Source organism: Quercus lobata, chromosome 3, assembly GCF_001633185.2.
Source record: "Quercus lobata isolate SW786 chromosome 3, ValleyOak3.0 Primary Assembly, whole genome shotgun sequence".
Lineage (NCBI taxonomy): Eukaryota > Viridiplantae > Streptophyta > Magnoliopsida > Fagales > Fagaceae > Quercus > Quercus lobata.
This window is the reverse complement of record NC_044906.1, coordinates 69,348,597-69,492,775: the sequence shown is the minus strand read 5'-3', so window position 1 is coordinate 69,492,775 and position 144,179 is coordinate 69,348,597. Positions and strand designations below refer to the sequence as shown.

At 35.9% G+C, this 144,179-nt stretch overlaps 4 protein-coding genes and 1 pseudogene across 9 annotated transcripts; all 5 read left to right on the top strand.

Annotated features, from left to right (window-relative positions):
• Nucleotides 1-6,549: 6,549 nt before the first annotated feature.
• On the top strand, nucleotides 6,550-13,922 carry LOC115978775 (phosphate transporter PHO1 homolog 3-like). The gene is made up of 13 exons (XM_031100639.1): nucleotides 6,550-7,254; nucleotides 7,836-8,177; nucleotides 8,275-8,323; nucleotides 10,639-10,710; nucleotides 10,865-10,994; nucleotides 11,098-11,218; nucleotides 11,468-11,726; nucleotides 11,820-11,924; nucleotides 12,029-12,073; nucleotides 12,335-12,484; nucleotides 12,789-13,067; nucleotides 13,298-13,434; nucleotides 13,521-13,922. The coding sequence occupies exons 1-13, from the start codon at nucleotides 6,623-6,625 to the stop codon at nucleotides 13,615-13,617; spliced, it is 2,418 nt and encodes an 805-aa protein (XP_030956499.1). The 5' UTR covers nucleotides 6,550-6,622; the 3' UTR covers nucleotides 13,618-13,922.
• Nucleotides 13,923-73,468: 59,546 nt separating this feature from the next.
• Nucleotides 73,469-78,315, top strand: LOC115978774 (phosphate transporter PHO1 homolog 3-like). Of its 6 annotated transcripts, none has more exons than XM_031100637.1 (13): nucleotides 73,469-73,965; nucleotides 74,601-74,912; nucleotides 75,006-75,054; nucleotides 75,307-75,378; nucleotides 75,527-75,656; nucleotides 75,761-75,881; nucleotides 76,095-76,353; nucleotides 76,437-76,541; nucleotides 76,642-76,686; nucleotides 76,999-77,148; nucleotides 77,442-77,720; nucleotides 77,989-78,125; nucleotides 78,211-78,315. In XM_031100637.1, exons 1-13 carry the CDS (start codon nucleotides 73,469-73,471, stop codon nucleotides 78,308-78,310), a joined length of 2,256 nt encoding a protein of 751 aa, XP_030956497.1. In that variant the 3' UTR covers nucleotides 78,311-78,315. The 6 variants fall into 6 exon arrangements, with proteins under 6 accessions (XP_030956497.1, XP_030956496.1, XP_030956495.1 ...); XM_031100636.1 differs by having other exon boundaries at nucleotides 73,469-73,982; nucleotides 74,555-74,912; XM_031100635.1 differs by having other exon boundaries at nucleotides 73,469-74,016; nucleotides 74,562-74,912.
• A 16,284-nt stretch (nucleotides 78,316-94,599) lies between these two features.
• LOC115979191 (phosphate transporter PHO1 homolog 3-like) lies at nucleotides 94,600-99,299 on the top strand. Its single transcript, XM_031101164.1, has 14 exons — nucleotides 94,600-95,226; nucleotides 95,363-95,369; nucleotides 95,557-95,898; nucleotides 95,996-96,044; nucleotides 96,290-96,361; nucleotides 96,516-96,645; nucleotides 96,748-96,868; nucleotides 97,118-97,376; nucleotides 97,470-97,574; nucleotides 97,669-97,713; nucleotides 97,979-98,128; nucleotides 98,427-98,705; nucleotides 98,936-99,072; nucleotides 99,159-99,299. Exons 1-14 carry the CDS (start codon nucleotides 94,641-94,643, stop codon nucleotides 99,256-99,258), a joined length of 2,382 nt encoding a protein of 793 aa, XP_030957024.1. The 5' UTR covers nucleotides 94,600-94,640; the 3' UTR covers nucleotides 99,259-99,299.
• A 9,858-nt stretch (nucleotides 99,300-109,157) lies between these two features.
• On the top strand, nucleotides 109,158-109,661 carry LOC115981352. Its single transcript, XM_031103500.1, has one exon. The coding sequence runs from the start codon at nucleotides 109,158-109,160 to the stop codon at nucleotides 109,659-109,661; it is 504 nt and encodes a 167-aa protein (XP_030959360.1).
• A 12,939-nt stretch (nucleotides 109,662-122,600) lies between these two features.
• On the top strand, nucleotides 122,601-130,013 carry LOC115978767 (annotated as a pseudogene).
• The last annotated feature ends 14,166 nt before the right edge of the window (nucleotides 130,014-144,179 follow it).

Genomic DNA, 144,179 nt, shown 5'->3' with positions numbered 1-144,179 from the left:
TGGACAAAAAAGTAATTTAAATTGTGGATTTAAATTATAATCAATAACAACTTATTAAAAAAAAAGCTTATTACCTATAATTTGTTGTGAAAATGTTGTAAACGTAACACCTATCTTTGTTTAATTATTAAAAAATAAAAATTAAAAAACTCTTTCTTTGTCTCTCATAAGGAGTGATCATTTCTTACCAAAGTAATTCTTTTAGTGCTATTTTTTATCATTTTATTGCTCATAAGATTATTCTTTTTGATGGAAATTACTTATATGATTTTGATTATTGTATATAATTTTTAGTTGTTTCTTTCTTTTTTTATTTTTCTGGAAAATTTTGATATTAAATAATAATAGTAATAAAAAAAAAAGTCTCTGCGCACAAAAAAATTACCTAATAATTCAAAGCGCGTGGGGGGTAATGTTAGTAATAAAAAAAACTCATCCAATCATAATCTAATACTCCATTTTAAAAGTGTGGTTTGGAGGGGTTCGTACCAGCAAGGGTCGACAAAAAAGGCATGAAGGCATTAAGAGATGGTACTAGTTTTGCTGTTGATGAAGGAATGAAGCTTCTTTTTGGAGTTGGAGTTTGACTGTTTTTTATTTTCATATTTATGAGAAGAAACTGCTGCTTTCTCCATTGTCAACTCAACCACCGACATCCCATTAATTTCAGCCACGAATATTTAATGTCTAAAACCTGGGGTCCGTGGCACACATAAACCTTTCATTTTAAAAAAAATTTATAAAAAATTAAAAAAATTATTAAAACAGTAAATTACTTATTTACTTTTCATAACAAATTTACTATTTAGTAACTTATGCCTAACAACACACGTTAATAAATTGTAATAAATAAAAATAAAGTACCAAACTTTATTTAATTTTTTTTAGCTAAAAACATGCTCATAACGGGTAATTGGGTAATTGTTAATAAAACATAGAAGAAAAATTTTAACATTATTTATATAGAAAATATAAAAAATTGTCAAAAAAAATTAATTATTTAATTATTTTCTCATAAAATGTTTTTTTTTATAAAAATAGTTGTGGGGATCGTTCGATTAATAGGCCCATAGGATTCAGAATGGGTTCAGGATTGTTGGGCCAGTGGCCCATCGGAGGCCATATACCCATCCGAGGACACCATAGTCCTCGGCAGAACGCGTCCGAGGACGATCGCGTCCGAGGACGATCAGGATGTGGTCTCGTTGCGATCAAATCTCAGAATTCAGTCATCTCAAAGGGTAGAGAAGCCGACTAAAGATGAAAGAGATAAGACAAACAAATATCTGAAGCTACAGCTACCTCCGCATTAATGACCTCTCAACCAACTCTCTGGCCGCATTAATGTGGAGGTGATACTTGAACAGTGGGGAAGCATCCTTACAGCTGCCCATAGGAAGTTCCAGGAAGTGCCAGAAGGGACCATCCTTCTAGGCATCGAAGCTGAATCTGTTCCCTCCTCTCAGGACGTGACCGACAAAAAAACCAAAAAGTAGAGGCCTTGGTTAGGCTTTTGTATTCGTTTCTATTTGAACGATCAACTTGTTTCTTTTCCTTTCACAAACTTCCTAATTTATTGATAGTTTACAAGCATTTGAACATGTATATATGAAATCTTGTTTTTTCCTTTTTCCTTCTGATTACATCGTTAACCGCCCTCGTTGATGCGCACTATTTGCTTATGAACTCTGCGCTGATTCATTTTAACATGTACAAATAGCTATGCATGCAATACATTTATCATCATGTTCCCCAAACCCTAATTTACTTGCACCCACAGAGGCCTTAGATTCATTTCTAACCTTCGTCTTACGAAGATATAAGTACCATTTTCGACGTCACGCATAATAGCTAAATCTCGCTTAGTGCCTGGTTTTCCTCATCCAGGTAGTTGGTTTCCCCATAGGCTTGAGTCCGAGGACTTTGCAATGCCCTGGTTCTGTCCGAAACTTAGTTTTCCTCATCCAGGTAGTTGGTTTCCCCATAGGCTTGAGTCCGAGGACTATGCAATGCCCTGGTTCTGTCCAAAACCTAGTTTTCCTCATCCAAGTAGTTGGTTTCCCCATAGGCTTGAGTCCGTGGACCATACAATACCCTGGTTCTGTCCAAAACCTAGTTTTCCTCATCCAGGTAGTTGGTTTCCCCATAGGCTTGAGTCCGTGGACCATACAATGCCCTGGTTCTGTCCAAAACCTAGTTTTCCTCATCCAAGTAGTTGGTTTCCCCATAGGCTTGAGTCCGTGGACCATACAATGCCCTGGTTCTGTCCAAAACCTAGTTTTCCTCATCCAGTAGTGGTTTCCCCAGTCCGTGGTGGACCATGCAATGCCCTTGGTTCTGTCCAAAACTTAGTTTTCCTCATCCAAGTAGTTGGTTTCCCATAGGCTTGAGTCCGTGGACCATACAATGCCTAGTTCTGTCCAAAACCTAGTTTTCCTCATCCAGGTAGTTGGTTTCCCCATAGGCTTGAGTCCGAGGACCATGCAATGCCCTGGTTCTGTCCAAAACTAGTTTTCCTCATCCAGGTAGTTGGTTTCCCCATAGGCTTGAGTCCGTGGACCATGCAATGCCCTGGTTCTGTCCAAAACCTAGTTTTCCTCATCCAGGTAGTTGGTTTCCCCATAGGCTTGAGTCCGTGGACCATGCAATGCCTTGGTTCTGTCCAAAACCTAGTTTTCCTCATCCAGGTAGTTGGTTTCCCATAGGCTTGAGTCCGTGGACCATGCAATGCCTTGGTTCTGTCCAAAACCTAGTTTTCTTTGGCACTGGAACTTGGTTTTACGGGAGTTAGCTCCTCGGCCAAGCCCCTAGAATTATTCGCGCGATTAACGCTGACAAACGTAGCCCCTAATCAAGAAGCATAGCCCCTAACGGAACTTTACGCTGAAACTCTATAACCAATTGTTAGGAATAAAAAAGGAACTATTTCGACCTACCGCCTATGCCAACACACAAGCCTTCCCACAGACGGCGCCAATTGTAAGGACACGATTCGTGGCGGACCGTAACAGTGTCGGGTTCGCACGTGAAAAGGCCCTAACAATATCATTTGTAGAGCGTGGGTTTGGAAGGCTAGGCCTTGATCGACAGGCGGTGGGTTTTTCGTGGTGTTCGTACAAGTTTAAGTTTTCCTTCACCCCTGGAGTCTTTCTCCTGGAGGTGGGCTGGGAGGCTCTGGTTTTTGGCCATTTTTCCCATCCATCTGTTGGTGCACCTTCCTTTTTATTATATAGTCCGTCTTGGTTGATCCTGACCCTCCACTTGTAGGTCAGGCAGGAGCTTATTTCTGTATCCATCCCATCAACCGTCCCGTCTAACTTTCTATTAGTTGCATGGATCGAAGTTTACACCGTCCAAACGTCTTTTCTCATTAATCAGCTCTGGGTATTGGCAGGTGCATTTACTGAAGAGGGGACGCATTTTCCTTGGTCCAATTTCACACCCTGCTTCCCTATGGGCCCCATTCCGTTCACATCCCCTTGGGGGGGGCTGTTTGGGGATTGCCTACACCATGGTGTTGGTCTTCCCATTGAAGCTCTGGAATGCCGAGGACAGGGTAAGTTCTCAGCCGTTCCCCTTGCTACCTCGGCCACTGATCATTCGTCTTCGGCAAGATACCTCCTCGGCACGGGCCCTGGGCCCAGATAGAGTTTGGACCGGATTGCAGACCTCTCGGACCCACAAACATCTATCCAGATTTATACCAAATGAGACCTATATAAGGTTTATAGACAATACAAATTGAAAGCAAATACACAATCACATTTGCATTTATTTCTACAAAAAAGTTGTCAACTTTTGCCATTTTCTAATTAATACAATTTATTTTACTGAAAATTGAAAACATTGACAAAATAATTTTTAAATATGTAAATAGTACTGTGAGACTTATTTTTAATAATTTTTTTCTAAATAAAATGGTTGTGGGTCCCATGAATAGTGCATAATGTCTCTTACACAGTGTAATCCAATTACATGAATAGTGCAGGTTACTAATCATAAGCCTAAATGCATTATTCATGGGACATGAACAGTGCAAGATGCGCTAAAAAAAAAAGAAGCAAAAATAATCATCTGTATCCAAACCACACTTAACATGCTTAGGTGAGTTTGGTTCAGCTTTTTGAAACTAGACTTTTTGAAAAAGTAGAGTTTTCAAAAAGTGCAGTATGAAACTGGGTTTTTTGAAAAAGCAGAGTGTTTTGTAAAAATTGTTAAAAAGTATTTTTTGAAAAAGTTGTGTGTTCGGCTAGTCCTTATAAAAGTAGAGAGCTATTTGAGTCGTAAATTACCAAAAATGACAATATATATATATATATATATATAGGAGAATTTTTTTGTTTTAATTATCTCTCTTAATGCAAGTTATGGACACAATGTTTTTACAAAAATTTCACAATAAGGTCTATATGACAAGTTGTAAATGGTAGATAAAAAAATAATAATGTCACTAGTATGTCCAAATGAGAACTAATAATAACTTACTATGTAAAATTTATTATGAAATTGTTATGAAAATATTGTGTCAATAATATTATTTTTTTTCTAAAGAAAATAGCACAAATTTAAAAATCTAAAAATATAATAAAATGTGACAATATTTTTACAATACTATTTATTTTTAGTTGTGTCAATCCTAACCTAATAAAAGATTTGATACAAAAACTTTTGTTATAATTTGTTGTGTTCTAACACTGTTGTAATTTTCATTTTGTAAATTTCCTTGCTTGGACACGTATCTCACTTTACCTTTTACTTTTACTTTTTTTTTTTTTTTCTCAACCACACGTTTCCTTTCACCCTTATCTTCTTCCACCTTTATATTCTCCCATCCTTATCTTCTTTCTCTGCATCTCAACTTCTTTCTGCTTCTCATTTTCTCTAATTTAATTAAAAATCAATTAAGGTGAGTTCTGTTGCAGAGCAGCAGCACGGAGAGGACCTTTGTGGTAGCATGGGGAGGCTTGTTCTGTAGCAGAGCAGCACGAAGAGGACGTTTGTAGCAGCACTGTGGACAATTTGGTAATTTAACACTGTCTCAAACGGTAAACGCGCATTAGTTTTTGCAAAAGCTCTGAAGAGCTGCCTACTGCCTACTACCAAAGTGTTCTTTCTTCACAATTTCAAAACGCAAGCTAAAACTGCTTTTAAAATCTAACCAAATGGTCATATTATTTTTTTTTTCTTTCAAAAAGCGCTTTTTACCTTTTAAAAATGCAAACAGACGGGCACTTAATTTTCTTTTTATAAAAAAATTAAATTGTTATAAGGACACATAATAAATATTTAATTATGAGTCGTTACGTAATATTTATTTTTTGAAAAATAGACTATATTTTTTAATACTTTATTAACATATACGCATAAGCTTTATATAATTGTGTTTATTTTTTTAGATATTTGTACAAAATTAGATTTTTTTTATTATAAAAGTATATAAAAATATTATTTTCATTAACAAAAGTTAAAAAAAAAAAAACTTATTTAAAAAACGAAAACTATCACACAAATAGAAACAGTCAAACGTACGAAGTTGTTTTAAAAGCACAGATCTCGATGAACAATAAATAACCAAATAAACAAGGACCCCACATCAAATCCCACGGAATAAATGCATATCGTATTTTATAATTATCAAATGTATATAAGAATTTTTTTTTTTTAAGTTAATAAAATTGAATTATTTATAGTTTTCACAAAGGATAGAACTTAAATATGGTTATGCAGATTTCCTTCTTAAAATTCAGTATGTAACACCTTAATTAAAAAATATATTTTTATCTTATATGTAAAAATTTACATGACAGAATTTTAAAAGAAAAATTTAAGTAACAGTATCTAAATACTGTACCTAAATCTTACCTTTCAACAAAGATACACATTTTGTCATTCCTAAGAACTTATGGGCCAGATTATTGATTATTTTAAATAATAATTTTCAATGTTTATATATTAAAAACTATAGGTCCAAAAAAATTTTAATCATGTGTTTTTTACAGTACCTTCTAAATTACAGTTTTCATATCACGATATTAGAAATTTCCAACAAAACAGATCTATATACGACTGCACATGATTGGCCTCATATATAGTTTTGTTATTGTTTATTGGGTTTGGGTAGAGGGAAGCGAAAGAACAAATTCAGACTAATAACTTATATCTTTTATAAGGTATATATTATTCATGCTCAATAGTACCACTAACCGGATTCAATTGCTGGAAAAAAAATGGGTAAATTATGGGTTTAGTTACTAAGGAGCACGCTATGACTCAATTTGGTTTATAACGTTTTAAATATGTCAATTTAGTCTATAATTTTTTGATATTGTATAAAAGTAGTTCTTATCATTAAGTGATTGATAAAAAATATTAACGTTGTTAGTATCAGTTAAAATAAAAAATTATTTTTATGTCACATAAAATGCTATATATACTCTCAAATAGCCTTAGAGCATCCACATCAGTAAATACATAATTTCTATCTATTTTACAAGAAAAAACATACTTTTTTTTTTTTATTTTATATATCTATTTTTACAAAACCTTCAAATTAGTTTATCTATTAAAAACATTTATTTAATAAAATATTCATTCTTTACTTAATACCCAGCCATTATCAACGATGATAGCAACTAGCTCACTATATATTTCTTCATTTTGTGCTGCAATAAAAGGCACAAAAACCATGAAATTTGGGAAGGAATTCACAGCACAAATGGTGCCAGAATGGCAAGAAGCATACATGGATTACAATCAACTTAAATCCCTTTTGAAAGAAATCCAACGCTTCAAGCAAAGAACCAAGCCACCAGCAACCCCAGCTGGCCTCAAACGAAAGCTCACACTTTATAGAGCTTTTAGTGGCTTAACACAAATATACAACCACCCCACAAGCCCATCATCAGCTTCTGATGACATTGAAAGCCAAGCCATTCTTGTCAATTCTGTGAACCATGGTGGCTCACAAAGTTATCAAACTACGTTTCGCATGTCCTCCGATGAAGGTGGCGAGTATGAATTGGTTTACTTTAGGAGACTTGACGATGAATTCAATAAAGTGAACAAGTTTTACAAGGCTAAAGTGGAGGAGGTGATGAAGGAAGCAGCTACGTTGAACAAACAAATGGATGCTATGATTGCTTTTAGGATCAAAGTGGAGAATCCTCAAGGGTGGTTTGATAGGTCTGTGGAGATGACTCGTCTTGCTTCTGATGTTGCTGCTTCTACACCAAAAGGAGCCAGAGCAAGCAGTAAGTTTTTGAAGCTTTTTATTTATTAATATTTTTTTGGAATCCTTTTCGTACGGTTGTTAACTGCTAGTGTTACACTAGTTGAAAAATACTAAAATTATTATTAATTTTAACGTAAAAAGCTTACAAATTAAATTAATAATAGAGTTCATTGGTGCCCATATCAATAACACAAAATAAATTTCTAAATTACTTTTATTTATTTATTTTGTATTAAAAAAATTATGTATCACTGTGAGCCTTGTAGCTTCTTGGCACTTTTCTTTAGGAGGAAAACGGGTTCGAATCTCCCTTTCTCATTATTATAATTATCGAATTGTAAAAAAAAGTATATTAGTAAATCAATTTTTACGGTTTATGTAATAATAGTTGTAGCAACTGTAATGTCACTTTGGGATAGTGTTTTTGGTTAGATATGCAAGGTGTTTGTAGTGTGAACTTATTTTACTAAAATAGTGGCTTGTTATGACCACGCTTCACTAGTTTCATATTCATAATAAGGCCAAGAATATCGAAGTGTTTGCAAAATGATATCAATTTGTAGAACTCTGCGATAACTAAATCTAATGCTCCATGATCGGGAAGAGTTCCCATGTCCATGGATGTGATTGAAGAGGGTTCGAGTAGCCATGGACCATCATCAGATGAATCAAGTGATGACAAAGATAATGAAATTGTCAATCAAATGGTTCAAGAACAGAGGCTAAAGAACGTGAAGGGAACTAGACCAGCTCCTCTTGAAATACTTAGTCATGTGAAAATGAACAACACTCTAGAGACTCCTTGTTCAACCATTAAGGGCTTCCTCAATTACCCTGTGCAGACTGAGCTGAATTTTACCAGGGAAAATTTGAGGAAAGTTGAAGATCAACTTAAGCGAGCTTTTGTTGAATTTTACCAGAAGCTTAGGCTTCTAAAGAACTACAGGTACTATATGGTAGTTTATTATTAAATTTGGTTGGATTGATTTGCTTGTCTTTCTTTCAAATGAATGCAGTAAATCATTTTGCTTTGAATGATACAGCTTCTTGAATATTCTGGCATTTTCAAAGATCATGAAGAAATATGATAAGGTATTTCCCCTCCCAAAAATAAATAAATAAATTTGTATATAGCATGCATTTGGATGAGACTGAGAACCTTTTTTTTTTTTTTTTGGATATGAAAACTGGAAATTTCATTAACTAACAACAGAAGACAGGTTGATTACATCTTGTGCACACATGTGCTCAATAAGGCTAGGAGTTTCCTCCAGCCAAGTCACAAAATCTTCAACATGTTCAGCATGCTAAGCAAGTACATGGGCAGGCATGTTGCCAAGCCTTTTGATATGAGAGAAGTCTGTTGATCTAAAGTTCTGAATCTGAAGGAGTATACCAGAGACTACATTCTCGATGGAAGCGGCAGCTACAGTGTTACCTTGAAGGGCATTGTATAGGAGAAGGGAATCAGTCTCAAAAGTAACTTCTCTGACCCCAATATCAATTGCAAATTGAATAACAGCTTCCATAGCTTTCGCTTCAGCTTCTAACGGGCCCAACGGGATAGAAATCTTCTTGCTTATGGCTGCAACAACCTGCCCCGCATCATCCCGAATGACCATACCCATACCTGTTGCTTTGAATTGGGAGAATACTGCACCATCAACGTTTAATTTGTATCGGCCTAAAGCTGGGGGGGACCACTTTATGTTATCTTTAGCAATGGGGAAGCAGACAGTTCATTTGCCACTTGAAATTCCTCAAGTAAGACCAGAGAGCTACGGGCAATATCACTACTTGAACGATGATGTCCTCCATGCCTCACCTCACACCTATTTTTCCAGATGCCCCAGCAAATTGCAGCAACCTTTTCCAGTAGACTGGGTGAGACTGAATCACATCTAACAATCTGCCAAACCACATCCACAAAACTCCATGTCTGGCCTATTTGGAAAGGGAAAACTAGTTTAGTGTTTGCCCAAACTTCCTTTGCTTTATCGCAAAACCAAAACAAGTGGCAGATGGATTCAAACTCCTTTCCACATTCTTCACATTTGTCATCTGTAGTGATGTGCCTCTTCATTAAGTTTTCTTTAGTGGCTAGTATATTATGGCAGGCTTTCCAAGTGACGTTTCGGATTTTATTTGGAGTCTCCAATCCCCAGACCCTTTTCCATACCTGTTTCATTGTTGAGCAATCTGAGCTATCTCCATTTCTTTCCTTCCAAACTTCCACCATTGCTAGTTTGTAGGCACTTCGAATAGAGAATCTTTCATTCCTGTTGGCAGCCCAAATAACCTTGTCTGGAGGGAGTCGGTTACTAAGCGGTATGCTTAGAATAGTCTCTGCATCATGGGCTAAGAAAGTCTGTTGCACCAAACCCACTTCCCATTCCCCCTTTTCAGCATTAATGAGCACACTCACCTTTGCATCACTTGGTAGGAAGTTCACTGGGGTGGATACTTTGTATGTTGTTGGAGAGGGTAGCCAATTGTCCTGCCATATATGAATTCTTTCCCCATTACCAACTCTCCACCTTAAGCCTTTCCTCACAATTCCTTGGGCCGCCAAAATGACCTGCCACACATAGGAAGGGCGGGACCCTGTGACAGCATCCACAAAATTACTATGAGGGAAGTATTTGGCCTTGAAGACTCGATAGAACAAAGAGTTGGAATGATTTTGCTATCTCCATCCTTGTTTTGCTAGGAGTGCTAGATTGAAAGTTTTTAGGTCCCTAAACCCCATGCTACCTTGCTCCTTCGGAAGGCACATCTTTTCCCAACTCAACCAAGACATTTTCCTCTCTTCTTTCTTTTGACCCCACCAAAATTGACTTACCATGCTAGTTAGTTCATCACATACGGCCTTGGGGAGCTTAAAGCAGCTCATTGTGTAGGTTGGCATAGCTTGGGCTACCGCTTTGATTAAGACTTCCTTCCCAGCTGTGGATATCAATTTCTCTTTCCAACCCGCCAATTTGCTTGCCACCCTTGCCTTGAGCTCAGCAAATGTATTCCTTTTAGATCTACCCACCAAGGATGGGAGGCCTAGGTAGGTTTCATGTTGTTTGATAACCTAGGCGCCAAATCTACATTTAATTGCTTCTTGAATTCTCCTATCTGTGTTGCGGTTGAAGAAAAGTGATGTTTTCTGTTTGTTGAGTTGTTGACCTGACGACTCTCCATAGACCTTTAGTGACCTTAGAATTTCCTCACTTTCTTTAATGGTTGCTTATTGTTGAAAAGTTGGTTCAAGTATAGTTGTATTTAGAAAAAATTGTACATAAACAAACATGTTTAGATACTAAAAAAAAAAAAAAAAACTACTAGCAAATAGACACTACTCTTATTCCCAGGGTTTGGACATTGATTTCGGTTCTTACGTTTTGGGCTTAACATTGCAGATCACTTTAAGGAATGCATCAAAATCTTACATGAAAATGGTGGATAACTCCTCCCTTGGCAGCTCTGATGAGGTAAAATTTCTCTATTCATTAGCAAAATGCAAGAAATAAAGGGGAGACCAGACCATTCATTATCAAAACTATTTGACCTTTAGGCTTTGCTTACAAAAGGGTTGCTAATGTCAATTAATTTCCTTCTAATCTGATATTCCATTTGCCATTTCAGATTACCAAACTTATGGAAAGGGTTGAAGCTACATTCATCAAACATTTCTCTAATTCTAATCGCACCAAAGGCATGAAAATCTTAAGACCCAAGGCAATGAGGGAAAGACATAGGACAACATTTACCACTGGTAAGATCTTTTATTAGGATGAATTAAACTTCTTAATAGTGAATTGGGACCAATTTTGATATCAATTTCTTTCCCTTGAATTTGGTCTTTGTAAAAACTTTAGGTTTTTTTGCTGGCTGCATAGTAGCTCTGATTTTAGCCCTTATTTTAATCATTCGCGCACGCAATATCACGGATAAGCCAGAAGCAACAAAGTACATGGAAAACATGTTTCCCCTTTACAGGTATATTTCTTCCTAAATTGAATTTCTAGGATTTTCTACTCTAATACCATGATAAAAGATCATTTGTCCAAAAGCTTAAACAAATAGAAAGTGATGAATTTAATCATTATTCTAACTTAACAAAACAAACAAGACATTCTAGTATTAAGTCGTTTTAACTGAATAAAAATAGATTCAAATGAACATGACTTCCATTTCCAACAATAGGGATCTATAACTCTTTTGTTTCACATGTTGAACTCCTTGCAGCTTGTTTGGCTTAATAGTTCTACACATGATTATGTATGCTACCAATATATTCTTCTGGAGGCGATACTGGGTCAATTATTCCTTCATATTTGGATTCAAGCAAGGAACTGAGTTGGGGTATCGAGAAATTGTCCTCCTCAGTTTTGGTCTTACAGTGTTAGCACTAGCCAGTGTGCTCTTAAACCTTGACATGAAGATGGATCCAAATACAAAAGATTATGGAACATTCACCGAACTTCTGCCTCTAAACTTGGTTTTTGTAAGAATTATCAAAATTAATTGGTGATTTCCTCATTTAACCTCTGAATATATAGGCAGAACCTAATCCTGTGATTCCTCTCTTTTTCTGCAGCTTGTACTCATCATATTATTTTGCCCATTTAATATCATGTATCGTTCAAGTCGTTTCTTCTTCCTTACATGTCTCTTTCACTGTATTCTTGCTCCTTTGTACAAGGTATATTAATATATGGGTCAAGAAAAAGTAATGCATAAGATTAGTAAGTTGAACTGGGGTGGTTTGTATGAAGTATGAACATTGTAAATTTCTTTCTACTGCAGGTGACACTCCCAGATTTCTTCTTGGCTGATCAGCTCACTAGCCAGGTTGGTAAATTGTTGCATGTTGTTTATCGATTACCTAAGAATAAAAAGAAAATAATAATCCTTATAAACTAATGTGTTAACTTTTGAAAAAAATAATAATAATAAAGAAATTGATATACAATGTTATTAATTTAGCACCTATCACATTCATTGTTCATCAGTTTGGAAACCATTTTTAGTAAAAAATTTAATAGCTTTACTCATCTCTTGTCTATCCAGAAGTCCATGATATTGATCATTTTATTCTTACTTCTGTTGCAGGTGCAAGCCTTGAGAAGTTTTGAGTTCTACATTTGCTATTATGGTTGGGGAGACTTCAAGCACAGACATCACACCTGCGGAAGAAGCGATGTATACAAAACTTTCTATTTCATTGTTGCTGTAATTCCATACTGGTCTCGACTCCTTCAGGTACGAACCTTAAAATTTTTTCTTCTTATAAGTTTAGGGACAAAAAAAATTCACAACTATAATGGTATCATATTGGAATTGGTGTATGTAAAAGTGGTTTCATTGGTGAAGTAATGTAAAAGTGCTGTAACACTAATTATAACTTAACATCTAAGAAAGTTGTGAAAATTTTTATTATGAAAGCTTTTTGTGGGAGTACTTAATTTCCTTTTGTTTTCCCACATGCTCTTCTTCATCTGCTAGCACAAATTGAATGATAATTGATTGATGGACATACTTAATTTTTTTTCATTTGTTTTTTCAGTGCCTCAGGCGCTTGTATGAAGAGAGAGATCCTATGCAAGGATATAATGGTATCAAATATTTTCTGACTATTGTGGCTGTTATCTTGAGGACTGCTTATAGTCTTAACAAGGGAATGGGTTGGAAAACATTAGCCTGGATTTTCTCAGCCATTGCAGCAATTGTTTCTACATACTGGGACCTTGTTATAGATTGGGGGCTTCTTCAACGTCGATCTAAGAACCGCTGGTTGAGAGACAAGCTATTAGTCCCTCACAAAAGTGTATATTTTGGAGCAATGGTAAGAGAAAAAATAACTGTAGCATCTACATGGCTTTTGATAGATGTTATTTGTTTTTAAAACTTAAAATAAACATAAAATGTGCTCAAAGATACATGTTAATCATTAACTATCTCAACCCCATCTGTCTCGTGTCTATGTCAGTGTCCATGATTCCATGTGCAGGCTTCTTAGCTTTTATCAACATCTAACACAGTAACACTACTAATTTTAACTTCATGACCATGCAGGCGTTGAATGCGTTGCTAAGGTTTGCATGGATGCAGACTGTGTTGGGTTTCCAAGTGTCTTTCTTACATAAAAATTCCTTAATAGCCATTGTAGCTAGCCTAGAGATCATTCGTCGTGGCATATGGAATTTCTTCAGGTAACAAAGATTTTAATAAGTCATTTTGGTAAAAAAACTTCTTTAATTTTTGTGATTAACCTAAATTTTTATGCATAATTGCTCAGATTGGAGAATGAACATTTGAACAACGTTGGCAAGTACCGAGCTTTCAAGTCTGTGCCACTACCCTTCAACTATGATGAAGAAGATAACGATGAATAGGCAGTTTCAACATTCTACCTAAGTAATTAATATATATATATATATATATATATATATATATATATAAGACTAAGGAAAATGAGGAAAGTTCAAATTATTCTAGAAACTACAGCGGATTTTTTTTCCATTTTTTCTTGGGAGATGCTGAGAATTGAGTGGAGGCGCATTAAGTTTTTTGTTAAGGCAGTCCATGACCATGACAATCTCACATGATGTATTTATGTTGATAAATTCAATTATTATGTTTTTTTCCTAAATAATAATAGATTTTAATCTTACATTACAAGAACCCATTATTCTTGGAATTTACCTGACCTCATAAAATAAATTGTAACAAAAATTTTGCTTTTTTTACTGAGGTTGTTATACACTATTATCAATGTATTCCTCCCTTCACATACAATGACACAAGCAGACAACACCGAACCTAGTCAAGTAAAAAGGCGAAACTATACCACGTGTAATCTTTAATGGGTTATAAGCAGGTTCGGTTATGCTGTGTCCTTATTTTTTTTTCACATGATATATATATATATATATATATATATTTATTTATTTATATTTATATAACATGTATTTGTTACTTAGTAAACAAATTATAATGCATGCACTTTTCTGTTAAAATTTATGAAATCTCATTTTTGAATTTTGTGTTGCTATTGAACTCTATGAGAGTTAAAACAATAGGCCAAAAAGTTGTTTATTTTTTGTTACAATTTTGTTGACATTGATTTATGGATATCCCTTATCTGGATGAGTATGAGCCTTGATGAAATATTAGTTTGATATTCGTTTCCAAAGTATTTCATCTTCATATCAATAGATACAAGCCTAGAAAAGTCACCTAATTTCAAGATATTAAATTAAGGCTACATTTGGTTCAACAGGAGAAAATATTTTTGAGAAAGAAAATATTTTCAACTGTTTGGTTGAGTTCTTGAAAATGGTTTGGAAAATATTTTCAAGTGTTTTTTTTTCTCATTCATGAAAATGCTATCGAAAATATATTTTCTATTACTTTCCCACGTTTTCTCATCTCCCAAGCATATATATAATTAATAAATAAATAAAATAATTTTAGATAAAAAAAAAAAAAAGAGATTGGCGACTGGTGGCAATGGTTGGCAATTGAGGACGTTAGCAGGGGGTGGTGGTTAGGTGGTTGACAGTGGGGGCAGGGGAAGGGTGGAGGTTCAGTTAATAAATTTTGGGTGGGGTAGAAAATGAAAGGACCGCAAATGAAAGTATAAAATATTTTTCCGCTAGAAGTGCTTTTATTTTACGAAAAATAATTTCCAATTGGCCAATAATTTCAGTTGCTCCAAATTAACACCCGTAAATGCAGTATTTTTCTTTAATTTTATTTATTTATTTATTTCCATAAATCCAATTCCATCGAAACAAACACAGTCTAAAACACATTTTAGTGAAAGAACATGTTAATTCCAAATCAAACTTTTATAGGTTACATCCCATAATATATTAACAATAACTCAAAAGGACATCACCAACAATAATAGTAGGCATCTTCTTTTTTATGCTCCCTTTTACATTGGAAGCAAGCTATTTATGAAATTATTTACCAAATTTTTTTTTTTAAATGTTCACTTTGTTCTTCATAAATAAAGTTAATGATATTTCAAGGCTGAATTTTATTATTTTAAAAAAAAACATACAATTTTAAAAAAATGTATCAAGTCATAGGTCAACTCGTTTTTACACTAATGGCCTATTTGGAAGTTTAGAGAGGGAGGAGAGTAGAGAGGAGTAGAAGGGAGGAGAGTAGTAGGGAGGAGAGTAGAGGGGAATGGTTCCCTTCCACCTTGTTTGGATGTTTTTAAAATTAGTAGGGGGGAAGGGAGTAATTAGCCCTTCCCCTTGTTTGGATGTTTTAAAAATTAAGATGGAGAGGAGAGGAAATGATTAAAATAGATAAATTTACCCTTATTTGAAAATGGACTTGCAACATTGGTTTATTATTAATTTAGAAATAGTAAATTAGGAAATTTATCTAGTCAATAATTTATCTATTCTACTCTCCCTCCAAATCTCTCCAATTTGAGGGAATTAAAAATGAGGGGTTAGAGGTGGTTGAAATCCCTCCAAACTCCTCCCCCTCATTCTTTAAAAAACTTCCAAACAAGGTAATTGAATTACTCTTCCTCCCTCTACTCTACTTCCCCTCATTTTTTAAACTTCCAAACGGGCCATAAAGGTTTGTTTGGATAACATTTATTACTGAAAACTGAAAATACTGTAGCAAAATAATTTTTAAATGTGTGAATAGTGCCGTAAGACCCAGTTTTAATAAAAATTTTGCTGAAAAAAGAGGTTTGTAGGTCTCGTGAACAATGCACGGGACCCACTGTGGAGGAGCAAACGCGTTGTTAAAAACGCTATCCAAACGTGCACTAAGTGTCTGTTTGGCTAGCTTATTTTTTGCCAACTTATTTTACTATTCAGCTTATTTTTGCTATTATTCATAGGTCCCATTACACTTTTTGGTATTATTCATGGGTCTCACTGCACTATTTCAACTAACATTTACCTTTATCTACAATACTTTTAGCAAAAAATTTTCAATTTCAGGAAAATAAACAGATTTTAAACAGACCCTAAATTTAAAATTTCGAATTCGTATTGGGTATTTTTCCTTCGGGTTTAGGATGAATTTTCAAATCAGGTCCAATTTTGTTAAGTCTTATTAATGATAGGAGGAATTTACTCAATTGGATTTGACTTGTATCCAATGACCAGTTCTATTGGGTATAATCTGAACCCAAATCCCTTAATTAAGCCCCCTAGCTACAAGAAAAAGTTGGTAGGTAACGAGGACCAGACTTGGACACCACTCACTAGTAGACATACTGTGGACATAGCCAAGTAAAAGTACATGAGGTAATTGACTAAAGAGAAATTAGAAAGTTAAAATTTTCTAGAAACTACGGTAGAATTTTTTTTTTCTTCATTTTCTTGGGAGATGCTAAGAATTGAGATGTAGACTATATTATGTAGTCACATTAATTTTTTGCAAAAAAAAAAAAAAAAAAATTACTACCAAAGAACCAAAAAAATCATTTGTTATTGGAGAAGTTAAAACTAAATGTTTTGCAACTACAGTAAACTGGTATAATACCAATTAACTGTAGTAAGTTGTTAAAAATAAAATAAAATATTTTATTAAGATTATCTTTTTTCCTTCAATTAAAAAACTCAAATTTTCTCTCTTTCTTTATTATTTTAATGAGTTGTTTATATTATTTTAAATGAAGTGGTAAAAAAATAGAACATTTGATGTTGATTGTATTGTAAAGTGAGGTGGTAAAATAGATAAAATAGCATTTTGAGGTGCACATCACTATTGTGAATGCTCTAATTTCAAAAGTAAAAATAAAAAATCCTAGCCAACCTAGTATTAAAAAAACATTATTTTATTTTTTATTTTTTATCTTTGTTGGTAGATGATTGCATCGCAATGTATTAAGAAATAAAGATTTTGTGTATTTATAATTTGTTAATACTATATGGATGTCTATTTAGAGTATTTTTTCTTATACTCTAGCCCCCTCTAACTTAAAATCCTAAGTCTGTCCCTGAACCTAGTCAAGTAAAAATGACGTAGCAAACGGGGCCAATCAGTTTCAGGTAAAAATGGATCATCTTAAATGAGTTATAAATGGGTTGGGTTAGGGCTAACCCTTATTTTTTTTACATGTTTTTTTAAAGAGAAAAACATGTATTTCTCACCTAGTATATCTTGTAGCAAATTACTTAGTGTAAAATGTATTAATTTAGATTCACCTATTTCATTGCCTCAAATCAACCAATCAACTTGTTCATTAAGAATAAAATAATACAAATTCTAGCATTGCTAACCAAAATTATACTTGTCCCAATTGATTTGAGTTAGAAAAAACTTGTTTGTATTTGGTTACAACTTATAATTATAATGTGTGCACTTTTGTTTGAATTTATAAAACCTCATTCTTGAATTTTGTGTTGCTATTGAATTCTATGAAAGTCAAAACAATGAGCCAAAAAGTTTTTTATTTCTCCCTACAATGTTGTTGACATTGATTCAAGGATATGATTCATGAATATCCCGTCTAGATGAGTATGAACTAGCCTTGATGAAATAGTATTAGTTTGATATTCCTTTCCAAGCATTTCATCATCATATCAGTGGATACAAGCCTGAAAAGTCATCAAATTTCAAGAGATTAAATTAAGGTTGTGTTTGGTTTTACGGAAAAAAAATTTCCAACCATAAAATATTTTCAAGTGACAATATTTTTTGAAAAAGAAAATATTTTAAAGTATTTGGTTGCGTTCTTGAAAATATTTTGTAAAATATTTTCAAGTATTTATTTGCATTCTTGAAAATGTTACGAAAAATATATTTTCTACTACTATTTCACATTTTCTCATCTTTCAAGCACATATATAATAAAAATGAGATTTTTAGATCAAAATAATTATGATCGGTGATCGGCGGCAATGGTAAGCCACTTGGGACATTAGTGGTGCCAGTGGATGATGGTTGGGTGACTAATAGTGGGGGTGGAGGTTTGGTTGATGAGTTTTGAGTAAGATGAAAAATGAAAGGACTGCAAATAAAAGTAATAAAAGTGTAAAACATTTTCCGCTAGAACTGCTTTTATTTTACGGTTAAAAAAAAAAAAAAAAGTTTCCGATTGACCAACAATTTCAGTCGTCCCAAATTAACATTTTCAAATGAGGAATTTTGTTTTTTGGAAATCAATTTCTGTCGAAATAAACACAACTTAAAACTCATTATTGTGAAAGAATATGCCAATTCTAAACCAAACATTTTTAAGTTACATCCCATGATACATTAACACTGACTCAAAAGGAAAGCATCAACTACAATAATAGGCATCTTCCTTTTGATGCACCCTTTTATATTGGAAGCAAGCTGTTTGTGAAATTATTTGCCAAAATTAAAAAAATGTTCAATTTCTTTTTTCGTAAACAACATTAATGATATTTGAAGGTCTGATTTTTTTTAAAAAGAATTTTGAAAATGTATCAGGTCACGAGTCAACCCAATATTAGATCATCCATTCACTTGGAAGACCTAATTTTCCTGTACCTATCACCAACAATTAAAACAAACCTAATCATTCTAAAAAAAAAAAAAAAAAACAAACAAACCTAATCTCTTTATGCATGACATTTATAAGAATTACCTCCCACCATGTGACAATTAAAAAGGATGGTCATGTTATTGTGAAAGTGGATAAACCTTTTAGGATCCATTCGTATTTTGACATATACAATATTTGCATCTCATCTGACATGGTGGGGTGGTAGAGATGGCAATATGACGAGGTGGGGTGGTAGGTGCACCATCCTGTATGTTAGTTTCATATTTTTATGTAATTGACATATCTTATGACAAAACACAATTTACTTGTTTATTATTTGTCATTGTTTTCCACATGGTGCGCATAACATGTTTGTTAAGTGCTTTCAAAAAAGACAGGTATGAAGCCAGTCAAAACAGTTAATCCTAGTTTGTGCTATATATGGTTCTTAAGATTGGTTGTTTTTAGATAGGCTAGTATATTTGAATATGGGTTCATTCATTTTATTTGGGTTATTATTGTATTGGGCTTAATTTCATACTTGAGGTTTTGTCATGGATTGACAAAGGGGGAGATTGTTAGGGTCATGTGTTTTGGTATTGTCAACCATGCCAAATTATGTGTTTATAATAAGACACTTATGCTTTCTTGCAAAATTTCACACACAACACGCATTCTTTTTGCTACTCTTGATACAATGTATAGGTACAATATGATTTGATAATTTAAAGTTACTCTTGTACTAGTGTGAGTATTTTAAAGAAAAAACAATTTTTTTTTTGTGTTTTTTCTTTAAAAAGTCTTTTAGAGATTTGAGTTTTGCATTTTTTTTTCTTTTGTGTCCATAGCATCTTGTTGTCATGTTCTTCTTGTAGGTCTATGGTTCCTTGTTATCCTTGTTCCCTCTATGTCAGTTTTCTATCTGTATCCGGTCAAGTTTTTTTTTTTTGGTTTTTTACGCCCTTTGACAATCGTGTCAAAAAGGGGGAGAAATTTGAGATTTGAATGTCCTTCCTCAGGAGGAGTAATAGATTTAAGGGAAGAACTTCATGTTAAAGGGAAGAAATTTTTTTGATGTAACTAACTTAGGGGGAGAGTTAGTTTAATACACTTTGATATTGAAATTTTTTGTGTTGTGCATCTTTTGGTTTTGTAGCCATTTACATACATCATGTGTTGTTTCTATATATGATGATGATGTATGTGTTTTACTCTTTATTTCACATGTGTTGTTTCTTTTCTCACTTTATACACATGTTTCTTGTTTATTTAACTTGTCATTATTTTCCACATCGTACCTTGATGCGTCTTGTTTAGTGCCTTTTAGGAAAGACAAATTAAACCTAAATCAAGATTCCAAGCCTTCTTCTTGCAGCAACTTCCAAGGTTCAGATCTTTTAGACTAGACTTATTTTGTAATCAATGTACTCTTGTGGTTTTGTTACAGATTGCCAAAGAAGGAGATTGTTAGTGATGACGTTGAAAATTGTCACCAATAGGTCACACCGTACTCGCGACTCAAAGCGAACCTGCACAACAAGAACGGTCGAAGAAAACCTTTAGAGAGCACCGGTGTGATGCCGGCCAAACGCTCTCCGAAGGTCAAGTCAGAATTCGTCTCTTAACTTTAGAGAGTTAGAGAGGGTCAATTAATTGTACCTTGATTTGCGAGAGTGTCAGTCCTTTTATAGTGGTGGAGAGGTGGCCTTTCTTCTCTATTTCCAAATCTTTCCAATGTGGGACTCTAATACAAATCCTCCAAAGCGTGGTGAGCAAGGATTTCCCTTTTTAGGGCTTTTCTAGGCGATAGGGATTTCGGATCATGGGCCCTCGCTACGTCTGTCAGCGATGGGCCTTCAGAACGCGTGGGACTATCTTTACACAGGCCCAACAGTTCCAATCCGTCAGGCCCATCAAGGTAGGCCCGTCAGGCTCTTATATTTTATCATCTTCAGTTGCCCCCTTCACCCCAATGATCCGTCCACTTTTAGTTCAGCGGATCAATGGGGTGACGATCCTATCGTAGGGGTATGACGGGTATTTTTATGACGGAATTACACCCGTGAGACAAAAAGAAGGTTTAAGCTGCTTGTCGGATTCATGCAAGATAGGTTGACGGTTCTAGATGAATCAACCCGTCAAAAAAAAGATTCATCAAGTTGACGGTTACATGAAGGGTACAATCCGTTGATGCTGACTGACAGGTTGTCAACATTTATTGAGCATGCCACGTGTCAATCTCTTATTGGCCGTTGTATAGGATCGAAGCGTCGCTTCGTCTTCCGTGCATCTCCTATATATATATAAGGCGCCTTACTCTCATTTTCACAATTTTCACCTAGAAAACGTTTGTCAGAGCGAAGCCGTCAACCTTGTCAGAGCACTCCGTCGAGGACGAGAATCTACCGATTATAACAACCGTCACCCATCCTCAGCTAAGTGTGGTAAGTATTTACTTTAATACCATATTCAAGTTACATTTCCGTCCATGCATTGTTGTTAGGATTACTATACCCGTCAATGCTTTCAAACCCGTCAGTCTTAGGTTTCATCGTCAATTGTAGGAAATGTCTAGTGCGTCAAGTAACCAGTCGGTGGTTCGTGACGGGGCGGAATACGAGAGCGTATACCCGTCCGGTCATAAGGACCAAGAGAGCCCCGGCGAAGATAGGAGTCCGTCTGCCTCCTCTTCATCCTCAACAGATGAGGATGTGGAGATAGTTGAAATAGAGGGTTCTGATGACGACGGGAATCAAGCACTGGAGTCCGTTGTAGGTGCTGATGGACTACGGCAGTTCATCATGTTGCCAGAGTGGACAGTGCATAGGTTCACATCCGTCATCAGGGAGAGACATTTCAGCACTCTTAGGACCAACTTCCAGATCCCGGACTACGTTTCCATCCGTCTACCCCATGTGTCGGAGAAGTGTTACTATGAAGGGGTAGAAGGTGTCGGAGTGTACGAGCAGGCGTTGAAGGCTGGACTTCAGTTCCCGCTCTCTACACTTCATAGGGAACTTTTGCACTATCTAGGGTTGTCCGTCACACAGATATGTCCTAATGCCTGGAGGGTCTTCATAGCTATGGAGATTCTTTATGGTGCAATGTCGAACGGAGAAAGGAGACTGACGGTTCGTGAATTTCTTCACTGTTACCGTCCAGACGAGATTTCTGGGTCAAGGGGGATGTATAGCTTTGCTAGTCGGAGCCCCATGTTGAAGGTGATCTTTGAGACCCCAGACTCAAATAGAGACTGGAAGAGTCGTTATTTCTTCCTGGAGGGTGACAGATGGATGAACCGTCCAGGGGAGATGGAGTACCTGCCCGTTGACACAACCTGGGCAGTAATAAATCAATCGTGTATGCACCCGTCTTAATTTTGCAATGTTTTTGATATCCGTCCATTTTTAAGTTCTTTTCATATCCGTCCATTTTTAAGTTCTTTTCATATCCGTCCATTTGTATGAGTATATCTTAATCGTCTCTCTGCAGGTAGACGGCGCCTGCAAGTTAGCCTCGAGGAATTTACATTCCTTGAGAAGGTTTGCAGAAAAACTAAGCCGGAGGAAAGGACCTGGGCTAAATTGGTGAATCTGAGGACCATTCATTGGTACTGTGGCGGTCTTGAGCCCACCCAAGAGGCTATTAGATACGACGAGCGAGTTCATAGACGTAAGCCCGTCGACTTTACTTAGCCACTCTTTCAACTTTTCTTAGTTTAATTTCATCCGTCATTATTTGCAGAGATGGAAGACGCAAAAAGAAGAGCTTTAATTAAATCTCAAGCCGTCAAGAAGAAGGAATCCGGCGAGGTGGTGCCTAAGGGTTCGGCTTCAGCCCCGAAGAGGAAACCGACAACAAAATCTGACCGTCCGTTTAAGCAACCCAAGATCTCTCTTGAACCCGTGGTTGGCTTGATGGATGAGGGCGCTAAGGCCGTCACCCCAGCCAAGCCTGGGACGGGAAAGGGTTTCATGACGGGACCAGACTCTAAACAAGAGAGACCTCCTCCCCTCCTCCGTGACGACTCCAAGTATGCGTTGGAGAAGCTGTCGTCTATTATCACGGCGGAAGACTATGAGGATCTGGGGAACCACTCGACGGAGGCTATGGGAGAAATGGGCCTTTTCGCCGTTGCTCAGGTAAGTTCTGCCCGTCGATTATGGTTTTTTTTTTTTTTTTTTTTTTAATTATTATTACGTGACGGATTCTTTTGTCGGTTTGCAGTCGATGGTCATGATGAAGGGATTGTTGGATCGATGCCTTAATCGTGAAAATGCTTTGGACCGAGTTCGTGCAAAGGCAGACCAGACGGAGGAAGAGCTTGGTCAGCTCCATAAATGGAAGTCCGCCATGGAGAAGAAGCTGGAGCTCTCTGAGCAAGCAAGAAAAGAGCTGGAGCAGAAGACGGACGAGGCGTCGACGGTCTTGCAAAAGAAGGAGAAGGAAATTAAAGCGTTGAAGGAGGAGATCCGTCTTGCTAAGGAAGTAGCCGTCCAGGAGTACAGAGACTCAGACTCCTTGCTGAGCGAGCTGGCGGACTCTTTTCTGCAAGGCTTTGATGATTCGCTCCGTCAGGTCAAGAAGATCTATCCTGAGCTGGATGTATCCATGATCAAAGTGGACGACCAAGGCCAGACCTCTGCAATACCCGTTGCTTCCGAAAATACGGAGGACCTCTTTGGAGAAGAAGCAGCTCAGGGTGACGGAGAGTCCGCTGTGCCGAAGGAGGTTCATGTTGCCGACCCCAAGAAAGCAGATTAATCTTTTGTAAATGTTGAGGAAGATCCGTCCTCCTTTTCACATGTTTTTGTTTTTATAGTACTTTGAAGACGATTTGTTTTAAGTTAGCTTTTCTACCGAACAATGTTTTTCTTTCACTATATATTTATGCATATTTTTGTTGCTGGTTAAGTATTTGTATCTGTTAAGGATTTTCTCTCCGTCTTCTTGTATGTTAAGTGGTAATCTGGACAAACTGGTCAGTTGATCCGTCCACTTTAAAAAGCTTATCTCACCTCTAATCGGACCCGTCTGTTATGGATTGGATACACTATCCGTCCACTTCGTGGGCATTGTTGAACCGTCCGTTTCGAGAGCATAATTATTTCAGCTGTTTTTACGGTCCGTCCACTTTGTGGGCCGCTTTTTATCGGATCGATGATCCGTTCACCTTGTGGCGATTATACCGTCCACCTTATGGACTTGTAAAATTATTCATCGCTATGGGCGGTCTGTCCACTTTGTGGCGGCTATACCGTCCACTTTATGGACTTGTAAAATTATTCACCGTTATGGGTGATCCGTCCACTTTGTGGCGGCTATACCGTCCACCTTATGGACTTGTGAAATTATTCACCGTTATGGGTGATCCGTCCACTTTGTGGCGGCTACACCGTCCACCTTATGGATTTGTAAAATTATTCGTCGTTATGGGAGATCCGTCCACTTTGTGGCGGCTATACCGTCCACCTTATGGACTTGTGAAATTATTCACCGTTATGGGTGATCCGTCCACTTTGTGGGCTTTATTTTGTGTCCGTCCATCTTGTGGACTTTAAGTTGTCATTCCCGTAGGGTGTTATCCCTGTGGGATGCTCCGTCCATCTTGTGGGCTATAAGACGTCATCCCCGTAGGATGTTATCATCCCTGTGGGATGCTCCGTCCATCTTGTGGACTTTATTTTGTGTCCGTCTCGTGGACTTTTAACTAGCATTCGTTAACTTTGTGGACAATCGTAATGACATCCAAGTAGAAGATCATAATTGTAGCTAATTATAGAGATGCGTAAAAGAAAAGTGCCTGCCCCCTTGGGCTTAAAAAAGGCACGATAAGATTGTAGCAAAAGAAAAACAGTTAAATGAAGAGTTTATAAAAAACTTAAAAAAAAGCCAAAAAGAAACATGGTTGCCGTTCGCCGTATTACTATCATTGGTAGTATTTTCTCAAATGCTCGGCATTCCATGGATGCGGTAGCTTCTCTCCATCTGTTGTCTCCAGGTGGTATGTTCCTTTCCTTTTCCATGCCGTGACTCTATAAGGTCCTTCCCAGTTGGGGCTGAGTTTTCCCTGTGCAGGGTCTCTAGTTGTACCTATGACCCTCCTGAGTACAAGGTCTCCTACTTGGAAGTTTCTGTGACGGACCCGGGAGTTGTAATGTCTGGCCATGCAATCCTGGTATCTAGCGATCCTTTGTTCCGCCGCCGATCTTACCTCATCTATCAGGTCCAGCTGTAGCCTCATAGACTCGTGGTTCCTGCTTTCGTCATGGTTGTGAACCCTGTAACTTGTGAGCCCAACTTCTGCTGGGATGACCGCCTCACTCCCATATGTCAGTCGGAATGGCGTCTCTCCCGTTGGAGTCCTCGCCGTTGTCCTGTATGCCCACAGTATGCTCGGCAATTCTTCGGGCCATATGCTCTTTGCCCCCTCGAGCCGAGTCTTGATAATCTTTAGCAGGGATCGGTTCGTGACTTCAACCTGGCCATTAGCCTGAGGATGGGCGGGTGATGAGTAGTGGTTTTTTATTCCTAACTGTGTGCAGAAATCCCGGAAGTGGCCGTTGTCGAACTGCCTCCCGTTATCTGAGACAAGGACTCTAGGAATGCCAAACCTGCATACGATGCACCGTCAGACAAAACTTCTAATGTTCTTTTCTGTAATGGTGGCCAAGGCTTCCGCTTCTACCCATTTTGTGAAGTAGTCAATACCCACTACCAAGAACTTTAGCTGCCTTACCGCCGTTGGGAAAGGTCCCATGATATCTAGTCCCCACTAAGCGAACGGCCATGGAGCCGTTATAGGGGTCAGCTCCTCAGCTGGCTGTCCGATAAAATTGCTGAACCTCTGGCATTTGTCGCAGCTTTTAACGTAAGACTCAGCATCCTTCTGCATGGTTGGCCAGTAATACCCAGCTCGTACCAGTTTGTGCACCAACGACCGCGATCCAGAATGGTTCCCGCATATCCCTTCGTGAACCTCCCTCATTACGTAGTCTGCCTCTTCAACCCCGAGGCATCTTAGATAAGGGCGGGAGAAGCCTCTCTTGTAAAGAATGTCTTTTATCAAGACGAACCTCGCCGCTTGGACTTTTAGCTTTCTCGCTGCCTCCTTCTCTTGTGGAAGTGACCCGTCCTTCAAGTATGAAGTTATCTGTGTAGTCCAGTTTATTTCGGAGCGTATCTCCTGCATGTTGTCGGGGTCTATTAGTGGAAAGAGTTGAACAAAGGAAAGTACATTACCCGGTGTCATCATATGTTCTGCTGAAGCGGCTTTGGCTAGCCGATCGGCGAGCTCATTTTCTCCCCTGGGGATTTGGACGACCGTCGCTTTTAGCCCGTTGACTCTCGCCCTTACTTGATCAAGATATCTCTTCAACCTTTCCCCCTTGCATTCATAGTCTCCGTTTACTTGATTGGTCACGACTTGAGAGTCGCAATAAACGACCACACTTTCCGCTCCGGCGGCTTTGGCTAGGTCGAGTCCTGCCACCACCGCTTCGTATTCTGCTTCATTGTTGGTAATGGGGAAGTCGAGACGGACCATACATTCGATCTTGTCTCCTTCAGGTGACAGCAATACTATGCCAGCTCCTCCAATTCGCCGATTGGATGATCCGTCGGTGTAGATGCTCCACTGGGGGGGTTCTTCTGCCCCCTTGTCCTCGTCACGCGTAAACTCTGCTATGAAGTCGGCTACAGCTTGTCCTTTAATGGCCACCCGTGGACGGTACTTGATATCAAACTCACTCAATTCTATTGCCCACAGCGTCAGTCGACCTGCGGCTTCAGGATTACTCAGTGCCCTTCGCAAGGGCTTGTCGGTCATCACGTTCACGGTGTGGGCTTGAAAGTAGGGTTTGAGCTTGCGAGCCGCCGTGACCAATGCAAAAGCGAGTTTTTCCATAGGTTGGTATCTTCCTTCGGCACCGCGGAGTGCCCGGCTGGCGTAGTATACAGGCTTCTGTGTATTATCCTCTTCTCTAATTAAGGCCGCGCTGACGGCGACAGAGGAGACAGCCAAGTAGAGGAAAAGTTCTTCACCAGGTTGCGAGGGACTCAATAGGGGTGGTGAAGATAGGTATGCCTTTAATTCCTCGAACGCTCGCTGACATTCGTCCGTCCACGCGAAGGATTTCTTTAATGTGCGGAAGAAGGGCAAGCACTTATCCGTGGCCCTCGACACGAATCTATTTAATGCCGCTATCTTGCCGTTAAGGCTCTATATCTCCTTCACATTTCGCGGGGGAGCCATCTCTACTATTGCTCGGATCTTGTCCGGGTTAGCCTCAATCCCCCTCTGGGATACCATGAACCCTAGGAATTTGCCTGCCGTTACGCCGAACGCGCACTTTCCCGGATTGAGTTTCATGTTGTAGGATCGAAGCGTACCGAATGTTTCCTTAAGATCTTCCAGGTGGTCTTCCTCCTTCCGGCTCTTCACCAGCATGTCGTCGACATAGACTTGGAAATTTCTCCCGATTTGCTGCGCGAACATCTTGTTCATTAGCCTTTGGTACGTTGAAAATTGTCACCAATAGGTCACACCGTACTCGCGACTCAAAGCGAACCTGCACAACAAGAACGGTCGAAGAAAACCTTTAGAGAGCACCGGTGTGATGCCGGCCAAACGCTCTCCGAAGGTCAAGTCAGAATTCGTCTCTTAACTTTAGAGAGTTAGAGAGGGTCAATTAATTGTACCTTGATTTGCGAGAGTGTCAGTCCTTTTATAGTGGTGGAGAGGTGGCCTTTCTTCTCGATTTCCAAATCTTTCCAATGTGGGACTCTAATACAAATCCTCCAAAGCGTGGTGAGCAAGGATTTCCCTTTTTAGGGCTTTTCTAGGCGATAGGGATTTCGGATCATGGGCCCTCGCTACGTCTGTCAGCGATGGGCCTTCAGAACGCGTGAGACTATCTTTACACAGGCCCAACAGTTCCAATCCGTTAGGCCCATCGAGGTAGGCCCGTCAGGCTCTTATATTTTATCATCTTCAGTTAGGTTCATATTTTTATGAAATTGGCATATCCTATGACAAAACGCAATTTACTTGTTTATTATTTGTCATTATTTTCCACATGGTGCGCATAGCATGTTTGTTAAGTGATTTCAGAAAAGATAGGTATGAAGCCAATCAAAATAGCCAATCCTAGTTCATGCTATGGTTTCTCAGGACTAGTTGTTTTTAGATAGGCTAGTGTATTTGAATATGGGATCATTCATTGTATTTGGGTTATTATTGTATTGGGCTTATAATTATTTTTGTACTTGAGGTTTTGTCATGGATTGACAAAGAGAGAGATTGTTAAGCTCATGTGTTTTGGTATTGATTAGTCTCATTCATCGAACAAAAAGTCCCATTTTCACACACATATAATAGTACATACTTTGGGATTATTCATTCAAATTTTAAAAGTTTAAACAAAATGGGTAATGCCAACGGACTTAGATTATTTTTTTTATACATTACAGGTAAAGAAAAGCTAGTTTCATAAATAAATAAATAAATATAGAAAACCAAAAATCACTAGAAAAAGGAGAAAAAAAAAAAAACTCACATTAGATTATCCGTCTATTTTCATATGGGTTTTACTAACGTGTAAAGGGTATATATTAGTAAATTATTTTTATGAAAAAAATGAAAATATAACTAATTTTTTGATAATTTTCTCAATTTCTCTTAAAAAATTTCATAAAATAGATGATTAATATATGTCCTAAAATATGGTTCAAAATGAAAATTTAATGTGGTAAAAAGGAAAAGAAAAAATAGAGAAAATAAAATCTTATTCTAAAATAGGAAAACAAATTTGGTAAATTGATATCAATGCTGCTAATTTTGCAACTCAAATCCTTTTTCTTTTAGATCTTCAAGCACTTTCTGTATAGCGAATATCGAAATGCTAATTAAGGGTACGTCTGGTACACTGAATGAGGATTACGACAGAAATTGTAATTTTTATTACTAGTAATAAAGTGTGTTGTAATGTAATAACTAAATATATTCATTTGTTTGGTTGTGAGTTATAATATTAGAATGAAACCTAACATTTATTTTAGAAAATATCTTACTCATACAATTATATTTCCTTAAAATTTGTTATTTTTAAATTTAAGAGAAATATGTGTTATTTTTTATGATTTTTTATTTTTATAATTGTTAGATGTATATGGAAAGTTTGTTTATTTGGAAATATATTAAGTTTTGAAATTATTGCACTTAGTAAGGAATAGCTAATACAATATTTTAAAGAGGAATAATTATTCCTCATTTTGAAGAATAACTATTCATAAAGAATGACTATTCCTTGTAATAAAAATATAACCAAACTAAAGAATAACTAAACCCTAGGAATAACTATTACATTACAACGTCTATTATAGTCTACCAAACATGCCTTAAGTTACAAAACTTTTAATATAAAATTTTAACTTATAACGTTCAAATTAGCTAACTGGAAATTTGAAATTCACAAATAAATAATAATTATAGTACACGATGTGTCTCGTATTGTAACATATAGCTTTTCAAATTCAAATAACAAAGGCAAATGAAATGGCGGAAAGGGTGCCTAACTATCTATCTATCTATCTTGATAAGAGCATCTCCAACAGTCAATGCATAGCCAAAATATAGAGAATATTTTACACTGTTCATGCTCTATATGCCCCTGTTCATGCTCCAACAACTTAGCTATATCCGGAAATTTTTTTTGCTAATGAATAGTAGCTCATCAGGTCTGATGAGCTACTGTATATTAGCAATTGAATTTCTTGCATTAAAATATTATACCAACTCCTTTTTATATTAATTCTTTCTCTCTCCTCCAGATTTCTTTTTCTCTTTCATTCTCTCCGTTGCTACTTTTTTTTTTCTCTCTCATTCTCTCATTCACTCTGTTGCCGTTGCTTCTTTTTTTCTCATAAACCAAATGAAATCAGAAAAAAAAAAAAGAAAAAGGAGAAAAGAGAGAGACCTGTTCATGAGCAAAAGAATTAATCCAAACACAAAACAAAATCCAATTCTTAAAATAAAGTTGAATTAGAACAAGCAAATATGAAAAAAGAAAAAGAAAAGAAAAGAAAAGAAAGAACAAGCCGATCTGACCCAGCGACGGTGGAGATGCAGAGCGGCGCTGGAGCGGCTGGAGGACGACAAGCTCTCTCTCTCTCTCTCTCTCTCATGTGAAGCAAAGAGATGCTGGAATGTTCTTGATGAGGTGAAAAAGAAAATAAAAAGAAGGGGGCTGGACACTTGTGTGGAGGAGAAAAACAAGAAAAAGAAAAAAGAAAAAAATGAAAGGAAACGTGAATGAAAATGAAATGGTTGGAAGAAAAATAATATAAAAATTAAAAAAAATCCTAATTGAAAAATATTATCATAATATTTTCACAATAAATTTTAAGTAACAAATTGTTATTAATTAATATTGGCAAGTAAAAAAATAATTTCAGTGGTGGGTTCAAATTATAACTAATAACAACTTTCCACATAAATTTTGTTGTGAAAGTATTACGTAAAATGTTGTGAACATAACACTTCTTATTGAAAAATATAGTTGTTAAAAAAAGAATAAATGATGATTAAAAAAAGAATAAACAATGAATGAAGAAATAATATTTAAATGAGATAGAGAATGGGATAGAGAATCTGTTGGAAGTGTATTTGAAAAAGTGGGTAGGTAAAATCTAAATGTCATTGTTCATTTTCCAAACAATACAAAAATTTGCTGAAGCATGATTTGTAAATCGAGATGTAGACATTTTTGTAGTGGATGGATGGTCCTGGACTTGGCAGTATAAGTTTCTATACAAATAATACTACAACAATACTCAATTGTTTCAATCTTTTGTCTTAGTCAATTTAAACGTAAAAAAAAGAAAAAAGAAAAAGAAAAAAGATTCTATCTGAAACCTTTTATATGGACCTTTTTATTATTATCCGGATAATCATATCACATATGGACCATTATTTTTAAAGGAGATAATAACATCTAGCAACTTTCTAGTTTTAACTTACAGACTTTTTATTTATATAAATAATAATTTATACTACTAAATACTAATATATTTAGATTTCATTATTTAGGATACTAAAATACTCTCAAATTCAAATGTTTAGAAAGTTTAAATAATAAGGTTAAATATCTAAAATTATTAATTTAAATACTCCTAAATTTTAAATAAATTAAAGTAGTTTTTTCACTCTATCTCCCTTATATAAGTTTTTTTTAGCTAACTTATTTTAATTCAATCATAACCCCTTATCCACATCCCTTAAAATTAGCCACTTTCATCTTTCTTTATTCACTCTTTGAACTGTAAGCAAGTTATTAAAATCAAACCTAAATAGATATATATATCTTCTTTTGTTTAATGAGAGATGTTATGTTTACAACATTTTTATAACAAATCATAAATGGTACTAGTAGGCTGTTATTGATCGTTATGGGTGGACAAAAATGTAATTTAAGTTGTGGATTCAAAGTATTACCAATAACAACTTATAAAATAAAAAAAACAACTTATCATCTATAATTTGTTGTGAAAATATTGTGGACGTAGCACCTCTCTTTGTTTAATCATTAAAAAATAAAAATAAAAAACTATTTCTTTGTCTCTCATAAGGAGTGATCATTTCTTACCAAAGTAATTCTTTTAGTGCTATTTTTTATCATTTCATTGCTCATAAGATTATTCTTTTTGATAGAAATTACTCATATGATTTTGATTATTGTATATAATTTTTAGTTGTTTCTTTCTTTTTTATTTTTCTGGAAAATTTTGATATTAAATAATAAAAAAAAGTCTCTTCGCACAAAATAATTACCTAATAATTCAAAGCGCGTGGTGGGTAATGTCAGTAATTTAAAAAAAACTCATCCAATCATAATCTAATACTCCATTTATAAAGTGTGGTGTGGAGGGGTTCGTACCAGCAAGGGTGGACAAAAAAGGCAGGAAGGCATTAAGAGATGGTACTAGTTTTTCTGTTGATGAAGGATTGAAGCTTCTTTTTGGAGTTGGAGTTTGACTGGTTTTTATTTTCATATTTATGAGAAGAAACTGCTGCTTTCTTCATTGTCAACTCAACCTCCGACACCCCCCCATTAATTTCAGCCACGAATATTAATGTCTAAAATAAATAAAAGTAAAGCACCAAACTTTATTCAATTTTTTTTTAAGTTAAAAACATGCTCATAATATTAATTACAGAACAATACTCTATTAAAAAGTTGTTAAAAAAATTAATTAATTTTTTATTTTTTTATAAACTGTTTTTATAAAAATAGTTCTTAAACAAATGCTCTTAGGGATTTGTTAACATTTTTCTAAAAAAAAAAAAAAAGTAAGGACTAACTATAAATTAAATTGCAGCAACTTTTGTAAAAATATACAAGGTTGAATTTTTTACCAAATGGGACCTATTTAAGATATTAATATGTGTGCATTTTGCAAGAGTTACATAATATGTTAAAAGAGGTTTTACTGTTTCAATATAAGGTTTATAGACAACATAATTGACAACAAATACACAATCACATCTGCGTCTATTTCTACAAAAATGTTGTCAACTTTTGACATTTTCTAATTAACACACTTAGTTTTCTTTTTATCAAAAAAATTAGGTTGTTCTAAGGGCACATAATAAATGTAGGGATTAAGGCCCAAAATAGTATATTGGGCCTTGGACCTTATCTGAAGACATTGATAAGTCTGAGAAGGAGTAAGTAGCTGTTCAAACATTCCCAATTAAAGTCTCAAAGATGGAGAACAAGTGAGAGGTTATTCGAGGAGTAAATCCTTCTCGGATATGATAAATATTGTTCACGACATGTACTCCATCTGTTAGCCTAATCTCCCAGAAAGCTCCAATAAAAGAGACATACTTCATGAACATACGAGAAGGAAGGAAACCTAAAAATATCTAAGGGAAAGTTGCCACCACCGCATTAAATGCACTGCAGCTACTTTTTTGGCCGCATTTATGTAGAGAAGACATCTGAATAGTACTACCTTGGCTACTACAACTCACAGAAAACCAGAGAGGGTGTCTGATGGGACGGGTACTCAAGTAAGAGTTCGGATGATCAACAGGTGGAGGGTGAAGATGATCCAAAGGAGGATATATAAGGTGAAAGACTTTTCATGGAATATGGATCGTGAAAAAAGAGAAAGAGAACAGTGTAATAATCCAAATTGTTTCTATATTCAACTGTGATCATTATATATAATTACGGTCTCCTCGGACTGAAAGCCTACTAATATCAATACATCTTGTTTGTGCCTGATTATCATTTAAACTCTATATTAGCTGTTGTTCAAATCATTAGGACCTAGTTCTTTAACTTACTTTCTATAAATTTATTGTATTGGGCTCATTGGGCTGAGATTCCATATACCTTGGATTTGGGCCACAAATCGGGGCCCTACAATAAATATTTAATCAGAAGTCGTAATATGTATTTTTTGAAAAATTGATTATATTTTTTAATACTTTATTGACATATAGACATAAATTTGATATAATTGTGTTTATTTTTTTAGATATTTGTACAAAATTATATATATATATATATTTTTATAAAAGTATATAAAAATATTATTTTCATTAACAAATGTAAAAAAAAATAATAATAATAATATGATCTATATATATATATAAAACCGAAACCTCTGCTGGCACCACAATTTTCCACGTCAGCACAATATTTAAAAAATAAAAAATAAAAATAAAAACATTATAACACCTCAAAACCCTAGCAACGTTACCCTCAAAACCCTAGCAACCTTACCCCTCTCTCAAGTTAAGAAATATAAAGTCACAATTTCTGCAAACTCTCTCTCTCCAAACGTAAATATCAAATTCAACCCCTTTAATTTCTCTTTATATTTTTGAGGCTTCTATAGAGTTATAGTGAGTTATGCTGATTTTGTTTTTTTTGTGTGTGTGTATAGATGGTCATAATACTCTGGTATTCTAAGAAAAGTTTGTGTTTTCGTTAATTGAAGGCCTTAGAGAGATAAGTGTTGCAATTTGGAATAGCAATACAAAAGACGATTTCATTAGCAGCGGAAAGTAATTACTTTGTCTCATATTTTTGTTTTTTGAATTGATTTTGTGTGCTTTTTAGACCATTTTGGATCAATTTTGTTAATTGTTGTAATTTTTATTTTCTTTTCATGTTTTGAATTTCCATGTTTTTATTGTTGATGAGAAATTAAGGTTCAGTTGCACAATATGTGTAAATTCTTCAGAAGGCTACTTTAAATAGTAAGTCAATGTGTCTCTTACATTTGGGTATTAGTTAGAATTATTTTCAAATGATTGTACCAATAAAAGTGAATGTGTATAAATTTTGTTAAACTATCCCGTGCATCGCACGGGTTAGCGACTAGTAATTTTAAAAACGAAAACTATACGCAGACGAAGATTTTTTAAACCGCAGATCTCGATGAACAACAAATAACCAAATAAACAAGGACCCCACATCAAATCCCACGGAATAAATGCATATCATATGTTATAATTATCAAATGTATATAATAAGTAATTTTTTTTAGATAATAAAATTGAATTATCTCTAGTTTTCACAAAAGACAAAATTTAGGTAAGTACTTTAGGTACTGTTTCTTAAAATTAAGTCACGTGATTACTTAACTAAAAAATATACTTTCATCACATGTGTAAAAATTTACACGGTTAAATCTTAAAATAAGAATCTAAGAAACAATACCTAAATACTGTACTTGCCAATGGGAGCTTGGCTCAGCTGGGTATGGTTCGTTCGCTCTGCCTAACATGCTCAGGTTTGATTCCCGCTACCAGCAGGAGTCCGTTGGTGGGCATCACATCTCTAAATGTGTGTGCTCTGCCCGGGGGTTTAAGTCTTGCCATTCAACAAAGATACACATTTTGTCATTCCTAAGAACTTATGGGCCTGTTTGTTGGTTATTCCAAATGACAGTTTTCAGAGTTTGAATACTGAAAACTGTAGGTCCAAATTTTTTTTTTTTTTTTTGCATTATAATAAATATTTTAAACACGTGTTTTGACGGTACTTTCTAAATTTTAGTTTTTATATCACAATATTAGAAATCTCCGACCAAACAGATCTATATGACTGCGCATGATTGGCCTCATATATAATTTTGTTATTGTTTATTGGGTTTGCGCAGAGGGAAGCGAAAGAACAGATTCAGACTAATAACTTATATCTTTTATAAGGTATATATTATTCATGCTCAATAGTACCACTAACCCTTGGGGATTCAATTGCTGGAAAAAAAATGGGTAAATTATGGGTTTAGTTCCTAAGGTGTACACTATATATGTATCAATTTGGTTTATAACGCTTTAAATGTGTCAATTTAGTTTCTAAATTTTCGATACTGTATAAAAGTAGTCCTTACCATTAAGTGATGGATGAAAAATACTAATGTGGCTAATAACGGTTCAAATAAAAAAATTATTTTTATGTCACATAGAATGCCATATACACTACCAAGTGGTCTAAACTTGCCAAGTCAATTAAAAGTTTAGCTGAGCTCCACCTCACCTAAATGCAAATGGAACCCAAAATTTTTTGTTAGGGACTAAACTTGTAATTTACCCAAAAAAAATTAATATTTATAAAAAGTCTAGCATGTGTAAACAATTTTTAAACTATTCCTGATATGCTTTCAACACATTCATTAAATAACCGTAAGGTTTGTGGTGAGCGGTTCATCTCATACATTTTCGATATGATTTCAGGATTGTTTCTTTGTTAGCTTTGCTCTTGGTTGGCTTAGCACAATGGTGCTAGCCTTGCCTCCCCAATTGATACACTCTAAAGAAGAATGATGATGATCTAGTGAAGTTGTCTCGTTTAAGAGCTCCACTAATGGCTTAATGCATTCTCTCAAATCCTTAACAATGAGTGTCCCAAATCTCTCTTCGAGAGAGTTGGTGCACCGTGCAAATATCCTCTATGGAGCCATTCTTTACTCACTTGAATAACTGACTTTTGCTCCTAAAAATTGTTGCCTTCTCGAAATTGGTTGCCTATGGTTTGGTTGTTGTATTTAACCATTAAAACAAATATCTGACTTACTCCTCACAATTTATATACTCATTTTTATTAAAGAATAGAAGTTATAGGCTTTTACAGCAACATCCTTTGTCCTGGAATAGGGATAACAATTAAACCATTACGTGATGGGTTAATGTTGGGTGCACCTGAGGTTGACTTCCAACAGCTAGTGCACAGTAGAATTTGTTTGTCCCTTCTTACAGAAGGTGGTAAGAGTGTTTTCCTTGGGGTAACAAGATTACTCCTAGGCTAGTGGGGGTTTTTTTTCAGGGGGTAAGGGACACAGGAAGGAGAGTTGAAAGGTTTTTTTCTTGGTAGGAGACATGGATGATATCACACAGAGTTGGAGTCGCCTCTCACTGTCTGAGAGGGAGGGACCCGGTTGCAATCTTACTAACGAGGATCAAAACTCGGACTACGCCATCATAGCAAAGTTTCTTACTAAAAGAGCGCTCAATATGGAGGTAATAGCGAGAACTTTTAACCCTTTGTGGAGGGCGCGCAATGGTTTCAAGATTCAAAATCTTGGTAACCATATCCTTCTTTTTACTTTTGATAATCAGAGAGAGGTTGACAGAATCCTCTCAAGTGAACCTTGGAGCTTTGATAAGCATCTGGTGGTGATGCAGCAATATGACAAAGAAACACCGGTCAGTGAAGTGAAGTTTGATAGGGCTAGTTTTTGGGTCCAACTCCATGGAATTCCACCACGATACATGACGGTGGAAGCAGCTCTGAAAATATCTAATGTGGTTGGAGAAGTAGAACGTCCCAAGGATTTTAATGAAATTGATGGAGGAAGTTTTTTGCGACTTAAGGTGAAGCTGGATTTATCTCTCCCATTGTGTCGTGGGAGGTTAATTTCATTAGAAAGTGGAAAGCAAGTTTGGATAGGCTTCAAGTATGAAAGACTACTGAATATATGTTATTGGTGTGGGCGTCTCACTCATGATGATAAGGATTGTGATTTGTGGATTGAGAGTGAGGGAACTCTGAAGAGTAAGGACAGGCAATTCGGATCGGGATTGCGAGCTCCAGCCTTTGTTATGACACGGAAGCAGGGGTTGACAGTACCGAGCTATTATGAGGCTAGGAAAAAATCAGTGTCAAGCAGCTCTCAGGTGGCCATGGAAACAGAGACGGCTACCCAAACGACGGTGAACCTCCGGGATACGGCAGAACAGGGCGGTCTGATGAGGAAGCAGGTAACCGTTGATGAAACAGGGGACAATAATGATAAGGGGTGTAACGGAAATCCTGGAATCAATGAAATTAAGGTGGTGCAATCAGACTTAATGAAGGACAGCCCCAATGAGAAGATTACGGTTTCCAAATCCCAAACGGTCAATGACGCAAATCATGGAGCCTCAATTACAGCTGATTCCCATAACGGTATGAGGAATATAATGCACCAGAACGTTAGCATGCATTTAAACCGAGTAAAAGATGATGAAGCAAATCGGGTAAGCCTTGAAGAGTCTAGCGCACGTGCCTCACTAAGTCCCACAAACAATGACCAAGTTAATGATCCACGTGACCTCCAAAACACCCCTAGGGTTCCCACTCCAACAACTCTTCGTCGTGTGCTATCAACTTGGACCAGGAAAGTTAGAGCGGCAACTCCCAGTACAGTAGCACAATACGAACAGTTTGTAGGGAAGAAAAGAGGAGCTGAGGCAGAGGGCAGTCAGTCACATTTACCTTCCAAATGCCAACAAGTTTTCCATGGCGTCGATGATGATTTTCTTGAATTGGTGGAGGCTGTGGAGCAGCCCCACCAGCCGCAATGAATTGCATAAGTTGGAACTGCTGTGGTTTGGGGCAACCACGTGCAGTTTTAGAACTCACCGAGTTGGTGAAAAACAAATCGCCCTCAATCCTCTTCCTCATGGAGACAAGATCAAAGGAGCAGTTTTTGAAGAAACTTTGTTCAAAGCTTAAGTTTGAAAATGTACACATTGAGCCTCGGATGAACACAGGTGGTGGATTAGCACTCTATTGGAAGAACGGGATTGATCTCAAAGTACTAGATTCTTCACCAACATTTATCGACGCAGTAGTTAACCCTGGAATGGATGACGCCTGGCGGTTAACGGGTTTCTATGGAAACCCAATAACAGCCAACCGGGAACATTCTTGGGCGCTACTAAAACACCTTTGCCTGAAAATGGATATACCTTGGTTATGCATGGGGGATTTCAACGAAATAATCAAAGCGGAAGAGAAGAAGGGTGGTGCAAACAGAAGGGAGAGACAGATGAGGGAATTTAGAGAAGCCTTGGATTTTTGTGGTTTCCGAGATTTGGGATTTGTGGGTAACCCTTTCACATGGTGTAATAACCAATTTGATGGAGAGGTGACTTGGATTCGTTTAGACCGAGGGGTGGCAACACCGTCTTGGATACAAATGTTTCCCACTGTGCGAGTGCACCATGTGCAAGGTACGCTATCAGACCATTGTCCATTATGGGTTTGTTCAGATGATGAAAATATTAGATTCTACAATAAATCCAGACCATTCCGCTTTGAGGCTGTATGGTTGAGAGATGAAAGGTGTGAGGGCATCATTAGAAGTGCATGGCAAGGGGAAAATTCAGATGACTCAGTGGGCAAATTAATGGGGAAGGTGGAGGCTTGCAGATTAAGCTTAAAGTCATGGAGTAGGTTATCTTTTGGTAATATACGCCGAATGTTGATGAAAAAAAAGAAGGAGTTAGCAGCAGCCGAACAACTATCCATGGCAGGGGTTAGTCATGACCAAGTGCGGATCCTAAGGGGTGAGGTGTATGAACTCTTGGTGAAGGAGGAGTGCTTGTGGCAGCAAAGGTCACGGGTGGAATGGTTGAAGGGAGGGGATTTGAACACAAGCTATTTCCATGGCCGAGCAACCCAACGGAACAAGAGGAATTATATATCTAAGCTACTTTTGGATGATGGGTCGGTGGTGGAAGAACCAAAACTTATCGGTGAGACTTTTGTGGACTACTTCAAAAATATTTTCACTTCATCCAATCCTTCAAATTTTGATCAGATCCTCCAAGGTATTGATTCAAAAATTACCCCCTCTATGAATGATGATTTAATCCATGATTTTACTGCACATGAAGTAGAACAAGCCTTGAATCAAATGAAACCACTAACGGCTCCAGGACCCGATGGACTACCCCCTATCTTTTTCAAATCTTGTTGGGATATTGTTGGACAAGATGTCATTGCTGCCTCTTTAACTATTCTCAATTCAGGTGTAATGCCAGAAAACCTAAACCACACCTTCATATCACTCATACCAAAATCGAAAAACCCTGAAAAACCCACAGATTTTCGCCCCATAAGCTTGTGTAATGTCCTATACAAAATTGTGTCTAAAACCATAGCCAATAGACTCAAAATTTTTTTGCCCAAATTGGTGTCGGAGTCACAAAGTGCTTTCATGTCAGATAGACTAATTACAGATAATATTCTTATAGCCTTTGAAACACTACACCATTTAAAAAACAAGAGAAAAGGAAAAGAAGGGCTCATGGCTTTAAAGCTTGATATGAGCAAAGCCTATGATAGAGTGGAGTGGGTTTTCCTCGAAAAATTAATGGAAAAGTTGGGGTTTGCAACTAGATGGATATCCCTTATCAGTTCTTGCATCCGCTCAGTCTCTTTTTCTGTCTTGGTGAATGGTGAACCACATGGTCACTTCACACCAAACCGAGGCCTCCGCCAAGGGGACCCCCTTTCACCTTATTTGTTCCTTTTATGTGCTGAAGGATTACACTCACTTATTAAACAAGCTGAACTTGCAGGCACTATCAAAGGAGTCTCTCTTTGTAATGCAGGTCCTAAGGTCTCCCATTTGTTCTTTGCAGACGATAGTGTGCTATTTTGCCGGGCAACTACACAAGAATGCAGCACCATACTTGATATTTTGAATAAATATGAAGTATCTTCGGGGCAGAAAATTAACCAAGGAAAATCTCAATTATTTTTCAGCCCAAACACCAATCCACATGTGCAGCAAGAAATCAAAAATCTACTTGGAGTTGGAGCCGCCACAAATTATGAAAAATACCTTGGATTACCATCCTTGGTGGGTAGAGCAAAGAAACAAAGTTTTAGTTACATCCGCGAACGGATTTGGCACAAAATGCAAGGTTGGAAAGAACGCCTCTTATCACAAGGGGGAAGGGAAGTCCTTATTAAAGCAGTGCTCCAAGCGATGCCCACTTACACCATGGCATGTTTCAAACTCCCAAAGAGTTTATGTAAAGATATTGAGTCCCTAATTCGTAAGTTTTGGTGGGGATATAAAGGGGAGGTGTGGAAAATACATTGGGTGGCTTGGAAAAATTTGTGTAAACCGAAGTGCCAAGGGGGCTTAGGTTTTAAGGATATTGAAAATTTCAATCTAGCAATGTTGGGGAAACAAGTATGGCGATTGCTTCATAATAAAGACTCTCTCTTCCATAAGGTCTTTAAATCAAAGTACTTCCCTAATTGCTCTATCCTAGATGAGGGAGTGAAGGTGAAGGGGTCCTATGCTTGGCAAAGCATTCTTAAAGCTTGTAGGGTTGTGAGGATGGGGGCGAGATGGAGAATAGGGGATGGGAGGTCAGTCTTGATTCGTGGAGATAAGTGGCTGCCGGATGAGTACTCAAGCAGGGTGGTATCTCCACAAAAAAATCTGCCTAACAATGCACGGGTGTGTGCCCTCATTGATGAAGAAAATGGGAGATGGATTGAAGATAGAATTCAGAATGAATTTGTGCCCCATGAAGCAGCTGCAATTCTCGGCCTACCACTGAGTTCCACGCACGCGGAAGACAGACTCATCTGGACAGCAACAAGCAAGGGAGTCTACTCTACCAAGACAGCATACCAGCTCCTTCAAAAAGAAGCAGAAGTGAAAGCACCAGGTCCCTCAAATGCAACGGAAAATAAGCAGTTTTGGTTAGATATCTGGGCCCTCAATCTGCCAAATAAATTAAAACATTTCCTCTGGCGTGCAGTGAATGATTCTCTTCCAACTAAGATGAATTTAATGAAGCGCAACATCACAGCAAACTCTATGTGTGACCGCTGTGGCTGTGAAACAGAGGATACAATCCATGCCCTTTGGGACTGCATTGAGGTGAAGAGCACATGGTGGGAGCTGGTGGAGTGTAGACTTTTTTTGGGTGAAAAACTGGCAAGCTTCCGTGACTTATTTCAAGGCATACTTGCTCGGAAATCATCACATTTGGCAGAGACGTTTGTTTACATTGCTTGGGGTATTTGGCATAATAGGAATTCCAAGCGAATGGGAGAGGTCACGTTACCCTTGGAGAGGTTATATGCGGATGCGGTGGATCGTCTACAAGAATACCATGCTGCCCAAGACTCCTCAGTGCAGCACAGATTGGTGGACACCCCAGTGCGTTGGTTACCCCCCCCACCACCTCATTTCAAAGCCAACAGCGATGGTGCGATTTTCCAGGACACGGGAACAGCAGGCATTGGAGTGGTGATAAGAGACTCTGAAGGAATGGTGATTGCTGCGCTGTCGGAGCGCATTTCGCTTCCATCCACAGTCGAAGTTGTGGAAGCTCTAGCGTGCAGGAAAGCTGTATCCTTCGCCACTGAGATTGGCCTACAAGACGTAATTTTTGAGGTCGACTCCGAGATCATTTACAGCCACCTTGTTTCGGATTCAATCTGCATGACAGCTTTTGGCCACATCATTGAGGATACTCGTAGGCTAATCACAAGTTTGAGGAACGTGTCTTTCTCTCATGTTCGGCGGAATGGAAACAGAGTAGCTGACAAGCTTGCCAAGTTAGCAAAATACTTGTATGAACCACAAGTTTGGATAGAAGACATCCATAGGGATGTAACAGATTATGTAACTCTTGACAGAAGTTTTCTCCTTTCGTAATAAAATGCTCCTTGAATGGATTCTCAAAAAAAAAAAAAAAAAAACCTAGTAGTAAAACTTTTTTTTGTTAAGTATTTTAGCACTAGCATCTGGGATGCATACCAGTCTCTATTTTATACCCTCGAAACTTACTTTATTTATTTTACCATCTCATTTTACAACTCATTCAACATCCCAGTTTCTATTTTTATTTACAACTCACTAAAATAATAGAAACTATACAATTAAATAATATAAAAAATTATGTTTCTCTCTCTTCTCTTCCATCTCTCTTTCCTTTTCTTCCTCTCTCTCTCTCTCTAGTAAACCCACACAACCACCTTTCACCTAAACTTAGCCACAAACCCCAATTTGTCACCACCAAATTAAATAACCCAAAAAAAAAAAAAATTTGTCACCACCAACCACCACCACTGTAAATTCAAACCACAATAATTAAAACCAAGTAACCACCCATCCCAATAGCCAAAAAAAAAAAAAAAAAACCTAAATCCAAACCCAAACCCAAACCCAAACCCAAACCCAAATTGGAACCGCTACCTACCCACCACCACCACCATTGTAACTCACAACCACAAAAAAACAGACTCACCATCGCCATCCACCACCAACATCAACAACCACCAAAATCACATATCCATACCCATAAACCAAAAATAATCAAAAACAAATCAGAACTGCTACCCATAAAATTCTCTTAAAAATTTTATATATTCTCTTAAAAATATAAAATGATTTTAAAGTCTGACATAATAATTCCTTTAAATATTAGTAATAATTATGGTTGTAGTATAATTTTTTTTTTTTAGAAGAGTTGTAGTTTAATAATAGTACCAAGTACATGTGCTTACTAAATGCAGTAATGAAAAAACAAAAGAAATAAAAATCAATGTGCAAAAGTTAAAGCTAAGCACGTGGGTGGTTAGAGATAAGTTTGAAAATTTTGAAAACTTTTGACTCATTTAATGACTTCAGTATTCACGTGGGGAGTGGGACTCTAGTGTACAAAACAAGATATGGCAATTGGCGTTCAAAACTAGAAATACCAAAGAATAGAGAAGCTGAAAAGTCGAAGAAAAACAGAGAACGGAGAAGAAAAGGCGAGGAAGAAGAAGCTGAAGCAGGTGGGGAGACTGCGATTGACCAATTGGAAGTGGCCGGAGACATGGAAGTGACCGGAAATGTGGTGGTAAGTGGTTGTGACGATAAAAACTGATGATTTTGGCCTTTTTTTTTTTCTTTCTTCAGATTCTCTGTTACAATTTTTTTTTTAAATTTTTTTAATTTTATAGATTTTAGTTCAAAATTTGTTTGGCGTAAAAATTTTGAGGGTGTTCCTGATATTGCTTGAGGGTGTTCCTATTTTTTTTTAAGGGTAAACAAATAAAAAAAATTTAAATTATTATATATAATTTTTTTTTTCAAGTTAGAGTGTTTTTGGGAACACCCTGGACTCTGAGTGGCGTCGCCACTGTCAACAACCACCAAAATGCACATTTTGCCACTGATCAAAACCCACCCCACCACTGTGTGGTTTGTGGAAGATCAAGAATTGTTTGAGACAAAAAGGTGAGTGTGAGTTTGAAAAGTTTATTGGAAAGGAAATCTGTTGTGCCACGGAGAGAAAATCCAAATTAGAGCCCTTGGGGAGATAGGTGGACATGGCTCCGACACTCCTTAGGAGCACCCACCTCTCCTCTGGTCATCCAAATTGGATGGAGAACACGAGACTGATAGAGAGAGCTAGAGAGGGGGGATGAGGTAGTGAGAGGAGAGAAGAGGAGAGATAGGGAGTTTGTGTGTGAGAGAAGAGGAGAGAGAGTGTCTAAGAGTGAGAGAGATTAAAGTAGGAGAGAGACAATGAAATATTTATATTTATGTTTACAACCATGAACAATAAGAGCACTAGCATTGGGGGTGTAAAAACCCTTTAGTTGCTATTTTACAACCTAGATCCTTAAAAATATGCTACATCCGGGTATGGTTTTCTAAAAAAATTTAGCAACTGTGAACAATATATACTTACATATGAAGATTTTCTTAATGGATTGTAAAGCACAATCTCAGTGTTAGAGAGTAATCTTGACTAAGATTAATATCTGTTTGTGTGAAGAGAAAATATTCAGAGAAAGATGTAACAGAAAAGAGAGAAGAAAAGAGAGAGAGAGAGAGAGAGAGAGAGAGAAGAGAATGAGAAAAATAGATTTTCTTCCTTAATTCATAATCTGAGAGTACAATCATATATATACTGTAATCTGCCTAAGGTATAGAGTAACAGAATTGATCCTGATCATACGGATCAGCTCCGTGAATTTAGGAAAGCTAACTAACTTCAAACCGACACAGGTTTCGCGCCATTATATTTGAAGGGCTGGTTCATTCTTTTAAACGACACCGTTCTAGCTCCTGAAGCTTAAATAACAAACACATACAAAACGGTGCGTCGCTTCTTATATTACATAAGTGAAACGGTGCGTTGCATCTGGATTTAAAACCAATGGTCATCCCCAAATTCAATCGTCTTCAACCTTGCGCCTATTGATGCAATCAATCCAGAACTGAATACACATCAGCCATTTGTAATTTCCTTTAGCTTCTCTGAAGTGGAATTACCACGATCACTAACATCCCCCCTCAAACTTTTGGGGGAGGTGTCCAACAGAAGTTTGCGCCGTTGAAGAAGAAAAGATGGAGACGGCAATGGTTTGGTAAAAATGTCAGCAAGGTTGTCCTTGCCTGAGACAAAACGCACACACAAGTCACGACGCAACACCTTCTCACGAACATAGTGGTAGTCCACTTCGATGTGTTTTGTGCGTGAGTGAAACACAGGGTTTGCAGAGAGAGCAATGGCGGAAGCATTATCACACCAAAGGACAGGAACATGAGAGAGAAAAATTCTCAATTCTCTGAAGAGAATACGTAGCCAAGACATGTCTGCAGCAGTAGTAGCCAAGGCACGATACTCTGCCTCCGTGGAAGAACGAGCAACAGTAGTCTGTTTCTTGGATGACCAAGAAATGGGAGAAGAACCAAGAAACACTAGGAGGCCTGTGGTAGAACGACGATCATAAGGATCGCCAGCCCAGTCTGCATCTGAGAAGGCTGTGAGAGTTAAAGGACTAGGGGAGAAGGAGATGCCATGATAAAGCGTGCCATGAAGGTATCTGAGAACCCTCTTAGCAGCTTCAAGATGAATAGTTGTAGGATTGCACATGAACTGGCATAGTTGATGCACACTAAAAGCAAGGTCTGGGCGTGTGAAAGTCAGATACTGGAGTGCTCCAACTAGGCTTCTATACTCAGTGGGATCAGAAAGGGCAACACCATCATGAGGAAGTAATCGTGTAGAAGGACAGCAAGGGGTCTTTGTGGGTTTGGAATTTTCCATGTGAAAACGATGGAGTATCTCAGAAGCATACTTAGTCTGTGTAAGATGAAGACCAGCTGGAGTTCTAGAAATCTGGACACCTAAAAAATAGTTTAAATCCCCAAGATCCTTAAGCTCAAAGACAGTACTGAGAGCAGCAACAAGAGAAGCAACATGTTTGGAATTGTTCCCTGTGAGAATTATATCATCTACGTAAAGAAGGAGGTAGATGATAGAACTCTTGGATTGAAAGATGAACAAGGAACTGTCAGCAAAGGAAGCTTGAAATCCCAGATGAATCAAGTGAAAAGTGAATCTCTCAAACCAAGCCCTTGGTGCTTGTTTGAGACCATAAAGGGATTTGTGTAACTTGCAGACATGTGTAGGATGAGCTGCATCAATGTATCCTGGAGGTTTCTGCATGTAGACATCTTCCTTGAGATGGCCATGGAGGAAAGCATTTGAGACATCCAGCTGTTTTAATGGCCAATTACAACTGACAGCAATGGCAAGAACAAGTCTCACAGTAGCAGGTTTGACCACTGGACTGAATGTTTCTGAGAAATCAATACCAGCTTGTTGATGAAAGCCTTTTGCAACTAGTCTTGCTTTATAGCGAGCAATAGTACCATCACTATGAAGTTTGATCTTAAACACCCACTTACAACCCACTAGATTAGCATGTGGGGGAGCAGGGACCAAGGACCAGGTCTGTTGCCTCTGTAAGGCTTGAAATTCTGCATCCATAGCTTCACACCAAACTGGATGCTTGGAGGCAATTCTGTAAGAGGGTGGCTCAGTATGTGTGTAATCCAGCACAGCCTTATAACAAAGCTTAGGATTAGGCTTAACAATACCACTTTTGGACCTTGTCTGCATTGGATGTGGGACAGGAACAGTGGGAGCAGTGGATACAGATGGGATAGAAGATGTAACAGGTGAAGGGACAGGTATAGACACATCTGTATCAGTGGAGGAAGGAGTGGAGGTGAAGGTATCAGGTAGAATAGAGGCAGAATTTGGGTTGACTATAGGAGCAGAGGATTGGGAAAGAAGAATTTCAGCTGCATTAGGACTAAGGGAAGCTTGTGGTGGGGGAGTGGTAAGGGGATTATATGGACCTAATAGGGAAGGTTGATTAGAGGCATGGAGATAGAGAAGATTGGATAACCAGAGAGAATTGGAAATAGTAGAAACTGGGGAATCAGATTGACAAATGGGAGGTGTAGGTTTAGAGGAAGGAAACTTGGCTTCATTAAATAAAACATGCCTAGAGGTATATATGTGATGAGAGGAAGGATCAAGACACAAGTATCCTTTAGAACTGGTGGAGTAACCAAGGAAAATACACTCCTTGGTTCTGTGATCAAGCTTATGACTAGAATAAGGTCTAAGATGAGGGTAACAAGCACAACCAAATACCTTGAGTTGTGATAGGTTTGGGGAAGTAGCATACAACTTAGACCAGGGAGATACAAAATTTAGAACAGAAGTGGGAAGCAAGTTTATCAAGAAAGTGGCAGTAAGAAGAGCATAGGACCAAAAGGAAGTGGACATAGAAGCTTGAGATAGAAGAGTGATTGTGGTTTCAATTAGGTGCCTATGTTTCCTTTCAACAAGGCCATTCTGTTGAGGTGTGTATGGACAAGAGAGCTGGTGGATGATGCCATGTTGGGACAGAAAAGACTTAAACTCAGTAGAAGTATATTCTCCACCTCCATCAGACTTGAGGGTTCTTATTTTGGTAGAGAATTGAGTTTCAACAAAGGCCTTGAATAGCATAAACTTGGAAAACACTTCAGATTTGTATTTAAGAGGATATAACCAGGTGAATCTTGTAAAATGATCAACAAAAATCACATAATATCGAAAACCATTGACAGATGTGACAGGGGCAGGACCCCATACATCAGAATGCACAAGTTCAAAAGGAGATAAGGCAACAAAATGAGACTTAGGAAAAGGTAAATTGTGCATTTTGCCATACAAACAATGAGTACAAGTTTGAACCAGATTTGTACATTTATTTATGACAGATCTATCATTAGGAAACACATATTTGAGAACTTGATCATGTGGATGACCAAGTCTCATGTGCCACAGTGACTTATTGAAAGCAACAGACTTAGACACATTGTTACAAACTTTGGAACCTTGATTACAGAGAGTAGAAGACAAATGAAGTTGTGAAGCTCTATGAGGATAGATGGGGTAAACTCCATCTTCACTCTTGCCTTGGTATAGGACCTTCCCCGTGGCCAAAGCCTGAATGGACAGAATGTTTTTATCAAAATAACACCAGCAATTGTTATCTTGACAGATTTTATGGACAGAAGCAAGATTTGAGGAAATAGAAGGGACTCTAAGGACATTATGTAGGTGAAGATTGGAGTAAGATGAAGGAATTAGAGAATTACCTATGTGAGTAATTGGTAGGTTCTGCCCATTTCCCACTGTGAGATGATCCTGACCTCCATATGGCTGAGGAAAACTGAGCTAGTTAAGATTAGCAGTCACATGATCAGTTGCAGCACTGTCTGCAAACCATGGCTGCTCTTGTGCAAGGTAAGCATTGGATGCTGTAGCCATAGCAGCAAGTTTGGTTGGGGGATGCTTGCCTTGATAGGCATAGTCCATCCTGTGGTAACAGTCTAGAGCTGTATGACCAAGCTTGTGACAGATTTGGCACATAGGCCTGTCTGATCTTGGAGTAGAAGAGCTTGACTGATGAGATTGGAAAGGAGTGAATTGATTATAATGAGGTGAGTGATTACCTGCATTTCTTCCTCCTCTTCCACCTCTATTGTTATAACTTCCTCTGCCTCTCCCTCTATTATTTTGATTGAAATTACCACCTGAATGATTGAAATTACCACCTGACTGATTGAAGTTACCACCAGGCCTTGGAGTAGCAGTAGCAGCTAGTGCAAACATTGAATCTTTAGTATCTAACCCTTCATTTAGTGATTCTTCCTCTCCATTGAGCATAGTTGACAATTCATCAAAGCTTAATGGTGTGCTCCTGGTCCTTATTGCTGACCTGAAAGCATTGTATTCCTTTGGTAAACCCTTGAGTGTTATATGAAGTAACTCCTCATCATCCAAAATAACTCCAACTGCCAGTAGCTTATCCCTCACAACTTTGATTTTCCTCAGAAAGGCATCCACAGAATCAGCACCTTTCTTGAGGTTATGAAGCTCTCCCTTTAGGTTCATCACATGAGACCTAGAGATTGAAGAGAACCTATTTTCCAAAACCTTCCAAACTTCCAATGCAGAAGTACATCCAACAGTGAGAGACAAAATTGAAGGTGAGAGAGTGGAGCTGATGAAAGTTAGTAGGGCCTTCTCTTTAGACCTCTAGATTGTAAATTCTGGATTCACAACTGCAGTGTAAGCTCCATTAAGATCCTTAAGAAACTTCTCTGGAGCCAATTGTGGCTCTTCAAGCACTTCATACAGAGAATAAGTTTCTAGAATCATTGTAATTTGATGTTTCCACACGATATAGTTGGTATTATCCAACTTGACTGTCATCATATTTGACATATTCGAGAGAAGGAGAAGTGGTTGATTCATCACATTTACTGAAGGACCAGCAAATGTTGATGAGTTTGCACTTGTGGAATAAGACGATGCAGCTGTTGAATTTGTGGCTGCCATTGTTGAGTTCTGTACAGGAATCTCAAGCTCTGATACCATGAAGATTTTCTTAATGGATTGTAAAGCACAATCTCAGTGTTAGAGAGTAATCTTGACTAAGATTAATATCTGCTTGTGTGAAGAGAAAATATTCAGAGAAAGATGTAACAGAAAAGAGAGAAGAAAAGAGAGAGAGAGAAGAGAATGAGAAAAATAGATTTTCTTCCTTAATTCATAATCTAAGAGTACAATCATATATATACTGTAATCTGCCTAAGGTATAGAGTAACAGAATTGATCCTGATCATATGGATCAGCTCCGTGAATTTAGGAAAGCTAACTAACTTCAAACCGACACAGGTTTCGCGCCATTATATTTGAAGGGCTGGTTCATTCTTTTAAACGACACCGTTCTAGCTCCTGAAGCTTAAATAACAAACACATACAAAACGGTGCGTCGCTTCTTATATTACATAAGTGAAACGGTGCGTTGCATCTGGATTTAAAACCAACGGTCATCCCCAAATTCAATCGTCTTCAACCTTGCGCCTATTGATGCAATCAATCTAGAACTGAAAACACATCAGCCATTTGTAATTTCCTTTAGCTTCTCTGAAGTGGAATTACCGCGATCACTAACAACATATGCAACTTATTGTAGCAGATGGGTAAACCTAAAATATGATATTTTATTTTCTCTCTCCTTATTTATCACTATTTCATTCTCTCTTCTCTCTCATTCTCTATTCCCCTTACCATCTAATACTCCCTGCTCTCTTAGTTCTCTCTCTCTTTCTCTCTCACACAGACCTAGCTTGCATGGAGATCGGAGTGCGGTGGTGGAGGATGGAGCCGGTGGTGTAGATAGGGCTGCCATGGTGGATATTGACGCAATGCAGTGGTGTCAAAGAATTAAAAAAAAAAAAAATGATAGCTAATTTTTGAAAAATAGAAAAAAAGTGAAAGTTAGGAAAACTTGAGGTCCAAATAAAAAATAGAAACAGCATATAAGTACCAAATAAGTGTTTTGCCTTGATTAAAATTATACACTCATATATTTATTATTTATAAGATGATATAGTTTTCTTACAGCCACAATTATACAGAGCAACAAAAGATGAGAAATATTATGAAGATACGATGGTCCTATAAAATTAAAAAGGTAAAGAGATATGATGGTTGATCTTTAAATAACAGAAAATATCAGAACTATATGTAAACTAGCAAAGTAGAAGAGCATGAAATTTTGAATGTATTGCGTACAAACAAGAAATGAAGAGAACAAGCATACAAAGGATATAGGTAGAGAAAGTTCTCATGATTTAGGTCTATTGATGAATCTTGCCAATGAAAGAGAAGTGAGACAAGGTGCGATTGGGTAGTGAATGACTGCTCTTAAATATATGGAGACATTACATGAACATATGGCAAGAATAAATTTTGTTTGATCATTTTTTCAACTAGTGAAATATGCCACAAAGTATTGTAAGATTTGATTCTCTCGTTTACATTTTGTCCAAATATAAAATTTAATAATTATGGCAATTATTAATATAATAACATTTATTATTGTTGTGTTTGTATATAAAGTTATCACATATATCTTTTAAAGAAAATATAATATGAAAATATTTTAACAGGGGTTAAATATAGAATAAAATTTAAATATGCACTTAATTATATAGTTTATGTTAGAATAATAATGTGCAAAATTGAAAGGCATGAAAAGTTTTTGTTGTACCATATTATGCAATCAAGTAAAATTAAAAAAAATAATTATCTAACTTTTTTTTTTTTCCTAACTATGAAATTAGATTATTATAATAATTTTTAATTGGCATTTTTTATGATTTTATTTGTATCATTATATATTTTACATTTTTGTCAAAGAATTTTTTTTTTTTTTTTTAAATGTGAGATAGAATTCTACTTTAGTATAATTTAAGTATATGTATACGAAGTTCCCTTTAGGAGACTTTAACCCTAGTCTTTACCTCCCACACCCAATGAAAATTATACTTGTGAAGTGATCATCGTGCCTAGGGTGTGCAGTAGTGTCAAAGAATTGAATTTAACAAAATATTAACATAGTTATTAATATAATAAAAGGTATTTCATATAATTGTATTTTTTTTACACAACACTATCTATTCCACCATTTAAAAAAAAAAAAAAAAGATGTGACAAGATTTTAAGAGGGGATTTGAATATAAAATAAATTTTAAGTGAATTAGAATGATATGTAAAATGTGCATAAAAGTTTTTTGTGGGAAAATATTATGACATCAATCAAAAATCAAATATCTTTGGTATTATATAATATATACACAACTCGAATGAATCTTTTGATTAAATATTACTAAAATTTGATAGCCATTGGTTTTTAGTTGTTGTTGTTTGTTTTTTCCTTTTTCTTTTTGGGACGGTTTCCTTTATAAAAAGAAAAAGGCAACTTCTAAGGCCTTAACCTTCTTAAAAAAAACGGTTTTAGTTTAAGAAACAATCCCCTAAAGGCTCTAGAATTTGATAATTATATTGGAAGCTAAATTATTTTTTCCTAAAATGAATAGACATTTCAACAAATAAGTTGTGTATATATGTGTGTTTGTATTTATTTATTTATCAAAAAAAATCTGAAGCTATAACATTAGAGGATGATGGATTCAACCTTGAATATATCCATTGAAAATATCAAGAAGTGTCAATTATATATCAATAATATAAATATTATGTTTTGATTTAATTTGTATTATAATTAACATATATATAGTTTTTCATTGTATGATTTTATTGTAATTTATAAGTCTTTGCTTAAAATAAAATATTTAGTTTTCTAGAAATTATGACATTCTTTGTTTCTTTATGCAATTATACCTAGTAGTTGAAGGATTAACTATATTATCTCAAGGGAAAGTTTATATCTCAAGAAATATACATTATGGATTCCTCTTTGAGAATATGTGTTCCCTCATCACTACTTGTGATTTCCAAAATACTGTTATTTTGACAATTAATCAGATCTTATGCCTGATATGTCAAAGAAAATAACATATCTTGATCATAAATATGATCCTCTCAGGATTGAGATTCTATGAAAATAAAAGTCGTGAGTTTTATTATTCAGATGAAAATTCTTAATATAATAAATAGTGATCAAGTCCTATGTGTCTTATATGCTGAACATACACCAGCACATGATCAAGATTAAAAATTTTAGTAGATATGTTATAGTGTTTATAGGAGAATAGCCCAAATTCATCACTAACTATGAATTAAGGTTTTTTAGTTGAGAAAGAATTTGTGATTTTGATCTTTGACACGCACATCGTATCATTGTTCCTAATTCAAATACTATGCATCTCATGTACTATAAGATAATATCCAAATATTCATGTTACAGTAATCTCAAATATTAAAAAAAAAAAATTCTAATAGATAATGTCGAACAATAGGATTTTTTGGCACAAATCCAAATTATTAGGATTTGAGTTTGTAGTGTTGCCAAACCATGAAAAAAATTAAGTCTTATTGAGTTAAAATGATGTACTTTCAAGTCCAATATAAAATAACTCAAGTTCAAGATGGAAAAAGTGAGATACAATCTGGCTTTCTCGATTGTTGCTCGATTGCTCTCGATTATTGTTCGATTCCTTTTAATCGAACAAAAGTCGCTTGTCAGCAAAAAATCAGCAAATGTAAGAAGCCCATAACTTGTCCATTTGAAACTCAAATCGTGATCTGTTTTCTCCAGAATTTAAAGGAGAGAAGAGTGCATCTTGTGCCTCTAATTGTAAATCTAGCATTTTTGTAACCAAAGCTCTCTCAAGTCTTCTACTAGCAATATTCTTTGAAGAAACTCAAGATCCGGTGTTGTAAAAGTTGCTACTACAAGATCAACTACTGATGGTGATCTATAACCTTTGAGTGAGATCTCAAAGTCACAAACATGAGTATTTGTGTGTTGCAGATTCAAGATAGAAGAGTCCATGGATTCGAAGTTGCATGTAGTCGTGTGAGTAAGTTCTACAAGACGTAGCTTTAGATTTTAGGGAGAAAATCTATTGAAAACTTCTATTCTATAGTGAATTTTTTTGCCTTAAGGATAGATTAGGTTAAATCTTCCCCAGTTTTTTACCTTGAAATTGTTGGTTTCATTGGTTTTCTTAGATAATCATATCATTGTCTCTTTTAATTTTCCGCATTGCATGATATGATCTATTATTGTTTGTTGAGGTTCAAAATGCTACAAGTATCAAGATTCAAAGCAAATGGACCCTCAAAAAATAAGGAAGGCCTAATCCGTGAGCCAAGGTCCATTTATAATGGGCAAAAGAAAGCCCAAGCCCATGAATGGGTAAGCCCTGGGCCTTAGAGAAGAAAGAAAAAAAGGCAAAGGAAGTTTGGCCCAACCCTCTTAAAAAGGGGCTCTTAAGGAGCCTTGGGAGAAGAAAGGGACTGGATCAAGATACCTTGGAACTGTCAGAGCTAAGGAGGGGGTTCTCGGGAAGTGCAAGAAAGAATTACTGGGATTTGGACAACTCTAGGAGGCATGCCCATGGGCACAAGGAACGAAGAAAGTCATGTCCCATCAGCTGCCCACAACTCAAAATTTTTTTTTTTCCGGAAACAGATGGTGACTTAGGAATCAGCACCTGATGAAGGGAGCCTAGTACCTCGGGAAAAGCAGGGAGGTGAACCATGAAGGAAGGTGGCTAGAGATCTTTCAACATGACAGGGAGGAATCTACCTATTTGAAGGAAAAAGACAAAGGGTGAGGCAACTAAAAAGGGGCTCTGAAAAGTCTCTTTAGAAGCTTTGGAAAAAGGAATAGAAATCAGCCCTATCAAGACCCCCCAAAAGAGGAAGGTCAACTAGGAACTTTATGGAGGGAAACCTCAAAAGAAGAATGCAATGAGAAAATAAGGAAAGAACCAACCATCAATGTTGCTAACACAATATTGATTCTGGTACCTAGGGAAGCCAAAGAAGGGAATCAATGGCATACCAAAAACCTTAGGAAGGCACTATAGAAGGAGGATTAAGTCATCAGCAAAAGGTATTCAACAACTATTAATCAAAACAAAAAAGAGCATTAAAGAGACTTATTAAGCTTCAGAAAAATAGATAGAAGAGAAAGGCATTGCAAAGGATCCTGTAATAAGTGCTTGAGAATACATTCGAATTCAAGTGATTTAAACTTCACAAGTTTTCAAAGCCTACAAAGAGCTATCCAAATCTGTGACTTTTGAACTTATTTGAATCTCATGGCATATCCTAGTGAGAAATAGGGTCCAATGTACCAAAAACTTAATATAATGACACATCACTCTATTTTCTAAGGATCGTTGATGCTCTTACTTGCATTTTCTTAATAATTCTTTTACTTTTCCTTAGACACTTATTTTACAATATGTATATGTTTGCATGTATGAATGTATAGGTGTTGTATGGCCCATGTTTTGTGCACAAATTGGTTCGTAATCAGCCCAACATAACTACGGTGAACCAAGCTCGGTCTATCAACCAATAAGTAAAATTTCTTTGGAGGCCCAGGATCCTCGTTACCATTTGGGCTTGGGTATTATCCAAAACAGGAACCCATATTTAAAGGCGACTCCATTGGGGACTAGGCAAAGGAAAGGGAAGAAGCAATCCTTTCGCAAAGTATGACTCCAAGGCTAAGGAACAGTAAGGGTACCAACTTGTCACCTGCGACATTAGAGCCCGTGGGAGAGAATGCGGTGGCCTTTAGGCAAAGGAATGAGGTACGCTTGACAGAACATGAAGTTGCCTCAGGGCCAAGGTGCGAGACGCGAGAACCAGATTCCATGATCCGAATGGTAGAAATGATGAAGGATCTCCAGTAGGTGATCTATCTTCTTAAGGAAGGAAGAATCCAAGAGATTAGAGATAATGCCCCTCTATTGGTCAACCAGGAGAGGGTCCAACCAGAGGGAGGGTCAGCAATGGGAGGGGGAGCTAATCCCCAATATCTCACCCTAACAGATGTAAATGCCCTTCTTAAACAAGAAAGGGAGAAACTTTCAGGGATCTCCAAGCAATTCTCTCTGGATTCCCCTTTTCTAATAGAGCTCCTCAGCAAGCCCTATCCCAAAGGGTATGAACCCTCAAAATTTCACCCGTTTGATGGGAGGAATGGGAGTGCTGTGGAACATGTGAGCAGAGTCATTCACACTATGGGTCCCTACGCTGAGGTCAAGGAATAATGTCTAAGAGAGTTTGCTAAGTCCCTAGTAGACAGAACATATATGTGGTATACCACATTGAGGCCCCGGTTGATCAAGACTTGGGATGAGATGATGAAGAGTTTATGTGCAAAGTACTACCCAGGTGAAGATAAAGTCACATTTTCAAGTCTTTAGTTGGTAAAGCAAAGGCTTGGAAAGGATTTTGTTCAATTTATCAATAGATTCGAGGATGTCTCCCTAGATTGTTACGGAGATCATAAAGAAAAAGGAGCTCATGGAGACCTGCATATCTAAGATGCTCTTTGATTACAGACTTAATTTGGAGAACTTACGTATAACTTAGTTCGCTGATTTGCTGCAAAGAATCAAGAGGACAACATTTACTATGAAAATGAAGAGGGTACTAGCCTCCCTAGCCATAACAGCCTCAGTAGAGGAAAAAAGGAAAAAGCCTGAAGGAAAGATGACCGAGGAACCCCTTGTGATCCCATGTACTGCAAAGGAGCTGAACCATGTCCTAGACAAGTGAATTGGAGATGGAGTTGTCAGACCATTCACTGTGTCAAGGCCACCGACTGAAGAGGAGAGAAAGAATCATTTATTTTGCAGGATCCACAACTATGTCAAGCATTCTACCAAGGATTGTTGGACCCTCTAGAGGCTTTTTCACAAGAAGCCGAGGGAGGGGACTCTAGAGCTTACCTAGTAAGAACTTGAAGTACAAAGGAACCCTTTGCCCAATCACAAAGGAAAAGGAATAGTGGTAATGGTAATTCACTAGAACTTGGTTGATGTAGAAGTAGAGGAGTAGAGGAGTCAAAGAGATTCTTTCATCCAAACACAGTTAGGACCCTCTAGAAGAACCCTAAGTTCAGGTCATTGTTTAACCAGCTAGGATTTGGACCAGAAGCAAGATGGATCACAACAGAATCCCTTATGAGCATAGCAGTAGACTCAGGGGTAAAGTGTTTCACAACAGAATCTCATGCAAGTAGAGCTTTCTTGGAGAAAACTAATGTAATAACCTTCACAAATGAAGATATGGGGGTTGACTACCCAAACCATCGAAGGCCCCTCTATTTGACGGCCACCATAAATGGTGTTCAGATCAGGAGAGCATTGATAGATACAGGAGCTTCACTCAACTTCATTGCCCTGAGTACCTTGGAGGTTGTTGGCATGGTTGGCAAAAGGATCCTAGGAGCTCTTATAGAGATAATAGGATTTGGAGGAGCCACAAAATCTATTGAAGGGTATGTGCAGTTAGGCCTGTTCAAGCATCGCCCGCCGTCGATGGAACCGCCCTTTGCTGCACCGAGTCGACCACCATAGTGCTCCACCGCAGGTGTCCGACGTAGTGGTCGGTAGCTTTTTTCGAATACCAACCTAGTAGGTGTGGCTAGCGGTGGTGGGTTTTGCCCACCGATGAAAACCGCACCGAATCGCCTATATATATGTATATGTGTTTATATGTTTTAGTGGGAAAGATAACTCAAAGAAGGAAAGGAGACTAAGAAAGGCGACTGACTTTTTTTCTTTTGTTGAGAAAGAGGCGACTAGATTTGAAGGATGAAGAAGAAAGTGATACGATAGGGACATAGGGTTAAGTTAAAATTATGAAACGACTTTTTGTTTTTTAGGCAAAAATGCACTTTTGGTCCCTACATTTTGGGCCTATTCTCAATTTGGTCCCTAAATTGATTTAGCTCCTAGGTTTATCCCTGATTTTTAAAAATTGTTTTTAAAATAGTCCCTACCGTTAACCCAGTGACAGAAAATGTTGAGGTGGCAAACGAAGGTCCTAGCTATCAAACCCATTTATTAAAATAATAATTAAAAAGCCAGCGTGTCCCACTTACACCCACGTGACCCCTCACGTGACACTGCCACCTCATCTCCTGCGGACTTAGCCCTCACATGACCCTCACTTGTTCCTGCCATGTCATTTTCCCGCCCACTTAGCCCACACGTGACCCTCTCGTGACTGAGCTCATAAACAACCTTCAATCTTCAGTCTCCACTCCTTCATCGAAAATCCCCAAATTTCACCTTCATCTGGAAACAAAACCCTAACAATCCCAAATCGTGTTCTTCCCTAACAGCCCGTGTCGTCTTCATCCTCGTGTTCTTTCCCAAAATCCAACTTGAAAACCATAAGAAAACCATTCCCTTGAAACTTGAAAACCCATTCCCCTAAAACTTGAAAACCCATAATTTGAGAAATCATAGTGAGTTAGAACGACAGAGACTTTTACCACAGCTGATAAGCTGCGAGGTGCAAAGCTATTTCTTTCTATGTGTTTCTATTTATGTGTGTATTTTACTCTCTTCGAAAAGGTGTGAATGTGTGTACATCTATCTCTGTCTCTCTCTCTTACTTTTAACGTTTTCTGAATGTGTGTATATCTATCTCTGTCTCTCTCTCTTACTTTTAACGTTTTCTGTCTCTCTCATCGATTATGGACCACAGTTTAAGTGCTTTATTATGCTTTTATTTGTATAATGTTGTCTAATTGGTGTATTTTTCTGTTTGGCCTTTGAGGATCATGGTGAACCATGTGTGTTCCCTGTTATCAGTAAATGATATATGTTTTGGCATTGTTTTATGTTTAGAATATATAGAGTCAATGCATGTTTGATTGTTTGATTTAGTTTTGTCTTTATTGAAATAAAATATTCTGTAAATAATTTTTCATGCATGCAGGATGGACGAGTCTTTTACTCTGTATGTGCATCATGGTGGACATTTTAGTGAAAATTATTAGGAGTATGCGGGGGGTGATGTGGGGATAGTAGATGATTATGATCCTGATAAGTGGTCTAAGGTGGAAATTGAGTCCATTTGTAAAGTGTTTGGGTACACATGTGTGAGTAGGTTGTAGTACACAATACCTGGGGAGGATGATTATGAGGGTAGGATGTTCCACTTGATCAAGGATGACAATGATGCAATATTCATGACTAGTTTGGTGGGGGGTCATGGACATATTCATGTATATGTCCAGCATCCAGTACATGACCCTATACAGGTTAATAATGGTAATGGTGTGACATTGGACCTTGTTGTAGAGCCTGAGCCTGAGTGGTATAGTTCTAGTGATGGGGAACCTGCTTATGAGGATGGAGATGACTTCTATCATGGTGATGATGATTTTGATGGTCATCAATACTTCTATGGGGGTGATGAGGATGATAGGCATGATAGGGGTAGGGATGATTTTGATTCTGATGTTGAAATACTTGGATGTAGGAGACTTGATAAGGAATTAGTTATTGAGGAACCACAAGGGGATAGGGCTGTCACCACTGATAGTAATAAGAGTTCTAGTGATGCTGAAATGGAAGGGATTAGAGAAATGAACCCCAACCAACGGTATGTGGGTGAAGATAGCAGTGATAGCTAGGACAATGATGTTGATGCAACATTGCCAGATCAGATGGGGGCTGGTGTAGTGAACTTAGATTACACCAGTGAGGAATTGTTAAGTCTGACTGAGTCATCATCTAGTGATGATGAAAGGGTTGGTGACAGTGACAGTGAGGGTGATGGTGATGCTACTAATGGACATGTGGATAATGTCACTAGGATGAAGAAGTTTCTAGTGTTTAAATCAGTTTCTAATCCTGAACACATGAGGTTTGAGAAGAATATGTTGTTTTTTTCCCCTAAACAGTTCAAGGATGCTATCACTGAGTATGCAGTGAATGGTGGATGAGGGGTGAAATTTGTGAAGAATGATAAATTAAGGGTTAGAGCTAAGTGTCAACCTACTTGCAAGTTTACAGCTTACCTAGCAAAGCTGCCAAGGGAGATGAGTTACCAACTTAAGACCTTGAACTTGGAGCACACATGTACCAGGAGCTACAAAAATCCAAGGTGCACTACCGAGTTCCTTGCAAGGAAGTTGATGAAAAAGGTAATGAGACAACCTAATATAAAACTAAAGGATATTCAAGAAGCAGTGCATAAGAAGTATGTGGTGAATATCAGTGCTGAGAAGGCCAGTAGGGCTAGGGAAAAGGCTCAAGAGTTTGTTGATGGGTCTTACATAGAGCAGTACAATTAGCTCTGGGATTATTGTGCAGAATTAAGGAGATCTAGTCTTGGTAGTATAGTTCTGATGAAGACTCATACTTATAATGAGGGAGACTTGGCAGCTGAAATGGATTTACAAATAGGAGTACCATACTTTGAGAGATTGTACATTTGCTGGGTTGGGTGTAAGAAGAGATTCTTGGCAGGCTGTAGGCCAATAATTGGATTGGATGCTTGTCATCTTAAAACCAAGGTGGGGGGGAGGGGGTAGCTGATTGTTGCAATTGCAAGGGACCCCAATGAAGAATATTTCCTTTTAGCTGTGGCAGTAGTGGAAGTTGAAACCAAGGACTCATGGACTTAGTTTATAAACTTATTGCTAGTTGACATTGGTGATAGCAAGAGGTGGACATTCATATCAAACCAACAGAAGGTATTTCCATATTTTATGTTTGTTTATAACATGAGAAATATGAACAACAATTGTATGTGATATATATATACTTATTTCTTGTTGTTTGCATTTGGCAGGGATTAGTGTAGTCATTTGCAGATAACTGGCCTCTTTATGAACATTGATGTTGTTGTAGACATTTGTACAAAAATTTGAGGAAGCAACATCCTGGTCTCCTAATTAGAGAATTGTTTTGGAGAGCAGCAAAAGCAACTCATGCACAGGAATTTGAGAGGGCAATGAATGAGATGAAAGATATTGATGGGGGTGCATACTTTTGGCTGAAAGGACACACCACAACAATATGGGCTAGACACGTGTTCAGGGGTGATGGGCTAAGTGCTACTGTCCTTAACAATATGTGTGAAAACTTCAACAGTAGGATTATAAAATTCAGAGGGAAGCCCATTATTAGCATGGTATGCAAATTTCCTATACTTTATGTATGTTGGTCTGAGTTATATATTTTTTAGTATGTACTAATACGTGGGTTATTTATGTATGCAGCTTGAAGACATTAGGTTGTATTTGATGAATATGTCCCAACAAAATAGATTGAGTATTTTGAAGGTAGGGTTTAAGTTGTGCCCTAAAATTTGTAAAAGATTGCATAGGGAGAAGATAAGTAGTAGTAAATGGTTGGCTTGTTGGTCTTCTGACACAATTTGAGGTTAAGAATGGGCTATAAAGTTTCATTGTGGACATGGATAAGAGGACATGTACTTGTAGGAAATGGGACATCATTGGTATTCCATGTTGTCATGCAATTTCATGCATATTCTTCAATAGGGAGGCAGCTGAGAAATACACCAATGATTGCTACAAAGTCAGCACATACAAGGCATGCTATGAGCCCATCATTGATCCCATTAATGGTCAGAATATGTGGACCCCAACTGGACTCCCACCTGTGCAGCCTTCAATAAAGAGAAGGCCACCTAGCAAGCCGAAGAAGAAGAGAGCAAGGGAACCCAATGAACCAAGAAGGGGTCATAGCAAATGATTGGGTATTGCCAAGAGGTGCAAGTCATGTGGGAAGATAGGTCACAATAAAAGAAGTAGCAAATGTGAGGTTGAAGGGAATTCTTCACTGCCTACAGCTGGTGGTGGTGGTCTAAACAGCAGGATTTCTAGGCAAAAATAGGTATAATAATTGTTTGTGCATTAATTTTTTTTGTTTGCATTGGTTTCAATTTTTTAATGTTCACTTGAGTGTATGTGTTGTTTGTAAACAACTAATGAGCCAAGTGGAGGAGTGGCCATCAATAAGCCAAATCCACCAAGGGCATCACCTACCACACAAGCTGGAAGCAGTGCAGTAACTACTAGACAAGCTACAAGCAGTGCACCCCCCAATAGTACAATATCCAATCCAAGCAGGAATACACATAGAAGTCCAAAGAAGAGAAAGAAGGGGGGTGTCACAAGTGAGACTTTGAATGCATCAAGAAATGCATCTAGGTACAGAGAAGCATTGAGGTTTGCTGAGAGCCAGTCATCTGTGCATGGGCCAATGGGATAAGTTGGTGGAGACTGAGCAATATCCATTTCTTTGTTTTTTGTATCTTTGAACTTTTTTTGGCAGTCATTGTGAAAAGTTGTAATTATGGCTGAATTATGTACATTTTGGTAGTGTTGAATTATGGCAACTAAGTATTGCACAATGGCCTTGTGAAAGTTTGTTAGTGGCAGCAAAAGTTCTTTTTGTTGGTTGAAATTATGGCTAAATTATGTACATTTTGGTAGTGTTGAACTATGGCAGCTAAGTACTGCACAATGACCTTTTTGTTTTTGTTGCCTGAACAATGGCTAAATTATGAAAAAGAAGTTTTTGTGTGTTGTGATTTGTGTATGGCAGCTAAGGTTTTTGTGTATTGTGATTTGTGTATGGCAGCTTGGGTTTTGTCAATGAATTGTGTATTGTGATCCGTGTATTATGGCAGGGGATTGCCTATATGGTTTGTGTATTGTGATTTGTGTAATATGGCAGGGAATTGTCTATATGGTTTTGTGTATTATGATTTGTGTATTTTGGATAGATTCATGTCTGTCATGTATATAGTGCAGTCTGGTTTGTGTATTGTGTTTGCACACAATGGTGCAATTGCAGCTCATTATTTTCCAGATAATAATGTGTATTGTGTTTGCACACACATAATGTGTATTGTGTATTGTGAAACTAGTAATATCATGGTTGCAGGTGCAGCTCATTATTTTCCAGATAACAACAGATAAGTGCAGTCATGCCAGTTCATTATTTCCCTGTGTATGTGAAACTAGTAACATCATTTAAGTATTTTCCAGATAAGTGTCAAGTATTTTCCAGATAAGTTCAGTTCAAAGGTGCAGCTCATGCCAGATTAGTGCTGTTATTTTCTAGTAGGCAGTTTGCACACAATGACTAAATTGGTAACTTCAGTTTAGTAAGTTACACACAGTGACCATTAAGTTCATTTATTCATTACAAAATAAGATAACATTGAACAAAATTACATTTCATTGAACCAGATAACATTGAACAAAACCATGATAATTTCATATCATTCAATCAGAAATTACAAAGGTAATTGGGATATAGTTTTCCACAAAATTCTTCACAAAATGCTCCATAAAATGCTTCATCAGCAACTGCACAATTAGCACAACTAAAATCACAATCTAACCCGCCCATCTAAACCACCAAAACTAACCAAAACTAAAATTACACAAAGTCAAATCCCACACATCAGCAATGCCACAATCAGCACAACTAAAATCACCATTTAACCCACCCATCTAAACCACCAAAACTAAAATTACACAAAGGCAGATCCCACACATTAGCAATGCCAAAATCAGAGACACTGCCAAACACTTCTCTCTTTTTTTTGCAAGTTGAAACTTCAGCCTGGAGTCTAAGAATGGTCTGCCTCTGTTTTGGGATAAGGTCCTTACCATGTGGACAAATCTCATCATCAACCCATTGAAAATATTTGCATTTCCGTCCAACTTGAAATTCAAACCAAATCAATCAACCCATTAAAAAAACAAACTAAAGAAAAAAAAATTGAAATAACTCAGACCTTACCTAGTAATTAGGACACCTATAGAACCTCTTCCTAGATTGGTCTCCGTCCAGGAAACCACTAGAACTGGTTTACCAGGGCTGGGGAAATAACACGTGCGTGATGCTCTCCTCTTTAGGCTTGTTGAGGATGATGAGCTTGATTCCATCTCTTTAATGTGGTTTTGATGAGTGGGTGAGGCAGAGTTTTTGTCTGTGAGTGATTTAAGGTTCTTTGTGTGTGTCTGTGAGTGATTTTCTCAGGGAATGTTACGGTTTTAGTCTGTGAGTGATTTACCCAGTGTTTGTCTGTGAGTGATTTAGAGTTTTTCTCAGGGGAATATTACGGTTTCAAGGAAATGGCTGAAGAACACGAGGATGAAATGTTATGGTTTCAAGTTTCAGGGGAATGGGTTTTCAAGTTTCAGGTTCAGGGGAATAGGTTTTCTTACGGTTTTCAAGTTGGATGTTGGGGAAGAACACGAGAATGAAGAAGACACGGGCTGTTAAGGAAGAATACGATTTGGGATTGTTATGGTTTCGTTTCCAGGTGAAGGTGAAATTTGGGGATTTTCGGTAAAGGAGTGAAGAGTGAAGACTAAAGGTAGTTATGAGTTCAGTCATGAGAGGGTCACGTGTGGGCTAAGTGGGCGGGAAAATGACTTGGCAGGAACATGTGAGGGTCATGTGAGGGCTAAGTCCACGGGAGATGAGGTGGCAGTGTCACGTGAGGGGTCACGTGGGTGTAAGTGGAACACGCTGACTTTTTAATTGTTATTTTAATAAATGGGTTTGACAGTTAGGACCTCCGTTTGCCACCTCAGCATTTTCTGTCACTGGGTTAACGGTAGGGACTATTTTAAAAACGATTTTTAAAAATTAGGGACTGGCCTAGGAGCTAAATCAATTAAGGGGCCAAATTGAGAATATGCCCAAAATGTAGGGACCAAAAGTGCATTTTCACCTTTTTTTTAAAAAAGCAGATACTTAAACGACGTCGTTTTGGACTTAACATTAAATTTAATATCAAGTTTAAGATGATGTTGTTTTATCCTAGGTTAAAGTTTTTGCTTTCTCATTTATATCAAACACAACCTCTCATTCTCTCTTGTCACACGCTCTCTCACTCTCTCACTCCTCGTCCTCTGCCACTTGCTGCTGCTCTTTACCGCCATTCACCAAGTTTCCTACTCTCCTCTCTCCATTTTGTCACAACAATTCTCTTCAAATTTTCTAAAGATGGTTTTGAATCTCAATACCAATGGGCTAGGGCTATAGGTTACTATACTTCTCCAATTCTCCTTGCTACCAAGTATGTGAATTTATCTGATGCTTAATCAAATCATTATGTTTTTCAGTTTTTCCTTTCTATGCTTTCTAGAAAGATTGTAAATTTTGGTTTAAAATATTTTTTGTGGGTACTAGAGAAATATTATGAATATGTTTGTTTCTTTGTTTTTTTGAATGAATATTTGGGTTGTTGGATAATTCCATGTGGGTTGTTTCATGTGATTTTGGGTTTAATTTTTTGAATATTTGGACTGCTTTTTTTAACCGAACTAACTACACTGAACCAAACATGTATGAACCCCCCTCCCCCCAAAAAAAAACTAGCTGCACCACACCATGTACAGCCCTATGTGCAGTTGGCCCTAAGGGTAGGCCCCATAGTAACTTTGACTCGGTTACATGTGATCAACTCAAAGGTTTCTTATCACACCCTATTAGGGTGACCTTTGCTCTATAAGCACTGCTTAATTCCATCAATGTACCACTAATGCGTGAAAGGAAGGCTGAATGAGAGGCCCATAAGGATCCCTGCCAACCTAAACCCATTCAAGCAAGAGAATTGAATTTTGTGGAAACTATGTTTTATGATGAGTTAGCACCAGATAACGAATGTCCTACTCTAGGGACCTTTGGGGTAGCTGTCTTAGAAGAAGAAGAAGGGAGTGGCACTCGCGATCTGAGGGATTTCCTGAATAGGAAAAGACAGAAGAAGGTGGTCAGTTCTTTAGGATCCCAAGATTGTGTAGTAGTCTGGCAACCCAAGAGTAGGTTGATATATTGCTTATGAAGGTATGCGGGACTTGAGTGCACTTTGTAGGAGGGTCCTGGACCACCAGACTGCATGATGGCTCAAGAGGAGATCCTAGAGGATGTGGAGAAAGGAAGCACATATTCAACCTAAAGAAGAGTTGGAAGAAGTAAACTTAAGGGCTGATCTAGGAATCTTAAGACTTGTTTTTATTAGCAGTCAGTTATCAGCAAAGGAAAATGAGCAGTTAGTGGAATTACTGAATAGATATGTGGACATGTTTGCATGGACATATAATGAGATGCTTGGCCTGGATCCCGGGCTAGTGGTCCATTCTCTCAATGTAGATCTAGGAACTAAGTTAGTAATCCAATTGGCTAGGGTTTTCCATATTGAGGTAGATGCTCAAATCACTCAAGAAGTCAAAAAGTTGTTGGCAGCAAGATTCATCAAGCCTATCCAACACCCTAAATGGCTTTCCAATATAGTTTCTATGAAGAAAAAGAGTGGCCAAATCCAGTGTTGCATGGATTTTCACAACCTAAACAAAGTATGTCCCATGGATGAATTCTCTTTACCCAACATCAATCTCCTTGTAGACTCACCTGCAGGAAGTTTCATGTTCTCCTTCTTGGATGGGTATAATGGGTACAATCAAATTCGGATGGCTACCAAGGACGCTAAGAAAACAGCATTCAGGACCCCAATCGGGAACTTCTATTATACTGTGATGCCTTTTGGCCATAAAAATGGAGGAGCCACGTACTATCGTACCATGATTGCTATCTTCCATGATATGATGCATTAAGAAATGAAGGATTATGTTGATGATATTGTGGTAAAATCAAAGACTAGGGCAAGACACTTCCAAGTCCTTGAACGAGTCTTTGAAAGATGCAGGATGTACAAGCTGTGCATGAACCCCTGAAGTGTGCCTTTGGGGTATCCGTTGAAAAGTTTCATGGGTTCTATACATCACAAGGTTGTCAGGATTTCATCTTTCCCTTTGTCTCTTCATGAGATTGAGGTGTACACATTAAGTTCATTTCATGGAGAAGGGTTGGAAACTCGTCGAAAGACAAATTTGTATTCTGCAATAAGAATCTTCTTATGCCAGCCCCATTGGTTAATGGAGCTTTGCATTGGATGGCGTTTGTGGTAGAAGGACAAGCGATTGGTCTGAGAAGGTCTATTATGTCATTTGATGTCAATACTGAGACATTCAGAAAGCTAGCACTGCCCAATTATACTGGCAGTTCCTACTATATTGCATTATTCAAGGGGAAACAAGTGAAGAAGTGCTGGATTTTAAAACTCGAGCTATCGAGCTAGTTGTCAAGTTTTGAAATCCAGCACTTCTTCACTTGTTTTTTGGACAAATTTGCATGGCTTTAATACTTGATCTTGAAACCTTGTTCCTTAAAGCATTAAACACATCCTAGATCTACCTAATTACAAGTAAAGTGCGTTTTGTCAAAGGATTAGCCAATTACATAAAATATTGACATATGTTCCTAAGATCAAATCACATATGTCCTAACATCGTAGCATAGTCAAGTAGATCCAGATCCAAACTTTGTTCTGCACTCAGCGTTGCAGTCTCTCGGAAAGCAATCGAAGAACACAAATTGGCCCCCTTGGCATTGTTTTGCATCCACCACCATGGGCTTGCTGCCTATAATCAGGATTGAATAGAATTTAATTAGAATATAATTCTTATAATCAAACAATCTTGAAATGGTTGGTTTGTTATCAAAAATATATCATAACAAAAAGCAAATTTTTGTTTTTCCGTTTAAGTATTTTATCAACTCCTAATAATGCTTTGGGGAGTTTTATTTTTGTGGTTTCACATTTTAATAGACTGTATCTATAGTTCTATAAAAGCTGCATATCCATAAATTGGAAATTAGGTCTCCTATTGAGTACAAAGTAATAAGGAACAAAATGAAAGTTATGAAAACTTGAGGACCAAATAAAAAATATAGACAATATATAAGTACTAAATAGGTATTTTGCCTTGAATAAAATGATAGTCTCAAATATTTATAAGATGATATGGTTTACTTATAGCCACAATTATAAAGAGGAACAAAAGATGAAAAATTGTAAGGAGATACGATGGTCCTATAAAATAAAAAACATAAAGAGATATGATGGTCAATGTTTAAGTAAAAGAAAATACTGAACTATATGTAAACTAGCAAAGCCGAAGAGCATGAAGATTTGAATGTAGTGCATACCAACAAAAATGAAGAGAGCAAGCAAACAAAGGATATAGGTAGAGAGAGTTCTCATGATTTAGGTCTCTTGATGAATCTTGCAAATGAAAGAGAAGTGAGACAAGGTGCAATTGGGTAGTGAATGACTATACTTAAATATATTGGTAATTATTTAGTATTCCCAGAGTAACATAAATGCGTATTCCCTCCTCTTACATAACTGTGGGTCCCAATAATTAAATTTATGATGAGACCTACAATTTATGTAAGAGAGAGTAGTACGCATTTATAGAACTCCCGGAGTATTCAATAATTTTCCTAAATATATGGAGATATTACATGAATATATGGCAAGAATAAATTTTGTTTGATCATTTTTTCAACTAGTGAAATTTGCCATAAATGAGCCGTTGGAATTTGCCATAAAACCCCATTAAGTATTGTAAGATCAGATTCTCTCATTTATGTTTTTTCCAAATATAAAAATTTATGACAATTTTAAATATAATAACATTTATTATTGTTGTGTTTGTATATAAAATTATCACATATATCTTTTAAAGAAAATGTAATATGAAAATATTTTAATGGGGTTTTAAATATATAATAAATTTTAAGCATGCACTTAATTATATAGTTTACATTAGAATAATAATGTGCAAAATTGAAAGGCAAGAAAAGTTTTTGTCGTACAATATTATGAGATCAAGTAAAATTCAAAAAAATATTAGCTCTCTTTTATTTTATTATTTTTTTTATAACTATGAAATTATTATAGTAGTTTTTAATTAGCATTTATTATGATTATATTTGTATCATTATATATTTTATATTATTGTCGAAGAATTTTTTTTTAATGTGAGATAGAATTTTATTTTAACATAATCTAAGTATATGTGTGTGAAGCTCCTTCCGGGAGACTTGAACCTCAGCCTTTATCTCCCACATCCAACTGACAGTTATACTTGTGAAGTGACCATCGCGCCTAGAGTGTGTAGTGGTGTCAAAGAATTAAATTTAACAATATATTAATATAGTTATTAATATAATAAAATGTATTTCATATAATTATTTTTTTTATACAACACTATCTATTCCACCATTTTAAAAAGAAATGTGACAAGATTTTAAGAGGAGATTTGAATATAAAATAAATTTTAAGTGAATTAGAATATATATATATATATATATTAGAATAATGATATGTAAAATGTGCAAAAAAGTTTTTTGTGGGAAAATATTATGACATCAATAAAAATCAAATATCTTTGGTATTATATACACAACTTGAATGAATCTTTTGATTAAAAATATTACTAAAATTTGATAACTATTGGTTTTTTTGTTGTTGTTGTTGTTGTTTATTTTTTCTTTTTTGGGATGGTTTCCTTTATAAAAGGAAAAAGGAAACTTCTAAGGCCTTAACCTTCCTTTTTAAAATGAAAAGTTTTAGTTTAAGAAAAAACCTCCCAAAAGCTCTAGAATTTAATAATTACAGTGGAAGCTAAATTTTTTTTTTTTTTCCCGAAATGAATAGATATTTCAACAAATAAGTTATGTATATATATGTGTGTGTGTGCGCGTGTGCGTGTGCGTGTGTGTATTTATTTATTTATTTATAAAAATAAAAATCGGTAGCTATAACATTAGAGGATGGTGGATTCAACTTTGAATATATCTATTGAAAATATTAAGAAATGTCAATTATATATCAATAATATAAAAGTTATGTATCAATTTGGTTTCTAACATTTCAAATGTGTCAACTTAATCTCTAACATTTTATTACTGTATCAAAATAGTCCTTACTGTTTTACTGTTAAGTGATTGATGAAAAATATTGATGTGACTAATAACGGTTAAAATAAAAAAAATTATTTTTATGTCACATAGAATGCAACATAGACTACCATGTGGCTTAAACTTGCCAAGTCAATTAAAATTTTAGCTGAGCTCCATGCAATGGAACCCAAAAATTTGTGTAACTCTGCGTTAGCCGTTTCTCTTCTCCATTAATTGTCTGATTTCTCCTTTAATCTTCTGGTAAATCTTTTGGTTGATGTTTGGGTCGGTCACGAAAACGTAACCCAAAAAAAATTTTGGTTCGTCATTTGACAATAGAGACTATTTTGACACACTAACGAAATGTTACGGATTAAGTTGACACATTTGAAACATTAGAGACTAAAATAAAAGATAGTGTAAATGTTAGGGACTAAACTTGTAGTTTACCTGCAAAAAATTAACATTTATAAAAATTCTTGCATGTGTAAACAATTTCTAAACAATTCCTAATATGCTTTCAACTCAAATTCATTAAATTGCTGTAAGGTTTGTGGTGAGTGGTTCATCTCATATATTTTCGATATGATTTCAGGATAGTTTCTTTAATTTGTTGGCTTTGCTCTTGGTTGGCTTATCACAAATGGTGCTAGCCTTTCCTTCCCAATTGATACTCTCTAAAGAAGAATGATAATGATTTAGTGAAGTTGTCTAGTTTAAGAGCTCCATTGATGCATTCTCTCAAATCCTTAAAAAATTGAGTGTCCCAAATCTCTCTTCGTGAGAGTTGGTGCAAATATCCTCTATGGGGCTTAATCACTTGAATAACTTACTTTTACTCCTAAAAAATTGTTGCCTTCTTGAAATTGGTTACTTGCCTATAGTTTGGTTATGGTACTTAACCGGTGAAACAAATCTCAGACCCTACACCTCACAATTTATATACTCATTTTTATTAAAGAATTGAAGTTATAGGCTTACAGCAACATCCTTTGTTGGAATAGAAGTATCTGTAAAATCTGGAGTATGGATAACAATTAAACCATTATATTATGATGGGTTTGTAGGGAATTTAACCAAAATCCCAACCTGTGAGAAACAAAACAAATAGAGAAAAGCACACGCCAAAGAAAACAATCACACGCACAAGACAATATTTATGTGGTTCGGCAATTTGCTTACATCCACGGAGTTGCAGGGATTTCACTATTATCAGGGAAAATACAATAGTGCTCAAGAACACTCTCAAGAAACCCAATTCCCAATTACACCCTAGCACTCTCTCACAGAAAAAATAAGAATAAAAACTGGCTGCCTCTCTTTTCTATATTTTCTCTCATGCGGCTGCTCACTAGGTTAATTGGAATTATCTCTGATGGCTGCAATAGATCTCAAACCTAATATATATATGTCAAAGTCGGCTCCTGGGATTCCTAATACAACTTGCATTAGGTCAATTTCTATGACCGGATTGGGCTTGGTTGGGCCTTATGGGCTTGTGGCAAAATTCAAGCCATACTAACAGGGTTAATGTTGGGTGTGTACACAATTGAATATTCAAAACTTAGAAGTAGAACTTGACACTAGTGTAATAGTCTCTTTCATGCATGCACAGTAAAGCAATAGTTAATGGTGATTTTGTTGTCCTTAATGATGATTTCAGGATGTTGATGGGCCAAATATTCCTCAAATCAGGGTAAAGAAGCCAATTGCTAGTAGGTGAGCTTTGATTTTGAAACTTTTGATCATCCTCCATCTTTTGTACTCTGTGCTATGACTGCACATGTTTAATATTGATACTTTTATTTGTTAACATTTGAATGAATTTCAGTTTACTAAAAATAAAATAAATTAAACCATTAGTTAGAACAGCTAAAATCATATGTCTGGAAGAGTATTTTATATATTTTTAATTATTTTGAAAAGAAGAAGAAGAAGAAGCTATTTTTGGATTTTTATTGTATTAGTTAATTATTATCAAACCGGCCCATTCAAGTTTTTATATTCTACTCCTGTGGGCTTCTATGGACATCTAAAAGCTGATGGCCTTTTGGGCTATTTTGCCTATACCATCTTACCAGGGTCTCCTCTCTAGGCTTGCTGCCTTATGTTCGCCAAATTTCTAGGTGGATTAATTTTGGTTCAAAAGCCCAATTTGCTATGCACAATATTTACGTCTTGTCTGGCACTGTTGTGAGTGCAAGAGTGAGGGTTGAATCACAATCTTTGAGAAAAAGTAAAGAAATTGAGTAGTTGATATTGGATTCAGCTTCTGTTCAATGGCCAGTGCCATTGGACGCATTGGATACGCGACACGTGTTCACTGGACAGAAACCAGACCCGTTGATATTTCAAAGTCTATCAATCTAATTCACAATAGAAATTAGCATTTGAACTTTTTGAAAGAAGAAATAAAGTACAAGAGAATTGAAGAACAATTATTAAGTAAAATAAATCCTCAACAAGAAGTATTATATATTAATGTATGGGTAGTGTTAATTGGCAACGTTAAGAAATTACTTTATGTCAAATCTGCTAACATTTCCTTATATTAAAATTGTTTCAATTTTTGTCGAGGAGTTTTACTTAATAATTGTTCTTCAATTCTCTTGTACTTTATTTCTTCTTTCAAAAAGCTCGAATGTTGACTTTTATTGTGATTTAGATTTATGGACTTTGAAAAATTCTTTTAAGAGTTCGGACACTTATTTCTCTAAGTTTTGGGTTTTTTAGAAACTTAAATTTTACCTGTTAGAGTGGTGATCAAGACGTAAAGACTTTCTCTATATATCAATGGATATCCCCTCATCCTCTAGTACTTCTCCTTCCTAAGTTTTTATAAATTGGCATTAAAGTCAATTTGTTCAACATGTGTTCCTTTTTTTGACGTGTTCAACTTCAACATGTATTCCTAGATAACATGTAGGACATTTCATTTCTACCTTTGGTTTCTATTTTTGTCCATTCCTGTACAATTGCAAAAACTAGAAGCTCTTTATGTCTTGATCACTACTCTAAAAAGAAAGACTTATGTTGATTTCAAAATTAATGGACTCCAACCTTTATTATATATTTGTTTAACCCATGCATCAAATCAACACCAAGGGCGGAGCCAGGATATTTTGCTTGGGGAGCCGAATTATATATTCCTATGTTAAATTTATAAATATATGGTATACGAAATGATCAAATTTAAAATATAATAATATAATTTCCAAACTCAAATCATTGCATCTAAAACTAAAATTAAAAGATAAAATTAACCAGGAAAACTATGAGATGATGACGAAAGGATCAAATTTGCGAAGAAAAGAACTCATAGGTTTGTGTTGCCAATGCACAAAATATATAAAAGGAACACAGTGCACTTTTTTTTTTTGGTAACAATACAGTGCACTTTTGGATGCAAGGAACACAATGCACCGCACTTTTGTATGTTTATAAAAAAGAAATGACACATGGCGTCTAGGCATTTGTTAGGCTTTGGTAAAAGTTTATGCTTTAATTGGGTGAGGTCTACTTGATAAACTAAAAATTGGGCAAACTAACTAAAGAGGCCATCGTTTGATTTTAGAGGAAAGAATCGACAACTCACATAGATTGGGATCTATGAAATTTTTATGGGGGCAATCATTACAATTTTAAGAATCCAATCTACATAGATTGGGATCTATGAAATTTTTACGGGGGCCAATCATTACAATTTTAAGAATCCAACTTATTTTAATATATTATTATAAAGAGATTTTAAAGTGGCCCCGAGGGGTGGGGGGACACCCCAACGTTATATGTGCCTCTACACCTGATCAAGACAAACTATTTATATGGTGTTAGTTTCACACATTATCATTTATTGTTCAATGATCGTAATCACTACTGGTCTAATGATAGCTAGGAATTTGTTCTTAAAAACTTGAGCTCTAACTTAAAAAATTTAAGTTGGGTTGAATAAAGACATGCCACATTTAGTTTATAACTTCTAATAACTTCTAAAACCTCTTAGTCATACTTGTTTGTTTTTTTGTTTTTTTTAACTATATATATTATAAAGGAACTACTTGTGGACCTAGGGGGTCCATGGCCAACCCTAGTCCACAAGTAGCTCCGCCCCTTGATAGGTGGGCTCTGGAGCTAAACAGAAAACTTGCTAGAAATGGAAAAATATCTCTGTCAATCATTTTCGTTTTCTCGAAAAGTATACATTTTCAACGGTGACTGTTATTTCTATTTTTACCAAATTTGCTAGAAAAACGGATAGGTGGGCTCTGCAACTAAAATTTGCTAGAAATGAAAACATATCTCTGCCAATCATTCTTCATTTTCTCCAAATGTATATAGTTTAAATTTTCTTTTCTGGTTCTTGAATCACTTTATATTCTACAAATAAAAACTTGTCATATGTAAACTTATTGTATTAAATTTTAAAATTTTGCAATTTTTTGATTCAGTTACTGAAAATAAATATTAAAAAAAGAAAGAAAAAAAAGCACAACACATTCTTTCACCACCACCAATCCTTGCCGGTGACACTAGTAAGAGATCTCTGGCGTCATTCTCTGCCAGCTGGTCCACACTACCGCCTTCTTCCTTGTCTTCTTCAAATCCCATGCAAGGTTTAGCAAGTCAAAAGACCAAAATGTTTATGTAAGATCTCCACCAGAAAAATGACCGAACCAACATTATAGCCCATTCAACCAACCATAAAGAGCCAGAGTTCCAATTTGAAACAAAGCAAAGCAAAGCATGCATAGGCCAGAGAGACCCATTTCACCTTGTGGCTTGAATTTGCAGACCCAGATCAGAAAATAGGAGCTGAGAGCTTAAGAGGCTTGGAGATCAGACAAGAGAATAGGAATCCAAACGAAGGTTGCTGGTGGTGGCGGATTTGGAGTAAAGCAACTAGCAAAACTAGCAACTAGCTCACTCTATATTGCTTCATTTTGTGCTGTAATAAAAGGCTAAAAGAAACCATGAAATTTGGGAAGGAATTCACAGCACAAATGGTGCCTGAATGGCAAGAAGCATACATGGATTACATTCAACTTAAATCCCTTTTGAAAGAAATCCAACGCTTCAAGCAAATAAGCAAGCCACCAACAACCCCAGATGGCCTTAAACGAAAGCTCACACTTTATAGAGCTTTTAGTGGCTTAACACAAAGAAACAACCACCCCACTGGCCCATCATCAGTTTCTAATGACATTGAAAGCCACGCCATTTTTGTAAATTCTGTGAACAATGGTGGCTCACAAAGTTATCAAACTACATTTCTCATGTCCTCTGATGAAGGTGGTGAATATGAGTTTGTTTACTTTAGGAGGCTTGATGATGAACTAAATAAAGTGAACAAGTTTTACAAGGCTAAAGTGGATGAGGTGATGAAGGAAGCAGCTATGCTGAACAAGCAAATGGATGCTTTGATTGCTTTTAGGATCAAAGTGGAGAAACCTGAAGGAGGTTTTGATAGGTCTGGGGAGATGACTCGTCTTGCTTCTGATGTTGCTGCTTCAACAGCTGCGTTGGCTGCTTCTACACCAAAAAGGGCCCGATCAAGCATTAGTAAGTGTTTGAAGCTTTTTCATATGGTTGTGTGCTTGGGAAAAAGTAATTGGCTTCTTGTTTTTGTTTTTATTTATTTATTTAAATTTTTTTTTGTCTCTGGCTTAATTTAAAAAACCATAATTGTTTTTTTGAAAATAAACTAACTTTTATCTTTGTTATCTCATATTTAATAAATAAGTTATTGAAAATTATGGCATACTAAATACTGTTGCTAATATTACACAGGTTGAAAAATTGCTAAAATTATTATCAATTTTGCTATAAAAAAATGTAAAAATTAAACTGACAATGAACTTAATTGATGTCCATATGGTAATAAATAAAATTTTGAATTATTACTTTTAAAATTTGATGCATTACTAAAATAGTGGCAAGTAAGGACTATGCTTCACAAGTTTGATATTCATAACGAGGCTAAGTATATCAAAGTTTTTGTAAAAACTGATATCAATTACTAGAACTTTGCAATATAACTAAACTAAATTTTCCATGAGCAGGAAGAGTACCCATGCCCATGGATGTGATTGAAGAGGGTCCGAGCAGCCATGGACCATCATCAGATGAGTCAAGTGATGATAAAGATGACAAAGAGAATGAAATTGTCAACCCAAAGGTTCGAGAACAGAAGCCAAAGAACCTGAAGGCCAATAGACCAGCTCCTCTTGAAATACTTAGTCATGTGAAAATGAACAACACTCTAGAGACTCCTCGTTCAACCATTAAGGGCTTACTCAAGCACCCTATGCATACAGAGCTGAATTACACTAGGGAAAATTTGAGGAAAGTTGAAGATCAACTTAAGCCAGCTTTTGTTGAATTTTACCAGAAGCTTAGGCTCCTAAAGAACTACAGGTACTAGATGGAAGTTTATTATTAAATTAGGTTGGGTTTGCTTGTCTTTCTTTCAAATGAATGCAGTTAATCATATTGCTTTGGATGATACAGCTTCTTGAATACATTGGCATTTTCAAAGATCATGAAGAAATATGATAAGGTATTTCCCCTCTCAAAAAAATGTATGTAGTGTGCATTTGAATGAAAATGAGAACTTTGCTGATTTGCTTATTTGTTGAAAGTTGGTGTAAGTATAGTCATACTTAAAAAATAATGAGATTTTAAAAAACTGTATAATGATATTTACAAGTAAAACTAAAAGAAAATAAATTTGCTAGCAAACAGACACTGCTCTTATTCCTAGGGTTTGAACATTGATTTTGGTTCTTACATTTTGAGTTTAACATTTCAGATCACTTCAAGGAAAGCATCAAAATCTTACATGAAAATGGTGGATAACTCCTACTTTGGCAGCTCTGATGAGGTAAAATTTCTCTATTCATTTGCAAATTACAATAAAGGGGAAACAAATTATTCATTCTTAAAACCACTCAAACTTTAGGTTTTGCTTATAGAAGGGTTGCTATGTCAAGTGCTTTCCTTCTAATCTGATATGCCATTTGCCATTACAGATTACCAAACTTATGGAAAGGGCCGAAGCTACATTCATCAAACATTTCTCCAATTCGAACCGCACTGATGGCATGAAAATCTTAAGACCCCAGGCAATAAGAGAAAGACATAGGATAACATTTTCCACTGGTAAGGAATTTTTTTTAGTATGAATCAAACTTCATAACAGTGATTTGGGACCAATTTTGATATCAATTTCTTTCCCTTGAATTTGGTCTTTGTAAAAACTTCAGGTTTTTTGGCTGGCTGCTCTGTAGCTCTAATATTAGCCCTTATTTTAATTGTCCGTGCGCGCAAACTCATGGCTAAGAAAGAGGCAATACAGTACATGGACAACGTGTTTCCCCTTTATAGGTATATTTCTTCTTAAACTAAATTTGTAGAACTATCTGCTATTTATGATACCATAATAAAATGTCGTGTTTTCTAAAATCTTAAAATAATAAACTAATAGAAAACGATGAATCTAATCATTATTTTAACATAACAGAGCAATACATTCTAGTATTAAGTCGTTTTAGCTGATCAATACATAACTCTTTTGATCACATGTTGAACTCTCTGCAGCTTGTTTGGCTTTATAGTTTTGCACATGTTTACGTTTGCTGCCAATATATACTTCTGGAGGCGATATCGGGTCAATTATTCCTTCATATTTGGATTCAAGCAAGGATCCGAGTTGGGGTATCTAGAAGTTCTCCTCCTCAGTTTTGGTCTTGCAGTGCTAGCATTAACCTGTGTGCTCTTAAACCTTGATATGGAGGTAGATTCAACAACAAAAGATTATGGAACATACACCGAACTTCTGCCTCTGATCTTGGTTTTAGTAAGCTTATTAAACTTAATTAATGATTTCTACATTTAACTTCTGAATATATACTCAGAACCTAATCCTGTCTTTCTGTGTAGCTTGTACTCTTCATATTATTCTGTCCATTTAACATCATGTATCGCACAAGTCGTTTCTTCTTCCTTACATGTGTCTTTCACTGTATTTGTGCTCCTTTGTACAAGGTAAATATTGGTCAAGAACTCATAATGCATAAGATTAGTAAGTTGAACCGGGGTGGTTGAGCATGAAGTCTGAACGTTTGAGAATTTCTTTCTACTGCAGGTGACACTCCTAGATTTCTTCTTGGCAGATCAATTCACTAGCCAGGTTGGTAAATTGGTGCATGTTGTTTATCAATTATTACCCAAGAATAGCACTACAACTACCACGCATTTTACTATATAATCCTTATAAATTGATTGTCAACTTTTAAAATACAAAAAAAAAAATAGAATAATAAAATTATAATGATAATAATAATACCTAAGAAATCAATTTACAATGTTATTAACATAGCACCAATCCCATTCATTATTAGTAAGTTGTAAACTGTTTGTAGTAAAATTGTTAGTAGCTTTACTAATCTCATCTATCAAGAAGTTGATGATATTGATCATTTTATTCCTACTTTTGTTGCAGGTGCAAGCCTTGAGAAGTTTGGAGTTCTACATTTGCTACTTTGGTTGGGGAGACTTCAAGCAGAGACTTCACAACTGTGAAGCAAGCAATGTATACAATACTTTCCTTTTCATTGTTGCTCTAATTCCATACTGGTCTCGACTCCTTCAGGTACCTAGACATTTCTTCCGGTACAATAATTTTAGGGATTAAAAAAAAAAAAAAAATCAAAACCATTATGGTATCAATAATTTGTAACTGACGCATGTTAAAAGTGGTGTCAGTGGTAAAGTAATGTAAAACAGTAAAAGTAACATTGCACCAATTATAATTTGAAATTTAAGAGAGTAGTGAAAAGTTTTATGAAAGCCTTTTGTGACGTCTCTAATATTGCTCTTCTTCTACGGCTACAAATTGAATGATAATTGCTTGATGGACATACTTAATTCCCTTTTCTTTTTCAGTGCCTCAGGCGCCTGTTTGAAGAGAAAGATCCTATGCAAGGATATAATGGCATTAAATATTTTCTGACTATAGTGGCTGTTAGTTTGAGGACTGCTTATAGTCTTGACAAGGGAATGCATTGGAAAAGTTTAGCTTGGATTTCCTCAGTCATTGCAGCAATGGTTTCTACATATTGGGACCTAGTTATAGATTGGGGGCTTCTTCAACGTCGATCTAAGAACCGCTGGTTGAGAGACAAGCTCCTAATCCATAACAAAAGTGTATATTTTGGAGCCATGGTGAGTGACAAAATAACTTTTAACATCTAAATAGCTTTTGATTGATGTTATTTTTTTTAAAAACTTAAAATAAACATAAAATATGCATAAAGATATACATTAATTATTAACTATCTCATTCCCTTTGTCTAATGTCCTAAGTTTTCAAAAATTATTGTGTTGCATTATCCTGTGTCAGTGTCCATGTCTATGTACGTGTGCATGATTCTTAGCTTTTATCAACGTCTAACACAGTCACACTACTAATTTTAACTTCATGACCATGCAGGTGTTGAATGTGTTGCTGAGATTTGCATGGATGCAGACTGTATTGGGTTTAAAAGTGTCTTTCTTACATACAAAGTCCTTAGTAGCCATTGTAGCTAGCCTAGAGATCATTCGTCGTGGCATGTGGAATTTCTTCAGGTAATAATAATTTTAATTAGTCATTTTGTACAAAAACTTCTTTATTTTTTGTGATAAACCTAAATTTCTACACATAAATGATCAGATTGGAGAATGAACATTTGAACAATGTTGGCAAGTACCGAGCTTTCAAGTCTGTGCCACTACCCTTCAACTATGATGAAGATGAAGATAAAGATGAATAGACTGTTTCAACTTTCTACATTTTTTTGAGAGAAGGAAAGAGAAGAGAAATAAGAAAGTTCAAATTTTCTAGAAACTATAACAGAATTTATTTATTATTACTTTTTTTTTTCATTTTTTTGGGGGATACTGAGAATTAAGATGTAGACTACATTATGTAGTCGCAATAATTTTTTTTTGTGATGGCAATCTATGATCTTGACAATCTCACACAATGTATTTATGTTGATAAATTCAATTTTTATGTTTTTTTTTTCTTGAATAATAGTAAATTTTAATCTTTTATTACAAGAACCATAATTATTGGAATTTACCTGCTGACCTCAAAAAACAAGTTGTAACAAAAATGTTGCTTTTGTTAATTAAAGGTTGTAGTACACTACTATCAATGCATGCCTCCCTCGACATGGAATGACATTAGCATACTTCTTGTTCTATTTTTTCTTTAAACCTTTTAACCTTTTTTGTTGAAGAATTTTACTCATTAATTGTTGTTGAGTTCTCTTTTATTTTATTTCTTCTTTCAAAAAGTTCAAATGCTAACTTTTATATATTGTGAATTAGATTGATGGATTCTAGAAATCACGAACATTTCATTTGGAGTGTTGTACCTGTACCTATATTAATCAGTATCGTATTCATATTATATCGGTGTTGTATTTGTTGTGTCGTGTTATAATTTTTTTAAATTGCTTATATTGCTGCATCATGCCTGTACACATAACATTGTTTGTGCTTCCTAGATGGACTTTGAAATGGAAATTTCTTTTAAGACACTTATTTTTCTATGTTCTGGGTTTCTTAGAAACGTAAATTTTACCTCTTAGAGTTGTGATCAAGATGTAAAAGACTTTCTCTATATATAAATGGACTCTTGATGGATCCCCTATTACTTCTTCTTCCTAAGTCCTAATAAATTGGTATTAAAGCCGTAGAAGATCCCCCGGTGCTTAATACAAACCACAAATTTATGCAACCAGTGTTCCAATTCAATTTGTTCAACATGTGTAATGTGTTCCTAGACAACATATATTGGACATTCATTACCTTGGTTTTTATTTTTGTTCATTCTTGTAGAATTGCCATGCTACAACTAGGAAGTCTCTTTACCACTCCTAAAAGAACAAACTTACGTCCATTCTCCAATCGTTATTCTGCATTTATTCAACCCATGCTCCAAAGCAACTTACACAGACCATTCATACGGTGTCAGTTTCAATCATTGTCATTTCTTATACAATGAAAATGATAGTGAAACTTTTTGAACTTTTATATTTGTCATGGGGCACTATAAGGCCTTTGTCCATCTTAATTAATGGATTGAGAGTCAAATCCTTATTCTGTATATATTTTAGTTAGGATTTTGTTTTTGGGGAAGGTTGAATAAAAAATTTGATGACTAAGTTTTCTGTTTTTATTTTATTTTTCCCTTTTTGGTATATATTATGCATAGTAGTATATGTATATATAAAGCAGTATTGTAAATACAAAATAAGTACTTTATAACTCACAATAATGTGTACTACAAATTACAAAGTACTATATAATTATTAAATTTCAACAAACTTGAGAAAAGAATAACAAAAAGACGTAAAGTAACTTGCACTTATCTTTCTTTTTTAATTTTTTTTTATAATGAACTTATCTTTAATCAATAAACATTTTTTGAGGAGGGAGTTAAAAAAAAGTCTTTTCTGTTATCTTTAATTTTTGAGATAATGTTAGAACGACAATGTCTACGTGTTCATAATAATCTTATGAATGTTCAATTTTTTTTTTTAAAGAATTATAAATGTCCAATTGATTTAAGTATTTAGTACATGCAAGTTACAACTGATCTCATCTTTAATGGAATTGTAACTCTTAAATATAATTTTTTTTAAAAGATATTTAGAAAAAAAGTATACATTTAAAATATAATTATATAATAAATTTAATTGGGATAAGGTTATATATATATATATATACAAGCCTCTGAGCAGGCGCATGAGAGGTTCTTTTATTTTTTTGGGTAAATGTTAATTATTTGCATTTATTATAATTTAGAAATATATTTTTTAATTTTTCAAACAAATGAAAAAGATAAACTTTAGAGATAAAATGATTTATTTTTGGGATAATTACACTTTACCCACCTGTGGTTTTCCTCTAATTTGACTTGCCTACCGTGGTTTCAATTTTAACATTTTACCCACCCGAGGTTCAATCCGTTACTGCTCTGTAACCCACCTCTCTATCTGCCATTACTCTAACACGTTTTCTTTCAAAATCAAAACACAAAACAGATCAAAAAGTTAGGGTTTTTGATTGCTTAAGAACATTTTTATGTGGTTTTGGTTGTCGATTCATCTGATTTCCTTCGTTCTCGCATCCGTCTCGGTCTCAGCCTCCGTCTCGGCGGTTTGGAGTAATGGAGGTATCTCATCAGCGTCTACTGGAGGTTTATTCCCTAATCGCATGACCCATATCTTTCTATATACCTGATGAACCTAACAAGAATCATGGGAATAGTAAGAAGCGAAAGCCAATTGCGCTTCAAAGATGTGTTAAAGATGTAGAATGTCACACATGATTGAACAACTAGTGCAAGAAAGTGCCTTAACCACAATTGATTGTCTTGTATCGCGAAAGCTGTGATTGTGTCCTGGCTGCCAAGGTGTAACAGCATAAATGGTGCCCAGAATGCCGTGAGCTCATTATGTACTTTAGGATTATTATTGCCAAAATTATGGTTTTTACTAGAAATGACACCTAGTGCAATTGTTACCACTGAATCAGCCATGAGGTAGCAAAACCACATAAAGATATGGATCCTTATTTTAACATTATATCTTCTTTGTCTGCCAAAGTGAAAGAGAGATAGTTGCAAGGTGAGACTGAGAAGGACCAGCAGTCGTAGCTCCCAATTATTCCATACTTTCTGCAGTAACTCTGGAACCACTTGAAAATGCTTTCCTGTTTTCGGGAAAATCCAACTATTCAAAACTTCACCAAGATTTAAACCAAAAGATAATATTAATGCAAACGTGTTTGATCTGTTTTGTGTTTTGATTTTGAAAGAAAATGTGTTAAAGTAACGGTAGACAAGGAGGTGGGTTACGGAGTAGTAACGGATTGAACCTTGGGTGGGTAAAGTGTCAAAATTGAAACTATGGGTAGGCAAGTCAAATTAGAGGCAAACCACAAGTGGATAAAGTGTAATTATCCCTTTATTTTTTGAACGTGAAGGGAAAAAAATTTTAAATTTAAAGAATTCTTTTTTTGAATTCAAAATGAAATTTGTGTGAGCACGTGCTCAGAGGCTCTTCAATTTTTTTGGGTAAAGATTAATAATTTGCATCTATTATAATTTAGAAATATATATTTTTATTTTTCAAACAAATAAAAATAATAAATTTTAGAGATAAATAGTAACTATAATTTCTTTTTTGGGCGTGAACGGAAAAAATCCTAAATTTTAGGAATTCTCTTTTTGAATTCAAAATGAAATTTATTATTTGACATTTGTGACCCTATTTCTAAATGAAGGTACTCTCATTAATGAGGATTTTTTTGAATCACATAAAAGTTCAGTTGAAAGTGGAGAATCCTCTTATATATAAAGGTTTGACTTACCTCTTGTATTTTTTTAACTGCATATGTCATTTTGTTTTAAATATACAATGACAAGTGGTAATGGATTTTAATCTTTATATTTTATTTATTTAGTGAGTGATGTAACAGTCTCTTATTAAAGCAAAAAGAAATTCATTTTAAAAAATGAATTGAAAGTAAGCCAAACTCTATATTTAATATAGATATAATTGTTAGTATTTAGTAATAATTTTTTAAAATTTTGGAGGACATCCCTATGTCCCAAACGTGGGTGAAATTCCCACTGATCATACATACAATCCTTATCCAAGACAATACAAATTCATATAGCAGTAACACTTATTCTTTTTTTTTCTCTTTTTTTGAGTGTAACCCTTATCCAAGACAATACAAAGTATATTCATATAGTACTTGTGCTCAAGATATTATAGTAAAATATATGAACAATATTGATATATGGTCTCACGTGTAACAAATTGGAGTGTTCTGCATTGTGATCTGTGAGTGAGTCAGAATAAGCTATCCTGGACATGGTGAGGTCACTTGTCCTTTCCGAAAATCCATAGCCCATCATACCTAGGGAGCAACAAACAATAATTCAATTCAACGAGAGTGAAAGGAGGAGAAAAGAAAGTCTGAACAACAACACAGGAAATGGAGGCTACGCTAAGACCCAGAAAAGTGCAAGCCGCCAATGGAGGCTGCGCCTTTCGAGTTTTGTCGCTTGGAGCTGGAGGAAATGTAGCCACCCATGGGTTTATGACCAGCCAACCTCGCAGCTTCCTTCTATGATAAGAACACTTGTTATCTTATATAAAATAAATGAAAACCACTTGTTATAATGAAAGATATATATATATATATATATATATATATATACACACACACCTGAGCCACCCTCTTATTCTATTTTTTTTAAAAAAACACTTGTTATACTGAAATATATTTGAGCCACCCTAAAAAAAAGCTATAAAAAAAAAAAAAAAACTATAAAAAAAAAAAAAAAAAACAGTAAAGCCAGATTAATTTTTTCTTAACAGATGCACCAATGCATCCAATACCGAAAGTATAAATTTTATAATATAGAAATTAATGTACCAATGAATGTAAATTAATTGATGGACATGTTAGGTTCTAAAGACTTAGGTTTTTATGTATTTAGAACTCTAAGGTGTATTGTTGGCAAACCATTATCAAAACAATATGTTTAGTAGTGTTTAGTCTTGCTCAAAGTTGTATTTTTTATGTAAAGTTAGAATCGAGCTAATGCAGAAGTTACTGTGCATTTTGGCCTGACTCGATCGATCGAATCTCGGGCAGAATGTGTTTTTTTGCAGATTTCCAACTCAGCCCTAGTTGTTTAAAACGTTTAGGGTTTTCTAATTTGTCCTTAGTATAAAAGACAAACTCTAACCACGTTTTAGTGTTGCTCATATTGTTGTTTGTATAAATCTCTTGTGAGATCTAGAGGAGCTTTTCTTTACACAAACTTAGGGTTTTCAAGGAGGAGATATTATCTACATCTTGATGATCAACTCAGTTGCTGCCATTGAAGCTTAAAGAAACACAAGTAGGTGTGCTTGTATCTGGTGGCGAATCCAAGAAAGAAGGAGTCCGTGGATTCGGAGCTTGCACGTGGTCGTGTCAGTAAGTTTTACTGTTGGGTAGCAATAAGAAGTCGAGCGTGGAGGCTTGTAAGTCTTATTGTATGAATTTCGATTCTTTCAAGATAGTGGATTCAGATTTACCTTGAGGATAGTTAGGTTAAATCCTCCCCAAGTTTTTACCGATTTTGGTTTCCTGGGTGATCATATCTTTGTGTTCTTTATTTTCCGCTGCTTTGCATGATATGATTGTTTTGATTGTGATAACCTAGTTTTGTTAAATTGGACTAAGTAATAACTTGGCTAATTACCTAGGTTAATCCAATTGTGTTTTAAGGGGTCTAAAAACTATCAAGTGGTATCAGAGTAGGTTGCTCTCTTGTTGTTGATCTTTTGATCACTGAGCTGATCCTTGACCCCTATTGTTATGGATTCTTGGAAAATCTTTTTGCTTGTTTATCAGCTTGCTTACTTTGTGTATGTGTCACTTGTTGTTTTTGTTAAATCTTTCCTTGGATGTCTTGGTCTTATCATATGTGATAATAATTATTTGTGTTATACTGCCTTAACTGCCTTAAAGGCACGAGATTCTTGTCTTTGGTATTTGGATAATGGTTGTTCCAGGCATATGATAGGAAACAAAGGATTATTTAAGACCCTCTTTGAAGGAAAGATTGGGACAGTCACTTTTGGAGATGGAAGTAAATCTATGATCAGAGGCATTGGAACTGTGGACATTCTAGGATTACCAGTCTTTGAAGATGTTTGGTATGTTGATGGACTGAAGGCAAATTTACTCAGCATCAGTCAGATTTGCGACAATGGACTGAATGTTCTTTTCACTAAGTATGAATGTGAGATACTTGATGGAGGAGGTGACTGTATGTGTGTTGGTGTAAGGACAACAGACAATTGTTATGGATTGACACCAAACATAAGTAACAAGTGCTTTATTGCAAAGATTGATCAAGTTGATTTGTGGCATCAATGGTTGGGGCATGCAAGTGATAAGCAGTTAGAAAAGATTTCCAAATGTGATGCAGTTTTTGGTTTACCTAAGTTTGAGAAAATTGATAAGTGCATATGTGGACCATGTCAGATAGGTAAACAGATAAAATCTAAACATCCGTCTGTAGCTAGTGTTCAAACTTCAAGACCTTTGGAGTTACTGCACATTGATTTTATGGGTCCTACTCGAGTTCAGAGTTTAGGAGGAAAGAAATATATTCTAGTAGTTGTGGATGACTTTACCAGATATACTTGGGTTGTGCTTTTGAAAGATAAAACTGAGGCTCCCGAGAAGATGATACATTTATGTAAGAAATTGCAGGTTGAAAAAGATACTGTGATAGCCAGGCTGGCTATCTTCTGCAATGATCAAGACACACATCAAGAGTTCTCTTCACCCAAAACATCACAACAAAATGGAATAGTTGAACAGAAAAATAGGGTTGTTCAGGAGATGGCACGTGTGATGCTACACAATAAAAAGTTGCCCAAATCCTTCTGGGGAGAAGCAGTTAACACTGCTTGTCATACACTCAACCGGGTGTATTTCAGATCTGATTCCAAGAAGACTCCTTATGAACTCTGGAGAGGAAAGAAGCCAATTGTTAAGTATTTCAGGATATTTGGTAGTGATTGTTACATTTTATGTGATAGAGAGAATTTAGAAAAATTTGATGCAAAGAGTGACAAGGGATATTTTTTAGGGTACTTCTCTACTAGTAGAGCATATAAAGTGTATAATCTGAGAACCAAAACAGTCATGGAATAGTCAAATGTTGTGATCAATGATGAAGTATGTCCAGAAGCACATTCAGAAAGTACTGCTCCAGTTCAAGATAAGCCTATGGAGGCTAATAACTCACTTCCTGTTGATTATGTTGGGAAACATAGTGTGAAGAGTTAATGGCGTTGAATGATGCAATTTCTGTGCCATCAAGTCCGGAACCATCCACTCCGGTTCATGAGACTCAACAGGCTCAACATGAGTTTAGTCCTTCATCAGAACAGAAAGGTACATCCACATCTCTAGTTAAAGGTCCTTCTTCTAGAGTAAGGCTTAATCATCCCTCCTCAACCATATTGGGAAGTCTGAATGATAGCATGAGATTAAGGTCAAAAGCTTTAAGTGTAATTACACACTCATGCTATTTGTCCCAATTTGAACCGAAAAAGGTAGATGAGGCACTTCAAGATGCTGATTGGGTAAACTCTATGCATGAAAAACTTCATCAATTTGTTCGGAATGATGTGTGGGAATTAGTTCCTAGACCAAATGGTGTAAATGTAATTGGAACTAAATGGATCTTTAAGAACAAGTCAGATGAACATGGCACTGTTATCAGAAATAAATCAAGACTTGTTGCTCAAGGTTACACACAAGTGGAAGTGATTGACTTCGATGAGACCTTTGTACCGGTAGCAAGATTGGAATCCATTAGGATACTGTTGGCTATAGCAAGTCATCTGAACTTCAAGCTATATCAAATGGATGTCAAAAGTGCTTTCTTGAATGGAATGTTGCAAGAAGAAGTATATGTTGAACAACCGAAAGGTTTTGTTGACCCTCACAAATCGGATGATGTGTATAAATTGAAGAGAGCTCTGTATGGTTTGAAACAAGCTCCATGGGCTTGGTATGATAGATTGACTGCATATCTCACTGAGCATGGCTTCAAAAGGGGATCTGCAGACACTACTCTCTTCATAAGAAAGGGTAAGAACAGTTTTGTTGTAACTCAAATTTATGTTGATGATATTGTTTTTGGTGCTACTAATGACTCTCTTGCTTATTCTTTTGTAGATGAAATGAAGGCTATGTTTGAAATGAGTATGGTTGGTGAACTAACTTATTTCTTGGGATTACAGGTGAAGTAAACGGACTCAGGGATCTACATCAACCAAGCAAAATATGCAAGGAATCTAGTCAAGAGATTTGGACTGGACAATGCTGCACATGCCAGAACAGCAATGGCCACCAATGCAAAATTAACAAATGATCCGTCAGGTGAGTCTGTTGATGTTACATTATACAGAAGTATGATTGGATGCCTTTTATATTTGACTGCTAGTCGGCTTGATATTGCCTTTAGTGTTGGTGTTTGTTCTAGATTTCAATTTAATCCTAAAGTTTTACACTTAAATGCTGTCAAAAGAATCATTAAATATGTTGGTTGAACTAGTGATTATGGATTATTTTATAGTAAAGAGTCTAATCTGTCTCTTACTGGTTTTTCTGATTCTGATTGGGCTGATAATGCTGATGATAGAAAAAGCACCACTGGTGGGTGTTTTTATGTTGGAGCCAATCTCGTTACTTGGATGAGTAAAAAGCAAAATTCTGTGTCCTTGTCTACTGCCGAGGCAGAATATATTGTTGCTGGAAGTTGTTGCTCACAACTTCTTTGGATAAAAAAGGTTTTAACTGATTATGGGATATCCCAAGATACCATGGTTGTTTACTGTGATAACTTTAGTGCTATTGACATATCTAAGAACTCTGTTCAACATTCTAAGACTAAGCACATAGAGATTAGATATCACTTCATTAGGGATCTTGTTGAAAGAAAGATTGTGTGTCTTGAGTATATTCCTACTGAACGTCAGAATGCTGACATCTTCACCAAACCTCTTAATAGAAGTAGGTTTGAGATACTTCGTCAAGTAATTAGTGTGATTCTATGTCCCTGATCTGTCTTGGCCTTCATGGTCCTTGTGCTTCATTACTCTACCCTTTGTGACCATTATTCTTTGGTTTTGTGTTTCTTTTGTTTCTAGGATTTGCATTACATAATATTCATGCATTTCATTCTAGGTGTTTAAAAAAAAAAAAAAAAAAGGAAAAGGGAAGAAAAAGGAAGCAAATTGTGTTTTGCACTAGTTTCTTGGTTTTTGAGAACAAGATTGGTCAATTTATTTTCATATAACATGTCTTTTGTACCTTGTTTAGCCTTGATGAGCTTACTTATTGCACTTTACTAGTTGAAACTTTGTAGTGCATGTTGTGTGGGAAAGATGTTTATGGTTTTGATCACTTTGTCTTGATCTTGAAGTCACATGTTTTTTGACTGTCGGACTTGAACTTTTAGAGAAAGACATAAATAACCATCTCACCACTATTCACTACCCAATCATGAACACCTTAGTGCATATCATAAGATTTTATATTCGAGAAAATGTAGCACATGCACAAAAAGAACATAAGGTGTAGCCTCGGTTTAATTGCTTAATGCTTAAAATTGGTGTGTACTATTAGGCTTGATACCAAATCACATAATTAAAATTGGTGTGTACATTATCCTGACTTTTTAATAAGTTTCTGAATAAATTAAAATTGGTATGTATATTATGAGGCAAAATTCAAGAAACTTACATGATTGCAAGCTTATGATCTAGGAGATGTGAGAGTTATATGATGTAACTCTTTAGGTGATAGTCTCTTTTAAATTCTATGTAATGAATTTTGTAGACTTTGTGATTGATTGTTATTTACATATCACCTCACATGCATCTTAAATTTTTGCTAGTTGCACACACTACACGAGTTATTCTTTGCTAAACATTGTACATGTTATTGTGTGTGTTTATGGTCTGACTAACCAAGTTTGCAATTACTTTGAATTCTGTGCAAAATTGATTTGATGCTTGAAAATTTATGGAGAATGCAAGAAATTTTAAATTTGGGAAATTTGGGCTTCAATTCTTGTTTTTGAAAATCATATCATCACATACTCATGCATTGTGATTCCTATAATTCTTTTCTTTGAGTTGTTTCTAAAACTTTTTCAAAAACTGTGTTTTTCTCAAAAATTTTGTGAGTCTCTGTCTGTTTCGATTGATCGAGTCTATTTTTCGATCGATCAAAATTGTTTTTAAAAATTTCTATAAGCCTCTGTGTGTTTCGATCGATCGAAACTGTTTTTCGATCAATCGAAAATCATATGGGATGTTTTTTTAAAACTGAGTTTTAGATCAGACAAACACTTTTTCAAAAAGTTCTTTGCTTTTTCTCTCTCCATACAACTCGGTCAAGGCTCACTCACAAATTTTTGTCGTTTTCGCCCATTTTTTTTGCAATGTTTTCCTCTCCCAAGGCTGGTAAGACCTTTATACCCTTCCTTTTGCATTTATTTTCATGTTTTCATGCATAAACTCATGCATTTTTGTGAGATTTTCGGAACTTTTCAAAATTGGGATTTTTGTTGAATCAATCCTCTTTTTCTGAAATTGATCATTGGGTTTTGTTCCTGTATTGTTATATTCATGATATATGTTGGTTAATTTGATCAATTTGGGGCTTTGTGAAAAATTGAAAATTCTAGGGTTTGTTTTGAATCCGAATTGGGGCTTTTTATTCAAATTGGTTCAATTGATGAAATTGGCTTGTTGAATTGATGTAATTGGTCATTATTTTCTGAAATCTATCTTGTATGATGATCAATTCGTCAATTTCTTACAAATTGATCAAGTGGTTTTTCAAAATTTTGGGGTTTTTGTTAGAAACTCTATGCTCAAGCCAAATTTGTGAACTTGAACTAATTTTGAACTTAATTACACTGCATTAGGTCATGCATCACTACATTTAATTTGTTCATGCATCATATAGATTTTGTTCTATAGTATTTTTGTTCTAACTTGCAGTCTGCCCTCGGTTTTTTGTTTTGTTTTTTTTGCTTTGTGTCTTGGTCCTTATCCTAGCACTATGCCTAGGAAAACTAGAGCCCATAGGACCCCCTCCACTTCCTTTGAGTCTCCCTTTAGGAGTGAGGTGTTTAGGAATGACAAAAGCAGAGAGGCCTTTGAGAATCTGAACAGTAAGCGTAAGATTTGGGCTGAGTGTGCTGTGATTTTAGATGAGATTGATCCGACCATTAGAGCTAACTTTGAGTCTAGAGGTTGGTTGTCCCTCTTAGAGATAGATCATCCACCCCCGATTGTCCTGATTAGAGAGTTCTTCTCGAATCTCTCTTGCCACGTCTATGATTCCAACACCCTTGTTAGGAGTTGGATATGAGGTGTTAAGTTCACCATTATCCCTCGGGTAGTGGTTGATGCTCTTGGGGTTCCGGTTGTTCGGGAGCCTGACTATCCTTATGATGAGTCTCCATCCTTAGATGTTGTCATGTCATACATCACTGGGTCTTCTATCTAGTGGGATTCTGATCCTCGGATCACATCTGTTGATCTTATCGAGACTGCCTATCTTTTCTTTAGGATAGCGTGTCATTCTTTGTGGTCTATTTCTCATCTCCACACCATCCCTCTAGAGCGATGTGTGTTTTTGTATGCTTTTGTTTCTGGTGCGTCTATCAGTTTCCTTCATCTGTTCCTTCGTTCTTTGAACGAGGTTCATAGAAGTTCTGCCCGTAGGGCATGTGCTTATCCATCCTATTTTCATTCATAGGATTTTGTTGTTTCTAGGTCTAGATGGTTTTCCTTTCGGTGAGCCTGTTCATGTTGTTGCTCCCATAGGTGCCACATTTCTTAGGCAGAGGGCTGCTCACTTAAGAGTTGCTTATTCGCGTCCTAGAGGTGCGTCATCTGGTGTTGTTCTCCCTCCTCCTTTTTCTACAGGTGCTGATGCTGCTGAGACTGATGTTCCTCCATAAACTACTTTGGATGATTCGGACATTCGATGTACTTTGGATCATGTCTTGACCGTTCAGGCGGCTCATGGACAGATTTTGGTGGACGTGCTCGATGAGATCCGTGCTTTACACGCAGAGTTGGCACAGTTTAGACAATCTTCACTGCCACCTCCCTTTTGATGATGGATTCTGATTGCCCTTTGGCATTCTGTCACAAAAAGGGGGAGTACATATTTGAGAGCTCTTGTAGAGTTGTGTCTTCAGGGGGAGAGTATTTTTGTTGGTTGGAGTTTGTGGAGTTTAGATTGTATCTAGGTGCTTCACATTGTATTTTATCTTTTTAGCTCTTGCCATATTTTGTCGGGATATTCATGTTAGGGGGAGTTACTTTTATTGCTTTATATGTTTCTTGTTTTCAACTGTTTATTGATTTATATTTATGAGTTTTTCATTGATATATGTCTTTATTGTGTGTTGTTTGAAATCAAGAATTTATTTTGTTTACTTGTATTTTTCCACACATGCGGTTATGCATTTTGTTTAGTATTTTAGGAAATATACAGGTTGATTCAATTGAGCTGTTGTCTACACTTACAACTGATAGATAGTAGTTAGGATTGAGTTTTTTTTATGAGTATTTGCTTTGTAAAGGGCTTTTCTTTGTAAACTTTGAACTTCTAGTTGTGTTTTGTCACGGATTGCCAAAGGGGGAGTTTGTTAGATTCTAAAGATTTAGGTTTTTATGTATTTAGAACTCTAAGGTGTATTGTTGGCAAATCATGATCAAAACAATATGTTTAGTAGTGTTTAGTCTTGCTCAAAGTTGTATCTTTTATATAAAGTTGGAATCGAGCTAATGCAGAAGTTACTGTGCATTTCGGCCTGGCTCGATCGATCAAATCTTAGGCTCGATCGATCGAATCTCGGGCAGAATGTGTTTTTTCTGCAGATTTCCAACTCAGCCCTAGTTGTTTAAAACGTTTAGGGTTTTCTAATTTGTCTTTAATATAAAAAGCAAACCCTAGCCACGCTTTAGTATTGCTCATATTGCTGTTTGTGTAAATCTCTTGTGAGATCTAGAGGAGCTTTCCTTTATACAAACTTATGGTTTTCAAGGAGGAGATATTGTCTACACCTTGATGATCAACTCAGTTGTTGCCATTGAAGTTTAAAGAAACATAAGCAGGTGTGCTTGTATCTGGTGGTGAATCCAAGAAAGAAGGAGTCCGTAGATTCGGAGCTTGCACGTGGTCGTGTCAGTAAGTTCTACTGGTGGGTAGCAATAAGAAGTCGAGCGTGGGAGCTTGTAAGTCTTATTGTATGAACTTCGATTCTTTCAAGATAGTGGATTCAGGTTTACCTTGAGGATAGCTGGGTTAAATCCTCCCCTAGTTTTTACCGGTTTTGGTTTCCTGGGTAATCATATCTTTGTGTTATTTATTTTCTGCTGCTTTGCATGATATGATTGTTTTGATTGTTAAATTGGACTAAGTAATAACTTGGCTAATTACCTAGGTTAATCCAATTGTGTTTTAAGGGGTCTAAAAATTATCAGGATAAATAATATTGAATTGTTAATTTATTTGTGATTTGTGACATATTAATTTGTAAATTATAATATATAATAAAATTTATAGTATATCTAAACCTACTCTTTTATAAAAGTAGACAATTTATCATGTGTAAATATCATTAATAAAAAATATATATAGAATTGTTGAAAGCCTTTTAATTTTTAATTTTTTTTTTGAAAGAAAGCCTTTTAATTTATTGTAACATTACTTGATTTCTCTCTAAAGAGAGGAATAATTCAAATCTCCTTGTAAAAAGAAAAAAAAAAAAAGTACCGCATTCAGTACATTGTAAGAGCATCGCCATTGTATTTTACATTATGCTGTAGCAAACAAAACGCTAAAATCACACTCCATTGGCTCACTGTAGAAAATAATTCACGCTGCATTGTAACATCTAAAAATATAAAGTTACTGTAGCGCTATGTATATCATTTTATTGTTTTTTTTTTTAATCTCACGCATTCTCTCTCTCTATGTGGCAGACCCATGTTATTGTAGCAACATGTGGGTAGAAAATAAGTTGATGGGAATGCCAGGTGATAGTTAAATAATTTAATTTAGTACGACAACCTTTTTTGGTGGGCGTTGATAGATTTTGAACGTTGAGCCTATCTACCTTTGAATGAATCTGGAAGAAGCATGCGTCTATGAAAGACAGTCTCGAAGTTTGAGCTTTGACCTATTTGCATTTTCCTTAATCAAAAAGAGCCCAACAAGAAAGTACAATAGGGATAAGGTCTATTAAAGACTCCTAGGCAGCTTGGATGGGAAAGCAAGACCTCTACCATCTCAAAATTATTTTTTCTTTTCTACCAAGGACATTTCAAAACTCTAAATTTTCTGTAACGCAAAAAGGAAGCAAGAGAATCAAACTTGTCAAAGATATGACCCTTTCTACCAATCTTAAGTTGATTTAAAAATGGAGCATTATATTACGAGGGAAACAAAAGTTCAACTCTATGATTATTTGAGAGTTTTGCATAAAGGTTATTTACGAAGATTATTAGATTATTATACTTTTTGGATTTTTTTTTTTTGTCTATATAATCTCTTCCCTCTAATTTTCTATTATTATTAAAAATCAGCTCTAAGAAACTAAAATTTTATTAAAATAGAAATCAATCCGTACTCCTGGTTTACTATAATAAATGGAAAAAAATAATTAAAAAATTCAGTGCATTAGTTACACTAAATAATTTCACATGTCCAAAAATCTTTTTTCCCCTTTAGATAATTACATTCTTCTTCCTCTTTGTCAGGCCAAGAGAGAGAGAGAAAAAAGAAAAAAAAATACAAGCATTGGGTATTGAGGTAATGAGGTCTTTAGATCCAAGTATGACGGTAGGTACATACGAATTTGCTTGATTTACTACTTTTTTTTTTTTTTATTTCATAATTGCCTTATTTACTCCTTTCTAGGGCATTGTTTGCAAAATTGAACTTTATGAGCATTAAAATTTTGAAAATATTCATCTGTCTAAAGTGATTATTGGTTTGTTTAGGATTTGTTTATTTTATTGAAACTAAAAATTTTTTGCTAAAAATACTGTATAAAAATTAGCTGAAATGGTATAACGAGATTCTTAAATAGTACTAAAAAGTACAATAAAACATATGAATAATTACAAAAATAAATTAAATAGTAAAATAAATTAATAAAATTAATCATACAAACAGATACCGTAAAAATTTCTAAGCTAATAATAATTAGTTTGAGAATTCAGTGGACAATGGGGTAAATTTATTGTTTGAAAGTCCAAAATGATGTAAAAGACAAAAATAAATTAATATTTCTTGGACGTTGGAAACTTTGCAAAGAATGGTCAAAGAACATGCCTGGCAACTCTGACAGGAGATAAAAACAAGTGAAAAAGTTGGGTGGCTGTGAAAATGAACAGAAAATTTACTAGCAATGGAAAAATGTCCCTGTCAAGTGTCAACATTAATCATTCTTCATTTTCTCCGATGTTCACATTTTCAATAGTGACCGCTATCCTATTTTTTTCTATAGTTAGGAAATGACATTTTTACCTAAAAAAACCTTTTATACGGCAAACAAATTTATAATTTCTTTTTCCAACTTTTTCATGTGATTAATTGAGCGGTAAAAAAAAAAAAAAAAGTAATTAATTTATGTAAAAATGACAAATAATTAATTATAATATGTGTTATATATAAAAATTGTAGTAAAAGTTGTAAACAATTTATGTTGTATGTCAGACCGTGTGCCTTACTGATCCATCCAACGATCAATTGATGAAGAATAAGGGAGCACAAATCTTTTATAGCATTCGATAGCAAACTAAGTCCATTGGTATTGGAGCGAATTATGAAATCCCTCACAATCCCTCCCTCACAATGCGGCTTCAACAACTCGAACCTATGATCGGGGTCTGATACCACTTGTCGGATCGTGTGCCTTATCGATTCATCCAAAGACCAATTGGTCAAGAATGAGGGACACAAATCTTTTATAGCATTCAATCGCAGACCAAACCTCTTGGTATTAGAGCGAATTGTGAAATCCCTCACATTGTATAAAAAATTATGGTAAAAGTTATGTTATATATAAAAATTGTAGTAAAAGTTGTGAACAATTTACGTTATATATAAAAATTGTGGCAAAAGTTGTGAATTTGTACAAGTTAATAGAGTTTACTTTTTTTTATTTATTTAAATTTTACGTTAAAGCCCACATATACATGTACGGATGTACCTCTCTCCTACATGAAGAAATAGACCAAGCCAACACGTGTGAGCAACCTGTTCATTTGAATTTTCCTTATGAATCTTCCACGAACAGAACATGAGCTAATACTATGGTCCTCAACATGTATATATATAGGGAGAGAGTTGCATCAGAAGAAGCACTTAATATATCTCATCAAGGTGTTACATTACACTCATTTACTATAGCAACCACTATATATTTCTTCATTTTGTGCTGCAATAAAAGGCACAAAAACCATGAAATTTGGGAAGGAATTCACAGCACAAATGGTGCCAGAATGGCAAGAAGCATACATGGATTACAATCAACTTAAATCCCTTTTGAAAGAAATCCAACGCTTCAAGCAAAGAACCAAGCCACCAGCAACCCCAGCTGGCCTCAAACGAAAGCTCACACTTTATAGAGCTTTTAGTGGCTTAACACAAAGATACAACCACCCCACAAGCCCATCATCAGCTTCTGATGACATTGAAAGCCAAGCCATTCTTGTCAATTCTGTGAACCATGGTGGCTCACAAAGTTATCAAACTACGTTTCTCATGTCCTCCGATGAAGGTGGCGAGTATGAATTGGTTTACTTTAGGAGACTTGACGATGAATTCAATAAAGTGAACAAGTTTTACAAGGCTAAAGTGGAGGAGGTGATGAAGGAAGCAGCTATGTTGAACAAACAAATGGATGCTTTGATTGCTTTTAGGATCAAAGTGGAGAATCCTCAAGGGTGGTTTGATAGGTCTGTGGAGATGACTCGTCTTGCTTCTGATGTTGCTGCTTCGGCAGCTGCATTGGCTGCTTCTACACCCAAAGGAGCCAGAGCAAGTAGTAAGTTTTTGAAGCTTTTTATTTATTAATTTATTTTTGGAAGCCTTTTCGTACTGTTGTTAACTGCTAGTGTTACACTCGTTAAAAAATACTACAATTATTATCAATTTTACTGTTGGCGAATGTCGAGTGTGAGATCGACGGTGGAACCAGCGGCTCCCCAAGTGATGTCGCTGGTATGAACTTAGTTTACTAAAATAGTGGCTTGTTATGACCATGCTTCACTAGTTTCATATTCATAACAAGGCCAAGAATATCAAAGTGTTTGCAAAATGATATCAATTAGTAGAACTCTGCAATAACTAAATCTAATGCACCATGATCAGGAAGAGTTCCCATGTCCATGGATATGATTGAAGAGGGTCCGATCAGCCGTGGACCATCATCAGATGAATCAAGTGATGACAAAGAGAATGAAATTGTCAACCAAATGGTTCAAGAACAGAGGCTAAAGAACATGAAGGGAACTAGACCAGCTCCTCTTGAAATACTTAGTCATGTGAAAATGAACAACACTCTAGAGACTCCTCGTTCAACCATTAAGGGCTTCCTCAATTACCCTGTGCAGACAGAGCTGAATTTTACCAGGGAAAATTTGAGGAAAGTTGAAGATCAACTTAAGCGAGCTTTTGTTGAATTTTACCAGAAGCTTAGGCTTCTAAAGAACTACAGGTACTATATGGTAGTTTATTATTAAATTTGGTTGGATTGATTTGCTTGTCTTTCTTTCAAATGAATGCAGTAAATCATTTTTCTTTGAATGATACAGCTTCTTGAATATTCTGGCATTTTCAAAGATCATGAAGAAATATGATAAGGTATTTCCCCTCCCCCCCAAAAAAAAAAAAAAATTGTATATAGCTTGCATTTGGATGAGAATGAGAAGTTTATTGATTTGCTTATTGTTGAAAAGTTGGTTCAAGTATAGCTGTATTTAGAAAAAACTGTACATAAAAAAATATGTTTAGATACTAAAAAAAAACTGCTAGCAAATAGACAATGCTCTTATTCCCAAGGTTTGGACATTGATTTTGGTTCTTACGTTTTGAGCTTAACATTGCAGATCACTTCAAGGAATGCATCAAAATCTTACATGAAAATGGTGGATAACTCCTCCCTTGGCAACTCTGATGAGGTAAAATTTCTCAATTCGTTAGCAAAATGCAAGAAAGAAAGGGGAGATTAGATCATTCATTATCAAAACTACTTAACCTTTAGGCTTTGCTTACAAAAGGGTTGCTAATGTCAATTACTTTTCTTCTAATCTGATATTCCATTTGCCATTTCAGATTACCAAACTTATGGAAAGGGTTGAAGCTACATTCATCAAACATTTCTCTAATTCTAATCGCACCAAAGGCATGAAAATCTTAAGACCCAAGGCAATGAGGGAAAGACATAGGACAACATTTACCACTGGTAAGATCTTTTATTAGGATGAATTAAACTTCTTAATAGTGAATTGGGACCAATTCTGATATCATTTCTTTCCCTTGAATTTGGTCTTTGTAAAAACTTTAGGTTTTTTTGCTGGCTGCACAATAGCTCTGATTTTAGCCCTTATTTTAATCATTCGCGCACGCAATATCATGGATAAGCAAGAGACAACAAAGTACATGGAAAACATGTTTCCCCTTTACAGGTATATTTCTTCCTAAATTGAATTTCTAGGATTTTCTACTTTAGTACCATGAAAAAAGATCATTTGTCCAAAAGCTTAAACAAATAGAAAGTGATGAATTTAATCATTATTTTAACTTAACAAAACAAACAAGAAATTCTAGTATTAAGTCGTTTTAGCTGAATAAAAATAGATTCAAATGAACATGACTTCCATTTCCAACAATAGGGATCTATAACTCTTTTATTTCACATGTTGAACTCCTTGCAGCTTGTTTGGCTTTATAGTTCTGCACATGATTATGTATGCTGCCAATATATTCTTCTGGAGGCGATACCGAGTCAATTATTCCTTCATATTTGGATTCAAGCAAGGAACCGAGTTGGGGTATCGAGAAATTCTCCTCCTCAGTTTTGGTCTTGCAGTGTTAGCTCTAGCCAGTGTGCTCTTAAACCTTGACATGGAGATGGATCCAAATACAAAAGATTATGGAACATACACCGAACTTCTGCCTCTAAACTTGGTTTTTGTAAGAATTATCAAACTTAATTGATGATTTCCTCATTTAACCTTTGAATATATAGGCAGAAGCTAATCTTGTGATTCTTCTCTTTTTCTGCAGCTTGTACTCATCATATTATTTTGCCCATTTAACATCATGTATCGTTCAAGTCGTTTCTTCTTCCTTACATGTCTCTTTCACTGTATTCTTGCTCCTTTGTACAAGGTATATATTGGTCAAGAAAAAGTAATGCTTAATGTAAGTTGAACTGGGGTGGTTTGTATGAAGTATGAACATTGTGAATTTCTTTCTACTGCAGGTGACGCTCCCAGATTTCTTCTTGGCTGATCAGCTTACTAGCCAGGTTGGTAAATTGTTGCATGTTGTTTATCAATTACCTGAGAATAAAAAGAAAATAATAATCATTATAAACTGATGTGTTAACTTTTGAAAAATAATAATAATAATAATAAAGAAATTGATATACAATGTTATTAATTTAGCACCAATCATATTCATTGTTCATCAATTTGGAAACCATTTTTAGTAAAAAATTTAACAGCTTTACTCATCTCTTGTCTATCCAGAAGTCCATGATATTGATCATTTTATTCTTACTTTTGTTGCAGGTGCAAGCCTTGAGAAGTTTTGAGTTCTACATTTGCTACTATGGTTGGGGAGACTTCAAGCACAGACATCACACCTGCGGAAGAAGCGATGTATACAAAACTTTCTATTTCATTGTTGCTGTAATTCCATACTTGTCTCGACTCCTTCAGGTATGAACCTTAAAATTTCTTCTTCTTATAAGTTTAGGGACAAAAAAAATTCACAACTATAATGGTATCATATTGGAATTGGTTTATGTAAAAGTGGTTTCATTGGTGAAGTAATGTAAAAGTGATGAAACACTAATTATAACTTAACATCCAAGAAAGTTGTGAAAAATTTTATGAAAGCTTTTTGTGTGCGTACTTAATTGCCTTTTGTTTTCCAACATGCTTTTCTTCATCTGTTGGCACAAATTGAATGATAATTGCTTGATGGATATAATCTTTTTTTCATTTGTTTTTTCAGTGCCTCAGGCGCCTGTATGAAGAGAGAGATCCTATGCAAGGATATAATGGAATTAAATATTTTCTGACTATTGTGGCTGTTATCTTGAGGACTGCTTATAGTCTTAACAAGGGAATGGGTTGGAAAACATTAGCCTGGATTATCTCAGCCATTGCAGCAATTGTTTCTACATACTGGGACCTTGTTATAGATTGGGGGCTTCTTCAACGTCGATCTAAGAACCGCTGGTTGAGAGACAAGCTATTAGTCCCTCACAAAAGTGTATATTTTGGAGCAATGGTAAGAGAAAAAATTACTGGAGCATCTACATGGCTTTTGATAGATGTTATTTGTTTTAAAAACTTAAAATAAACATAAAATATGCTCAAAGATATATGTTAATCATTAACTATCTCAACCCCATCTGTCTCGTGTCTGTGTCAGTGTCCATGACTCCATGTGCAGGGTTCTTAGCTTTTATCAACATCTAACACAGTAACACTACTAATTTTAACTTCATGACCATGTAGGTGTTGAATGTGTTGCTAAGGTTTGCATGGATGCAGACTGTGTTGGGTTTCCAAGTGTCTTTCTTACATAAAAATTCCTTAATAGCCATTGTAGCTAGCCTAGAGATCATTCGTCGTGGCATGTGGAATTTCTTTAGGTAACAATAATTTTAATAAGTCATTTTGGTACAAAAACTTCTTTATTTTTTGTGATAAACTTAAATTTCTATGCATCATTGATCAGATTGGAGAATGAACATTTGAACAATGTTGGCAAGTACCGAGCTTTCAAGTCTGTGCCATTACCCTTCAACTATGATGAAGATGAAGATAAAGATGAATAAGATGTTTCAACTTTCTACCTTTTTTTAAGAGGAGAGAAGAGAAGAGAAATATATATATTAGATTGAAGAGAAATAAGAAAGTTCAATTTTTTGTAAAAACTATAGTAGTTTTTTTCTTCTTTAAATTTTATTTTCTTGGGAGATGCTGAGAATTGAGATGTAGACTACATTATGTAGTCACAATAATTTTTATTTTGTGAAGGCAGTCCATGATCGTGACAGTCTCACACAATGTATTTATGTTGATAAATCCAATTTTTATGTTTTTTTTTTTTTTTTTCCTGAAAAATAGTAGATTTTAATCTTATTTTAATTTTTATTACAAGAACCTTAATTATTGGAATTTACCTGCTGACCTCATAAAACAAGCTGTAACAAATTAAAATTTTGCTTTTGTTAATTAAAGGTTGTTCTACACTACTATCAATGCATGCCTCCCTCGACACAGTATGACATTAGCATACTTCTTGTTCTATTTTTTCATAAAATCTTTTCACTTTTTTGTTGAAGAATTTTACTTATTAATTGTTGTTGAGTTCTCTTTTATTTTATTTCTTCTTTCAAAAAGTTCAAATGCTAACTGTGGGGCTGGAGAATTTGTGGTTCCGGCCCACTTCATAATAGGGCCCAAGACCCAAGCCGAGGAGAATAATTTCCGAGGACGATCTTATGCTCGGCACCTCACAAAACGCCTGAAGAAAATGACAAACTCAGTACAGGGGCAGGATAAGGGAGAAAGCTGCCAACACCGTAGTATAGAACCCCGCATCTGACAGGCCCATGCTCCAGACCATGCTATTTAACTTTTTCAACCACCCCCAACCACTCTATGTATGGATTGATAGGACAGGTCTATACCCCAGAACGTGAAACTTATACGTGGACACTGAAAGGGAAGTAAACACTAGTATAAAAGGGAAAGAGAGCCAAGGAGGAAGGGGATCCCTAGAAAAAAAGAAATCCTAAAAAGGGGAGAAGGGGAAGGATACTACGCTCCTCGGACGTGGTCCGAGGACTTAAACCCTACAAGCTGCATCGGCGGAAGGCTTAGCTAGTCAAGCCAAATCCACCTTCATATAAGCTTCCATGAAAGCCACGACTAAACCGCTGTTCGGTAACCAAGGCCTAGCCTTTCAACCCCACGCTCTACAAATTGTATTGTTTGGGCCTTTTACGTACGAGCCCACAATCATGTGTGCGTGGGTCGTTACAAATTGTGTCCCTACACTAACTTTTATGTATTGTGAATTAGATTGATGGATTCTAGAAAACATGAACACTTCGTTTAGAGTGTTGCACGTGTAGTTGTATTAGTATCGTATTTATGTCGTATTTGTGTTGCATCGGTGTTGTATCTGTTATGTCGTGTTATAATTTTTCAAAAATTGCTTGTATTGCCACATCATACCTATACCCATAACATTGTTTGTGCTTCCTAAATGGACTTTTTTTTTTTTTTTTTTTTTTTTTTTGAGGGAGTTCCTAGATGGACTTTGAAATGGAAATTTCTTTTAAGACACTAATTTCTCTATGTTTTGGGTTTCTTAGAAACATATAAATTCTACCTCTTAGAGTGGTGATCAAGACGTAAAAGACTTTCTCTATATGTAAATGGACTCTTGATGGATCCCCTGTTACTTCTCCTTCCTAAGTCCTAATAAATTGGTATTAAAGCCGTAGAAGATCCTCCGGTGCTTAATACAAACCACAAATTTATGCAACCAGTGTTCCAATTCAATTTGTTCAACAAGTGTAATGTGTTCCTAGACAACATATATTGGACATTCATTACCTTGGTTTTTATTTTTGTCCATTCTTGTAGAATTGCCATGCTACAACTAGGAAGTCTTTACCACTCCTAAAAGAACAAACTTACGTCCATTCTCCAATCGTTATTCTGCATTTATTCAACCCATGCTCCAAAGCAACGTACACAGACCATTCATACGGTGTCAGTTTCAATCATTGTCATTTCTTGTACAATGACAATGATAGTGAAACTTTTTGAACTTTTATATTTATCATGGGGCACTATAAGGTCTTTGTCCATCTTAATAAATGGATTGAGAGTCAAATCCTTCTTCTGTATATATTTTAGTTAGGATTTTGTTTTTGAGGAAGGTTGAATAAAAAATTTGATGACTAAGTTTTTTGTTTTTATTTTATTTTCCCTTTTTGGTATATATTATGCATAGTGGTATATATAAAGCAGTATTGTAAATACAAATTAAGTACTTTATAACTCACATGTGTACTGCAAAAAAAAAAAAATTTTATATATATATATACTTATTAAATTTCAACAAACTTGAGAAAAGATTAACAAAAAGACGTAAAGTAACTTGAACTTATCTTTCTTTTAATTTTATTTATTTATTATTATTATTTTTTTATAATGAACTTATCTTTAATCAATAAACATTTTATGAGCATCGCCATTGTATTTTACATTATGCTGTAGCATACAAAACACTAAAATCACACTCCATTGGAAATGAATTTTTTTAATTTATTTTAATTAATTAATTTATTTATTTATTTTTTACGAATAAGTTGCTGGAAATGCTAAGAGCCCGTTTGGTTTGTCATTTGAAAACATAGTGTTCAATGTTTAAACACTGAACACTAGTGTCCAAAATTTGAAACAATATGTTTGGTGACAGAGTTTAAAATAGGGCTGTTTGGAAATGGTTGCTCAAAAACCTATGTTTGAAATATATTTTTTGAAACATGCTCGGATGTGATTTTAAACACTGAACAGATGATTCGGATGGCACAACGGTAATAAAAATTAAACTCAGTTTTGACTGTGCCCGGACCCACTGATCGGCTTTTTTCTAATGTTTGTCTCCTCTCCTCTCTACTCTCATCTCTTCAGTCTTCACGCCCCAAAGAATATCATCTCATCTCTCCTCTCCTCTCTACTCTCATCTCTACAAAGAATATCACAGTCCGAACTCCATTACTCCTCTCACCCACCTCCATTACTGCTCTGACCCAGCAGCATTCCACCTCACCCCTCACGGATCCGGCGCCATTACTCCTAACAGTAGCTTCATAAACACGTCAAAATCCCACACACAGCTACAAAGATCATGCCTCTCCACCCGATTGGTGAGGAATACAGGAAAAAAAAAACCCAAAAAACTGAGAAATTTGTGTGAGTGATTCGGAACAACGACTCGGCGGCGACAAAATACGGCTCGACGACTTGGCGGCGACAAAAGCTCGATTACTTGCTGAGTCTTGGAGTGCTGATAGTGGAGATGAGCTCCGATGAACGTAAAGCCCAGCCGTGGATCTTCTTTGGCGTCGATGGAGATGAGGACGTGCGTGGGTTTGGCTTTTTGGTTTTCTGCTCTGAGGGAAGACTGAAGAGAAAGGGATAAAGACAGAAGAAAAGGGATAAAGAAGGGATAAAAAAAGGAAAAAAAAAATAATTATTTAATACGTTGTCAGCTTTTTTTATCATTAAAAACATACATACCAAACACATATTTTACATTTTTTGGAACACTAAAAAATATTGTTTAAACTATGATACCAAACACATTTTTTTGTTTTATTAACACTAAAAACACGTTGTTCAACAACACTTTTTAAACCACAATTTTCACATCTTTTTAAACAACAATTTTTGAAAACTATGACCAAACGGGCCCTAAGTGATGGTTAAATAATTTAATTTAGTACCACAACCTTTTTCAGTGGGCCAGTTGATAGATTTTGAAAGTTGAGTGTATCTAACTTTGAATGAATCTGGAAGAAGCATGGATCTATGAATGACAATCTCGAAGTTTAAGCTTTGACCCATTTGCATTTTCCTTCATCAAAAAGAGCCCAACCAGAAAGAACAATAGGAATAAGGTCTATTAATTAAAGACTCCTATACAGCTTGGATAGGAAAGCAAGACCACTGCTTATTTTTTCTATCAAGGACATTTCAAAATTCTAAATTTTCTGTAACGCAAAATGGAAAAAAGAGAATCAAACTTGTCAAATATATGACCCTTTCTACCAATTTGAAGTTGATTTTAAAATGGAGCATTATTATGTTAACGAGAGAAACAAAAGTTCAACTCATGATTATTTGAGAGTTTTGGATAAAGGTTATTTACGAAGATTAATAGATTGTTATACTTTATTTACGAAGATTAATAGATTGTTATACTTTTTGGAGGGTTTTTTTTTGGTCTAATCTCTTCCCTCTAATTATTATTATTATTTTTAAAATAAAATAAAATCAGCTCTAAGAAACTAAAATTTTATTAAAATAGAAATCAATCCGTACTCCTGGTTTACTATAACGAATGGAAAAAAATAATTAAAAAAATTCAGTGCACTAGTTACACTAAATAATTTCACATGTCCAAAAATATTTTTTTCCCCCTTAGAAAATTACATTTTCTTCCTCTTTTTCAAGTCGAGAGAGAGAGAGAGAGAGAGAGAGAGAGAGAGAGAGAGAAAATACAAGCATTGGGTTTTGAGGTAATGAGGTCTTTAGATCCAAGGATGATTGTAGGTACATTCAAATTTGCTTGATTTACTACTTTTTAATTTTTAATTTTTTTAATTTTTTATAATTGCTTGATTTACTACTTTCTAGGGCATTGTTTGCAAAGTTGAACTTTAGGAGCATTGAAAGTATTCACCTGCCTAAAGTGATATTATGTAAAAATTTCTAAGCTAATAATAATTAGTTTGATTATTCAGTGGACAATGGGGTTAATTTTCTGTTTGAAAGTTCATATAAAAAAAAAAAAAAAAAAAAAAATCTGTTTGAAAGTTCATAATGATGTAAAAGACAGGAAATGACAAAAATAAATTAATATTTCTTGGACGTTGGAAACTTTGCAAAGAATGGTCAAAGAACATGCCTGGCAACTCCGACAGGGGAGAAACAAGGCAAAAAAGTTAGGAGAATGTTTGGTCACCCATTTTAAAACGTTGTGTTTAGTGTTTAAATATTGAATTTTAGTGTCCAAAAACAAAAACAAAAATGCGTTTAGTGGACCATTCCTGTTTAGAGTTGTTTAGAAAACATTGTTCAAAAATGATAGTTTTTATACCCCTTAAAATCAATTGATTTAACCTAGGTAATTAGCCAAGTTATTACTTAGTTAAATTTAACAAGTCTAGGTTATCACAATGACAAAGATCAAATCATGCAAAGTAGCGGAAAATAAATAATACAAGATATGATCACCTAGGAAACCAAACCGGTAAAAACTTGGGAAGGATTTGACCTACCTATCCTCAAGGTAAACTTGAATCCACTATCTTGAAAGAATCGAAGTTTATACAATAAGACTTATAAGCCTCCACGCTCGACTTCTGATTGCTACCAACCAGTAGAACTTACTGACACGACCACGTGCAAGTTCTGAATCCACGGACTCCTTCTTTCTTGAATTCACCACCAGATACAAGCACACCCGCTTGTATTTTCTTTAAGCTTCAATGACAGCAACTGAGTTGATTATCAAGGTGTAGATAAATCTTCTCCTTGAAAACCCTAAGTTTGTGTAAAGGAAAGTTCCTCTAGAACACTAAAACATGGCTAGGGTTTGCCTTTTATACTTAGGACAAATAAGAAACCCTAAAAATGTTTTAAAACAACTAGGGCTGAGTTGGAAAATTCTGCAGAAAAACATTCTGCCCGAGCTTCGATCGATCGAGCCAAGCCGAAATGCATTAATCTTTTCTGCATTAAGCTCGATTCCAACTTTACATAAATGCACAACTTTGAGCAAGACTAAAACACTTCTAAACACATTATTTTGATCATGGTTTGCCAACATTACAAATTAGAGTTCTAAATACATAAAAACCTAAGTCTTTAGAACCTAACAAAAAATCCATGTTTTTTTGATGATTTTGGAAATCACCTCCGACCTGATTTTAAACAATAAACACTAGTGTTCAGTAGCATTTCGGTAATTATTTTGAACACTATTATGGGCCTACTTGGTTAGCTTTTTTTCAAGTATTGTCTCCTCTCTTCCTCTTATCTCTTCACGCCGAATCCATCTGCACCTGGTACCAAGATCTCTCTCACCCACACAGTTAAAGCAACCCAACGACATTACTCTCACCCACCTCCATAACTCCCCTCACCGACCCAACGCCATTAAATCCTCACCCAGTGCCATTAAACCCATTGCCATTAAATCCTCACCGACCCATAATAAACGTGTCTTCTACACACTCAACTTACACCGCATCACCAACCTCAGTCAATCACATTAACCACTTGCTCAGAATCATAATTCCATGCCCAACTGGCCCTAATCCTCGTAGAGATCCCACCCTTACCTACAAAGCTTTGGTGCTAACCTAAAGCCAAACTCACACAGTGTGAAGGGCTTGGTTAGGTAAATATTTGTAATTGTCTTAATTACTTGTTGCAGCTTTCTTTCACATCCCAATCTAACTCAGATCAATTGACATTAATCCAGCTTAGGGTTTATTTAGTCTCACATCTTCATTCAGATGGAAGCCTCATCCTCATCCTCCTCCACCTCTCTCATGCTATACAAAGCATCTGCTTCCTCCTCTCACCATGTTTCCTTATTGGTAGGTCTGTCTAAATGTAAACTGTTATAATTTCATAGGTAGTGAATCATTTGGTTGCTTGTTTTGTTATAATTTTGTACCTAGGTCATGCATTTTGTCTTCATTTTGTGACCTTTGTGTTGTTGCCTTTAAATCCTTGAGATCAGTAGGTGTAAGTGTAACTATAAACTGTAAACATGTATCTTTTGCTGTCAAAAGAATGAAGGCCATAAAGTTAGGTACTTGGGCCATTCTCCCTTACCCACTGCTTCAAAGTAATTGCCACTATATAAGTAAACATGATCCACTTAATAATCCTTTTTATTTGACAAAATTTTAAGTTTTGATGGAATACAATATTTTCAAAATTAATTATACTTATATCATATGTATTTATTAAGAAAAATAAACAAAAGAAAATGAAATAATCCCAATTAAGCTCCATAATGAGTTCAGTACTGCTTGTTTCCATGCCCAAATAGGAATGTCCACATGCAATTGATTACTGCTCTTTGGCTCTCCTGCTATATAATAATCTAATTAGATCATTTTTACCCTTGTTACCTCCCCCGTCCCCCTTCTTTTTTCCTTAAAAAATAAACAGTAAGGCTGGCCATTATCCCAACAAAGAGTAAGTAGATGTTTGGATAAAATGCTCTAAATACCAGTTTCTTTTTTTCCCAGCAAGTTTTTTCCTTCTAATTTGCATCATTGGGTTGTTTATTTTCAAAACTAAAGACTTCCTTTTATGTAGTCAGAAGATTTTCTTTTTTTATTACACTAATAATACACTAACTATTTGTAAGTTGAAACTGTGGAGTGAATAATCTTAACTTTTGTTTACTATAAGATTAAATAACATGAGTCCTGCCAAGGAATTATAATAACGATTGTTGTTGATATGAGTTACTGAGAAATGATTGTTGTTGATATGTAATTTATGTCTGTACTACTCCATTATAATTACTAGACTTTTTATATGTTCTTCAAATGTGCAAATTCTTGTTAATCCACTTTGTTAGCAACCTTGCAACCACTTAAATTATTAGGTTCTCATATCATATATGACCATTTATGGTCCTTGGCCTTGCTTATATTAAAATTCAGAAAATCTATCTTAAAATTTCCAGATTTAGACCTTAGTTTCTCTTATATGCCTGCTGCTTGGGTCTTTTAGTGAGTAAGAAGTTAATGTTTTTTAATCCATATCATACAATTTCAAATGACGAGTCTATGTAAGTATACCAAAATTTATTTAGATGGAAGAGAGAACAGTTGATGCCAAGGATAGGAAGTTGTGGCCTTCCGTAGTTGAGAAACATTTCATTGGTGTATTGTTAGAAGAGGACGCTAAAGGGAATATGCCCCAAGGCCAGTTCAAGACTAGAACTTGGACAGTCGTTATGAATGAGTTTAACAAATGCACGAATAAAAATTACAACAAGACACAACTTACACAAAAATATCAATAAATGAAAGGTTGACACCGCACATTCTCCCAACTAATCACACATACGGGAATGGGATGGGACCCCATTTCAAATACAGTGATGGCCAGTGAGGAAGCATGGGCTGTTGCATTTGCGGTAAGTCCTTTAACATACTCCAAACAAAATATATTAAAATTAGCTATATGCATGGTTTCTGGTTGTAATTAAAATGACGCTGAAATCTACCTTGTGTTCATAATAGCATGGCTCATCTTTTAAACACTGAATGTATTCACAACTAAAAAAGAGAAGAAAATGAAAAACAAAAATGTTTATATGGACCATCACTATGTTGTAAGTGTATACGTATCTGAAAAGCAGTTTGCTAGATCTTTGTTTACCTTTCCCTATATATCAAGAATATGGGGTTTATTAAATGGTGTATTAAAATAGTGTGTTGAAATAGTTTTTTTTTTTGTAGCATTTTCTCATGATGATGCTTTTAGAAATGGAATAAAATATGATCTAAAGGGTTTATTATTGTAGAATATATGTGTGATTTTGGTATAAAGTTAACTTTTGAGGAAATGCTGTTACTCTTTCTGTTTTTGGTATCTAAGAGTGGATGGTTATTATAGGGTTATTATAATTACCCATCTGATTTGTATTGGGTTTTATATGAATAAATCATCTAACCCAATATATATGGTTGTTAATAGACCAATCATAAATTCAAGGAGTTCAAGAAAAAGGGGCTGCAACACTACGAGCTGTTGGGCAAGCTTTTCAATTCAAACACAGCCACAGGTTTCCTCCAAATTTCATCTACTCAATCAGCTCCCAACAGTGACAAAGAGAGAGAGAAAGCTGGATACAGCCTTCCTATCATCGAAGGTGCATGTCAACGTCAACATTGATAGTGTGGATGACGTGGAGGAGCTACCCACACCGAGTGAAACCCAAAGCCGGAGGCAAGCTGAAAAGTGGCGAGTTGAACCATCTCATTCAAGCGGAAAAAGGAAGAAAGGGCTCTCCTTTGAAACCATGATTGAGGCTATTTGGGGGTTTACTGACATGAGGAACCGGAGGGGGAAAAGGTCCATCGACACCGGAGAGTCTAGTGTGGGGGGCGACTCTAAGTTAGTTACACAAGCTATAACACTGCTCAACCAGCACACCGATGTGGATCATGTCACATATTGCAAGGTCGTGCAGGAGTTTCATAACTTCAAGAGTAGAGCCATTTTTTTTGCTATGACGGTCGATAGGAAAAGGGCTTGGATTGAGTTTATTGGGGGTGGACTGCAGTAGTTGTGGGGGTGGTTGAGAATGTGCGCTGTTTAGATAGCCTAGGAAGTTAATTAGTACTCTTATTTTGCTTTAATGTGAATAGGCAAAGTCTGTATTATGTTAATATTTTGGATAATGTTTTCATGCTGCCTTCCTTTATTATTTTGAATGCTTTGGACATCTATGCTACTTATGTAAGAAATATGTTTTGTGGTTGTCGTCTCTTATATGAATTGCTTTGTTTGGTGACATATATATATTTTAGAAAATCTGATGTGTTCTTTACAGAATTTCTATGGTACATACAGTAAATCTATATATATATATATATATATATGTAGTGCTTCCAGCAACATATAGACTCACTTATATATACATACTCATTTATATATACTCATGCAGAATCACTTCTCAAAAAAAAAAAAAAAAAAAAAAACTTATGCAGAATATTTTCTCACTTATGCAGAAACATATATACTCACTTATATATACATATAGCCATATATACTCATTTATATATATACTGACTTATATATATACATACAGCAATATAGATATATATACATGTACTTCTTTATAGTGGTTGATGTGAACTTTTTGGCTGTCCACAAGTGTGATTCAGTTATGGCCAACACCGATTCAGATTGTGATTTAGTCATGACTGACCTTGATTCAGATGAGTATGATAGTGAGGTGGAGCTTGAGATTGCCACAACCTACGTTCAGCTATGTATAGAGTACATGCAAAAGTACTACATGAAGCGACCTATGTGCACTAGTATCCTGAGTGGGGGGTCATATGTGATTGAAGTACTAGAAGGAAATCCCCAAGTGTGTTACGACATATTCCGCATGGACAAGACCATTTTTAGGCACTTGTGTAATAAGTTGAAGCGGCTACACCTATTAAAGGAGGACACTGATATTGTTTTAGTTGAGGAGGCCGTTGGGATAGTGCTATTTATCGTTGGACACAACGCTGACTATCGGCTAACTGCCAACCGCTTCCAACATTCTCTCGAGACCATTCAAAGGCGGTTCCGGCGTGCCTTGCATGCTATCCATGCTTTGGGATGTCTCATCATCCAGCCCGACGCTGATGCAGTTGAACTTCCTCATTCACTTTGAGGGAATGAGAAATATTACCCATGGTTTGAGGTATGCTTTGATTTTTCTTTTTTTAGTTCTTAGATAAATTATCACTTTGATTCATTAAAATGTGAAAGATCTATAATAGAGAATAGAAATAATCCCCTATGAAGTGTGAAAGAGATCTGATTGTACATAAGTTGAATTTACCTAATTAGAGCTACTTATTTTTTTAACAAAAATGTGTGAGGGCCATCGATGGGACGCACATAAGTGCTTCTGCCCCATCCAATTGGACCACTGTATTCATAGATAGACGAAGTGATATCACCCAAAACGTGATGTGTGCATGCAACTTCGACATGCGGTTTACGTATGTGCATTCTGCATGGGAAGGGAGTGCGAATGATTCATGAGTCATGCAGAACGCACTTGGACATGCCGAGTATGATTTCCCTTGGTTGCCTAGAAGTAAAATTTTTTTTTGGTGCATTTGGTTTTGGATTTGTTCTTTGGGATTGAGATCTATTAGGTATTTTTGGTAAGCAATCTGGTTAATTGTAGCTATGTGTTTTAGGCACTTGTCATAAACTTTTTTTATTTGAACTTATTTCAAGTAATTCAGTTGGATTTGAAATGTGGATTAACAGAGATGGTTCCCTTATTTGAGCTAAATAATTAAAGTTTCTCACCTTTTTATTAACTTCATCTTTATGTGTAGTTTATGAATTTAGATTTTGTATTTGCATCACCACTTTTATAAATGGTAACTATGTTTCTGTGTATTTTTATTGATCAGTTTTGTGATTGAAGTTTTGCTGGTTTATGACTTCATTAAAGTAATGATACTTCCACTTTTGCTTTATCCATTGAAAGCTATTTAAACCATAGGTTTGGCAAACAAATGCACCATATATTATAGGTAGAAAAAGCCTTAACTTTGTAATGTGTGAAGAGACATAGGAGAAAAGAAGGTGGGGGAGGGGCTATGGTGAGACTATATGACACGTTTATACCATTTTTTAAGAGTTCGTAGTTCCTAACTAACTCATTTGGTCTTTTTGAATATTGTAAGAGTTGTACATTTGGTAGATTGGTTGGCAATCATGTGAACTGAGGTTGATCAGTTTTATCTTCTCAAATTATTGGCCATTAGGTGCTTCAGTTGATGGCTTTGATATATTTAGGTGATCATTTAACAGTTTGACTGGCTGGTATACCTACTTCTTTGAACAATGGGTTATGGCTCTTGGATAATTATCAAAATAGGTAACTCATTAGTTGGTATTGGAGTAGTTATGCTTTGGTTCCTTTTTGTAATTCACTTCCAGTCTCCAAAAAATTATATTTTAATGCTGTTAGACTTATTTTCACGTGATTTAACTTGTTTTGGAGCAGCATTGGTGTGTCGGACTATGTCCAATATTTAATAGTTAGGATGCTATGACTTAGCTATCCATGAGCTGGTTTGAAAATCATTGACAGAAATACGATTGTTGTTGGAGTTGCTGATGAATAGCATTTTGAGAATTGTATATCACCAGTGGCTGTATGGTGATCCTTTTGCAATTTTTACTTTATTGTCACTTAAAATAGTTGTGTTGGGTAACATTAATTGTCAATGGTTATTACTCTTATTGCAGGATCGTACTACCTCATTGACTCGAGGTACACAATAGGCAGTGCATTCCTCCCCCCACAAAAGTCCGCAAGCTACCATGCTCAGGAGTTTCGGGGTGCGAACCAGCAACCTACTAGCCCACAAGAGTTGTTCAATTATAGGCATTCGTCATTACGGATGGTGATTGAACGATACTTTGGTGTGTTGAAGGCCAGGTTCCCGATCTTGAATGAAATGCACTCCTTCTCCCTCTCTAGACAACGACTGATTGTGACCGCTTGCTGTGCACTGCACAACTTTATCCGCATGTATAGCTGGGCGGATGAAATGTTCCATGTGTGGGAAGGATCATTTATGCGTAACAGCGATGCAACCATAGCGGGAGCTACACGCATAAGCAGTGGGGGCACTGAAGAAGCTTTTAATGCTCGGGCACAACGAGCAATGTTGGAGTATCGTGATGTGATAACTGCTGCTATGTGGGCAGATTACACAGGCAACTGTGATTGAGTTTTTTGGGAATAGACTGTAAAAAATGTGGATATTACGCAAGCTGTAACTGTTGTTGACATTGTTGGTTTTCTTTTATTTATAGGTACTGTGGCAATTAACTTGAGACTGTTTCTTGAATTGAAATTGTTGGTAAAAGATAGTAAATTTGGTCTATTGTTTAAAACATTAATTTCAACAATTGGCTAAGCAGAAGCTTCCAACTTAACAATTTCTTGACAAAATTAAATTTAAGCATTCACTATTGTGCTGGTACAATATATATGTAGGAAAAAGGAAAGATAGAAGAATGCCACAAGAGATGATTGTGGTGATGAAGATATATGAGACTTTGAGTTGTGTCATCAAGTCATTTAATGAGTAAGGAGACAGTTAGGACTGAATTTAAGCCTGAGTAATGTGTCTATATCTCTGCTTATATGTCAAGAAAATAATTGGAAAGCCATCTTTTTTTTTTACGGGTCAATATTGAGGTTGATAGGAATTTGTTCAAAACAAAGCTTTAATAAGTGGGACATATTTTCTCTGTTTATTTATTTTAGAAAATTCTCAATGATCTTTATGCCATTACCATACGAAGGTTGAGATATATATGCTGCAACAGAAATTGAGGTTGATGGGGGAACCAGACCAATTGCAATATAACTTCTAAAAAATTCTCCAATAGGCACATCAATGTGGTGTGTGTGTCAGTCTGTATTAAGCACCAAGCAAAATGGCTAAAAGATCTCAATTGTTGCAGGATTACAGCCAAAAATCAAAATATAGCATGGGACCTAGATAGGCTTCTTTTTTTTTTTTTTTTCTTTCTAGATTCATATACAACTTAAAACATTTGCACTGCATGCATGGGATCTATAAACACTTTTTTTTTCCTAGGCAGATCATATTAAAAATGTATTATTTTCCATGGAAAATGGTGTGGTGGCCGAGGAATGCAAGGCATGGAAGAAACCCATAATAATTCATAAGAGTCATTGTGCAATCTGTTGTACTCAAATTTCTTGAAAGTGCAGTTCCGACCAAATTAGTGACTATGACTTGATTTATAGGTCTGCCCAATTTTGTGTAAAGTTGAAAATTTTCTCGTGAAATAATGTAAAATGTACTATAGCCAAACTTTGGATAACATCAACTTCAAGGGAATATAAAACATTTTCAACTTCAAGAAAAAGGTCAATGAAAATTGGAGCATTCATGGAGTAACTTACTGACTATTAATCCAATAACATACTATTGTAAAAGTACTATTAAGCCAATAACATACTATTGTAAGAGTCAAGAGTCAGCCCCATACATATACCTAGCACTGGCAAAATGGATGACTCAAACGGGCCACAAATATAGTACACAGCGCATCAAGTTCATCAAGAGTCGATAGTACATAATAAGATAATATGGTTACACAGCAAGAATAAACACATTATCATAACAGTTTGGTTTACACCATTGTCATAGTTAGCAGTAGTGCAAGCACGGTGCATAACAAACACCATCCAATGAACATAATCTTCACCATTTTTTTTGTCTGATCTAAGGGATGGACCTTGTCATGCATGACCCTCAATTCCTCTCACAATACACACAGCTCTTCTTGTAGTTACTGCAAATCCTCCGTATATGACAATGGCGTATTCAAGGGAATACACCATTGAAAAAACCCACATACATCCTTTGGGCAACATTGGAACAGCCTGTAACGGTTCTCATTTTGCTTATCCGAAATCCTCACGCTTGCTCTCAAGTCACAAAAACAGTTGAAATTTCGGAACCGAAGGCCATCATCAATATCCTCATGCATTGCGTCCGATATTTGCAAGAAGAAGCCACAAACCTACTCACTTACACATTACAAAAGGTAATCAACACTATTAAACAACCATTTGAACATGCTATCAATTCATGCAACAAAAACTATAGCAACATATCCAACCAGACCCTATGGCTATGCAATTTCCTATAACTATTTTCAATTTTTGATGCAAGATTAATAAAAACTTTCAAAATTTTGAATTAGAAAACCATCATTCACAAAACTAGAACAGAGAAAACCAAAAGTACTCCTAAAACCTCATAAACCTTTCTTTTGATCACTATAATTGAGGAATTGGCCTTAACAACACCACATTATATCCATCATATCCAAATTGAATTCAACAAAATTCAGTCAAACCTACCACAAAATCATCAAATTCACCAAGCTTAAATTCATGAATAAATAAACTAAACCCAATCAACTAAAACTAACAGTAAAAATTCACTAATGAAACTAATAATCAACTACAGAGAATTTCATATTAGCTTAAAAATCCCACTCAAAAGACCCTCAAATTTCAAATAGCAAGCAAGCAACATTGGAGTTTGGTAGCTGAGAAACCCTAGGAAAAACCCCAAGAAATTATTAATTTAGAGTTCAAAAGATTTGTTAGCCATTTTTTATTTATTTTTTTCTTTTAATCTTCCGACGCTTTCTCGACAACCAAACAGAGTGTTAAGAAAAATGAAAAATCGAATGGGTTGTAAATCAAACATTGTTTCTGATGGTTTTTAGACCCCTTAAAACACAATTGGATTAACCTAGTTCATTAGCCAAGTTGTTACTTAGTCCAATTTAACAAATCTAGGTTATCACAATCACAACAATCATATCATGCATAGCAACGGAAAATAAATAAGACAATGATATGATCACCCAGGAAACCAAACCGGTAAAAACTTAGGGAGGATTTAACCTAGCTATCCTCAAAGTAAACCTGAATCCACTATCTTGAAAGAATCGAAGTTCATACAATAAGACTTACAAGCCCCCACGCTCGACTTCTTATTGCTACCCACCAGTAAAACTTACTAACATGACCACGTGCAAGCTCCGAATCCACGGACTCTTTCTTTCTTGGATTCACCACCAGATATAAGCACACCTGCTTGTGTTTCTTTAAGCTTCAATGGCAGCAACTGAGTTGATCATCAAGGTGTAGATAATATCTTCTCCTTGAAAACCCTAAGTTTGTGTAAAGGAAAGCTCCTCTAGATCTCATAAGAGATTTACACAAATAACAATATGAGCAACACTAAAACGTGGCTAGGGTTTGCCTTTTATACTTAGGACAAATTAGAAAACCCTTAAACAGACTAGGGCCGAGTTGGAATTCTGCAGAAAAACGCATTCTGCCCGAGATTTGATCGATCGAGCCTGAGCTTTGATCCATCGAGCCTGGCCGAAATGCATAGTAACTTCTACATCAGCTCGATTCCAACTTTACATAAAAGATACAACTTTGAGCAAGTCTAAACACTACTAAACATATTGTTTTGATTATGGTTTACCAAAAATACACATTAGAGTTCTAAATACATAAAAACCTAAGTCTTTAGAACCTAACAAACTACCCCTTTGGCAATCCGTGACAAAACACAACTAGAAGCTCAAAGTTTACAAAGAAAAGCCCTTTACAAAACAAATGCTCATAAACCAAACTCAATCCTAACTACTATCCATCAATTGTAAGTGTAGACAGCAGCTCAATTGAATCAACCTGTATATTTCCTGAAACACTAAACAAAATGCATATGTGGAAAATACAAGTAAACAAATTAAATTCTTGATTTCAAACAACACACAATAAAGACATATATCAATGAATAACTCATAAATATAAATCAATAAGCAGTTGAAAACAAGAAACATATAAAGCAATAAAAGTAACTCCCCCTAACAAGCATATCCCAACAAAAGTATGGCAAGAGCTAAAAAAGATAAAATACAATGTGAAGCACCTAGATACAATCTAAACTTCACAAGCTCCAACCAACAAAAATACTCTCCCCCTGAAGACAAAACTCTACAAGAGCTCAAATCAAATCAAATATGTACTCCCCTTTTTTGTGACGGAATGCCAAAGGGCAATCAAAATCCATCATTAAAAGGGAGGTGGTGGTGAAGATCATCTAAATTGAGCCAACTCTGCGCGCAAAGCACGGATCTCATCAAGCACGTCCACCAAAATCTGTCCATGAGCCGCCTGAACGGTCAAAACATGATCCAACGTACGTTGAATGTTCGAATCATCTGAAGTAGTCGGTGGAGGAACATCAGCATCAGCAGCAGCAGCACCAGACGCCTCAGTAGCATCAACACCTGTAAAAGAGGGAGGAGGGGGAACAGCACCAGATGACGCACCTCTAGGACGCGAATGATCAACTCTCAAGTGAGCAGCCCTTTGCCTAAGAAAGGTGGCACCTATGGGAGCAACAACATGAACAGGCTCACCGGAAGGAAAACCATCTAGACCAAGAAATAACAAAATCCTATGAATGAAAATAGGATGGATAAGCGCATGCCCTACGACAGAACTCCTATGAACCTCGTTCAAAGAACGAAGGAACAGATGAGGGAAACTGATAGACGCACCAGAAACAAAAGCATACAAAAACACACATCGCTCTAGAGGGATGGTGTGGAGATGAGAAATAGGTCACAAAGAATGACACGCTATCCTAAAGAAAAGATAGGCAGTCTCGGTAAGCTCAACAGATGTGATCCGAGGATTAAAACTCCACTGGATAGAAGACCCAGTGATGTATGACATGACAACATCTAAGGGTGGAGACTCATCATAGGGATAGTCAGGCTCCCGAACAACCGGAACCCCAAGAGCTTCAGCCACTACCCGAGGAGTAATGGTGAACTCAACACCTCGTATCTAACTCCTAACAAGAGTGTTGGAATCATAGACATGGCAAGAGAGATTCAAGAAGAACTCTCTAATTAAGGCGGTCGGGGGTGGATGATCTATCTCTAAGAGGGACAACCAACCTCTAGACTCAAAGTTAGCCCTAATAGCCGGATCAATCTCATCTAAAATCACAGAACACTCAGCCCAAATCTTACGTTTACTATTCAGTTTCTCAAAGGCCTCTCTGCTTTTGTCATTCCTAAATACCTCACTCCTAGAGGGAGACTCAGAGGAAATGGAGGGGGTCCTATGGGCTCTAGTTTTCCTAGGCATGGTGCTAGGATAAGGACCAAGACACAAAGCAAAAAAAAAACAAAAAACCAAGGGCAAACTGCAAGTTAGCACAAAAAAAATATAGAGCAATGCATGAACAAATTAAATGTAGTGATGCATGACCTAATGCAGTGCAATTAAGTTCAAAATTAGTTCAAGTTCACAAATTTGGCTTGAGCATAGAGTATCTAACAAAAAAAAAACCCCAAAATTTTGAAAAACTACTTGATCAATTTGTAAGAAATTGACGAATTGATCATCATACAAGATAGATTTCAGAAAATAATGACCAATTACATCAATTCAACAAGCCAATTTCATCAATTGAACCAATTTGAACAAAAAGCCCCAATTCGGATTCAAAACAAACCCTAGAGTTTTTTATTTTTCATAAAACCCCAAATTGATCAAATTAACCAACATGGATCATGAATATATCATTGTAGCAACAAAACCCATTGATCAAATTCATATAACAAGGCTTGATGAATCAAAAATCCCAAATAGAGCATAGTTCGAAAATTACCCAAAAACCATGAGATTTATGCATGAAAATGTGAAAAACAATGCAAAAGGAAGGGTAAAATAGACATACCGGCTTAGGGAGAGAAAATCCTTGCAAAAAGAATGGACGAAAACAACAAAAATTTGTGATTTAGCCTTGACCAAGTCGTATGGAGAGAGAAAAAGTAAAGAACTTTTTGAAAAAGTGTTTGACTGAACTGAAAATCAGATTTTAAAAAACTTCCCATACGATTTTCAATTGATCGAAGTATTAAGTTTGATCGATCAAAACAAATAGAGGCTCACAAAAATTTTTTAAAACCAATTTCGATTGATCGAAAAACAGACTCGATCAATCGAAACAGATAGAGACACACAAATTTTTGAGAAATAAACACAGTTTTTGAAAAAGTTTTAGAAACATCCCAAAGCATTGAGATTGAGGAACAAAATGCATGAGTATGTGATGATATGATTTTCAAAAACAAGAATTGAAGCCCGATTTTCCCAAATTTAAAATTTCTTACATTCTCCAAAAATTTTCAAGAATCAAATCAGTTTTGCACAAAACTCAAAGTATTTGCAAACTTGGTTGGTCAGACCAAAGACACACACAATAACATGTACAATGTTTAGTAAAGAGTAACTTGTGTAGTGTGTGCAACTAGCAAAAACTTGAGATACATGTGAGGTGATATGTAAATAGCAATCAATCACAAAGTCTACAAAATTCATCACATAGAATTTAAAAGAGACTATCACCTAAAGAGTTACATCATATAACTCCCACATCTCCTAGAATATAAGCTTGCAATCATGTAAGTTTCTTGAATTTTGCCTCATAATATACATATCAATTTTAATTTATTTAGAAACTTATTAAAAAGCCAGGATAATGTACACACCAATTTTAATTATGTGATTTGGCATCAAGCCTAATAGTACACACCAATTTTAAGCATTAAGCAATTAAACCGAGGCTACACCTTATGTTCTTTTTGTGCATGTGCTACACTTTCTCGAGCACAAAATCTTACGATATGCACTAAGATGTTCATGATTGGCTAGTGAATAATGGTGAGATGGTTATTTATGCATTTCTCTAAAAGATCAAGTCCGACAGTCAAAAAACATATGACTTCAAGATCAAGACAAAGTGATCAAAACCATAAACATCTTTCCCACACAACATGTACTACAAAGCTTCAACTAGTAAAGTGCAATAAGTAAGCTCATCAAGGCTAAACAAGGTACACAATACATGTTATGTGAAAATAAATTGACCAACCTTGTTCTCAAAAACCAAGAAACTAGTGCAAAACACAATTTGCTTCTTTTTTTTTTTAATTAAAAAAAAAAAAAACTAGAATGGAATGCATGAATGTGATGCAATGCAAAACCTAGAAAAAAAAAAAAAAAAAAAAAAAAAAAACACAAACCAAAGAACAATGGTCACAAAGGGTAGAGCAATGAAGCACAAGGACCAAGAAGGCTAAAACAGACCAGGGACACAGAATCACACCAATTACTTGACGAAATGTCTCAAACTTACTTCTATCAAGAGGGTTGGTGAAGATGTCGGCATTCTGACGTTCATAGGAATATACTCAAGACACACAATCTTTCTTTCAACAAGATCCCTAATGAAGTGATACCTAATCTCTATGTGCTTAGTCTTAGAATGTTGAACATGGTTCTTAGATATGTCAATAGCACTAGAGTTATCACAGTAAACAACCATGGTATCTTGGGATATCCCATAATCAGTTAAAAACTTTTTCATCCAAAGAAGTTGTGAGCAACAACTTCCAGCAGCAATATATTCTACCTCTACAATAGACAAAGACACAGAATTTTGTTTTTTACTCATCCAAGCAATAAGATTGGCTCCCACATAAAAACACCCACCAGTGGTGCTTTTTCTATCATCAGCATTACCAACCTAATCAAAATCAGAAAAACCAGTAAGAGACAGATTAGACTTTTTACTATAAAATAAACTATAATCACAAGTTCCACCAACATATTTAATGATTCTTTTGACAGCATTCAAGTGTGAAACTTTAGGATTAGATTGAAATCTAGAACAAACACCAACACTAAAGGCAATATTAGGCTGACTAGCAGTCAAATATAAAAGGCATCCAATCATACTTCTATATAAAGTAATATCAACAGACTCACCTCACAGATGTTTAGATTTTATCTGTTTACCTATCTGACATGGTCCACATATGCACTTATCTATCTTCTCAAACTTAGGTAAACCAACAACTGCATCACATTTGAAAATCTTTTCTAACTGCTTATGACTTGCATGCCCCAACCGTTGATGCCACAAATCAACTTGATCAATCTTTGCACTAAAGCATTTGTTGCTTATGCTTGGTGTCAATCCAAAACAGTTGTCTGTTGTCCTTACACCAACACACATACAGTCACCTCCACCAACACACATACAGTCACCTCCTCCATCAAGTATCTCACATTCATACTTGGTGAAGAGAACATTCAGTCCATTGTCGCAAATTTGACTGATGCTGAGTAAATTTGCCTTCAGTCCATTAACGTACCAAACATCTTCAAAGACCGGTAACCCTAGAATGTCCACAGTTCCAATGCCTCTGATCACATATTTGCTTCCATCTCCAAAAGTGATCGTCCCAATCTTTCCTTCAAAGAGGGTCTTGAATAATCATTTGTTTCCTGTCATATGCCTGGAACAACCACTATCCAAATACCAAAGACAAGAATCACATGCCTTTAAGGCGGTTAAGGCAGTATAACACAAATAATTATTATCACATATGATAAGACCAAGACGTCCAAGGAAAGATTTAACAAAAACAACAAGTGACAAATACACAAAGTAAGCAAGTTGATAAATAAGCAAAAAGATTTTCCAAGAATCCATAACAACAGGGGTCAAGGATCAGCTCAGTGATCAAAAGATCAACAACAAGAGAGCAACCCGCTCTAATACCACTTGATGGTTTTTAGACCCTTTAAAACACAATTGGATTAACCTAGTTAATTAGCCAAGTTGTTACTTAGTCTAATTTAACAAATCTAGGTTATCACAATCACAACAATCATATCATGCATAGCAGCGGAAAATAAATAAGATAAAGATATGATCATCTAGGAAACCAAACCGGTAAAAACCTTGGGAGGATTTAACCTAGCTATCCTCAAGGTAAACCTGAATCCACTATCTTGAAAGAATCGAAGTTCATACAATAAGACTTACAAGCTCCCACGCTCGACTTCTTATTGCTACCCACCAGTAGAACTTACTGACACGACCACGTGCAAGCTCCGAATCCACGAACTCCTTCTTTCTTGGATTCACCACCAGATACAAGCACACCTGCTTGTGTTTCTTTAAGTTTCAATGGTAGCAACTGAGTTGATCATCAAGGTGTAGATAATATCTCCTCCTTGAAAACCCTAAATTTGTGTAAAGGAAAGCTCCTCTAGATCTCACAAGAGATTTACACAAACAGCAATATGAGCAATACTAAAACGTGGCTAGGGTTTGCCTTTTATACTTAGGACAAATTAGAAAACCCTAAATGTTTTAAACAAACTAGGGCTGAGTTGGAATTTTGCAGAAAAACGCATTCTGCCCGAGATTCGATCGATCGAGCCTGAGCTTCGATCCATCGAGCCAGGCCGAAATGCATAGTAACTTTTGCATCAGCTTGATTCCAACTTTACATAAAAGATACAACTTTGAGCAAGTCTAAACACTACTAAACATATTGTTTTGATCATGGTTTGCCAACAATATACATTAGAGTTCTAAATACATAAAAACCTAAGTCTTTAGAACCTAACAGTTTCAACAGCAAAAGATTTCGACAATGTACCTAAAAGATTTCGACAATGTAGGGTGTGTATGTTTGGATTGTAAATCAAATATTGTTTCAACAGCAAACAAAGAACAGAAAAAATGGGTTTTCCCGATTGGTGAGGAACACCAAAAAAATAAAAACACACAAAAAAATAAAAACAAAAACAAAAAACAAAAAACAAAAAAGTGAGAAATCTGTGAGTGAAGAAAGAACTGGTAGGTCTTTAGACAAAAACCCATTGACAAGCAAGGTGAAAGCTTCATTTCGAACCTGGATCTTGGAGTGATGGCTCGTGGCAACAGAAGCTCGATTAGTTGCTGGGTCTTGGAGTGCTGACAGTGGAGATGAGATCCTAGGAACGTGAAGCCCAACCGTGGATCTTCTGAGGCGTCAATGGAGATGAGGACTATGCGTGGGTTTGGTGTTCTGCTCTCAAGGAAGAGAAAGGATAAAGAAGGAAAGAGAGGAGCAACGGGAATATGATGTTCTCTCTCCTGATTTAAAAAATATTTATTTCGTACTTTGATCAGCTTTTTTTACAATCCAACACACACATACCAAACACATATTTTATATTTTTGAACACTGAAACATGTTATTTAAACCATGATACCAAGCACATTTTTTTGTTTTGTTTTATAAACACTAAAAACACATATTTCAACAACACTTTTTAAACCACAGTTTTCACATCTTTTTAAACAACAATTTTTGAACTCTATGACCAAATGGGCCCTAAGAGTCCCTACCTGACTTTTCCTACTGTCACACATTTTTTCAACTTTACAGCCCATATATTATATCAATTTACCTCCACACATTCTTATTCTTATCTTCCCCTTTCTTTTTCAGAGTTTCAAATTTTCAGATTTAGCCTCCTCCTTATCTTAGTTCGAACTCTCTATCTCAGTTTGAACTTTCAGTCTCTCAACCTTGTTTTGCAGCATCAAAGAATCTCTATTTTCAGTGATGGTGGTAACGTGGCTCCCTTTTTTTTTTTTTTTCCTCTCTCGAAACTTTTTAATTCAAAACATTTACTGGCTGATATCAATTTTCCCATCAAAAGAAGGAACCGTGTGAACCTCAAAAACCAGCCATAGTTCTCAAAACCGTACGGTTTGACCTCGGTTTGGACAGTTTCATACATTTTTCTTGTATAGAGGTTCTCAAGGTTAAAAGAACCGGAATTGAGAGAGGTTCACAGTTAACCGGGTTGGACTGTACGGTCCAGTCTGAGTTTGAAAACCATGCTTTCATGTAGAAATAACCTTAGCCAACATGTCTGCTCGCTATTCATTAGGAATTTTCCACGGAGAAACATAAGCTACATGCTACAAGGATTGTCCTCAACATGTGTGTGAATATAAATAGATGCAGAGAGAGAGAGAGAGAGAGAGAGAGAGAGTACTTACATCAAAGGTGTTCTCTTACACTCCCTAAAGAAAACTATAGCTCACTATTGCTAAATTTGGTGCTGCAATAAAAGGCTAAAAAAAACCATGAAATTTGGGAAGGAATTCACAGCACAAATGGTGCCTGAATGGCAAGAAGCATACATGGATTACAATCAACTTAAATCCCTTTTGAAAGAAATCCAACGCTTCAAGCAAAGAACCAAGCCACCAGCAATCCCAGCTGGCCTAAACGAAAGCTCACACTTTATAGAGCTTTTAGTGGCTTAACACAAAGATACAACCACCCCACAAGCCCATCATCAGCTTCTGATGACATTGAAAGCCAAACCATTCTTGTCAATTCTGTGAACCATGGTGGCTCGCAAAGTTATCAAACTACGTTTCTCATGTCCTCCGATGAAGGTGGTGAGTATGAATTGGTTTACTTTAGGAGACTTGATGATGAATTAAATAAAGTGAACAAGTTTTACAAGGCTAGAGTGGATGAGGTGATGAAGGAAGCAGCTATGCTGAACAAGCAAATGGATGCTTAGATTGCTTTTAGGATCAAAGTGGAGAAACCTGAAGGAGTTTTTGATAGGTCTGGGGAGATGACTCGTCTTGCTTCTGATGTTGCTGCTTCAACACCAAAAAGGGCCAGATCAAGCATTAGTAAGTTTTTGAAGCTTTTTCATATGGTTGTTGTGTGCTTGGGAAAAAGTAATTGGCTTCTTGTTTTTGTTTTTATTTATTTATTTAATTTTTTTTTTTGTGTCTCTGGCTTAATTTAAAAAACCATAATTGTCTTTTTGAAAATAAACTAACTTTTATCTTTGTTATCTCATATTTAATAAATAAGTTATTGAAAATCATGGCATACTAAATACTGTTGCTAATATTACACAGGTTGAAAAATTGCTAAAATTACTATCAATTTTGCTATAAAAAAAATGTAAAAATTAAACTGACAATGAACTTAATTGATGTCCATATGGTAATAAATAAAATTTTGAATTATTACTTTTAAAATTCGATGCATTACTAAAATAGTGGCAAGTTAGGACTATGCTTCACAAGTTTGATATTCATAACGAGGCTAAGTATATCAAAGTTTTTGTAAAAACTTATATCAATAAGTAGAAATTTGCAATATAACTAAACTAAATTTTCCATGAGCAGGAAGAATACCCATGCCCATGGATGTGATTGAAGAGGGTCTGAGCAGCCATGGACCATCATCAGATGAATCAAGTGATGATAAAGATGACAAAGAGAATGAAATTGTGAACCCAAAGGTTCGAGAACAGAAGCCAAAGAACCTGAAGGCCAATAGACCAGCTCCTCTTGAAATACTTAGTCATGTGAAAATGAACAACACTCTAAAGACTCCTCGTTCAACCATTAAGGGCTTACTCAAGCACCCTATGCATACAGAGCTGAATTACACTAGGGAAAATTTGAGGAAAGTTGAAGATCAACTTAAGCCAGCTTTTGTTGAATTTTACCAGAAGCTTAGGCTCCTAAAGAACTACAGGTACTAGATGGAAGTTTATTATTAAATTTGGTTGGGTTTGCTTATCTTTCTTTCTGAAAGTTCAAAAACGTGTATAAACCCCTTTGAACGTTTAGACCCCCAAATTACAATTTAACCAATTCAAGCAATATGTCAAACAACAAGTATGCGGAAACTTAACATAAGCTATAATGTGGAATTGGTTAAAAACTATCTAAGCCAAAACAAAACACAATCCACAGCAGATAATAAAAAGGCAAAGATAGAGAGGAAGGAAGATGCAAACACAAAGACAACACGCGATGTGTTATCGAAGAGGAAACCGAAGCCCTCGGTGTAAAACCTCTCTGCCGCCCTCCAAGCGGTAAACAATCCACTAGAAAATACAGTTGGGATACATGGACAGCAATAGACCCTCCAAGCCTAATCTACCCAGTGCACCTAAGCCCTCCAAGCTTCTTGCTCCAACGAGGTTGCGCCGAACCTTTTTCTTTTCTAGCTTCCCGGATTCCGCTACTGGTAGCATCAACCAATCTTCCTAACTGCTTCCCAGAAATCCAAATAGCTCTCTCACAGTAGTGATAATGGTGAGAAATCAGGTTTGGTATAATGCCTCTCAAGGATTTGACAATGGAGAGGAAGAGAGTTGAGGAATTTGAAGAGACTCTAATGTATAGATGTGGGTGAATCAATCTTGTTTTTCTTTAGGGTTTCTCTCTCAAAATTCTCTCTGGAAGCTCTCTTACAATCGTGGGTAAAAGGGGTATTTATACTGGAGTGGGAGAGGAATGTGAAACGTCAGGTTTTACAAAACAGGGGTGGCTCGCGGCTTGACCTCGCGGCTTGACTAAGTCGCGAGATCCAGTCGCGAGATAACCGTATGGCCAGTTGTCCTGTTTTGTCCTGTAGTGCTCCAGCTTGCATGACTGTTCACTTTCCAGCATGCTTGGCACGTGTGCTGCGTCTGGCGGCTTGCAGCCGTGAGTCACCCGCGAGGCCAAGCCGCGAGTCTCTGTTTTCTTGCACACTCTTGAGCAATCTTCACTCTATCTCACTCACTACCCTTACATCAAACTCACCTAAATACATGGTTACTAAATGCTGAATTACAAGCAAATTTGGCACGGAATAAAGCCAATTAGATGGTTGAATAAATTCAACCTTACACTTTCAAATGAATGCAGTTAATCATATTGCTTTGGATGATACAACTTCTTGAATACACTGGCATTTTCAAAGATCATGAAGAAATATGATAAGGTATTTCCCCTCTCAAAGAAATATATGTAGTGTGCATTCGAATGAGAATGAGAACTTTGCTAATTTGCTTATTTTTTGAAAGTTGGTGTAACTATAGTCGTACATAAAAAATAGTGAGATTTTAAAAAGCTGTATAATGATATTTACAATTAAAACTAAAAGAAAAAAAAAAAAATTTCTAGCAAACAGACGCTACTCTTATTCCTAGGGTTTGGACATTGATTTTGGTTCTTACATTTTGAGTTTAACATTTCAGATCACTTCAAGGAAAGCATCAAAATCTTACATGAAAATGGTGGATAACTCCTACTTTGGTAGCTCTGATGAGGTAAAATTTCTCTATTCATTTGCAAACTACAATAAAGGGGAAACCATATTATTCATTCTTAAAACCACTCAAACTTTAGGTTTTGTTTATAGAAGGGTTGCTATGTCAAGTGCTTTCCTTCTAATCTGATATGCCATTTGCCATTACAAATTACCAAACTTATGGAAAGGGTTGAAGCTACATTCATCAAACATTTCTCCAATTCTAACCGCACTGATGGCATGAAAATCTTAAGACCCCAGGCAATAAGAGAAAGACATAAGATAACATTTTCCACTGGTAAGGAATTTTTTTAGTATGAATCAAACTTCATAACAATGAATTGGGACCAATTTTGATATCAATTTCTTTCCCTCCAATTTTTTGGTTGGCTGCTCTGTAGCTCTAATGTTAGCCCTTATTTCAATTGTCCATGCGCGCAAACTCATGGCTAAGAAAGAGGCAATATAGGACATGGACAATGTGTTTCCCCTTTACAGGTATTTTTCTTCTTAAACTAAATTTGTAGAATTATCTGCTCTGATACCATAATAAAATGTCGTGTTTTCTAAAATCTTAAATTAATAAACTAATGGAAAACGATGAATTTAATCATTATTTTAACATAACAGAGCAAGACATTCTAGTATTAAGTCGTATTAAGTCGTTTTAGCTGATCAATGTATAACTCTTTTGTTCACATGTTGAACTCTTTGCAGCTTTTTTGGCTTTATAGTTTTGCACATGATTACATTTGCTGCCAATATATACTTCTAGAGGCGATACCAGGTCAATTATTCCTTCATATTTGGATTCAAGCAAGGATCTAAGTTGAGGCATCTAGAAGTTCTCCTCCTTAGTTTTGGTCTTGCAGTGCTAGCATTAACCTGTGTGCTCTTTAACCTTGCAGTACCGCACAAGTCGTTTCTTCTTCCTTACATGTGTCTTTCACTGTATTTGTGCTCCTTTGTACAAGGTAAATATTGGTCAAGAACTCATAATGCACAAGATTAGTAAGTTGAACTGGGGTGGTTGAGCATGAAGTATGAACGTTTGAGAATTTCTTTCTACTGCAGGTGACACCTCTAGATTTCTTCTTGGCAGATCAGTTCACTAGCCAGGTTGGTAAATTGTTGCATGTTGTTTATCAATTATCACCCAAGAATAACACTACAATTACCACGCATTTTACTATATAATCCTTATAAATTGATTGTCAACTTTTAAAATACAAAAAAAATGAATAATAAAATTATAATGATAATAATAATAACTAAGAAATCAATTTACAATGTTATTAACATAGCACCAATCCCATTCATTATTTGTTCGTAAACTGTTTGTAGTAAAATTGTTAGTAGCTTCACTAATCTCTTGTCTATCAAGAAGTTGATGATATTGATAATTTTTTTCCTACTTTTGTTGCAGGTGCAAGCCTTCAGAAGTTTGGAGTTTTACATTTGCTACTTTGGTTGGGGAGACTTCAAGCAGAGGCTTCACAACTGTGAAGCAAGCAATGTATACAATACTTTCCTTTTTGTTAGGTTCTAAAGTTTAGGATTTTATGTATTTAGAACTCTAATGTGTATTGTTGGCAAACCATGATCAAACCAATGTGTTTAGAAGTGTTTTAAGCTAGCTCAAAGTTGTGTGTCAATGTAAAGTTGGAATCGAGTTAAAATAGGAGGCATTGTGCCTTTCGGCCTGGCTCGATCGATCGAAGCTTAGGCTCGACCCGATTTTATGTATTTAGAACTCTAATGTGTATTGTTGGCAAACCATGATCAAAACAATGTGTTTAGAAATGTTTTAAGCTAGCTCAAAGTTGTGTGTCAATGTAAAGTTGGAATCGAGTTAAAGCAGGAGGCATTGTGCCTTTCGGCCTGGCTCGATCGATTGAAGCTTAGGCTCGACCGATCGAAGCTCGGGCAAAATGCTTTTCTGCAGATTCGTCCAACTCAGCCTTATTTGTTTTAAAACGTTTTTAGGGTTTCTTATTTGTCCTAAGTATAAAAGGCAAACCCTAGCCACGTTTTAGTGTTGCTCATATTTGCGGTTTGTGTAAATCTCTTGTGAGATCTAGAGGAGCTTTCCTTTACACAAACTTAGGGTTTTCAAGGAGAAGATTTATCTACACCTTGATGATCAATTCAGTTATTGCCATTGAAGCTTAAAAGATACACAAGCGGGTGTACTTGTAGCTGGTGGGAATCCAAGAAAGAAGGAGTCCGTGGATTCGGAGTTTGCACGTGGTCGTGTCAGTAAGTTCTACTGGTTGGTAGCAATAAGAAGTCGAGCGTGGGGGCTTGTAAGTCTTATTGTATGAACTTCGATTCTTTCAAGATAGTGGATTCAAGTTTACCTTGAGGATAGCTAGGTCAAATCCTCCCCAGGTTTTTACCGGTTTGGTTTCCTGGGTGATCATATCTTGTGTTATTTATTTTCCGCTGCTTTGCATGATTTGATCTTTTATTTTGTGTTAACCTAGACTTGTTTAATTGGACTAAATAACAACTTGGCTAATTACCTAGGTTTAATCAATTGTTTAAGGGGTCTAAAAACTGTCACTTTTCATTGTTGCTCTAATTCCATACTGGTCTCGACTCCTTCAGGTACCTAGACATTTCTTCCGGTGCAATAATTTTAGGGATAAAAAAAAAAAAAATCAAAACCATTATGGTATCATTAATTTGTAATTGGCGCATGCTAAAAGTGGTGTTAGTGGTAAAGTAATGTAAAACAGTAAAAGTGACATTGCACCAATTATAATTTGAAATTTAAGAGAGTAGTGAAAAGTTTTATGAAAGCCTTTTGTGACGTCTCTAATACTGCTCTTCTTCTGCTACTACAAATTGAATGATAATTGCTTGATGGACATACTTAATTCCCTTTTCTTTTTCAGTGCCTTAGGCATCTGTTTGAAGAGAAAGATCCTATGCAAGGATATAATGGCATTAAATATTTTCTGACTATAGTGGCTGTTAGCTTGAGGACTGCTTATAGTCTTAACAAGGGAATGGGTTGGAAAAGTTTAGCTTGGATTTCCTCAGTCATTGCAGCAATGGTTTCTACATACTGGGACCTGGTTATAGATTGGGGGCTTCTTGAACGTCGATCTAAGAACCGCTGGTTGAGAGACAAGCTCTTAATCTATAACAAAAGTGTATATTTTGGAGCCATGGTGAGTCACAAAATAACTTTTAACATCTAAATAGCTTTTGATTGATGTTATTTATTTTAAAACTTAAAATAAACATAAAATGTGCATAAAGAAATATATAAATATATATATATATATATATATTTATATTTATATATATTAATTATTAATTATTAATTATCTCATTCCCTTTGTCTCATGTCCTAAGTTTTCAAAAATTATTGTGTTACAGTATCCTGTGTCAGTGTCCATGTCTATGTACGTGTGCATGCTTCTTAGCTGTTATCAACATCTAAAAGAGTAATACTACTAATTTTAACTTCATGACCATGCAGGTGTTGAATGTGTTGCTGAGATTTGCATGGATGCAGACTGTATTGGGTTTGAAAGCAAGGTTTTCAGACCCGGACCGTTCATTGAACTGTAAAAGAGAGAGGTTCAAGGTTTTTGAGGTCGAACCAAGGTCAAACCGAGGTCGAACAATGATGACGTCATAATTAATTTAATAATTAATTAAAGCCTAAGTATAGATATTAAATTTATAAAACTAGCAAAATTGACTAATATATCTATATATGTGAGGGAAATTTAATGATTTTCAAGCATATATTTAATAATTAAATAAGAAATTTAATAAAATAAAATAATAACCATGAAAACATTAAAATTTATGATTAATTTTTGAAGTTGAATATCTTTGAATGATTTTAATTATAATTTTTTTTTATTCCTTGTAAGAGATGGATAATTTAATTAAGTAAAATAAAATTGTGTTAAGTTGTATTTTAAAAAAAAAAAAAAATTGGTAAGGGGTTAGACCGCACAGTTCTTGCCACCGGTTCGTGCGGTCCAACCCCAGTTTTAGGGGTTCATGGAATTAACAAAAAATCCGGTTCTTTATGCTTAAAAAACTAGTTTTCATCCCGGTTCTTGGTTTTCACGGTCCGACCTCCCGGTCCGGTCTGGGTCTAAAAACCTTGTTTGAAAGTGTCTTTCTTACATACGAAGTCCTTAGTAGCCATTGTAGCTAGCCTAGAGATCATTCGTCGTGGCATGTGGAATTTCTTTAGGTAACAATAATTTTAATGAGTCATTTTGGTACAAAAACTTCTTTATTTTTTGTGATAAACCTAAATTTCTATGCGTAATTGATCAGATTGGAGAATGAACATTTGAACAATGTTAGCAAGTACCGAGCTTTCAAGTTTGTGCCACTATCCTTTAACTACGATGAAGATGAAGATAAAGATGAATAGGCTATTTCAACTTTCTACATTTTTTTGAGAGAAGAGAAGAGAAGAGAAGAGAAATATATATATTAGACTAAAGAGAAATAAGAACATTCAAATTTTCTAGAAAACAATAGCAGAATTTATTTTATTTTATTTTATTTTTTTGGGAGATGCTGAGAATTGAGATGTAGACTACATTATGTAGTCGCAATAATTTTTTTTGTGAAGGAAGTCCATGATCGTGAGAGTCTCACATAATGTTTTTATGTTGATAAATTCAATTTTTATGTTTTTTTCCTGAATAATAGTAGATTTTAATCTTATTTTAATTTTTATTACAAGAACCTTAATTTTTGGAATTTACCTGCTGACCTCATAAAACGAGTTGTAACAAAAAAATTGCTTTTGTTAATTAAAAGTTGTTCTACACTACTATCAATGCAGGCCTCCCTCGATACAGTATGACATTAGCATATACTTCTTGTTCAATTTTTTCTTGAAATCTTTTAGCTTTTTTATTGAAGAATTTTACTTATTAATTGTTGTTGAGATCTCTTTTATTTTATTTATTCTTTCAAAAAGTTCAAAGGCTAACTTTTATATATTGTGAATGTTATTGATAGATTTTAAAAAACACGAACACTTCATTTGAAGTGACGTAAGTATTGTTCCAATTCAATTTGTTCAACATGTGTAATGAGTAATGACTTCCTAGACAACGTACATGGGACGACATTCATTACCTTGGTTATTATTTTTGTCCATTCTTGTACAATTGCCACGCAACAACTAGGAAGTCTTTACCACTCTAAAAAGAACAAACTTACGTCCATTCTCCAATCGTTATTCTGCATTTATTCAACCCTGCTCCCAAGCAACGTACACATACAATTCATATTGTGTCAGTTTCAATCATTGTCATTTCTTGTACACTGATAGTGAAACAATTTGAACATTTTTTTTGGTCACAGGTCACTATAAAAGTCGATAAGTCCGACGTGATAACCACCACGAGTTTAACAATAATAAAGTCTTTGTCCATCTTATTATAAATGGATTGAGACTAAAATCCTTATTTTGTATATATTCAATCCATCCTAGCTAGGAATTTGTTCTTGGGGATTAAGGACGTCGAATAAAAAATTGATGACTAAGGGGTGTTTGGTTTGTCAATTTTCATAACTCATATCTCTAATTCCATAACTCATAGCTCAAAAATGGTGGGACCTATAGCAAAAAGGTTGTTTGGAAAGTCCATAATTCTATTTCCATCACTCAATTCTCTGATTTTTGAGTTATGGTAACTGAAAACAAATTTTGGCTGTTTTCAGTTTCCATAACTCATAATTCAATGACAATATTGTAATTAAACACATATAGAGGACCCACAAACAGGACCCAGCCGCAGCTTTTGACCACTTTTGACTTTTTTTTTTTTTTTTTCCTTTCTTCTCCTGGGTTGGTTGTTTGGTTCTTTTTTTTTTTTTTTCACTGGTTCGGTCTTCATGTTCTGGTTTTTTTTTTTTTTTTTTTAACTGGTTCGGTGATATTGAATGAAAAAAAAAAAAAAAAAAACTGTACCATATGACAGGTATGGGACCCACAAAGAGTATGAAAAATATTGAGTGATGACAAGTGAGTGATGGTGCCAAATGGGTAGGGTATTTTGAATGATGAGTGATGAGTAATGAGTGATGAGTAATGAGTGATGAGTGATGAGTAACGGAAATTGAGTGATGGAAATTGAGTGATGAAAAAAAGTAAACCAAACATGGCCTAAAGTTTTTTGTTTTTATTTTATTTTTCCCTTTTTGGTATATATTAGTCGCTAACCCATGTGATGCATGGGAAAGTTCTTAGAAATGCTAAATATTTTTTTTTAATCAAATTAAATGCATTTTTTGTCAAGTTGAGAGAAATTTAGTCAACTTAAATGAACCTTTTCGCTTTGGATTATAAGGAATAACTCACACAAAAAGGAATATACAAATTTCATTAGGATTTGAGCTGATCAACCAAGGTAGGTGTGCGATGCACGGGAAAGTTCTTAGAAATACTAAATATATTTTTTTAATAAAATTAAATGCATTTTTTGTCAAGTTGAGAGAAATTTAGTCAACTTAAATGAACCTTTTTCGCTTTGAATTTTAAGGAATAACTCACACAAAAAGGAATATACAAATTTCATTAGGATTTGAGCTGGTCAACCAAGGTAGGTGTGTGTGTCTATATATATATATAGTGACCTTGTCAAATATTTCTTAATCTGCCAACAAAGCAAATTATTGCTCATTTGAAGCAATTTACAATGTTCATTCTAGGTAGAAGCTTACATACTTTTTGTTGTTGTGATTTACAATTTGAGTAGATGAAAAATAATATGATGTTCTATCACTGGTTATTGCCTTCACAACAAAAAGGGTAAAATTTCAAATCAAAAGATTGCATATCACATTTAAAAGAAACACTAATAGAAAGTAAAATATATGACATGCACTAATAACAAATAAATCATAATATTCAAAGAGTTTTGTAAATCAACAACAAAATCTTATTAAATTGCTGGGGGTAGCTTCACTAACTATATTTTATCAATAAAAATAATTTTCTTCATAAGACTTGTTTAAGTTATCATATTAAATATGAGAAAACATGTGCAAGCATATTGTTGTTGACTCTACACTGTATCACAAAGAGTCTCTCTTGGATTGCTTAATTCTTCTCTGTGCTCCACAACTAAAGCTCCCCCATCATAAGCTTCCTACCTTGCAAAACTGTGCAGACAAAAACAGAATTCCAGAATTTTCATTTCCTACTTTTGCAGCCCTCAACAAAAGTTAAGATTCATGATTTTATCAAAATCTTGCGTGCCTTTATTATTAAAATTTTCAATATATACACCATTAGCATAGATACAAATTGATTCAAAAGTAGCCTTATTTTAAAAACACCATAATGCATAAATATCACTAGCAAATAATCGTAATATTTGAAGAGAGATGAATGAAGCAAAATAAAAATAATTAAAATTCATAAAATGAAGAACCAAATATCAAGAACATAGAGGGAGATTGTTGGAAGTAGAATTAACAAACCTAGCATAAATTGTTAAGATTTTAGACTCAATTGGAAAGAAAGTAACTCTAAAAGTTTTAGCTCGCCAAGCTTTCTTGCATTGTTTTTAGTTTTTTTTTTTAATTAAAATAATTTGTAAAAAACAGAATAACGAAGATCAATAATAGTGCAGTAAATGACCACCTAAATCAAGTTAATACCTACTCACAAAAACAACAGTGAGAGAATTAACTCCTACATCCTTTGCAACTCCAAGCACGCAAAAAAGAAAGTAACATAATATATATTTCTAAACCTAGACATGGATCAATGTATGTCTGTCTGTGTGTAGTACCAAAATGTTCCATTTCTTAGAGAAAAGAGGTACTAGCTTTGCGATCTTTAATAGTTGGAGACTGATTCACATGCTCAAGTGCATTATGATTATAGAGGTACAGAACTACAGAGATTGCAATCTTTAGGAGGCAGCAAACAAATGTGCAAGATCTGGAAGACAGCATTAAAAACAGGTCATTCTAAGCTTTAGTAGTTGGAAATAGATTCACATGCTCAGTAGCTAATGTGTGTAAGGTGGTGGGCTGTGCTAGCGATGTTGGGCTACTTCCTGCGGCACTAGGCCCAAGTTTTCCGGATAAGGGAGTTGGGACCGATCCAGCTGCAACTTAAGTTGGTCCGGCTTGTGCGCAAACTAGGCCAAGTTTGCCAGTAACGTGCTTATGGTAGGCAGAACTATTTCAGACAAGTTGTGACAGACAGATATAATAATAATAAAATAAATAAAAATATCCGGCCACTCAATGGGAAATGACCAAACAACCCTTGAACACAATTACAACAGCAATAATAATCATTTTTTATGGAAGGGAAGGAACAGAGCAGAAGTGAACATGTATTAATATGTATGGGTTAATCAAAGTGTTAGGAAATCAACTAAAGTCCAGTTCGTAGAAGCAAAGCCAGAGAGGAAAGAACGTTTCTTCTCAACGCAATTAATCTCTCAGGAAGAGTCCTGCCGTGGAGATTAACTACCCTGAAGGAAACGGACCTGAGTGGTTTATGCACAGAGGCTCCTTGTGTTTTTTTACAGAGAGCAGGACTTCATAAGGGAGAGAGGGAATCAATCTACCGGTGTATGCCTGCCATTCTAATTCTCACTTTGTTTTCTTTCTGATTGTTTTTCTTTCTTTCTTTCCCCACTCGTTTCTTTTTCTATTTATTCTTTCCTTTCAAATTCCTATTTCTTAGTCCAAGTTTCCGTTGTTACCCTGTTCACGGCAATACCCTCTTTTTATAATGCCTGCCGTGACCGAATTTTACTGTTTTAACCCTTAATCTCCTTTGTCTGGTCTGGGTGTATTGGCTGACCATCACTGTTCCGTCTATGCGCAACCCCCTCCCATCGCTAGACAAAGAAGAGTATTTTGTTTGCTTGTCTGCTGTGGCACCCTTTCCTGCTACAGTTTGGGTTCTCTCTCTCCCTATCCCTCATGGCATGCACCTAGTGGTTTCAACTCTGTAAGGTTGAATTTAATCGACCATGTGTTGGCTTTATTCCATGACAAATTTGCTTGTAATATAGCACTTAGAAACCTTGTATTTAGGTGGGAATCATGTAAGGGTAGTGTGTGAGAGAGTGTGAAGAAATGCTCGAGACAGTGCAGTGAAGCAGAGACTCGCGGCTAGGACTCGCGGGTGGCTCGCGGCTTGCAAGCCGCCAAAAGTTGCTCACGTGCAGAGCATGCAGGGGAGCTGAACAGTCACGCCACCTGGAGCACTACACGACAAAAATCCAGACTGGCCATTAAGTTAGCTCGCGACTTGAACTCGCGACTCAGTCAAGTCGCGAGGTCAAGTCGCCAGCCAGCCCTGTTTTTGGAAAAACTGACTCTTCGTATTCTATTCTCACACCAGTATAAATACCCCTCATTCCCACAAGATATGTGTAGCTATTCAGAAAGAAAAACCCTAAGAGAGGTTTCTTCAAAACACCCACCCAATTAGAGAGAGCTACTCATTCTTAGAGAGAAATATTTGTAGTCTCTTCTCATTCCCTCTCTCATTGTCATACCTATTGAGAGGAGATTTCTATCCAAACACTACCCACACCCATTTAGAGTGTTGAGTGTTCTTGGAGTTTTGGGAAGCATTGGAAGATGCCAAGGATGGCGGATGCTATGGTTTAGTAGCGGAATCCGGGAAGCTAGAAAAGAAAAAGGTTCGGCGTAACCTCGTTGGAGCAAGAAGCTTGGAGGGCTTAGGTGCACTGGGTAGATTAGGCTTGGAGGGTCTATTGCTGTCCATGTATCCCAATTGTATTTTCTAGTGGATTGTTTACCGCTTGGAGGGCGGCGGAGAGGTTTTACGCCGAGGGCTTCGGTTTCCTCTTCGATAACACATCGTGTGTTGTCCTTGTGTTTGCATCTCTCTTCCCTTTATCTTTGCCTTTCATTATCTGCTGTGGATTTTAATTTGTTATGGCTTAGATAGTATTTAATCAATTTCATATTATAGCATATGTTAAGTTTCCGCACACTAGTTGTTTGACATATTGCTTGAATTGATTAAGTTGTAATTTGGGGGTCTAAACGTTCAAGGGTGTTTTTACACGTTTTTTGAACTTTCAATTGGTATCAGAGCGAGTACACTTGTTGTGGTTTAAATACCTAAGTGTGATCCTTGACCCCTTGTGTTTATTTGCCATGGATTGTGCTTTGTATACCTCTTTGCATGATTTGGTTGGTGATGAATGTAACATGCCACATGTTTGTGAAAATGCCTCTATGAGTGTTAATCCTCATAAATGTGATGACATGTTATTTGAATCCATGGGTGTTGTTGACAAACTCTTGAAGAAAAATGCTAAGAAGTTTCAAAAGAATTTGAGCATGTTATTTTGTGAAAAGGATGATTTGATTGCTAAGCTCAATGAATCTAACAAATTGGTTGAGAAATATAAAAAACTTGCTGAAATTTCTCTTGAAAAGCTGAAAGAGTTTGAATGTTTGAATATGGACTTGGATGCTAAACTTGTTTTGTCTAACAAACTTGTTGATGATCTTAAATGTGAAAATGAATCTCTTAAGATGCATGCCAAGTGTTTGATTGCTGAACCCATTAATAAAATGGATGATAATATTTGTTGCAATCATGTTGTGGTACCCGATTTTGTGCCTAGTGTGTGTTCTACCTTAAAGGACAAATCGGTATACATTCCTCCACATAAAAGAAATCAAAAGGTGGAGAGAAAGGCTGTTAAGTCAAAGCCTCCGTTTAGGTCTCAACCTAAGGTTTTGAATGGATCTAAGTTTGTTCCAACTTGCCACCATTGCGGTGTGATCGGTCATATAAGACCTCAATGCTCCAAGTTGAAAAGGGAACAAAACAATGTTGCTAGATCTCTTTCTAAAAAGCCTAGTAGACCTAAACGCATTGTTTGCCACCATTGTGGTGCCTTTGGTCATCTAAGACCTCAATGCTCTAAGTTTCATGCTTTTAAAAGAATCAAAAGAAAAGAGAAACTTGAGCTTTTTGGAAGTGCTAAAAAGAGTAAACCGGTTTTGAGTGAAAATAGCATGTTGTTAAAGAAAATGTTTAATGCTCTTAACTCCTTGACTATGTGCATCTCCGGTTCTCATTCTTCCAACCCTCATCTCACTTCTCTTGAGACACTCATTCCAAACAATCGTTCTGTTTGGATGAGGAAGGGTTCCTATGGTTGAGCCTTTGCTCTTTTGGTCCTTGATCTAATTCTTTCGATCTTTGTAGGACCCTTCATGCATTAAATGTCATAACTTCATGCATTTTGTGCATCTTGCATCTATTTATATGCATTGTTTTGTTTTTGATCTTACTTTTATATTTCAGTTTTGTGTGAGTAAAAAATCCAAAACCACATAAAAAGTGAAAAATTCAAAAAGTTTGATCGTATATGTTTGAGCACATATCACATGTGAGTTTGGCCTTGTACCTTTGTACAAATGGCTTTGTGCATTTTCGAGCTTAGCTTGTTATTTTTGCACTTATATCTTTGTGGGAAAAATCTTGACATCTTTGTGTGATTGTTGTAAATCGATCTTCAAGCTTGTCATGAATGATTAGTCAATAGTCATGTTGGTCTTGATACATGCGTAGACTTGTGCTTATATCTCTTCCCACTCTTTTATTTTTATTGCTTAAAGAGCTCAATAAATGTAAATCTCAAAATGAAAAGAGATAATGAGCTGCAAAAGCCGTCGCACATACTAGTATTCGACTAGGAAAAAGGGAAAGCGACTTAAATGAAATTGTATGATGCCTAAAAAGCCAAAGGCTTGTTCATCAAATTGAAATATCACAAATTTCAGGCATCGATCTCAAAATGAGATGTTTTGATTCAAAATGATCAAATGTTATGAATTGTAAAGAAGCCAAATGAAAAGCTTCATCATATGTAATCATTTTCTTGTGGGAGGTCATATATTTTCATTTCTATAATTGAGATAGACCACTTGACTTAGCACTAGTTGTGTATGACTTGGTTGAATTGATCATTGAAGCTTCACTCTAGACTAAGGACTACTCCACATTTGATACACACACACAACACACATGCCTAATGTTTAATGAATGTCTTATTCATTTGTTAGATTGTACTTGTCTAAATGTGATGTGTGAGTGCTCAATCTTATATGGATTAATCCAAAAAGATTTTTGATCATTTTATATGTTTTTGGAAGTGATTTTTATCACTCTTTGTGTTCATGTTTAGTGTTTACTTTGTTTTTCAATGTTTAAACATGTTCTGAATTGAAAAAAAAAACAGGTGTCAGAGTTTTTCGCGGCTCAGCTGGCGACTCGCCAGTCGCGAAACCCCAGTTGCGAGTTCATCCAGAAGCTTTTGGCGGCTCACTCGCGGCTTGCTCGCGACTGAAACTCGCGGCTCGCGGCTGAAACTCGCGGCTCGCGGCTTGCTCGCGACTGAACCTTGCGACTCGCCCAGTCGCGAAACGCCCAGAAACAGCTTTTTTAAAGGGTTTTTTGTGGGAAACTTGTTTTAAACCTCTCCCATCCTTTCTAAAACCCCTCTTTCAATATTTTTATATTAAAACCCAACCAATTTGAATGGTTTTTCATTCCATTAACATTTCTAAGGTAATTATAAATTCTTTTCATTATTTTTGATCATTGGATTATGTTTTGGAAAGTTTTGTACTCTTGGTTGGGATTTTTATCATTGGGGTTGGGAAAACTTAATTTTTGTCAAATTTCTTCATGGGATTGGTTTCTTTTGTTGATATGCATTGGATGTTGGCCCCTTGTGGCAAAAAGAACATGTATTTAGGGTGGATTTCATGATGTTCATGCATTGTTTCACATTATTGTTCATAGTATGCATGCTAGGTGTTTGATAAAATGCCTCTTAGACATTTTCTCGCTTGTTTGGACTCCGATGAGTACCAAACCTTGGGGTTTCTCATGTTTCCTCATTAGGAACATGTTTGGTTCATTGGTTGTGTATTTAACACACCTTGCCCCACATGTGCATTTTTCATGCATTGGTCATGCATTGCACTTAGCCACCTCTTGCACACACTTTTGCTACCCTTGTCATGCATTGGTCTATACTTTGCTTCCTCATCCTAGCATGTCATCTCTGTCTTATGCTTTGTAGCATTTTACTTTGTCATGGGTTTGAGCTTCATTTTCTCATTCATCTTGCACCCCTTATGCATCATTAGCATTGTTCATACCTTCATCTCTTGCCCTCATTTCTTCTTGACCCTTTGTCTATTCCTGACAAAAAGGGGGAGAGTATACTCTAGAGAATGTTTCGGAGTATTTTGTCATTTCTATATGACTCTTGTGCACATCCTTAGGGGGAGAAATTTTATTTCTCATGCACATTTGTAGGGGGAGAGATATTCCATAGGGGAGATGCATATACCAAGGGGGAGAAGACATTGTGTTAACTAGAAAACCTTGTTCTGTTTGTTTTCTTGTTGGCTTTATGGTGCTTTGTGTTATGCTTTGGTGTTCTCATTGCATCATGTTTGTGCTTTGGACATGCATATATCCCTATGTTATTATGCTTCATTGAATGCATGTTCAGATGATCATTTGCTTTGCTATGTGACCATTGTAGTCATTTCTATACTTGTTATATTATACTTGTCTTTTATTACTTGCTTTACCTTGAGGGTCTAATGTGTTTTGTGCAAGTGTTTCAGGGTACAAGTATATATATGTTCCAAGTGCATCACAGCTTCTCATCACTTTGAAGGGGAGAAATTTTAAGCACTTTTAGTTTATATTGTTTAAATTTTTATTCAATATAATGTCTTTGTACCCATGTGCTTTTGTAAGCTTTTAGGGTTTATGTTTTAAGCATAGTTTGTAGGCTTTATGGTATGTACCTTGCTTAGTGCAGCCTTTATGCTATGTTGAAATCAGTACTTTAATCTAAATGTCCTGCATTTTGGTTTATGTACTGTCACTCTTGTGCCCTTGTAGGATTGTTCCTAGATGCATATGCCTTGTGTGATATGCATTGGTTGAGTGTTGAGCATACAAGTGCCTTGCCTTGTGCTTGTTAACTTGTATGTCCTTGTGTTCATTCCAAGTGTGAATGAGCACTGTGATCACTACCTTGTGGTGTTCACTTGGTTGATCAAGCCATGGTTTGTTTCATAACTCCATCTTTGCTTGATCACATATTGCCTGTTTCATATGCATTTTATAATTTTCTGCTTACAATGATCATGGTGTATTGTTGTGTTTCAGGAGTATTATGTTCATATGATTCAAGTGCTTCACAGTTTCTAGATTTAGGTGTGAGTGAGTTTTGCCATTGTTCCCAAACTCACGTTTAAGTCTAGAGTCTGTTTTAGGGTGTTTTGTCATGGAATAGCCAAAGGGAGAGATTGTAAGGTTGAATTTAATCGACCATGTGTTGACTTTATTCCATGACAAATTTGCTTGTAATATAGCACTTAGAAACCTTGTATTTAGGTGGGAATCATGTAAGGGTAGTGTGTGAGAGAGTGTGAAGAAATGCTCAAGACAGTGCAGTGAAGCAGAGACTCGCGGCTAGGACTCGCGGGTGGCTCGCGGCTTGCAAGCCGCCAAAAGTTGCTCACGTGCAGAGCATGCAGGGGAGCTGAACAGTCACCCACCTGGAGCACTACACGACAAAAATCCAGACTGGGCCATTAAGTTAGCTCGCGACTTGAACTCGCGACTCAGTCAAGTCGCGAGGTCAAGTCGCCAGCCAGCCCTGTTTTTGGAAAAACTGACTCTTCGTATTCTATTCTCACACCAGTATAAATACCCCTCATTCCCACAAGATATGTGTAGCTATTCAGAAAGAAAAACCCTAAGAGAGGTTTCTTCAAAACACCCACCCAATTAGAAGAGAGCTACTCATTCTTAGAGAGAAATCTTTGTAGTCTCTTCTCATTCCTCTCTCATTGTCATACCTATTGAGAGAAGATTTCTATCCAAACACTACCCACACCCATTTTAGAGTGTTGAGTGTTCTTGGAGTTTGGGAAGCATTGGAAGATGCCAAGGATGGCGGATGCTATGGTTTAGTAGCGGAATCCGGGAAGCTAGAAAAGAAAAAGGTTCGGCGTAACCTCGTTGGAGCAAGAAGCTTGGAGGGCTTAGGTGCACTGGGTAGATTAGGCTTGGAGGGTCTATTGCTGTCCATGTATCCCAACTGTATTTTCTAGTGGATTGTTTACTGCTTGGAGGGCGGCGGAGAGGTTTTACGCCGAGGGCTTCGGTTTCCTCTTCGATAACACATCGTGTGTTGTCCTTGTGTTTGCATCTCTCTTCCCTTTATCTTTGCCTTTCATTATCTGCTGTGGATTTTAATTTGTTATGGCTTAGATAGTATTTAATCAATTTCATATTATAGCATATGTTAAGTTTCCGCACACTAGTTGTTTGACATATTGCTTGAATTGATTAAGTTGTAATTTGGGGGTCTAAACGTTCAAGGGTGTTTTTACACGTTTTTTGAACTTTCAAACTCAGCTTGCCTCTTTTGGGTAGTGAGTCATCCCAGCAAGACACCTCCCCGAAAGAGCCTAAGCCGGAACCTCAAAAATAGATTTTTTCCCTCTCCCCACCACCAAACCATGCCCTCTAAATCTCTGACCCCCGACCTCACCAAGCTCTGTATTGGTTGGGTACAAGCTGGTGGTGCTTGGGCCTTGCGCGTGCCTTCCTTCCATATGTGTCCAAAATCTGCCTGCTGCCCATTCGTCTGTCGTGGTCTGGAGGCTTGCCTGCATAGCTTGCCATCCGTTTTCTTTGACCTTTTATGTGGGTTGCTTTTTGATTTCCCGCTCCTCTTAGGAGCTGGGCCTTATTTGATGATGGATCTTATATTTCTTTGGCCCACTTCTTGATTTCTTTCATTTCCTGCCATATTGTTCTGTTATTCCTGTTGTAATGACTCAATTTTGCTGGGCCTCTTTAGGCCAGCCGTTTACTCTTTCCCCTAGTGGCTTGATATGACCACTGTTTTTTCTCACTTATGGACTCCTGTGTCCCTTTTGTTTTTCTCTTGGGCATCCTTGGCCCACTTGCTTTCTTTGGGTTTCCTTGGCCCTTTTACTAATTCTGCATTCCCATGGGCTTTTTACTAACTTCATTGGGCTTCCTTAGTCCAATTACCTTATTCTCATCATGGGGTTAATGGGCCTACCATAAACCCCTTACTTTCTTAGTTTGCATTACTTTGGGCCTGCGGCGGCCCTTTCTCACTTTTCTACATCATACACTGCCCATGGGATGCTATTTCTCTCTTTCCGGGCTTCTTTAAGCCCGCTTGCCTCTTCAAGACCAATTTGTTTATTTCATGGGCTTGTGATCCATTATTTCTGCCGCTTGGGCCTAATGGTTTTGCTATCTGCTTGCCAATTCTTTGCTGCCCTTGTTATTGGGCCTTTCTTCCTTCTACCTGGATTCTCACGAATGGCCCTCAACAATGTGATATTAGAACTAAAATCAAAAGTCATATCAAGCGTAATTTAACATGAAATAAAAATTGCAAAGTAGAAACAACATTAGAAATTAAGATACCATAAACAAAAATGTAATCAAAAGAAATCATAATACCATCACTTAACTGGGAAGAAGCCCAAGTTTGAAAAACCCCACTAAAGTATTCGATTTGTACCACAATAAGACATAGAAACAATAAATATATTAGTAAGTATATGAAAAATTGATAATCACAATCAAATTCAAAAATCAAATGGAAAGAAATGTCAATCTCACCATCCAAAGGACTGTTTTTGTAAAGAGAAATGCATGTTTTAATTTATTGTGTAGTTTTAGAGAAACAAAAAAGAAAAAAACAGTTCTTGACAATATTTGAGGACCTTAAACAATCATATATTATGAACATTCTCTGTTAACAAAAAGATTTTTTCTTTCAAAAAATCACATGCCCTAACATAAGCCTAATTTTTTTATAAATCCAAACATAAGCCTAAATTAAAACAAATTCAGATAAAAAACGATATTAAAAACTCCAGCAACCCAAAACTAAAACAAACCCCAGCAGCAACCCAAAATAAAATAATTAAACAAACCCTAGCAGCCCATAACTATCTACAACATACAGCCCATACATATCATTGAAAATTCTGAAACCACAATCTACAACAATATGAATTAATTTTTTAGCCAAAATAAATTAATCATCAGGCTGACTCTTAGGCCTTTCAAAAACACAGGAAAAAAAAAAACCTATTAAATCGATACTATCTCCACTATGAAACCCATCAATATTTACAATATTTTCTTACAAAACCTGTAGAATTTGAAATCCTTAAATCGATAGAAAACCAAATTGAAGACATATAATTAAAACATAACTTTGAGGCTCTGTTCCATTTAAACCAATTTCAATGTGAATTTTAACCCACATTAATCAAATAAAATTGAAACTTGAAAAAGATCATATTGGAATTCTTCATACCTGAAAAATCGTCCAACATCAGAAACGAAAAAGGATCCAAATTCGTCCAACATCAGAAACGGAAAACGATCCAATTATTCTTCAAGTCAATCTTGAAAATCAAATGCCCAGAAAGGGGGCCAAAAAATAATCAATGCCCAAATGATAAAAACTCAAGAACAAAATAACCATGAATCAAAATTGACATAAGCCAGAGGAGTTGTGGCTGAGAAAAGGAGGGAGCTGCATTGAATGAGAGAGTTAAAGAAGAAGAAGGAGATGGGAGTGAGCTTGAAATAGAGAGAGTTTGATCGAGGGTTTTGTTAGGGCTGAATTTGTGTTTGAGAGATAGGTTTGAGATAGTTGCGGCTGGAACCTACGGTTTGTAATTTGTATTTGGTGGAAAAAAAAAAGGATTTATTATTATTTATTTAAGTATTGGCTGAAACCTACGGTTTGTAATTTGCATTTGGTGGAAAAAAAAAGATTTATTATTATTTATTTAAGTATTGCTGACGTGGAAAATTGTGGGAGCTTAAAAAGTTTCGGTTATATATATATATATATATATAGATTATGCATAGTAGTGTGTTTATATATATATATATTGGTCGTGGTATTCCTGATGGTGTCAATACCTTGATCTATACTATTCTCAAACATTTTGTTGGTACTCCATCCAATATTTCATCTCGTGTTTCTGATTATTTGAATAATTTGAGTTGTCCAACTATATCTGATTACAGATGGTATCAAGATGTTTTTACTTCCAGAGTGATGCTCCGGAAAGATTGTCATAAGCCTTATTGGAAAGAAAAGTTTATTGACGGTCTGCCTCCTATCTTTGCTCATAAGGTAAAACAAGAATTAATGGGTAAAAATGATTCTATTGATTATGATAATTTGACCTATGGTGATATTTTCAGTACTATTAAAAAACTTGGTATCAATATGTGTAATGATGAAAAATTGCTAAAACACTAATTAAAGAATAAAAGAAAAGCTAAATATGAAATGGGAAATTTCTGTGAACAATATGGTTTGCCTCCTATTGCTCCTTCTAGGCAAAAAAGTAAAAAACATGATAGAAGCCATAAAAAATATAAAAAACACAGAAATAACTTTGTTAAACCTAATGAATTTTATGCTAAGAAGAAAAATGT

Excerpts from the sequence above, each read along its gene's own strand:
- LOC115978775 (XM_031100639.1), top strand. The coding sequence starts at position 6,623 with ATGATAGCAACTAGCTCACTATATATTTCTTCATTTTGTGCTGCAATA. Across the intron at positions 8,178-8,274 it reads AGGCTTCTAAAGAACTACAG|CTTCTTGAATATTCTGGCAT; the intron begins GTACTATATGGT and ends TGAATGATACAG. Across the intron at positions 10,995-11,097 it reads TAGGACAACATTTACCACTG|GTTTTTTTGCTGGCTGCATA; the intron begins GTAAGATCTTTT and ends TAAAAACTTTAG.
- LOC115978774 (XM_031100633.1), top strand. The coding sequence starts at position 73,469 with ATGAAATTTGGGAAGGAATTCACAGCACAAATGGTGCCTGAATGGCAA. Across the intron at positions 77,721-77,988 it reads GTGTATATTTTGGAGCCATG|GTGTTGAATGTGTTGCTGAG; the intron begins GTGAGTGACAAA and ends ATGACCATGCAG. Across the intron at positions 78,126-78,210 it reads GGCATGTGGAATTTCTTCAG|ATTGGAGAATGAACATTTGA; the intron begins GTAATAATAATT and ends ATAAATGATCAG.
- LOC115979191 (XM_031101164.1), top strand. The coding sequence starts at position 94,641 with ATGAAATTTGGGAAGGAATTCACAGCACAAATGGTGCCAGAATGGCAA. Across the intron at positions 95,899-95,995 it reads AGGCTTCTAAAGAACTACAG|CTTCTTGAATATTCTGGCAT; the intron begins GTACTATATGGT and ends TGAATGATACAG. Across the intron at positions 97,377-97,469 it reads TGCCTCTAAACTTGGTTTTT|CTTGTACTCATCATATTATT; the intron begins GTAAGAATTATC and ends CTTTTTCTGCAG.
- LOC115981352 (XM_031103500.1), top strand. The coding sequence starts at position 109,158 with ATGGCCAACACCGATTCAGATTGTGATTTAGTCATGACTGACCTTGAT.